We start from the raw sequence: 106,777 nt of genomic DNA on the forward strand, positions 1-106,777 counted from the left end.
CTTGCATCCTTCTTCCCCTCCTCCCTCTCTCCCTTTATCTTGTTTTGTCCTTCCCTATTAGTGCAACAGACTTTACCAAAATATTTGATTATCTTTAAGTCACACATCTCTTGCAGAATCTCCTATACTTATTTCCCTAATTGATTTCTTCCTTGAAAAGTGTTTCAATAGCCAGTTACAGTAGTTTCAAAATTCCTTTTAGCATTCTAAAAATAATATGATCTTGTCTCCAATGTAACTGCTGAGACATTTAATGTTTTAGTCTGTTTGGACTGTTAAAACAATTTGGCATAGACTGGGGTGAGGGCAGTGGCTTATAAACAACTAAAATTTAATCTTCACAGTTCTGGAGGCTGGAAGTTCAAGACAAGGGTGCCAGTATGGTTGGAGTCTGGGTTGTACACTGCCAACTTCTCGTTGTATCCTCACATGGCAGAAAGGGTGAGAGAGCTCTTTGGGATTAGCTTTAAAAGGGGATTAATCCCATTCACGAGGGCTCCACCCCTCATGACTTAATTACCTCTCAAAGACCCTACTTCCTAACATCTGGGGAGCAGGGGTTTAACATAGGAATTTTCACCTTCAGTCCATAAGAGATGTAAATTTGATCTTTTTCAGGTGAACTGTTTCTTTCTGGCGCTTTTAAAATTTCTTCCCTTCTTTAATATTGTATCTAATGTGGATTTCCCTCTTCTCTCCTACTTGGCTTTTGCTGAGTCCTTTCAATAAAGACCTCAGATTGTATCCTTTGATTTGGTGACATTTATCTCCATTATTTCTTAAAATATTTTTGCCTTCCTAATATTTCTCTCTTCTAAGACTTATTATTACCTAAATGTTGGCACTGCTACACACATCCTCCATAATGCTTTTCTTTTACACTTTCAATCTTTTTTTGATGCCTTCTCAAAAAAGTCCTTAATCTTATCTTCAAGTGCATTTTTTCATTTTAAAGCTCTATCTATACCCAATCATTCTCCACAGGAAGATAGAAGCAGTATCAAATAAGAACAAAATACAACAAAAAAGTATTAAGTGGAAACATTAGGTGTGAAGAAGGAAATAATACATGGGGGTTCTTGGTATCTTGACAAAAATGGTTTGGAGTAATAGGAATAAAGCATGATTGGAATAGTTCAAGAAGTAAAGGTGGGTGTAAAGGATGAAGTGAGTATAGATAACACCTTTAATTTTATTATTATTATTATTATTATTATTATTTGCTCTGAAGGGTACAAAAAATGAAATGGTTGGCTCTGGGTTTTTAAATGGGAGATTAAAAATGGGAAGTATGCATGTAAGTGGGAATAAGCCAATAGAGCAAAAATGAATCAGGAATGTGGGGTTAAAGGCAGTGGTAGAAGGGATGATCACAACTAGATAAATAGCTAGAGGTAGAGATGGTTCATGTTATAATAGGATAGGAAGTTATACAGATACCAGGTCTCCAAATATATTGCTAATAGACAAAGTTTCCTTACTGTTTCCATTTTCTCAATGAAAAAAGAAACAACCTGAGAGCAAGAAAGAGGGAGGACTAAAGGTCTGAGTAAAGAGAAGGCATGAAATGCTTGCTGGGGAGAGGTTAAGTGTGAATTGACCAGCAAAATGTGGACAGATTCTCACACAGTGCGGTGGACCCTTGATTTTCAGGGCCATAAATTTCAAGCATTAAGAGCATGGTTGTTGTTTTTTTTTTTTTTCTCTAGCCCCATTCAGGTGCTTTGGTGCAGATGCAGTGTTGTTGGATACAAACAAGATCTGAATTTTCAGTTTAGAGGGATAAGAGAATTTAGGGTATATGCAAAGAAAATGATGCCTATGCTAGATAAAGAGGAAAGTGAGGAACTTCTAGACAAGGGATAGGTGAGAGAATCAGTTGTCTGGAGAGTGAAAGAATTGTTAGGCTAGGCATAAGAGAGTGACCTAGAAAGGTGAGTCGCACACTAGAAGTTGGATTTTTGGAGGTAATGACAAGATCTAGAGCAGTGTTTTCAAACTATAGGTTGAGCCCCATTAGTAAGTCATGAAATCAGTTTGGTGGATCAATTTCTAAATTAGTATTTTAAATCTGGTGACACAGTAGAATCACCTAGAGAAACTAAAGTTAAAAAAAAATTGGGGGCACCTGGGTGGCTTAGTTTGAGCATCTGCTTTTGGCTCAGGTCATGATCCTGGAGTTCTGGGATCGAGTCCTCCATCAGGCTCCCTGCATGGGGCCTGCTTCTCCCTCTGCCTGTGTCTATCTCTGTGTCTCTCATGAATAAACAAAAGCTTAAAAAAATAAATGAAAAAATGCTCACACCTAATTCCCAGAGATTCTGATTTGGACTAGTGTAGGGTTCAGACATGTTTTTCATTAAAATTATCCAGGGGTAGGGCAGCCCAGGTGGCTCAGCGGTTTAGCGCCACTTTCAGCCCAGGGCCTAATCCTGGAGACCCGGGATCGAGTCCCACGTCGGGCTCCCTGCATGGAGCCTGCTTCTCCCTCTGCCTGTGTCTCTGCCTCTCTCTCTGTGTGTCTCTCATAAATAAATAAATAAAATCTTCAAAAAAAAAAAAAAGAAATAAAATTATCCAGGGGTACCTGGTGGCTAAGTGGTTGAGCATCTGCCTTTGGCTCAGATGGTGGTCCTGGGATCAAGTCCCTCATTGGGCTCCCCGCAGGGAGCCTGCTTTTCCCTCTGTCTATGTCTCTGCCTCTCTGTTTCTCATGAATAAATAAAATCTTAAAAAAGAAATTATCTAGGTAACTCTTAATGTACAAGCCTGGTCAAAAACTACTGTTCTAAGAAGATTCTGACATAAATAAGACTGATGATAGAACTAATGGTAGAAAGACAGTAAGTCAGGTGCCAAAATCTTCTAAGAACCGGGGAGTGCCTGTTTATCATTTTGTAGATGGGTTTCAAAGAGAAACTTTGACTTCATTTCTTCTATTTGAACTACCTAGAACTAAATCAAAGTTAGTGAAAAAAAAAAAAAAAAAACTACCTGGAACATAAGCACAGCGATTTCCCCATATCCTACCATGATAAAATTTGATTTGAATTAATTGTACTTAATTTTAGAATTAAGAATATTGCTAAAATTTAAGAAAAAACTATTTGTAAGAAAGAGAAAATAAATTGACTGTAAAGTTTATTGGAAAATCTATGTCAAACATAATTTAAAATTATTTAAAGCAAAAACATCTATAAAAGGTCAGAACATTCAGTATTTTAGGATAAAACTAATTTAGAAAAATTGTAGTAACATGGTTAAGAAAATAACAATTATGGCAAGCTATACTTTTTTTTTTACATTTTTAAATTATAGAAAACATTAAAAATAAAATATATCTAACAAAATATGTCTTGCTGTTGCTTGGGGGGGAAAAGGTGGGGACAGATATTTTTTATTTTATTTACATGTATTTATTAAAAGATTTTCCATATGACATTGCAAATAGTCCCATTTCTCTTGTATTTTGCTATATAATACATGAATTCACACAAAGAAGGCGGAATAAATAAAATTACAAAGATGGTAGAAAAGTAAACCGCATCACACCCAAATACATAGTGAATTATTGCAAAGGGCATAACCTGAACACATAAGGCCTATTAGTTTTGGAAAAAGAACAGTGCCCACCCCCAGGTACACACAAACACACACACGCATACTCCACTGTAGTAAACCACAAGAGGAAACAAAACATATCATAAAAAACTGGTCTTCAACTTTCCTATGTTAGTTCTTAAATTCTTCTTTTCAAATCATAATGAAATCTACTAAGAACAGGATTTTTTTCAAATGTGTATGGTTCAAACACGATTAGTTTTGTATCTGACATTCTATTTTTTACTTCTGTTCTTTTATGGATGTATGTATATATCTAAATTCCTTAAAATTACAACTTTGAAAATTAGCTGTAAAAGTTGTTTTCTATTTAACATGCCACAGTTCAGAGTTTACATACTATTCTGCAAGACTGATAAATTGTTAACACACAGGTTTAGAAGCAAAAAACTGATATTACTGAATGTATATTGGCATTTTAACAAAATGCTTTACTATATTTACTCCATATACTTTTATACTCTGAATTTTTTTTTATACTCTGAATTTTTAAATTAATACAGGGAGGAATTTTATTTACTGAAAAAGTGTCCCAAATTTATTCTGTTGCTTATAAAATTCTGAATGCAGCTTCTAGTTTGATTTTGATAGAGTTTGTATTATATGAAAAGTCCATGTGATAACCAAAATAATGTAATACTGTATATAATATGTAAATGTATATTTTCCATCACCATTCTTCAAGTTAGCAATAACAATATATGGTAATCATTATTTTATCAAGACCTCTGCTATTGTAAGGATAGACCTGAATATATTACCCTAGATGACAGACAGCAAACTGGTGAATAATTAATTTTACATTTAGAAGAAAAAAGTAAAGTGAGACAGTACAGCATCAAAGTTGATAATCCTATGTGAAGGCATTAAAGATATGGGTTATAAACACAGGCATGAAAACTAAAAACACTTTGAAAACAAGTACTGTAAGAATATTTATATACATGTATCATGGCTCATTATGAAAAAGATTATTAAAGCATAATGTGAATAATACATTATATTAATTCACAGTATAAAAACACACTTTGGAAAAAAAAAGTAAAAACACACTTTGAGGAGTAATTTAAGTCAGGAATAGTATAAATACAGATAAAACATTAGCACTATTAATACATATTTTGTTTTGTCATATATATAAAAATATACACATAGATATGGCTCTTTTAAACCAATTTTTTTACATAAATATTCATTGATTTAAATAAAAGTTGACAGAGGTAGAATTTGTGTCAATGTTCATGATTTTCAGGAACAAGTACTTCCGAATATTTCACTACTGTTCTGTCCTTTAAAAATCCATATAGGTAACTCCTTGAAAGCCATCATTCTGAAAAAAAGAAGGGAGAGGAAAGGTGAGTTAAGAGAAAAATGATAAACAAAATTGCTTAGTACATTCACAAGAAACTGAGATTGTTTTCAGTTTTAATTGAAACTGCAGTCTCCAATAAAGCCTTTGCCCATAATCAAGTTATAGTAAGTACTGTTCTATACTTAAAAAAGATATTCCCCTGAAACCACCAAAAAAACAAAGTATGAGGATTAAATAAATGATAGCTATAGAGTGAAAAGAGATAACACATTAGCTGAGAGAGACCACTCAAAACGAGGAACAATATGATGTTTAGGCTAATATACAAGTACTGTAAATTGTGGTATCTGTGTCTTAAAACAGCATATTAGGGATAATCAAGTATTTTTCCAAATATTTTGACCTTATGTGCTATCTAATTACTCTCCCAATTAAACACACATACACACAAATATGAGAAATTCCACAATGGAAACACTGAGAAAGTAATCCAAGCAAATCCTGGAATATCCATGTGATGAACTGTTAGATAATGAATTTTAAAATGGGACTTTTGAAATTTTAATGATTGTATTTTATTTTTTTAAGATTTTATTTTATTTATTCATGAGAGATACAGAGAGAGAGAGAGGCAGAGACACAGGCGGAGGGAGAAGCAGGCTCCATGCAGGGAGCCCGATACGGGATTCGATCCTGGGACTCCAGGATAATGCCCTTGGCCGAGGCAGGCGCTAAGCTGCCGAGCCACTCAGGGATCCCCAAAATTTTAATGATTTTGATGATGAGAGTAGATGCCCTCAACAATTTATTAAGGAGAAAATTCCCAAAGAACAAAACAAAAAAAAATTAGGATAAAAATTGAGTAGATATAAAATCTATGAAAATTACATATGTAGGTCTATGAATGTGTGTATATTTATTACACATTGAATACAAGAAGGAAGTATATACCAAAATGCAAATTGCTAATTTTTCTGGGTTGTAGGATTAAAAGTGATTTTCATTTGTACACCCATTTTCTTTTTCTTTTCTTTTTTTTTTTAAAAGATTTTTTAATTTATTTATGAGAGACACACACAGAGAGAGAGACAGAGAGAAAGGCAGAGAGAGAAGGAGGCTCCATGAAAGGAGCCTGACATGGGACTCGATCCCGGGTCTCCAGGATCAGGCCCTGGGCCGAAGGCAGCGCTAAACCACTGAGCCACCCGGGCTTCCCTGTACATCCATTTTCAGCCGAAAGACAGAAGCAACTCAAGTATCTATCAACTCATGAACGGATAAACAAAACGTGGTATATTCATATAATGCAACACTGTTCATTTCAAAAAAGAAGGAAATTCTGACACAAGCTCCAACTTGGATGAACCCTGAAAACATTTTAAGTCACAGAAAGGACAAATACAGTATGATTCCAATTATATGAAGTAAACAGAGTAGTCAAATTCATGGAGACAGAAATTTGTAATGGTGGTTGCCAGGAGCTATGGGGAGGGGAGGATGGAAAGTTAGTGTTTAACGGGTCAAGAGTTTCAGTAGAAGAAGATAAAACCGTTCTGGAGCTGAACGGTGGACATTATTTTTGCACATTAATGTGAATGCCAGAGAAATGCATACTTAAAAATGGTTAAGAATGATACATTTGATGTTATGTATATTTTATCACAATAAAAAAATGTAAAATAAAGTGATTTTGGTTTCCTTCTTTATATTTTTGTATTTTATGTTCTCTTCGTGAGGATATATTATTTAAACGCAAGATTACCACATGACCCAGAAACTCTTCCTCTTTAGGTACTTCCAAAAGATTTGAAAAAAGGGACTAAAACAGATACTGTACACAAATGTTCATATTCATATTATTATTATTATTCACAATAGCTGGAGGTGAAAACAACTCAAGTAATCCATCAACTGATGAGTGGATAAACAAAATATGGCACAAACACACAAAGGAATATTATTCAGTCACAAAAAAGAATAAAATTCTAGCACATGCTACAATATAGATGAACCCTGAAAACATTATCCTAAATGAAACCATTTCAACACAAAAGGGCAAATACAGTATGATTTCACTTTGATAAAAAAACAGAGTAGGGGGATCCCTGGGTGGCACAGCAGTTTAGCGCCTGCCTTTGGCCCAGGGCACGATCCTGGAGACCCGAATCCCACGTCGGGCTCCCGGTGCATGGAGCCTGCTTCTCCCTCTGCCTATGTCTCTGCCTCTCTCTCTCTGTGATTATCATAAATAAATAAAAACTAAAAAAAAAAAAGAATTTACCTACTCTTTTCTTTTTTTTTTAAGATTTTATTTGTTCATGAGAGACACACAGAGAGAGGCAGAGACATAGGCAGAGGGAGAAGCAGGCTCCCTTACAAGGAGCCTGATGTGGGACTCGATCCCCAGACTCCGGGATCACGCCCTGAGTGGAAGGCAGATGCTCAACCGCTGAGCCACCCAGGTGTCCCAGAATAGACAAATTCATAGAGACAGAAAAGTAGATTAGAGAATTCCAGGGCCATGGGTCCAGCTGTACACTATTGTAAATTTAATGCCACTGAGTGATACACTTTCTTTAAAACAAACCAAAAATTTTTCTAATTCATCATAGCTTTAGAAATAGCTGAAATCCAGTATGTTCTGTATCAGTGGTTCTTAAAGTAGAATCTGGAGACATCTGGGAGTCCTCAAGACCCTTTTTGGAGGTCTATTTACATAACACTGTGGAATTATTTGGTTTTCACTTTTACTATCTCATGGATATACAGTGGAGTTTTTCAGCGGCCACATGATGTGAAAGGCCAGGCAGTAAATATTTTAGATTTGTGGGCAACAGGATCTTTGTCACAACAAATTAATTCAGCCACTGGAGAAAAGCAGTCTTAGACAATATGTAAACATGTGGCTCTGCTCCAATAAAGTTAAATTTACAAAAACAGGCAGTGGAGTGCACCTGGGTCACAAACCTTGGCTTACCAATCCTTGATCTAAAATGCAGCTGTGAATCTAGTATGAGAAAATGTATGTGTCACAACTGTTACATGGCTTTATAACAAGAGGATGAACCTCCATGTAATCACCCTTAAATTAATACAGCAGCTTTGGAGTTGTGAGGACACAGTGATTGCAACCAGCACTGAGAAGTGGTCCTCAAAGCAAAGGAGGAAAATACACATTCTAATCAAATGAACAAACCCCAAAGCAAAAGCACAGCAAACAGGAATCATTTAAACCTACGTCCTACAAATACTAATAAACCCTGGGGGCATGAGTATGTTAAAGCATAGTACATAAGTAATGTTCATAATGAGGATTCTGGGCATTTGAGGAAATGCTTAACTATCTCCTATATACTTCTATTTAGAAAGGTAAAGAAACACCTATTTTTTTTTTTTTTTTTTAGAAACACCTATTTTTAAAAAAGACTGACTTTGCTATTTCTGTCAGGGAGCTTGCATTTTTCAGCTACCTACCTTTCAAGTCCTGGGTCTCACATACTTCTTTCCCATTCATTCCCTTCTCCAATCAATCAGCACATCCCTCTGGCCCTTCCTCTGTCAAATGTATTCTAGTTCTTTACAACTACTTTGCTGTATCTATTTAAGTTTGAATATCTGCATGTCCAGTGACCCAACAACCTCACTCCTGAGTGTATAGCCAAAGGAAATACACACGTCTAGTCACCCACAGGTACTAGAATATTCATCATAATTCTATAATAGCCCAAACTGGCAATCACCCAAAGCCCATCTACAATAGAATGAAGAAATGGACTGTGGGAGAATTCACACAATGTGATACTACACAGCAACAAGACTGAACAGCCTACAAGTACACACAACAGTACGAATGAATCTCACAAATACACTGTGGAAGAAGCCAGAAATGTATGGTTTCATGTATTAAATGTCCAAAAACAGGCAAAAGAAATGTCTATGTTTTTAATAAACAGGACAGTTACTTCTGGAGTAGTGTTTATGACTAGGAGAAAGCCCAAGAGAGACAGGTTTTGTTTCTTGATCTGGGTGTAGATTATACATGGGTATGTTTAGTTTGTGAAAACTCACGGAGCTGTATACTAGGATATGGCACTTTTCTGCATATATATTACTCTTTGTTCTCTCTCTCTCTCTCTCTTTTTTAAGATTTTGTTTATTTATTCATGAGAAACACAGAGAGGCTGAGACACAGGCAGAGGGAGACACAGGCTCCCTGCGGGAAGCCCAGTGCGGAACTTGATTCCCAGACCCCAGGATTACACCCTGAGCTGAAGGCAGATGCTTAACCACTGAGCCATCCAGGTGTCCTTATAATTTGTTTTTTAAAAAACAAATATTGTTATACGGATCCTGAAGTTAGTATATTGTTCATTACGTACCTCTTTCTGGTCTCCCTGCCTCTGATTTTTACCCTCCCCAATATGGCCCCAAATATAGTTATGACGTTAATCCACCAGGAACAGTTCTTTCATCTTAATCCCTCCTTGATACTCATTCTAGACACAGAAGGTTCCCCTTGGCTTATAGAATCAAGACTATGTACAATCTCTAATTTTGCCGCACATTCAATATATCTTGTATGTCCCACTCTACCTTCTCTGCCTTTTTCCCTCATCATTCCCCAACAATCTGCCATTCCTGTCAGACTGAGTCTACTGTGCCATGTGCATTCCTATTTGTACCTTGAACCTAGCCATTCATCAAATATTACCATGGATTTCTCATACTGTCATTTGGTATTTTATTATGGATGTCTTCTCTTTTTTAAAATGAGATATAATTTACAATACAATGAAATGCATGAACTGTTATTAATGTTTAGGTCAATGAGTTTTTACAATTGTATATACCCATGTAATCATCACCAAAATACACATTACATTACTTCACAAAGTTCCCCTGACTGCCTCTGTGGGCAATTTTCCTTCCCCCAATACTGAAAACTACTTTCTTAATTTTTGTAACTACAGATTAGTTTTGCCTGTTCTTGGTGTTACATACTTTTTTTTTTTTAAGATTTTATTTATTTATTCATGAGAGACACACAGAGAGAGGCAGAGACATAAGCAGAGGGAGAAGCAGGTTCCTTGTAGGGAGCCTAATGTGGGACTCGATCCCAGACCAGAATAACACTCTGAGCCGAAGGCAGACACTCAACTGCTGAGTCGCCCAGAGGCCCCCATACATACCTTTCTGATAATTAACAGCTTATATGTTCAGGAGAATGTACAGGAGACCTCAGAGTAGAGCTAAGGGGTGGTGTGGGAAGACCGTGTCGACGCATCTCTTGGATTGCTCGTTCTCTGTCAGTAAAGATCAAATAAGAGATTATACCAAAAAGTGAAATACAAATATAAGGCGCTGTTACTGTTTTTTTTTTTTTTTAAATTTATGATAGTCACAGAGAGAGAGAGAGAGAGCGAGAGAGAGAGGCAGAGACACAGGCGGAGGGAGAAGCAGGCTCCATGCACCGGGAGCCCGACGTGGGATTCGATCCCGGGTCTCCAGGATCGCGCCCTGGGCCAAAGGCAGGCGCTAAACCGCTGCGCCACCCAGGGATCCCTGTTACTGTTACTGGTTAATTAACTTCTCCTCAATTAATTAATGAGTTTTTCTACTAAAATTAAATCCTATGTTCTTATATATTTTTTAAGTAGTAAACAAAAGATTTCAATTAAGGTAATATGTATTATAAAAGATTGTTCAAAGCCCCCCTAAATAGAGATTTTCAAAGTTGGCTGATTCCCTCCTCTTCTCCCCCTTCCTTTCCTATCTCTTCTTTTTTTTTTTTTTTTCCAAATCATTATTTTTAATGTCCAACGTTTATAATATGAGGGCCAGGGCTTTCACCCCAACTCAAGTTTATAAATTTCTGATTGGCTTGTGAGGCCAATAGGGATACTTCTTCTTGTCTAATTTGCTTTCTAGGAAGACTTCATTCAGGTCCTCAATGATCATCTGATCAAATGGAATTATGTTCTTCATCTTCTCCAGCTCTTTTTCATATTCTTCAATCCTGGCTTTTGAGAGAGACAAAAACTCAGCACAGCTTTTCACATCTTCTTTTTCCTCAGCATCCACCTGGACAGTGTATTTATCCTCTGGTACAGGAACCTTCAGGGCATTAAATTTCTTCTCAAAGTCATCTACCAAGCCAGCTTTTGCCACATTGGCCTTGTAGTAAGCCCAGTCGATAGCAGGTGGTTTCTCAGGAAGAGTTGCCAACCTGGAGGTAAGCATCTCATTCCAGGATTTCAGGGAGTTGGCAATGGCCTTCTGGTTTCAGGGTATGATCTCCCCAAAAGCGACCCAGTCAATGGTTTTTAGAGCAAGTTTTCGCCAAGCCATCTTGAGATCCTTCACCAACCCCAGTGGCCCACAGTCCACACTCCTATCTCTTCTTGAACATAAAGCTAGCCTCTTCCTTCTTCCTGCCTAACAACTCCCAAATATCAGAAGTGAAGTAACTATTTTTCTCTGTTATGCTCTCCTGCCCTGTGTCTGAGTCAGCACCACAAAGCATGGTGACTGTGTTGCTACCTCTTTTGTGGAGTATTCAGAGACTCTGGCCTAGACTTTCTGCCTTATGATCTTCAGTATCCAGGATTTCTACCCCCTTGGGTGTTTCACAAACTTTTTTTCATTATTATCCCCCTAAAGAAACTTTTAAAGATATTCCTTCTCCCTAAATTACCTACCTCTCCCCATGAAATTTCAGTACATAGATATACTATTTATGTACTGACGCCCTTTAGAGGGCTATAAATCATTGTAATACCTATAGTCTTTTTTGCCACTCTTTTCCCCCAAGAACCACTATTATTCCCTAGGCTGGTGTAAAGATGTGTAAACTAGTTGGACGGTAAGGAAAGAGACATAGTCATGTGAGCCAAGATTTCTTTGGGGAACAGAGACAAGGGAAAAAGAAGAATTAAGGGGGGGTCTTATAACCTTAGGCAATAGAGGATTTGATTTAAGACCCTTGGATTTAAGAGAACTTAAGTCATCATTAAGAAAATGGATATCAGGGATCCCTGGGTGGCGCAGTGGTTTGGCGCCTGCCTTTGGCCCAGGGCGCGATCCTGGAGACCCGGGATCGAATCCCACATCGGGCTCCCGGTGCATGGAGCCTGCTTCCTGCTTCTCCCTCTGCCTGTGTCTCTGCCTCTCTCTCTCTGTGACTATCATAAATAAAAATAAAAATTAAAAAAAAAAAAAAAGAAAAAAAAAAAGAAAATGGATATCATTATGTACATACAGTTTAGCATATTGAGAAACTAAATCTTCTTAATTATGAGAAATTAGTAACACTGCTTTTATGACACTGATGCATTTCTTCATTTCTCAGGTTTCTTCTCTTTGAAATCATAAATATTGATTTCTCAGCAAATTTTATCTACACTCCAAATGGCACATCAAAGTTCTGATGCCAATGGATAAGAGAACTCAAAAAGTTGACTTGATAAGCAATCTGATGAACGATTTGAGAATGAAATCTCAGGAATGTTGACATTTATGGTATTAACATAGCAAGAAAGCACAATGGAAGGAAAGTAACTGAACAAGTGATTTGCAAATGAGACTTCAATTTTAGCTGTAAAAACAGTTATTTCTGTTCGTAACACTTGGGAGATTCAAGTTTTCAATATAACACAGCAAATGAACTGAAATTATAAGTGAGTGTGAAAATAACTAAGCTCTGGGAATATATTGTATATAAGAGCATGGGGTTTAAAATTAGATCTGCCTCTCCTTCATTCTACTCAACTAATTATTATATAAATAAATAGTTTAATTAATTTTAAGTAGGTGTCACATCCATTGTGGAGCACAAGGCAGGGCTTGAACTCATGACCCTGAGATGAAGACCTGAATTAAGATCAAGAGTTGGATGCTTAATCAACTGAGCCACCCAGATGCCCCATTAAATTTGTATTTATTTTTTTAATTAAAGTATAATTAACATACAATGTTAGTTTCAGTTGTACAAAATCTATCTTGATTTTAATTTTAATTTTTAATTTTACTATTTGAGTGACTTTAGTTTCCTCTAATATAAGCATTATAATAATTGATAGAAATAATCAGAAACATATATGATATCTAGCACATATTTATCAATTGCTCTTATGATCATCATCATTTTTGTGATGATCTATATTTGGAGTTTCCTATTGGACCATATTGTTTTGGGCTCTTGTAGAATCCTTACTAGCTTGTTGATTCCTTCTCTATATTCTTTGAAATAATGTCCTAATTTTGCCCTAAGCAATGCTATAGAAAACACTGAGACAATACTTGTAACTTCATTTACTATAAGGATAGTATCTTTCACAACACTTATTGCCTTTTTAGAAAGAAATATCAGAAAAATTTATTTTTGTATGAATGTTAAAAGGAAGCTGGCTATTTTTAAGCCATATTAAATCCTTTCTGAAATAGGATAGGGAATAAATAAAAATGCTGTCCTGTACTAAAATTTTTTTCTTACCGTTCGTATCTTTCAGTTGAAATCTGCCTTTTCAGAGCATCGTGATCAGTTTGTAATTGTGCCACTTTAGCTCGAAGCATGGTGTTTTCCCGGCCTTGACTAGTTCTTAAAACAAATTTTAAAAATCAAAGAAATAAGTAAAAAATGTGCTATTTTGTAGAGTCAAGTGCTATGGATTTTTGTTTTGGTTATCAATAAATAAAAATGGAGATGATACTTAAGGACAAAAAAAGAGAAGAACATGACTTTTAACACAAATTTTTTTCTTTTTTTTTTTTCAGGAGCTTCTATCACTAAGTTTTCTTTTTCATTCATTAATTCATTCATTCATTCATCTTATTTATTTAACAAATATTTTAACTGAGCTTCTGTTATGTGCTGCAAGAGTGGACATACAAATTTGAACAAGACATCAATGATAAACATCAAGATGTAAAGTATCTTTGTTGACTCCTTCTTGAGTCCTGCCTCAAACAAAAATATATTTTTTAAAGGATTTTATTTGACAGAGAGAGTGCGAGAGAGCGAACGCATGCATAAGCAGGTGGAGTGGCAGAGAGAAAGAGAGAAAGAGAGAGAGAGAGAGAAAAGCAAGCCCCCCCCCCCCCCCCAGCAAGGAGCCCAAAGCGGGGCTTGATCCCAGGACCTGGGATCATAACCTAAACTGAAGGTAGATGATTAACCAATTGAGCCACCTAGGAGCCCAGAAAGAGAAACATTTCTAACTTTTAAAACTGTTCCATTTGTACTATCCACTCTGGATTTCTTCCCCTCTTCCATCAAATATATCCAAACCTGTCCATCTAAAAGACAGTATCATCAATCTCCTAAAAGGTAATTAATCAATATACCCATGAGGGTCATATTACACAGGAAGTCTTTTTCCTAATCCACAGCAAGAGACACGGCTCTCCCCAACCTAAAATGCTCTCTCCTTTGTTGACTCTCTTTATTCCTGAATTTGAGACATTTTTCTAAAGTTCATTCATTCATTCACTTCCATGGGTACTACCTCTGTGGTGGAGATAGACAATCTGCATTTCCAAACACAATGTCCCTTTTGAACTAAACCCCTGAATTCCCCAAAGCAGCCACCACATAAGTAAGATATTTTGGTTTTGTATCATCTTACACACTCCCATCCTACTCTACCAAAAATTGAAATATTCTTTTTGACAGGCTATTTTCTTTATATAGGTTGATTTATGCCACGTACAATTTGCTTTCTGAAAGGGTTAACTTCTCTTTAAGTAGCTGAATTTCTGTATCCTTCTCGTGGGAAGTCAAATGAGAATGAAATTCTTTATCTCTATTTGTAGCCAACAATGATTCAAGGTTTTTAATTGTAAGTCTCTCACTTGACAGTTGTTTTTTCAACAGTTCTGCTTCTGATTTTACATTTTCTAATTCCGCCACAACCTACAGGGAAAACAAAGGAAAATTACTTCAGTACAATTTCAGACTTACTCTGAAAAATTATTTGCAAAGCTATACACCCATCAGTTGCTTTATGTGGGGTATCAGTTAAAGATTTTGAACCATTTCTTTAAGTGTAAGAAAATCATCTTATTTTCAAAATAATTTCTGCTATTTTTAGTAAAGGCTTATTTGCTATAAGACCCACTCTAGCCCTTAAAATAGTTTTCACTCATACTACCTTGTCAAGAGAGGGTCATTAACATAAAATCCTAAAATGTGGTCAATCTTATCATTAAGGAAGCCTTCTTAACTATTATGTGTACCCTGACTATGCAGTCAAGCCTTCATTGGAGCTTCTTAGTACCTGAAAATAAAGATACTACTATATGGATGAAAATTAAAACACCTGTGTTTGAAAACATGCACTGAGTTGTTTAGATAATGCCTCAGTTTGAGAATGCGAAGTTCTAGCTAACTAGACTTTTAAAATTAAGTAAGATTTAAATGCTTTGGGATTTTTAAAAATATTTTATTTATTTATTTATATATTTGAGAAAAGGAGAAAGAGAGAGCACAAGGGGTGGGAGCAGAGGGAGAGGGGGAGGGAAAAGAAAACTCCCTGTGGAACAGGAAGCCAATGTGGGGCTGGATCCCAGGACCTGGAGATCATGACCTAAGCCAAAACAGACACGTAACTGACTGAGCCACCCAGGTGCCCCTAAATGCCTTGGGATTTTAATCAGAAAAACTACTCTATTTAGGAAGCAATGAATTACTCAATCTTTCATTTAAATCTTACCTTCAAACAGAGTAAAAGATGTACTGGGATATGCTCCTACTCTATAATAAGAAGACTCCTATTTTCCTAAATACCCATCTACTCCAAAACAGAGAGCATCTAATTCATCACCATGTTTGCCAGGAAAATCTTGGCAAAGAATCTAGTTGTCAAAATCCTGTAGTCAAAAAAAAAGAAAAAAAAATCTGTAGTCAACAGTAACTCCTTTCTTTTTACTTGGGGCTGGATCCCGGGGATCATGACCTGAACCAAAGGCAGATGCTCAATGCCCAGGGGCCCTCAAAAGTAACTCCTTAAAAGGGAACAAATATATTGGGCAGTGTAATGATAAAGTAAAACAATGAGGGTAGGGCTAAATAAAATAATGTGCTATTTTAAGTTCTTACCCTCTCAAACTCCAGGTTTTTGGAATTCAGTTGCTGGGTCATAATATCTTTGCCTGAGTCGAGCTTGATGCAAAGTTCTCTAAGAGATGACAAATCATTCAACACTGCTGCTTTTGCATCTTCTTGATGCCTCAGCTCTTCTTCTAATCTAGACATGGCTTTTGCCATTGATGAAATCTGAGATTCATAAGCATGATGTGCATTTATGTGCTGAAAGTAGAAAAAGAAACTGGTAAAAAGTTGAAGTAACACAATAATTTTAAAGGCTTGAATCTATACAGCCACAACCTTACTTTATAAAAATATGAAAGCCAATTTTTGCATATTTTAAGATACTCTCAGGAAGCTGCCTATTTAAAGATGGCCTATTTAATGCTTAACCAAATGAATTGTATATAATTATTAATCACGGTAACTAAGTACCTCATGTATATATTTGGAAGATGCAAAGATGAAAATTATCGTTTTAGAGTGAATAAGAGAGGTCTCTGAAGTTAGGTTAAATTTTATCTTTAAATTGTTATAATACCCTTTCAAGAAAAAATAACATATATAGTTCTTTCTCAGTTATCTTTATTTTAATTTTTTAGAAATATTTATTTATTCATGAGACAGAGAGAGAGAGAGAGAGAGAGAGAGAGAGAAAGAGAGAGAGGCAGAGGCAGAAGCAGGCTCCATGCAGGGAGACTGATGTGGGACTCAATCCCGGGTCTCCAAGATCAAGTCCTGTGCTGAAGGCGGTGCTAAACTGCTGAGCCACCCGGGCTGCCCTCTTCTGGAAGTTCTAAGAGAGAATCTATTCCATGCCTTTCCCAACTTCTGGTGGCTGCTAGTAATCCTTAGTGTACTTTGCCTTGTAGACACTTCACTCCAGTCTCTGTCTCTGTCTTCATCTGGTGTTCTTTGTATCTTGTGTACAGATTTCTCTTACAAAGGTCAACAGTCACGAGGTTATGGTCAGCCCTATAGTCAAGTATGACCTCATTTTACCTAGATTATACCTGCAAAAACTCTATTTCCAAATAAGGGCACATTCACAGGTGCTTGGGGGTTAGGATTTCAACGTAACTCAAGGCCCATAATTCTATCTACTCTTTAGGTCCCCAAAATTCATGCCCTTCCTTTGTAAAATACATCCACTCCATCCCAACATTCTAGCATCAATTCTAAGTCCAAAATCACATCTAAGCATCATCTAAATTAGATGCAGGCAATACTCTAGATGTGGTCCATCCAGGGGCAAAACTATTCTCCCTCCAGAGATCTGTGACACTAGCAAAAAAGTTACTTGCTTCCAAAAACAACAGCGAAACAGGTATAGAATAGCCAAGCCTACTATGAAAGGAAAAAATAGAAGGAATGAAGAAGTTACTAGTCCAGAATAAGTTTGTAACCAAGCAAGGAAAATTCCATTTGGTTTCACGGCCTAAGAATAATTATCAGTGCCCCAATGGTCTGTCTTCTGGGCCTGTTAGAGCGGCCCCACCTTCTCACCCTTCAGCTACAGCCCCACCCTCTTGGCCCTCAGTGGCAGTGGCACTGCACTCTAAAGGAGGGAGTAGCTCCATCCCCGGGCCTGTGGTGGCAACAGCAGCCCCATTTGCTTTTGAGCTGCCCTTTGCAGCCTTGCTGGTCTCTGAGCTACCTTCAGAGCCATTCTTCCCTCTTCTCAAAGGAGAACATATATTTGTAGCCAAATAACACTCCTAGCCTGTTTTCTGCAGGTAAGATCCCAGATGTTCAACAGCCTTCCTTCATTTCACCTTGTTTCTGTCCCCGTCATTACAAGCGATCTTTCTACGGGGGTGACTGATTGGCTATATGAGTCATATCCCTAATCTATCTGTTCACGAAGAGACTGTGGAGCCACACACGTGGCCTGTCTCCAGCGCACACTGTCTCAATAGGCTAAGAAGTTTCCAAATCATCAAGACCTGGTTCCTTTTTTCCCCTCTAAATTTTAAGTCTAGTATACTTAATACACAGTATTATATTAGTTTCAGATGTACAATATAGTGATTCACAATTCTATACATTACTCAGTACTCATCATGGTAAGTGTACTCCAAATCCCCTTCACCTATTTCACACCTCCCCCACCCACCTCCCCTCTGGTGATCATTAGTTTGTTCTCTAGAGTTAAGAGTCTGTTTCTCCTTTGTTTCTTTCTTTGTTCATTTGTTTCTTAAATGATTTGAGTGAAATCATATGGTATTTGTCTTTCTCTGACTTATTTTGCTTAGCAGTACACCCCCTAGACCCATCCATGTTATTGTAAAGGCAAGAATGAAAAGATTCATTCTTTTTTATGGCTGAATATTATTTCATTGTGCATATACATATGCACACACATTTTATACATATGTATGTATATAATTTCTTTATTCATCTATTGATGGACACTAGGGCTGCTTCAATACTTTGGCTAATGTAATAATGCTGCAAGAATCAGAGGGCACATGTATCTTTTTGAATTAGTGTTTTGTATTCTTTGGGTAAATACTCAATAGTGGGATTACCAGATCATATGATAATTCTATTTTTAATTTTTCAAGGACTCTCCAAACTGTTTTCCACAGGGGCTATACTAATTTACATTCTCACCAACAGTACATGAGGGTTCCTTTTTCTCGGGGTCCTTGCCAACATTGTTTCTTGTGTTTTAGATTTTAGTCATTCTGACAGTTGTGAGGGGATATCTCACTGTGGTTTTAATTTGCATTTCCCTGATGATGAGGGATATTAAACATCTTTTTTTTTAAAATTTATTTATGATAGTCACACACACAGAGAGAGAGAGAGGCAGAGACACAGCAGCAGAGGGAGAAGCAGGCTCCATGCACCGGGAGCCCGACGTGGGACTCGACCCCGGGTCTCCAGGATCGCTCCTTGGGCCAAAGGCAGGCGCCAAACCGCTGCGCCACCCAGGGATCCCTTAAACATCTTTTCATATGTCTGCTGGCTGTCCATCTTCTTTGGAAAAATGTTCGTATCTTCTGCCCCCCCCCCTTTTGAGAGTGCATGTAAGCAAGCAGGGAGGGGCAGAGAGAATCTTAAGCAGACTCTTTGCTAAACGCAGAACCTGACGTAGGGCTTGATTTCATGACTCTGAGATCACAACGTAAGCTGAAATCAAGAGTCAGACACTTAACTGAGCCACCCAAGTGCCCCATTTCTGCCTATTTTTAAATTGGATTGTTTTTTTTTGGTTGTCAGTTGCAAATATCTTCTCTCATCCAGAAGGCTGTCTTTTATTTTTACTTTTTAAAGTGAGCTCTACACTTAAATGTGGGGCTTAAATTAATGACTCCAAGATCAAGAGTCACAGATCAAGCTCTGATCAAGTCATAGATCAAGCTCTATTAACTGAACCAGCCAAGTGCCCCTAGTAGGTTTCCTTTTAATTTTGTTGATAGTTTCCTTTGCTGTGCAGGTTTTTACTTTGATGTAGTCCTAATAGCTTATTTTTGTTTTTGTTCCCCTTGCCTCAGGAGACATACCTAGAAAAATGTTGCTATAGTTGGTTGATGTTAGAGAAATTATTGCCTGTGCTCTTTTCTAGGATTTTTATGGAATCAGGTCCCACATTTATGTCTTTAATTCATTTTTTAAAATGATTTTATTTTTATTAGAGAGAGAGAGAGAGAGAGAGAGAGAGAGAGAATGCACAAACAGGAGGAGGGGCAGAAAAAGAGGGAGAAGCAGGATTCCTGCTGAGCAGAGAGCCTGACATGGGGCTTAATTCCAGAACCCTGAGATCATGACCTGAGCCAAAGGCAGATGCTTAACTGACTGAGCCACCTAAGCACCCCTCTTTAATCCATTTCAAGTTTTTTTCTTTAAGATTTTATTTATTTATTCATGAGAGACAGAGACATAGGCAGAGGGAGAAGCAGGCTCCCTGCAGGGAGCCAGATATGGGACTCAATCCCAAACTCCGGGATCACACCCTGAGTTAAAGGCACATGCTCATCCACTGAGCCAGCCAGGGCGTCCCTTGAGTTTATTTTTATGTATGGTGTAAGAAAGTTTCATTCTTTTGCATGTAGCTGTGCAGTTTTCCTGGTTCTATCTGTTGTAGAGACAGTCTTTTCCCCACTGCATATTCTTGCTTCCTATGTGGTAGAATAATATGGGTTTATGTCTGCACTCTATTCTGTTCCATTGATCTGTGTGTCTGTTTTTTGTGTCAGTACTATACTGTTTTGATTACTACAGCTTTGCAGTATAGCTTGAAATCTGGGGTTGTGGTATCTCCAGGTTTCTTCTTCCTTTTCAAGATTCCTTTGGTGTTTTGGGGTCTTTTGCGGTACCATACAAATTTTAGGATTATTGGGGAACCTGGGTGGCAGAGTTGGTAAAGTATCCAACTCTTGGTTTTGGCTCAAATTGGGATCTTAAGGTCATGAGATTGAACCCTCTGTATTGGGCTCTGTGCTCAGAGCAGAGTCTGCTTAAGATTTTCACCCTGTCTCCCTCAAATAAGTAAATCTTAAAAAAAATTTAGGGAGGCACCTGGGTGGCTCAGTTGGTTAAGCATCTGCCTTCGGCTCAGGTCATGATCTCGGGGTCCTGGGATCAAGCCCCACGTCAGGCTTACTAATCAGCAGGGAGTCTGCTTTTATCCTCTCTCTCTGCCCCTCCCCCTGCTTGTGCTCTCACTTTCTCTCTCTCAAATAAATAAATAAAATCTTTTAAAAAGTAAAAAGATAAATATTTTTAAAAATTTAGGATTATTTGTTCTAGTTCTATGGAAAATGCTGTTGGTATTTTGGTAAGACCTGGCTCCTTTCTCATTTATTTCTTTTCTTTGTATTTTACTATAAGTAGCAAAAAGAAACCAGGCTACACCTTATACACTTTGCTTAGAAATGTTCTCAGCTAAATATCCAAGTTTATCACTTATTCTGTGTTCTTCTAGGGGCACATTGGTGGCTTAGTCTATTGAGTTTATGACTCTTGATTTTGGCTCAGGTCATGATCTCAGGGTTGTGAGATCAAGCCCCATGTTAAGCTCAGCATGGAGCTTGCTTAAGATTTTCTCTCTTGGGACGCCTGGGTGGCTCAGTGGTTAAGCATCTGCCTTCAGCTCAGGGCGTGATCCTGGAGTCCCAGAATCGGGTCCCACATCAGGCTCCCTGCATGGAGCCTGCTTCTCTCTCTGCCTGTGTCTCTCCCGAATAAAAATAAATAAATAAATATACAAACAAACAAACAAATAAATATCCAATAACATGTTCCTCAATGGCATCTGAGACCTCACTAGAAGAAACATTAAGATTCCTGGAAAAATTCTGTTCTTAACAATTTATGTATTTTGTAAATAACAGCAGTTTTGTCTCTAGCTATTTTTTCTAAGCCCTTACTAGCATCCTCTCTAATGTGCATCTTTCTACCAATGAGTTTTTCAAAGCAATCTAGGATTTTTCTATCAAGCACTTCAAATTCTTTCAGCCTTTATTCATTACCATATTTCAAAGCCACTTTCATATTTTTGTTATAGTTTTCCTTAAGGAAAAAAGTATGGCATTTCCTGAAAATGCTAAACTTAAAAATCATCATGATTCAGCAATTCTTCTTCCAGGTATATCCTAAAGAACTGAAAGCAAGGACTTGAACAGATTGTATATCCATGTTCATAGCATTATTCCTGGCAGCCAAAGGTGAAAACAAATGAAATGTCCATTGACAGATGAATGGATAAAGAAAATGTGAGGTATATACACAATGGAGTATTCTCAGCCTTAAAAAGAAATGAAATTTGGACACGTTACAACATACATGAACCTTAAGCCTAAGTGAAATAAGCCAGTCACAAAAGGAAAAATATTGTATGATTCCACTTATATGAGGCACAAAAAGTAGTCAAATTCATAGACAAAGAAAGTACGTGGTTGCTAGAGGCTGGGATGGGGTAGGGAGTGAGGAATGGGCAGTTAGTGTAAATGGGTACAGTTTCAATCAGGGGATATGAAAAAGTTCTGGAAATGGTGGTGACAGTTGCATAACAATGTGAGTATACTAACTGCCAAGAACTGTGCTCTAAAAAATGGTAAACTTGGGGGATCCCTGGGTGGTGCAGCGGTTTGGCGCCTGCCTTTGGCCCAGGGCGCGATCCTGGAGACCCGGGATCGAATCCCATGTCGGGCTCCCGGTGCATGGAGCCTGCTTCTCCCTCTGCCTGTGTCTCTGCCTCTCTCTCTCTGTGACTATCATAAATAAATAAATTAAAAAAAAAAAAAAAAGGTAAACTTGATTTTATGTATATCTTACAATTTAAAAAAAGTAACAATACTCATAAGCAAATTATCAGAATTAATGATAAAATATTACACTGACCTTGACTTTATCAATGCTTAAACCTCACTTTAAAGTATCTTTGAATGTTGTTTTACTAAATAATGTCATTGCAAGATAAATAAATATATTACCTCCTGAATTTCTTTTTCTAGTAGCTCCACCCTTTCTCGAAGATGTCTCCTCTCAGTATCAATAGAAAGAAGTTCCAGTCGAACCGAGCTACTTTCTCCCTCAGCTTGATGGGCTTTGACCTCCCAGTCTTCAGCACGGTTATGAAGCATCTGAAATCTATCTAACAAATCTTGATTTTCTTTTTCCTGGTTTTAAGTATAAGGAAATTGTCTCTAAATTAGTAACTGTCACCCACTGGAATACTCATATCATAAACATACACACACACTGGGATTTTTGTTTTAATGAGGAAGCATACGCTATCTGTGCAGACAGCATACTAAGTAAGATCTGTGGGGAAATATAAAAATACAGTAGGCAAGATCTCCTCTCTCATATCTTAATATCTATGAGAAGAGACAGGAAAAGAAATAAATAAATGAGGAGGCAGAATAAACACACAACAAAGTATTTTTTAGATTATCAGTCTTAAATTCAACCTAAATGTTTTTTTTTTACCTTAGCAGCCATTAAGCTCTCCCATCGTGACACTTCAGTTATGTAATTATGAACTCTACTCTTCATTTCTTCTTTTTCTTGAACTGCTGCTTCCAATTCCAGTGAGATTTCCTGTTAATCAGAAAATTGAAGACAGATAAATCTACAATGAATGTGGCACCTAATTAGTTCTATTTATATTCAAATAGCTCCTTTTGAATTGGGGGAATAAGAGTAGGAGAAAGGAAAACCGTTCCTAAGAGTTATTTTCACGTTTTTCTTGACCGTGACTTTTTAACCAAATATTACCACCCATTTCCCTCAAATAGTCTTGACCATTTATATTATGGTGCTAGCTATGCTCAAGGGTTGTCATTTTAAAAAATTCATATATCAGCACTATGCTTTATACTGAATACTAAAAGTAATTTTAAAAAAATTTAAAATATTTAAAACAGGAAAATCATTTATCTTCTTAGTATAATCCTTTAATAAACCAGCACAAACAAAACCGATACTTCTCAGTATCTGCCATTCTAAAATATTTTTTTAAAATATATTTTTTTAATTTTTATTTATTTATGATAGTCACAGAGAGAGAGAGAGAGAGAGAGAGAGAGAGAGAGAGAGAGAGGCAGAGACACAAGCAGAGGGAGAAGCAGGTTCTATGCACCGGGAGCCCGACGGGAGCCCCGATCCTGGATCCGGGTCTCCAGGATCGCGCCCTGGGCCAAAGGCAGGCGCCAAACCGCTGCGCCACCCAGGGATCCCTGCCATTCTAAAATATTAACTTACTTATAGGTATATCTCTAAGTTGTTGGAAGGACGTGTGAATAATTAAAATCATGGATCTTTAAAACACAGCACTTGGCCTTGAAAGTGATGTTGAGGGTAACAATGGTATCTGCCACAGACAATACAATGTTCTCAGCTTTAGGAGTCCTTACAACAAAGACCAAAATAGTAAGGAGACCACAGTTGTAACAATTAGACACCCTGTGATATACAGCAGCGTTCTAAACCATACTTTGTAATACTCTTATAAATTCAATTCCCCTCAAAGAATTATTTATGTTGTTCATATTTATATCATTCAATTTTAGAAAACATATTTAGAGCTTTAAAATTTAGCAAAGAATGAATATGGTGTAAAACAAAGTTTATGCATTGTGCTCATACCTGGTTTTCTCTTGCCATTGTATTCAGATCTTCTTGTAATCTTCTGTTTTCCTTTAAAGACATTTCTTTAGATTTTCCTACTTCATCAAGTTCTTTGTGAGCTGCATCAAGCTGGCGCCGGAGGCTGCTTATTTCTCGCTCCCGATTAGTCAACGTTTCCTTTATCTGGCTGTTAACACAAAGGATGTGGAAATAATAAAGTTTTTTGGAAAATTGTGAATCATTTAAAAGAAAACTGCTGTACTCTGAATTAAGTACACTAAGAATACAAGAAATTATACTGCATTAAGACACTGATAAATTAGGTAAAGCAGATATTTTAGATCTCTACCAATCATCATATGGAAATAGTAATAAAATAAATTTATAATTCTAAAAGTCAGGTAAAAATAGAGGACTTTCTTTTTTTTTCTTCTTAAATACAGGACTTTAAAATATTAGGAGCAAAACATAATAGATTCAATTGGCAAGTATTATTTAAGTCTCCACTACCATGTAATGTGTAAAGGCATATAAAATAATAGTGACTTTTGTCTTGAAGTACAGATTAGACATAAAATGTAAAATTGTGTAACTATTCAAGATAGGTTTTGATGTAGAACAAATTTCAGATTGGCTACTAAAGTAATCCAAGTTTTTTTTTTTTTTTTTTTAAAGATTTTCTTTATTTATGAGAGACACACAGAGAGAGAGAGGCAGAGACACAGGCAGCGGGAGAAGTAGGCTCCCTGCGAGGAGCCTGATGTGGGACTCGATCCCGGTATTCCGGGATCATGCCCTGGGCCAAAGGCAGGTACTAAACTGCTGAGCCACCCAGGGATCCCAAGTAATCCAAGTTTTAATGATTAGGGTCTGAACAGAGTAATTATGGTAGAAATAAAGAGCAAGTAGGTATGAAAAGAATAACGAGTCAGACATAACAATTGAGATTTGATGATGGAGAGGAGAAAGTTAAAGAGGATGGCATGTTCATGGAAGACACTCAGATGCTGCCACCAGCAAAAAAGGGAAAACTGAACAAAGAAATTACCTATGATCAAATTGCTACTTAAATACATAAGCTATATTCACTGAAACTTTCTAAAAAAAGCTGGATGCCATTTCATTGATTACTTACTTCATAGAAGATTCACATTCCGAGACTGTCTTCTTCATCTGAGCAATAGCTTTTTCCTACAGAAATTATGAAAATATGATTCTAAAACATTCATATAAAAATGTCTTTACTTGAATTTATATAATTTATCACATTTATATAAATTACTCTATAAAAGAAAGCTTCAAAGTAAACATTTCTATGTCTCAACGTACTTCACATATTGGCATGCTTTTACCCATTCTAAGAACCTGAATTGTTTCCTTGAATTTGCTATAATCACATTTGATAAAATTATATTCCATAAATAGAATTTTTTTTTGGGGGGGAGAAAGGCATGTGCCCATGAGTGATGGGGCAAGGGGGAGGGGCAGGAGAGGGAAAGAGAGAACCTTAAACTCCATGCCCAGTGCAGAGCCCAACACAGGGCTTAAGCGCACAACCCTGAGATTGTTGACTTCAGCCAAAATCAAGAGTAGGATCCTTAACCAACTGAGCCACCCAGGCGCCTCTATACATAGAACTTTTGCAGATACAAATTAATGGCATGAAATGAAATTTAAGCATATTAGAAGATTAGGCTGTAGGTCTTAGGAATTTACATATTTGAAAGAGAGAATGAGATAATTTCTGTTGAGATGTCGGATAAAGGTATTTAGCTGTCACATACTTTATTAACCAGGTTTTCTTGCAAGTTTGCAATCTTTTCTGTCTTCTCATCTACTGTCTCCTGAAGAAAGTCTTTCTCTTTATCAATAACATCAATGGTCTTTTTCATTACATGAGCCTCTTCACTCTGCGAAGTCATCTGAAGGTATAGTTTATCTATAAAGAGAAATGTTTGTTAGACCAAATAAAGTAGGTTTAGCAAAAGCAAAATTTAAAGACGCTTACCTATTTTTTCCTGCAGTATGCTTATTTGTGCTTGGGCTGATTCAAGTTCATCTCTTTTCTTGGAGAGCCGGTGCTGACAATCATCAAGTGACCGCTGTAGCTGCTCATTTACTAGCCTAAAGAATCAGTGGATAAAAACAAATGGCATTCTTTATCTCTAGTAGAAATAATTTTTTAAAAATGAGAGATTTTAAAAAATATTTTTATTTTTAGTTTCTTTTATTTATTTTAAAGCTCTTCCAGTATAATCAATGGCATTATATTATATATTATTTTTCTGTCCACCATTCTTCTTCAAAATGGTTCCATCTTCCTAAAAATAATATGGTATAAAAATCAAATTAATTGTATACTCTTTTCTAGAGGTTTCCTGGTAGTTTTAAAGTTCTTCTGTTTCCTAATATTAACACTCTTTTCCTTGTAAAATCTATTTTCAAATGTGGAGGTAAAGGCATGCCCTGTTTTTACAGCATGGCCTGGCACTTCCAAGGATTATCCATAAATCCTGACTGGTGAGCTTTTAATTTTGCTTTCTATTTCAACTTTTTTGGTGGGTAGTCAACTGGAGGTCTTAGTAAACAGGGAAAATGGACATTTATTGTAGTGCAATCTATGAAGAATTCAGGGAGACCAATATCCTCTATCTACAAGGGAAAATGCTCAAAAATAGAAGGCCCACCCATAGAGTCCCTGTGGACACTGGGACACCAAGTGGTTGGCAGTGTTTGAAGTTCTAAGTAGAAATGTAAAATAGGAAGGTTAATGCCTAATAAAAGTATGATTGATAAAGGAAGGCAGGATAACATCTTGACCGTATACATAAAGTAGGCTCTTGGTGAGTCCTAAAAATAAAAAAACCTTTTCATACTCTAGTGTAGACAGGAAGGGGACAGTAGAGATTCTTTTTTTTTTTTTTTAAGATTTATTCATGAGAGGCACACACACACACAGAGAGAGAGAGAGAGATTGGCACAGACACAGGCCGAGGGAGAAGCAGGCTCCATCCAGGGAGCCCGATGTGGGACTTGATCCCGGGACTCCAGCATCAAGCCCTGGGCTAAATGCGGTGCTTAACCGCTGAGCCACCCAGGGATCCTGACAATAGAGATTCTATAACAGATCCTGGATGTAACTTCTCTGACAGAAATACTGCTGTTAAGATAAAGGTCTGCTTAATGAAAGAACTGAGGTATAAAATTCATAAGGATGAATAGTTGAGTGACTATCATATTATTTGTTCATCATGGTGTTTGGAAAGGAAAATCTGAGAACTATGTTATTAGGAGAAATTAACCAATTTCTTAGCTTTGAAAGCGTTATGAACATACCAAAGGGAGTGATGACTTACCACAAGACAGTGAAGCAGTAAAATTTAAAACCAAAGTTCTAGCTCTCTACTTATGAGCCATGTGGCTGATTGGACAGGACCATCTCTTGGAGTCTCAAATTCCTTAGTTATACCACATTACATAGAGGGACACATGATTTCATTTTAGGGGACAAGCAGTGTAGGTTTGGAATTTTAATGGCATACTAGAGGAAAGAGAAACAGTAATGATATCCATATTTTATTTTTTTGAATTTGTGACCATATTTACCATTTTAACCATTTACATTTACCATGTAAATCAGTGGCATTAAATACATTCACAGTCCTGTATACCCATTACCACTACCTACCCAAAACTTTTTCATCCTCACCAACATAAACTCTGTACCTACTGAACAACAACTCCTCCTTCTCTCTTCCCATTCTCTGGTAACCTCTACTCTACTTCCTGTCTCTATGAATTTAACTCTAGGTACCACACATAAGTAAAATCATACAATATTTGTTCTTTAGTGCCTGGCTTATTGCATTTAGCACGATGTGTTCAAAGTTAATCCATGTTGTAGCAAGTGTCAGAATTTCCTTTCTCTTTATGGTCAATCCAGTGTATGTGTATATCACAATTTGTCCCTCTGTTGATGGGTATTTGGGCTGTTACTTTCTTTTGGCTATTGTGAAGTGCTGCTAGGAACATTCGTGTACATATACTGGTCTATTCTTAATTCTTTTAGGTATATATCTAAAATTGCTGGGTCATATGGTAATCCTATGTTTACAGCTTCTTGAAGACGTGCCAGATTATTTTTCACAGTGCTGGACTATTTTACACGTTCCCACCAGCAGTGAGAGTTCTGGTTTCTCTATTCCCTTGCCAACACTTGTATTTTCTTTTTCTCATTTAGAGCCATGGTAAGGGGTATAAAGTGATACTGCATTATGATTTTGACTTGCTTTTTCCTAATAAGCATCTTTTCATGTGTTTGCTGGTCATTTATATACCTTATTTGGAGAAATGCCTATTCAAGTCCTTTGTCCATTAAGACAGGTTACTTGTCTTGTTACTGTTCAGTTATAAGAGTTCTTCATACATTTTGGACACTAGATGCTTATCAGTGTTATGATTTGAAAATATTTTCTCCTGGGACACCTGGGTGGCTCAGCGGTTGAGCATCTGCCTTTGGCTCAGGGTGTGATCCTGGAGTCCTGGGATCGAGTCCCACATCGGGCTTCCTGCTTAGAGCCTGCTTCTCCCTCTGCCTGTGTCTCTGCCTCTCTCTGTCTCTCTTATGAATAAGTAAATAAAATCTTTACTTTATTAAAGATTTTATTTATCTATTCATAGAGACAGAGAGAGGCAGAGACACAGGCAGAGGGAGAAGCAGGCATCATACAGAGAGCCTGACGTGGGACTAGATCCAGGGCCTCCAGGATCACGCCCTGGGCTGCAGGCGGCGCTAAACCGCTGCGCCACCGGGGCTGCCTGTAAATAAAATCTTTAAATAAAAAAAATTTTCTCCCATTCAGCAAGTTGTCACTTTCTTGATAAAGTATTTTTTTTAATTTTTATTATTTTTTAAAGATTTTATTTATTTATGAGAGACAGAGAGAGAGAGAGAGGAGAGACATAGGCAGAGGGAGAAGCAGGCTCCATGCAGGGAGCTCGATGTGGGACTCAATCCCAGGACTCCAGGATCATGCCCTGAGGCAAGGGCAGATGCTCAACCACTGAGCCACTCAGGGATCCCCATAAAGTCTTTTGATACACAAAGTTTTCTATTTTGTTGGAAGTCTAATTTAACTACTTTTTCTTTTGTTGCTCATTCTTTTTATTATTTCATTTTATTTTATTATTTATTTATTTTATTATTTATTTATTTGTTTGTTTGTTTATTTATTTATGATAGTCACAGAGACAGAGAGAGAGAGAGAGAGAGAGAGAGAGAGAGAGGCAGAGACACAGGCAGAGGGAGAAGCAGTTTTGTTGCTCATTCTTACTGGTGTCCTAAGAATCCATCCATTGCCAAACCCAAAGTCATGAGGATTTACTCCTATGTTTTCTTCAATAGTTTTATGGTTTTAGCTCTTCTATTTAGGTCACTGATCCATTTTGAGTTAATTTTTTAATTAGAGTGAGGTACGGGTCCAGTTTCATTCTTTGGCATGTGGATATCCAGCTATTCTAGCACCATTTATTGATGAGACTATTCTTTCTATTGAATGCTCTTGGCGCCCTTGTTGAAATCAACTGGCCATAGATACATGGGTTTATTTCTGGACTTTCAGTTTTATCCAATTGGGCCATATGTCTATCTTTATGCCAGTTACCACATTGTTTTGAATGCTGTACCTTAAAAACAAAAAGATTTTATTTATTTGAGAGAGAGAGTATGTGGAGAGAGACAGCAGGAGAAGAGGGAGAGGAGAACAGACCCCCCCACTGAGCAGGGAGCCCAATGCAGGGCTCCATCTCAGGAGTCTGGGATCACGATCCGAGCTGAAGGCAAATGCTTAACAGACTGAGCCACCCAGGCACCCTGCTTTTTTTCTTTTTGGTATACAGTATTATATCAGCTTTAGGTGTACAACATAGTGATTTGACTTTTTATATGTTATAAAATGACCACCACAAAAGATCTAGTTACCACGTGTCACCAAGGTGATTACAATATTACTGGTTATATTCTCTCCGCTGTACTTTACATCCCTGTGACTTCTCTTTGTCTTTGTCACTTAGTGTAATAGCTTCTAGGTCCATCCATGTTTTCACAGATTGTCACAAAATGACAAGAGCTCATGCTTTTTTATGGTAATATGCCATTGTTTATGTATATACTATATCTTTTTTTTTTTACATTTTTTTAATACACTTATCAATGGATGCTTGAGTTGCTTCCCTATCTTGGCTCTTGTAAATCCTGCAGTAAACATAAGAGTGTATATATCTTTTTGAATTAGTGTTTTAATTTTCTTTGAAAAATCACTGGATCATATGGTACTTTTTTTTGAAGACCCACCACACTGTTTTCCACAGTTGCTGCACCAATTCACATATCCACCAACAGTGAATGAGGCTTCTTTTTTCTCCATATCCTCACCAACACTTGTTACTTATTGTCTTTTTGATTCTAGCCATTTTGATAGCTTTAGGAGACATCTCACTGTGCTTTTGATTTGTACTTCCTGATGATTAGTGATGTTGAGCATCTTTTCATGTGTTTCTTGGCCATCTAAACATCTATGGAAAAATGTCTATTCACATCCTCCACCCATTTTTTAATTGATTATTTTTTTGGTGTTCAGTTGTATGAGTTCTTTATATATTTTGGATATTAACCTCTAATGAGATACATGATTTGCAAATATTGTTCCCAATATTGGGAGAAGTGCAGAAATAAGCCCATGTCTCTATGTAGGCTGCCTTTTCATTTTGTTGATGGTTTCCTTTACTGGGCAAAGGCGTTTGTCTGATATAGTTCCAATTGTTTATTTTTGCTTTTATTGCCCTTGCCTTAGAAAGATCCAAAAAAAATATTGGACCAATAACCAAGAGTTTACTGCCTGTTTTCTTTTTAAGAGTTTTATAATTTCAGATCTTACATTTAGGGCTCTAATTCATTTTGAGTTTATTTTTTGTATATGGTATAAGAAAGTGGTCCAGTTTCCCCAACACCATTTATTGAAGAAGCAATCTTTTCTCCATTGTATATTATGGCTCCTTTGCCGCAAACTAATGGACCATATAAGAGTGCATTTATTTCCAGTCTTTCTGTTCTGTTCCATTGATTAGAATGTGTTTTTGTGTGCCAGTACCATACTGTTTTGATTACTCTGGCTTTGTAGTAGTTTGAAATCTGGGAGCATGATACCACCAGCTTCAATATTTCTCAAAATTGCTTTGGCTACTTGGAGGGTTTTTGGTTCTGTCTAAATTTTAAGATTTTTCATTCTAGTTCTGTAAAAAATGTTTGTGGTATTTTGATTAGGATGCACTGAATCTGTAGATTGACTTGGGTAGTATAAACATTTTAACAATATTCTTTAAATCCATGTACACAGTCTTTCTTTCCATTTATTTCTGTCATCTTCAATTACTTTCATCAAAGTCTTATAATATTCAGATTACAGGTCTTTTACCTCCTTGGTTAAATTTATTCCTAGGTATTTTATTCTTTTGGATGCAACTAAAAAAAGGAATTTTCTTAACATCACCTTCTGCTCATTCAGTATTAAGTGTACAGTAACCCAAAAGATTTCTATATATTAACTTTGTATCCTGCAACTTTACTGATTTCATTTATTTTTATTTTTTTTACTGAGTTCATTTATTAGTTTTAATAGTTTTTTGGTTTCTGTAAGGTTTTTTTTTTTAATTTTATTTATTCATGAGAGACACAGACGTAGGTAGAGGCAGAGACAGAGACGTAGGTAGAGGGAGAAGCAGGTTCCTCTAGGGGACCCCAACATAGGACTCGATCCTGGGACTCCAGGACCATGCCCTGAGCCAAAGGTGGATGCTCAACCTCTGAACCGCCCAGGTGCTCTTCCCCAGGTTATACAAGGTAAACAAAAAAGTCCTCATAATCCTTTCCTATAATACAGTGTCTATGAGAGAAACAGTACACGGGGTTAACCAAAGAAAAGAATATTATAACAACAACAACAACAACAAAAGTGAAAGGAGCTGTATGCTAGGGGATCCAAGGGCACTTGAAAGCTCCTCCATGTAAAACTGAGAAGGGGGGCACCCAGGCGGCTCAGTGGTTGAGCGTCTGCCTTTGGCTCAGGTTGTGATCCAGGGGTCCTGGGATTGAGTCTTGCATTAGGCTCCCTGCAGGGGATTAACAAAAACTGAGAGGGTCTCCTGTGAGAAAAGGAAATGGGGGAGTTTTGGCTACAGTGTAAAGGAAAAGCAAAATGGATTAAATGCCAGTTCCTGACAGCTCAACACAAGAGGAAAACAGGTAGACTAATAATTCTGGCTCACAGAAATACATCGTAGTATCTCTACTTTGGAGCTGAGTAAAGACATAAACCAGACGAAGATAGGCTGATCCTTTCAGCTGGCTTTCCAGAGGATGTATGTAGCACTCACAAAAAAGAAAAAAGAAAAAAAAAAAAAAAGCAGCTTTCACCTTAGTTCTAACTAAAGTCAAACTTATGAAGATTTGTAGTCAGAGCAACAAAAGGCAAAAATTGGAGATACTCTATGTGAGTTCCTAATATAGTATTCCTTAATTAATCAATGATCTCTTGATTTTAATTCGTTAAAGTTGTTTGATAATCACACATCTCCTTATGAACAGATGTTGGTCTTTCTTTTCCTAATTATTCCTTGGATTTTCAATCCTGCTGTTTATTTTATTATATATTTTGCAATTCTCATTGTTTGTATATTAGGTCTGTGTCTTTCATCATTTCCTTTTATTCTTCTGGGTTCTGAATTCTAGATGAATTACTTGAGTTTGTTTTCTATTTTACGAACTTAGTTTTCAGAAATATCCATTCCACTATTCACTAGCACTTTTAATTTATTAATCTTTTTCTTTTTTATTTTTTTAAAAAAGATGTTTGTTTATTCATGAGAGAGACAGAGAGAGAAGCAGAGACATAGGCAGAGGGAGAAACAAGCTCCCCGCAGGGAGCCCGAAGTGGAACTTGATCCCAGACCCCGGGATCATGCCCTGAGCCAAAGGCTGACCGCTCAACCACTGAGCCACCTAGGTGTCCCACTTTCTTTTTCAAAAAATTCTACCTATTTCAGGGGTGCCTGGGTGGCTAAGTTGGTTAAGCATCAGCTTTTGCTCAGATCATGATCCCAGGGTCCTGATATCAAGCCCGGAGTCCGGCTCTCTGCTCAGTGGAGAACTTGCTTCTCCCTCTCCCTCTGCACCCCTCCACAGCCCCAGCTCATGTGTCGTCTCTCACTACTTCAAATAAAGTAAATCTAGAAAAAGATTCTACCTATTTGAGAGAGAAAGATCAAGAAAGAGCATGAGCAGTGGGGAGGGAAAGAGGAAGAAGGAGAAGCAGGCTTCCTGCTCAGCAGGGTGCAGGGCAATCCCAGGAGCCCAGGATCATGGCCTGAGCTGAAGGCAGACACTTAACTGACTGAACCACCCAGGTGCCCCTATCAATCTTCTATTTTTTTCCCATCTTCTTTCTAATCATCATTACTACAATCCTTTCTAATCTCAAGTTGTTATTATCTCAGGAGTGATTTAGTTTCACATATGCAATGTCATGTTGGCATCTGAAAATCTTTTTCTGATCATTACTGCAAATGTAATTTAGAGAGGAGTATCTCCTCTGATTCTTCAGAGTGATCTTCTGATTTTAAGTCTTTTTACTTATTACAGCTACCCAGCCCAGAAAAATACTTTGTTGACTTTTTGTTTCCTTCAATGTTCTGTGTTTTATTTTTTTAAAGATTTTATTTATTTATTTATTTATTTATTTATTTATTTATTTATTTATTCATTCATTCATTCATTCATTCATTCATTCATTCAGAGACACAGAGAGAGAGAGAGGCAGAGACACAGGCAGAGGGAGAAGCAGGCTCCATGCAGGGAACCTGACGTGGGACTCGATCCCGGGTCTCCAGGATCACACCCCGGGCTGCAGGCAGCGCCAAACCACTGCGCCACCGGGGCTGCCCAGTGTTCTGTGTTTTAAATTTACTAATGGCTAAACAAAGACCCAATCTCCTAAAGCAAACACATTCTGCATTACTCTATCATTCTGATATAAATCATCCACTCCTTTTGATTTTATGAAGAAATGTTTCCTAAATCTAGCCTCTCTTAAAGTTCATTGCCACTGTTTCCAGTCCAGACACATGGTCTCCATCGTTTGCCATCAGTCTCTTATGACTCCAAATACATCTTCCTAATTTTTGCCAGAGTTTACTTCGTAAAAGGCGCACTAATAAACATTAACATCACCCCTTGGGTTAAAATTTGTTTGTTCTCCATATTTATAAAGTAAAATCCACACACTCTTGGTTATCACACAATGTCCTTCATAACCTGACTCTAACCTACAGATATAGCCTATTTTTCCATACTGACCTTCTTAACTTTCAGATGCATTGCATTTTAGATTCCGTATATGCATATTCTTATTTTATATTCTTTGAAAGAAGACAAGGACAATGGCAAGCAAAAAAATCCTGTAATTTTCAGCAACCCTACAGTAGTAGGGAGTATAAATAATAGGAGGTAGCTAAGGGGAATTTTTGAAGGAAATAACTATAAAAATCTGTGAGAGTTTTTAAAAATAGAGATACTCACAAAACCTACCCAGGTTGGCTCAGTGAATCTGTCCTTAAACTCATACTTTTCAAAATCTCCACAGGTGATCCTGCTGCAAGGTCAACTGCTCAAAGGCCCAGTCCAAAATGCCATCACTAAGAACCTTCCATAGCCACTAATTTGTTCCCAGAAGTCAAATAACAAAACTTTCAATAAACTTACCTAAGAGAGTTCATCTCTGTCTTCTGATGAGATGAGTCACCAGCCACATGGCTAAGTTTTTGAGCTTGGAGTTTTGCTTTGTTCTCTAATGACTCTACTGTTTCTTTCATTATTAACATTTTAGATTTTAAATCACATCTTTCATCTTCAAGCTATAATTTAAATTAAAAAAATTAACAGATGTTTCAGTTTTGTCTTCCTAAGTATTCCTTAATAATATTTCTGGAGGAAAACTAAGGAAATAAAATTAGATTTATTTAACCATACTTTATTTTTATTTATTTATTTGTTTTTAAAGATTTTATTTATTTATTCATGAGAGACACAGAGAGAGAGAGGCGCAGAGACAGGCAGAGGGAGAAGCAGGCTCCATGCACAGAACCTGACGTGGGACTCGATTCCTGGTCTCCAGGATCACGACCTGGACTGAAGGTGGCACTAAACCGCTGAGGCACCTGGGCTGCCCTTAACCATACTTTAAAAGTCATGTGTACAACTTTAGGTTCTAGATGTCAGAATGGGCATACACATTTACCTCTCCTTTTCAGTATCAGTGAAATGAAAAAAGAAAAAAAGATACAAAATAAAAGAGCAAGAAAGGAAGAAAAGAATATATCCATAACAACAATGAAAAAGGAAGGGAAACCATTAGCAAATAGAGCAAACATTTTGAGGAATGTCTAAAAAACAGTAAGTACACAGGGCTAGATTGAAGAAAAATCAGAATAGAAAATACTATAACCCAAACACAAATCAGGCAAGATTTAGATGAAGAAACTGTAAAATTTTCCTGAAGGACATAAAATACAAACTGATTCAATGTAAAGACACAACATGTTTCTGAATGGAAACACAATATTGGGAATATATTAAAAGTTAATGAGATAACTGTAAATTCAGTGAAATTTCAGTAAGAATCCTAACAGAACCTTTTTCAAAATAAGGAAGGTAGCTTAGATTTCATTCTGAAGTTCATTTAGGAAAAAAGTTAAGAGAATAGGAAAATTTGTGGGGGATTTATGAGATACCAGAATAAATTAAAAGCTACTATTAAACACTGTGGATTTCACACAAATGAACAAATATATGTTTATGTGCACAGATGTAAATTTAGAAAAGGCAGCATTTTAAGGTAAGCGGGAAAAGAAAATGCTCTTTAAAAACAGAGTTGGGGGCAGCCCCGGTGGCGCAGAGGTTTAGCGCCGCCTGCAGCCCGGGGTGTGATCCTGGAGACCCGGGATCGAGTCCCACATCAGGCTCCTTGCATGGAACCTGCTTCTCCCTCTGCCTGTGTCTCTGCGCCTCTCTCTCTCTGTGTCTCTCATGAATAAATAAATAAAATCTTAAAAAAAAAAAAAAACAGAGTTGGGACAGCCACTCATTGAAGAAAAAAATAGATTTTTATTTTATTTTATATACAAAAATAAATTCTATTTTTTTAATATATTTTTTTAAGATTTTATTTATTTATTCATGAGAGACACACAGAGAGAGAGAGAGAGAGAGAGGGACAGAGACACAGGCAGAGGGAGAAGCAGGCTCCATGAAGGGAGCCTGACGTGGGACTCGATCCAGGGTTTTCAGGATCACACCCTGGGCTGCAAGCAGCGCTGAACCGCTGCGCCACCGGGGCTGCCCCAAAAATATATTCTAAGTGGAATAATGATCTATATATAAAACTCAAAACCAAGAAATATTTGTGTTAAATAGAAATCTTCCAGTTAAAACTGTAGAATGACCGCACACATTTGATCTCCCCTCACTTTGGAAATGACAGTAAAGGAATAGAAAGTTACATACCCCCAAGACATAGAGAACAAGAAAATCAGTAGTGGATACTGACGTCAATAACTTGTGGAAGAGGGATCCCTGGGTGGCGCAGCGGTTTGGCGCCTGCCTTTGGCCCAGGGCGCGATCCTGGAGACCCAGGATCGAATCCCACGTCGGGCTCCCAGTGCATGGAGCCTGCTTCTCCCTCTGCCTGTGTCTCTGCCTCCCTCTCTCTCTTTCTCTCTCTCTCTCTCTCTATCATAAATAAATAAAAATTAAAAAAAATTAAAAAAAAATAACTTGTGGAAGACAAAGAGGAGATCGAATAGTGACTGAAAAGTGGAAGAAAGATACAACCTGAAGCAAAGTTTCTGAACCTAAGAACTACTGATATTTGGGGCAAGAAAATCTATACTGGGACTGTCATACCCTAGAGAGCTCCTACCTCTTTCTAGAAAGTTCTTTTAGAAACCAAAAATATAACTAAATTTTAAAATAAATCAATAGAAGAGTTAGTAGTAAAGTTGATGAAATATCAAAGAAAGAACAAAAAGAGAAAATAAGGGAGAAAGGAAAATAACTTTACTTAGATCTCCTTAGGAGGTCCAAAACCAACTAATAAGAGTTCCAGAGGGGTGTCTGGCCTGTTCAGTAGGTTCAGCATGTGACTCTTGATCTCTGGGTCATGAGTTCAAGCCCCATGCCGAGTACAGAGCTTATTTAAAAAAAAAAAAAAAAAGGTTCCAGAGGGAGAAAATAGAATAGTACAGTATATTACCCAAGAAATTGAAAACAAGAGGTAAGGAGCAAATTCTGTGTTTTCAGAAATAAAAACATGTCATGTCCAAAGGACTATGGTATAGAATAATATCAGACATCTCAAAGGAAGTTAAGAGACAATGGAAAACAATATTCAAAATTTTTACTGAAAATAATTTTCTAATCTAGATTTCCATATACCTAAGCCAAATCATAAATCAATTATGAAATGTAAATAAAGACATTTTCAGACAAGCAGTATACCAAAAAAATTTTCTCTCATGTATTCTTTTCCAGGAACCTGTTAGAAAAGGTGCTATACAAGGATGAAGGAAAAAAAAAACAAGAATAAAATGTAAGATTCAATACAGAAGAGGAGGACAGAGAAATTCTTAAGAGGAGGACAGTCCACAATTGAGCAAGATAATGGAAAGCTCAAGAAGGGAAGTCTTCAGCAGGAAACAACAAAACTAATAGCTTTGAATGTTCAAAAACAATTGATAGGTATGTGGTAGAGATGTTGGAGTTCTTGATAAAAATTAGCAACAGGTTTAATGAAAACGGAAAAATAACAAAAAGAAAAAAAAGGCAATTATTAACTCCAGGAAAAAGATCCCTAAGAGAAAAGGCAAGAGTAGTACTATCCCATTTGGCCAACCCATGGGCCACAAGAAGTCATAGTAATACAGATGGTTACTACTAAAGTAAGTATAAATAATAAAACCATGTTTGAAGTAATGGGGGAAGAAAAAGGGAAGAGTGCTAGTCATCATCTAACATCACAGATACTCACTAAATAACCTTCAATCAACGAAGTTAAGACAAGTCTCAGCAGTTATACCAGCACATTATTTAGAAACAGGGAGGTAAATATCAGGAGGAATTATGATCATCGTTAGTAGTTTTGGGGATAAAGAGGTAGGAAAGGAAACTTTTTTTTTGGCACTAAAAATATTTCAAAATAAAAAAAATATATTTCAAAATCCCTTGGGTATATCATGTACAAACAGGAAATCATGTATAAAGAACAAAAAAAATTAAATTATGTATCTACTATCTGGCTTAAAAATATATTACCTGAACCCCGAAACTACTTGTGAGCAGTCTCCAATCATATTCCCCAAACCCTGCCACAGTAACCACTATCAGAAGTCCTTATGTTTCTCATTTCTTACATTTTTATTGGTGTACCATATCTGTATGAATCTTTAAATAACATATAGTTTAGGTCTGCGTATTTTTGAACTCTACAAAAGTAGAATCATACTGTCATGCTCTTTGACACTGTATTTATAAGATTCACACACATTGATGTTTGTAGCTACTGTTCACTCATTTTCACTGCTCCATAATACTTCACTGTGTGAATTACTACCACCATTTCTCTATTTTCCTCATAACTGACATCAATATTGTTTCTTGTTTTCTACCAGAGAGTTAAATATTTTAGGCTTTGTGAGTACTATGGTTTGCTGCCATCACTCCTTGGTAAAGTGAAGTGAAGTAAAAGTAAAGTAAAATAAAAATAGCCACAAGCAATGTGTAGAAGATAAACATGGCTGTGTTCCAATAAAAACTTTATTACAAAGACAGACTAGTGGGAATGCTTGGGTGGCTCAGCGGTTTAGTGCCTGCCTTCAGCCTAGGGCGTGATCTTGGAGACCTGGGATCCAGTCCCACGTTGGGCTCCCTATACAGAGCCTGCTTCTCCCTCTGCCTGTACCTCTGCCTTTCTGTCTCTCATGGAGAAATAAAATCTTTTTAAAACAAACAAACAAACAAACAAACAAACAAAACAAAGACAGACTAGAGGTCAGATTTGGTCTGGGGGCCAGTTTGCTGACCTCCAACCAGGGTTCTCCGCAAGAAATGGATTTCCTGGCTCATAGAACATTGCTAGGCAATGCCAAATTACCCTCCAAAAAGGTAACTGTTTGCTCCCTGACATATATTTGCTAAATTATGTGTGTTATAACTTGTTAATTTTTTTGTAAGATTTTATTTTTTAAAAAGTAATCTCTACACCCAACGTGGGGCTTGAACTTACAACCTTAACACCAAGAGTTGCATGCTCTACTGACTGAGCCAGCCATGTGCCCCTACCTTTAGTGATGTAGAACACCTTTTTAGGTTTATTAACCATTTATAATTTCTTCTGCCATGAAGTGTCAATTCACATTTTCTGTTACTGTTTTTTGGTTTTTTTGGTTAAATGTATAGCAAATTCTCTTAGTGGCTTGTCTTTTCAATTAATGGCCATTTGATGAACAAGGGAGTTCTTGTCAACAAGGTCCTATTTATCTGTTTTCTTTCATCTGTGTTTAGGAGCTTACATTGGCAGCAGACACTTGCTAGCCAAGAGATGTTAGGGAAATTTCCTCTTTAAAGTTCTATAAAATGTTGAGAAAGTGCCTGACACACAGTAAATGCTTTATGAATTATTGCTATTATTATTTCCCAAGTCAAAAAGATTTTCTGCTTTTCTTCTTTTTTTTTTTTTTAAATTTTTATTTATTTATGATAGTCACAGAGAGAGAGAGAGGCAGAGACACAGGCAGAGGGAGAAGCAGGCTCCATGCACCCGAAGCCCGATGTGGGATTCGATCCCGGGTCTCCAGGATCGCGCCCTGGGCCAAAGGCAGGCGCCAAACCACTGCGCCACCCAGGGATCCCGATTTTCTGCTTTTCTTATTTTTTATTTTTTTTAATTTTTAAAAATATTTTATTTATTTTATTTTATTAATGAGAAGCACAGAGATAGAGAGAGAGAGGCAGAGACACAGGAAGAGGGAGAAGCAGGCTCCATGCAGGGAGCCCAACATGGGACTCGATCCTGGGACTCCAGGATCATGTCCTGGGCTGAAGGCGGCGCTAAGCCACTGAGCCACCCGGGCTGCCCTTTGTCTTCTTTTTTAAAGTAGACTCCACATCCAGTGTGGAGCCCAATGCAGGGCATGAACACAAGACCTGTGATCAAGACCTGAGCTGGGATCAAGATTCAGAATCTTAACCAACTGAGCCACCAACACACCCCATCTCCTATATTTTCTTTCAAAAACTATAGCTATTTCTTGAACATTCAAGGTTGCAAATAACCTTGAACTGATTTTTGGGTATGGTATATTTGATGTATAATCTTTTCTCACCGATCTGAGTCCTTGATAGATAAAGTTTTCATGTATTTGTGGGTTTACTCTTTACTGGATTTTTACCATTTTCCTTTAATCTTTGTGAACTACCATTATGTATTAATTATTAACTGTAAAGTCTTTGCATCCAGTAGGCTAAGTTCTACACCAAGATCTTCTTTAAAATTTCTTTGTGATTCTTAGCTCCGTTTCCATGTAAAATTTATTTATTTATTTTTTTAAAGATTTATTTATTTACTCATGATAGACCTAGAGAGAGAGAGAGAGAGGCAGAGACACAGGCAGAGGGAGAAGCAGGCTCCATGCTGGGAACCCAACGCGGGACTTGATCCCGGGTCTCCAGGACCGCGCCCTGGGCCAAAGGCAGGCGCCAAACCGCTGAGCCACCCAGGGATCCCCTCCATGTAAAATTTAAAATCCATTGTCAATTTACACACACATCTTGGGATTTCATCTGGAACTATATCAATTCTATAGATCAATTTGGGGATAATTTATATTTTTTTTATAAATATGATGTCTGTCGCCTTTTTTATAAACCTGATATAGCTCTTCACTTATTTAGGTCTTTAATGACTTTCAACAAGGTATTATATTTTCTATAAAGATTCAGCAAATTACTACATAAGTATCTTATCTCTATTAAAATGGTATGGATTTTTCTTTTCTTTTTTCTTCTTTGGATCTGTCATACTTCCAGGGCATTTTTCATTGTGCATTTCTTTAAAAGACTTTATTTATTCATGAGAGACACATAGAGAGAGGCAGACACAAGCAGAGGGAGAAGACTCCCTGTGTAGAACGTGACGCAGAACTTGATCCCAGGACCCAGGGATCACACCCTGAGCCGAAGGCAGAAGGCAGATGCTCAACTGCTGAGCCACCCAGGAATTCCTCACTGTGCATTTTGAATCAGAGAATTCCTGTGGTTTTAGAATAGCTATAAAATTATCAGTCATTATCTTTTCAAATACTGCCTCTCTCACACATTCTATTACATTCTCCTAGAATTTTGGCTAAATGTATGTTATACTTTCTCACTTTATTCTCTAAGGCTTTGACTTATTTTACATTTGCTATATCCTAGTCTCCTTCCAATGACCTCTAGTAGTTTATTTTTTTTAAAAGATTTTATTTATTTATTCATGAGACACACAGAGAAAGAGAAAGAGACCTAGGCAGAGAGAGAGAGAAGCAGGCTTCATGCAGGGAGCCCGATGTGGGACTCAATCCTGGGTCTCCAGGATCACACCCTGGGCAGAAAGCAGATGCTCAACTGCTGAGCCACCCAGGCGTCCCTCTAGTACTTTATTTTTTTTTAAAGATTTTATTTATTTATTCATGAGAGACACAGAGAGAGAGGCAGAGACACAGGCAGAGGGAGAAGCAGGCCCCATGCAGGGAGCCTGATGTGGGACTTGATCCTGGGACTCCAGGATCACGCCCTGGGCCAAAGGAGGCACACTAAACCGCTGAGACACCCAGGAATCCCCTCCCTCTAGTACTTTAGATACATTTTTCAGTTAATTCTCACTTTCAACCTCTGGACAAGCTGGAGTGACAGGGACCCCTCTACTTGAAATAACTAAAAATAGGACAAGATACATGAAACAATGGTTTTCAAGACACTGAGCATCAGGCAGTGATGGACACTGACCCTGAGGGACAAGAAACAAATAAGATGAGCCCTACGATTGCTTCAGCTTACTGCTTCAAGAATTTCTAGGCTGTGGCATAAGGAAAGGAACTCAGGTGAAGCCTGGTGGTTCCCCTAAGTTCAGAAGACAACTGAATGTCAGGGGAGGCTAAGGCAGTTAGGCAGATACTGGAGGAGAGCTACACAGACAGATCTCCAGAGATCTGTAAAAGGTGTCCTTTAAATGTTCAGTTGAACAGAACACTGAGGAAGTTAACGCCAGAGAAAGAACTAAGACAAAGTCAAAGTAATTCTTGTTCCCTTCAGTCATTTGAAAACCTTTTAATTCATGGGGCAATAGGTAGGGTACTCAAAACGGTTTTGTCCTAGTAACAAAACAAAATTAGTCCAGGATTAAATGCTACTTTGATCCCACCTAATGAAGCTTAAAAGCAAAACTGAAAGACTCAAGCTATTTCCATCTGATCTAATTGTATGCTACAACAAACCTCAAGAGTATTTATAGGAATACAAGTTATCCAAAAAAAAAAAAAAAAAGGAATACAAGTTATCCAGCAACCAAGAAGGTAAAATTCATAATGTCTGACATCTAAAATAACCAAACATACAAAGAATCAGGAAAATGTAACCCATGATGAGCAGAAAAAAAATCAACTGACCCAAAGTTGATAGAAACAGATGATAGAATTCGTAGACATGGTAAATAAAAACATTTAAGATATAGTAAAGGAAACTAGCCAAAACAAAACACCAAGAAAACAAAGGACTGTGAGAACACATAAACATTTGTTAAAAAATTATATTTTAGAGAGCAATAAGGAATGAAAATGAATTTCATTTTTTCCTCTATGCCTGATCTTTAACAAACAACAATAATCGTAACTAACACCTACTGAGTGCTCTACTACAGGTCAGCGACTCTTCCAAGTTCTTGACGTGTATTAACTAGTTTAATCTTCATAAAAACTTAAGAAGTAAGTACTAGCACCATTCCGTTTTACAAGTAAACTGAGGGATGGAAAGTTTGAGTAGCTTGTCTACAGGTAATGGGTGACAAAAAAGTATATGAACCCAAGTAATCAGCCTTCAGAGTATATACTCCTAATCACCGTTACACAGCATCTCTAGCATATTGTTTTTTTTTTTAATTTTTAAATTAGCATACTATTTTGTAACTTTAAAAATATATAACATGCTGAAACTGTAATTGAAATAGTTAGCCATACAATATAATTTATCCCAAATCCAGTTTGTTAATTACCTGATGATTAACACATGTCAAATGTTCAATAGTTTTCTCTAATTTTGATTTTTCAAAAATACTCATTTCCTGGAGATTCTGAAAAAGAATTTTACAGAAGATGTTCATTCACACCAGATAACAAAATTAGCAAAGTAATGCAAGTCTACAGTACAATTCTATTTGTCTTTTTATGACATAGAAAGGTTTTAGAAAGAAAATCATTAGACATTTTATAATAATGATGCTTTTGGTTGAAAAAAAAAAAAGGACAAGAATTTTTTATCCTTATATACTATCTCCATGTGTGCTTGTAATAGAAGACACAGAATGGCATGGATTTGTTTTTAAAGATTTACATAGACCACTCCAGTAGTACAACTATAAAAGGAAAAAAAACAGCAAGTTAAGTATGATCAGGAGTATGCCCTTATGAGACATGTCAGAGGAACAAAGGGCAAAGAAGAAAAGATGAGATCACAAAGATATAGGAAAGAATTCTACAGGGCCGTACAAGAGATCAAAATTTCAAGAATAGGCTAGTCAACAGTGTAAAACACAACTACTATTTCTTGGTCAGGTTACCTTATCCAATTCTTGCTGATGTTAAAGTATAGGATAAATTATATAAGCTGGTGTTCCCTGAGAATTTTTCTAGTGCAGATTCATACTTCTATCAATGTTATTAATTAAAAACAAATAAAGACACCTGATGTTTGGATCATATATCTGGTTGGAAGGGTCACTATGGTGCATGCATTTTTTATTAAATCATTCAATCAGTATTAAGGACATACTGCATACCAAGCACCAAGCACGATGTTAAGAATACACAGTAAGTAAAATGGATAAAGCCTCTGACATTATAGTTACTAAAGCCTAGTAGATAAGACAACCTTAAATAAGATATTATAGTTAAACCATGAATATTCCGCTAGGAAAATGAGCTATATGGCACCATACTGAAAGGGAATCTAGAGTCTAGGGTTCATTTCCTGCACGAGGAAATGTTTAACCTGGCTCTAAAGGATGAATAGGAGTTAGCCAGTTGAAAGTACTGTAAGGAGTGAAACACTTTTCAATAGCCTTTGTAGAAAATTGGGGACTTGGAGTTGAGAAAATGAGGTATGGGAACCGGGAGAGATGAGTTTGGGGAAAAGAAGCTAGACCTCCAAGTAAGCAAAAGCCAATCACTGAAGTCTTTGAAAACAGTTCACAGATTTTAAATAAAAAGCGATCTGATCACATTTATATCTCTGAAAGGTGATTCTGCCTTCAGTGTAAAATACACATTTGGGAGGCTGCTGACATACTAATGCAGCTGGGAGAGAATAATGGCCAGAATGGGATGGAGCAGGGGAGTGGAAAGAAGTACATAGATTCAAGAGAAACTAACTGGAGCTCAGGATCCAGACTCCATGTGACTATATAGTTAAGTCATCTTGGGCAAATCATTTAAACTCGCTGTAACTCAGAGACCACATCTGTAAGCATTAGCTATCTGAAAAGTCAACTGTGAACATTTACTGAGACAGCTCACGTGAAAAGTCTTAGAACAGAGTTTCCCACGTGAAAAGAACTTAACAAATGTTAATTATTATTTAAGAGGCAGCACACGTAGGACTTGGTAATTGAGAGAAAACTGCTTTACAGGAGAGAGGAGTGAGTGATGATACTTGGTTTGCCAACTGGGTGGGTAGTCAAATAACAGGAAACTACTAGATGCTTAAGGATTGAGATGACTAGTTTTTAAGTAAATCTAGAAAGATTCTGGTAATATAAATATCACTTATTCTGAGCTTTCAGTACTACTGCATTTTAAAATCCTGTTTCTACGTTCCTTGGTCCTTTCAACGAATATGGAAAAGAATAAATCAGTACCTTATGCTAAAAGCTGTCATACTGCATAGAAGTTTTCCATTTGGTAATTTTAACACTTATTTTTATAAGAAAGCACATTCTGCAAGGCAGTATTCCAAAAGATCTCAATTAAAAGTATTTTGTTGGGATAAAATTTTAACTGAAAATGTATGACATAAAGACTACCTTATAATGCTTAAATGTTCTTATTGCTAACCTGAGCTGCTAATTTCCAAGCATTAATTCAATAGTATTTACTGGAAGTAAACTAAGAATCCATAAAAGTAACAGTAACAGCTAATGTTGCGTTCTTATCATGTTACAAGAACTGTTTAATGTTTTTTGTACATTCACACATTTTTTGATTTTATAAAAGAAAATGTAAAATATTGCCCCTAAATAGGACACCAAAAACACAAGCAACAAAAAATATATATAAACTGGACTTTATCAAAATTAAAAACTCTTCTCATTAAGAAAATGAAAAGGCAAACCACAGAATGGGAGAAAGTATTTGTAAATCATGTAACTGATAAGGAGCTCCTACCAAGACATAGAATACTTGGACAGTTCAATAACAAAGAGACAATAATCCAATGGATTCTGTTGACATTTGAATAGGCATTTCTCCAAAGATATACAAATGGACAAATAAGCACATGAAAAGATGCTCAATGTCATTAGCCACCAAGGAAATGCAAATCAAGACCACAATGGATAGTACCTCACATTTACCAGCATGATGGTAATAAAGAAGGCATAATAACAAGTGTTGGTGAGGATGCAGAGAAATTAGAACTTTTATTATTATTTTTTAAAGATTTTATTTATTCATGAGAGCCAGGGGGAGAGAGAGAGAGAGAGAGTGAGAGAGAGAGAGAGAGAGAGAGAGAGAGAGAGACCCAGAACATAGGCGGAGGGAAAAGCAGGCTCCCTGCAAGCAGCCTGATCCGGGATCCCAGGATCACACCCTGAGCCAAAGGCAGACGCTCAACTGCTGAGCCACCCAGGCATCCCAAATTAGAACTTTTAAATACTGCTGGTGAAATATAAATGGTACAGCTGCTTTGGAAAATAGACTGGCAGTTGCTCAAATGGTTATGGCTATCATATGAACCTAGGTATATACTCAAAATAATGAAAACCTACAACAACAAATGGTTGTACACGAATGCTCAAAGCATCATTATTATAATAGTCAAGTAGAAACCACATCAATGAAAATTAAAATGTCTATCCATACAATGGAGTATTATTCCACAATAAAAAGGAATAAAGTATTGATACATACTACATAGATGAACTTGAAAACATGCAAAGTGAGAGAAGCCAGAGATAAAAAAAACCACATAGAAAAGGATTCAATTTATATGAAATGTTCAGAGTAACCAAATCTACAGAGATGGAAAGTAGCTCAGTGATCACCGAGGCCTGGGGAGGCCAGGGCACAATGGAGAACAGCTGCTAACAGGTTCCAGGGTTTCTTTTCAACGTAATGAAAATGCTCTAAAATTGTGGTGATAGGCTGGCTGAACAAGTCTCTGAATATACTAAAAACCACTGAACTGTATACTTTAAATGGGTGAACTGAACAGTATGTGAATAACTCAGTCAAGTTGCTTTAGATTAAAAAAAAAAAGGTTAAGGTCCTTCCACATGAGGAAAGAACTTCCTATTGAGATCAGAGGTTCTCTAAAGAACCAGATAATAAACATTTTAGGCTTCGTGGGCCAGTTTCTGCTGCAAACGCTCAGTTCTGCCACTGTGGCACAACAGATGCCACACAGAATACTATGGTACACAAATGAGCTTGGTATTCCAATCACGTTGACCGACGATGATATTTGAATTTCATAGTTCTCATGTCATGAAATACTCTTCTTTTTATAGGTTTTCAATGACTTAAAAATGTAAAAAACATTTTTAGCAGATAGGTCATAAAAAAACATAATGGTCTGGATTTGGTTCATGTGTCATTGTTTGCCAACCACTTTATCTAGCCATACATTCTAAACAATCACTTCAGAGGAAAACTATCTATAAATTACCTTTCAAAAATAAGTTGATCTTATAACTTACCTTTAACTTTTCTTTTAAAGCTTCTTTTTCTGACATAATCCTTCTTAGGTCAGATAATGCAAGTTCTTTTTCCTTTTCCATAAGACTAATGATATTATGGGAGACTGTGGTTTGGGCGGACTCTTGTCTTAGTGCATGTAACTGTTCCTGAGCCTTTAAAGAATTAAAAGATATAAATAAAAACACTTTGGATATACTCCAAAGGAAAAAAAAAAAAAAAAAAAACCCCGGCAAACTAACATGCTACCTTTGCTCTCTTCCCAAATCCCAACAAAATGAGGAAAAGGATTAAAATGACGACGACGAAAACCCCATATGACAAGGAGATTGAGGGGAAATGCCAGCTACCACATTTCAGTAACTAGACAGCAGATGGACAATAAGTAATTAAGTAAGCAGACCCAAGAAAGCTGAAATCCAAGCCAACAGTGGGGAGAGCCCAGAAATTAATCAATTTGCAACTGCAGATTCCAAAAAAAAAAAGCTCCAAAAGTAAAAATAGCTTTTCAACTTTACCTGTTATCTTTCATGTCCCTCTCCCTCTTTCAAAGTAGAACTTCATGGGAAATTGGCATAGAACAAACTTAAACACTATGGTCTGCACAGACTCACCTTGCTCTCTGATAACTGAGGCTTTGTAACTGGGCCAACCTGTATCAATTCTCTCTTCCTCAGAGTTTTTTTAAATTATGGGCTAAGTCCTTAATATCCTATATACCCAAATCGTGGGTGCTACCCACTGTTTGATACATTCCTAACATGTCTGAATCCCAAGGATAAACTTAGCTCAGAGTCAGGCTAAGACCTGTTCCAGGTAGCTTTAGGAGATTTTTTCTAACAGACTTGACACATAGATAGACTAGAAAAGAGGAAAAATAAATGTGGAAGAGTAATAGAAATCTCTGCTTTGGGAACAGGACAATAATAGAAACTACTACCGTATTTAGATAATTCTAATTATAAAGGAATATCACAAGGTCCATATATTACAGTAATTTAAAAGATTTATACTGGTTCCCTTATAGTTAACTTGTTCTATATAATCTGTCAGCTTAACCAATTTCTTACTTCATTATATAAGACACTTAGTTTATCTCTTTCTGCTGTCAATAGCTTAACATTGGACTGTATATCTTCCATATGTTTTTCAAATCTTTCCAGCATGCGCTGAAGTTCATCTCTTTCTCTTGTAATCAGATGAATTTCTGAGTTATAATCACCCTGAAACATAATTTAAAAACAAGTTATTACTTGTTATAATTATCACCCATATGGTCATCACAGGATGTTGGTAATGACAGTGACTGAATGTTAACAGACAAAAAGAACACAATTTTTTATCCATAATGAGAGAAGATGAGAGTGCAGGCAGTATCGGGGCAAATTTCCTGGCCTTCAAATGCCCAGGAAGGGACCCCGCTACCAATGATACTACTTGATCAGATCCTGTCATACACTTCAACTGTCATTCTCCTGGATTTGTTTCTAATGGTAGTAACTAAAGTGTACTTCCCAGAGGAGAAGCATCAGCAGCATCTAGGAATTTGTTAGACATGAAAGTTTGTGGGCCCACTCCAGACATACTAAATCGGAAACTGTGGGCATAGGGCTAGTAACTACAGTTTATCAAACCCTCCCAGTGATTCGCATGCATGCTAATTGTTGGGAACCCCTAGTTTACAGCTCTCTCCAGGGGAAGGACTAGGATGGCATGTGCATGTCTGCTCACTCTATGCAAGTAACTATTATGGTCTAGCATATTCCTCAGTGCTTTCTAACCAAATCTAAGATCAATTTCCCAGCCACACCAACAACCTCCACAACCATCCCAGCTCCAACCTATGTGAAGTCTATTTTTGCAATGAGATAAATATTTCTACCAGGCAATATACATTAAGGATGTTCACCAAATAAGCAAATACTTTCAACATTTCTAAAACAGGATGATGCCTATTATTTCATTCAAAAGATCCACTATCTTCATGACTATTGTGGAAAATAAAGGTGATAAATGTAGACTTGGCATCTAAGGTATATATACATAAATATATATATGTTTTTATTTTTTTTGTTTTTTGTTTTTTTTTAAAGGCAGAGTGAGAGTGTGAGGACGGGAGGAGCAGAGGGAGTGGGAGAATCTTAAGTAGGCTCCATGCCCAGCCAAGCTTGACTACGGTGCTTGATCTCATGACCCTGAGGAGATGTAAGATATCTTAATATTAAAGTACTAAATGCAGATGCCCCAGGTAGAAATAATCTGATAATCTGGTACACTGGAAAGCATTTTATATACGTTACTCACTATTCTCCTGTGCACATAACTATATCCAATGTAGACGTGGTATGTGTGAGGTACTCCTAAACTGCCAATTGGAAGTTAAGTTATTCACTTGTTAAACAGGGCTAAACAGGGCAAAATCAGGGTATAATGGACAAGATTAATTACCTGGATACATTAAAGGATAAAATATTTTACAGGACAAAAGCATATTAAGGTTTGAGGACTTAATTATGGCTTAGGTAACTAAAAGAAAATCTGTAACCTAACTATACATAAAAATATCTTATAAAAAGGAGGTGGTTTGCATAGATTTTAGAAAAGGAGACTCCGTGAATAAAGATTTGACAGTCCTGCAGATGTGGTCATTGAGTACTGGAATGAGGTAGAGCTGAGCCTTGTCCTGTCCCATTGCATTGGCATCACAGATGGGGCCATGGTTGATAAAATTCAGCAGCCAGGAAAAAAGTCCAGAAGTAGTGAGGGGCTCACCCTGCACATCTTCCTGAGCTCTAAGCTTGGCAGAAGTGTCACTGCTTATCCAGCTTCTCCCCTAGAGCTACGCTGAGGATCTGGATGAGTGGGAGTGAGGAGTCTGGTTGTAAATAAAGTTAGGACATTAAAAAAAAAAAGATTTGACAGTCTATTTTCATTACTGTTTAGGTCTCAGCTTAAATGTCACTTTCTCTAAGGAGTCTTCTGACTCTTCAACACTTACTATAAATGAGCTTATAAAGTTAACATGATTGTGTGTTTACTATACGTCTTTACTACTAAAATGTAAGCTCAGTGAGTGTCACAGTAGGTATCTGGTCTGACTACATCTTGAGCGCTTAGCATGGTACCTAAAACACATGAATTCTCCAAAATCACTTACTGGTCTTCCTAAGCAGGGACTCTTGGGTCTTTTCTAAATATATCATGATTGACATAAATATGCAGATACTTATACTTGTGTTCATATGTAATTGTTAATAATTCTTTTACCACGCCATTGTCCCTGATACCTACACACAAGCTCATGCACATATATGTACAATACTAAAGGTTATAAGCATACAGACTATGTCTTCTTTATCTCAAGTCCAATGCCTCATTCAGAGCACGACTCAACATGTACCTGTTGAACTGAACCAAACTTTCTACCTAGACCTGATGTGCTTTGAACCAGCAAATAAACAATAAAGAATACGATATTTATAAGGAACTAGCTGTTATGCTGGGACCTTATTATCTCTAATCTTTGAAAACAGGGATTTCGTGAAGTAACTTGTCCAAGATCATAAAGGCAATTTGTAGAGTGGGAACTTCTATCAGGTCTCCAACTCCAAAGCCCTATTATACTATACTTGAAACTCACAATGGAAACCATAGTGAGTACAAGTACAAGGAGAAAGGAGGCAGTGCTCACCCCACAGACAGCAGAGAACCAACAGGTGTATTTTTGACAAAGATCACTGACACTAAAAATGTCAGTATTTTTTTCTGAGTTATTGCAATCCTAAGAAACTGTGTCTAACCGTTTGCAATAAAGCAGGAGCTGAAAACCCATAGAGTGTACCAAATCCAGCTTTATAGGGGTCTTTGTTGTGTGCTATATGGTTTCTAAACATGTTTAAAATACCCAAGTTTAGGCGAGGACGCATTCTCTAGTGCCCCGAACTCACAACAGTCTACATTCCACCACCGTCACTCATGTACACACCTACTATTCCCTACCATTCCTGGAACTTATTATTGGAATTCTAAAATGCTCTGAGCATCCTATCTTTCTAAACTTTAGAAAATGAATTATTTATCTGTATCAGGTATCATTAGAACATTGTAAGAAAATACCTAAGTTGAAGGGGATAAAAATCTCTTCTAATTTTACCAGTACCTTAAAAAATCTCGTTTTTTAACTGTGAATCCATATGGAGAAGTCAAATATTTAGGTTAAAAGTTTTGAGATATTTGCCTACTCAGTTTTTATTTAATAAATACTTGATCAAGCAACCTTTTATGGAAGATGCTCCTATGCAATGAAGGTGATCAATTCACTAACATTTTCTGAGTCCTAAGTATATATGCTTAAAAAACAACTCAGTAACACATAAATTAACTTATACAGTATTTTCCCAACAATTCATTCTGCTTATAACAGTTAACATAGCATTGTGTTTTTACTAACACCTATAAATCAAATTCACCCATTAGCCAATGAGGTTAAAAAAAGTCTAATCAGAAAACTCCAAACCATTTTACAATGGACATGGGATCTTCAAGAAATGATGCAACTGATAAATTCAGTCAAGTCTGAAATTTTTAAACCTAGTATCTTCATGTATATATCACAGCGACTTGATATTTTTAAACATTTTAAATGTTCTGAGTTTTAATTTTACTCCCAACTTCCCCTAATTTTATCCAGTGTGTGGATAATGTTATGGATAAAAGTCATAAGCCTCATAAGCCAGGATTCCTATAGCTCTAAAGCTTTAAAAAAAAGAAAAACCTTAATGAAGAATTCAAATGATATTCAGAAAACACTGAAAATAATTAGGACCGAAAACAGAGATACATGATTTTAATCTCTCATGAAACATGGTTAACTTTACCTAATACACATCTTTAGACTACCAACTTGTCAATGTGGTTGTAGTAGACAAATGGGATAGTCTGCCCTGCACTCACTTCCATACTCTATCTTCTCCTGTTGCATGGTTAACATGGTGTGCACAATGTGACCCGCCCTTCTGACTAGTCCAAGCCTGGAAATGGCATGTCTGCCATGTGGACAAAGCCACTCTGCTTTGAAAGAGAAATGCAGCTGATTCCCAAAATAATGGACTGAAAGAAAGGAAACATCCAGTAGCATGAATTACTGGTTCTAGTTTCTGGAAGCCCAGATGTCCCTGTACTTACCCTACACACCTAAGCTATTCAATCTTTCCTTAATTTCCAAAAATCAGTATGTTACACTTTGTTAAGTAGTTTTCCTAATAAATGCAGTGTTTCTATGTGTTTTTACTAACATAGTATAGGTCATGTAAGAAAACAAATACCAAAATTAAGAAAAACTTTTTTTTTAAGAGAAAGAAAGTGAGAGAGTGCACGCGACAGCATGAGCGAGTGACAGGGAGGGGCAGAGAGAGAGAGAAAGAAAGAATCTTAAGCAGGCTCCATGCTTAACATGTTAAGCATGATTGACTCAAGGTTCAATTTCACAACTCTGAGATCATGACCTGAGCTAGAATCAAGAGTCTGTGGAAACTTAACCGAAAGAACCACTCAGGTGCACGCAACTCCCCACGCTTTTAAGTAGGCTCCATGTCCAGCATAGAGCCCAATGTAGGGCTTGAAATCATGACCCTGGGATCAAGACCTGAGCTGAGATCAAGAGTCAGATGTTTAACCGACTGAGCCACCCAGGCGCCCCAAGAAAAACTTTTAAAAAACAAGTATGAATAAAGTTATATTTAATACAATAACACCGAGAAAGTTTGTTCATAAAGATACACTCCTGATTATCAATCATCCTTAAAGAGAGATATTACCTTTTCTAGTGTTTTAAATATTGGAATTTTTTCACGTGTAGAATAATTTGTAGAGCAAGATCTTCGCTGTATTATATGTTGGAGTCTTTCTAGCTCTTTCTTGTAAAAATCTCGTTCTTCCTCTATACCTTTCAGAAATGTATCTAAACGAGAGGGTGACTTGTCTCGACGTTTTATTCCATGTTCTAGCCTCATCCTTTCAACTTCCAGAGTAAGTTCTCTTTCTGTAAGTAAATTAAATGTTAAAAGTGTTGCATATAAATTGTATGATTAGCCAAAACATTATTTTAGTAAGTTTTAGAATACAAACTACTAAAAATCATTAACTTTTGTATATTACCTATCACTGGCTGATATCAAAGAAGCAAATATTGAGAAAAATGAGGAAAAAGAGCACAAACAACATTAAAAGTTTAAATAAAATCTAGTAAGTCAAAGTCGTCCTACTTTTGTCTTATTACAGGGATGGGTACCATTTAGTACTATAGAGTGATGTAATAAACTACCATTTGGTACTTTCTGGTGACCTGAAAATGCATTAAAGGAAATTTTATCTATAAGCAATTAATCATAATATGCATGATTTTTAACAGGAAGCTTGAATTTAATACAATATTACACAAAGAGATCAAAACAATTCATCTTTCTCCAAATAAGCAAAACTACTAACTTTTACCACAACAGTTACCTTTTCATGATTCAAAAGTAGCCTAATACTGGTAATTTCACATAGTTCAATCTAATTTAACTCTGAAGCATATGATTTTCAAGACATATTCTGATTCACTTTCCTCTCTTCTTTTATTCATTCGACAGGTATTTATGGAGCATCTATTCTATGCCCAGCACTAGCTATCGGATACAAGTATGAAAAACATAGCCAAGATCAAACAATTATTCTAAGTGTGCAGTAAGATGAAATCTACAAAAGAATAGCATGTAATGCAATCCAGAGGATGAAATGGCAAATTCATCCCAAGGAGTGACTAGAGAGTTAAGAAGTAGGAGAGGGGGAAGGAATGGGCAATTGGGTTAAATGCTAAGAAGTCAAATAAATTAATGAAGAAAAGTGTCCACTGCATTTAGCATAACGGGAATGAAGGAAGCCTTTCCAAGAGCACCTCAGGTAGTGGGTGGGAACAGAAGACAACTGGAGTCCTTGAGGAGCTAACAGTACTACTGGGCAGATACAGCAAGTGTGGATCACCTTTCAAGATGTTAAAGATGCGAAAAGGAGAAAAGGGTGTCTGGAGGGGAGTAGGTCACAGTTTTTGTTATAGATCGGGAAAAGGGTAAGTATGTTTTCTTGTTAATTTCAGTTAGTTCGCATACACTGTAATATTAATTTCATGTGTACAGTAATTTACCACTTACATACATCGTCCAGTGCTCATCAAGACAAGTGCACTCCTTAATCCCTAACCCCTATTTCCCCCATCAACCTACCCACCTCACCTCTGGCAACCACCAGTTTGTTCTCTAAAGTTAAGAGTCTGTTTCCTTTTTCTTTTTCTTATTCTATTTTTAAGTAATCTCTACACCCACTGTAGGGCTCAAACTCACAACTCTGATATCAAGAGTCACATGTTACATTCTTTTGATGGAGCCAGCCAGGTGCCCCAAGAGTCTGTTTCTTGGTTTGCCTCTCTTTTTTCCCCTTTGCTCATTTGTTTTCTTAAATTCTACATTAGTGAAATCACATGGTATTTGTCTTTCTCTATTTCACTTAGCATAATACTCTCAAATTCCATCCATGTTGTTGCAAATGGCACGGTTTCATGCTTTTTTGTGGTGATATTCCATTATATGTATATATACCACCTCTTCCTTATCCACTCTTCAGTTGATGGACACTTGGGCTGTTTCCATAATTTGGCCATTGTAGATAATGGTGCAGTAAACATCAGGGTGCATATATCCCTTTGAATTAGTATTTTTGTGTTCTCTGGGTAAATACCTAAGTAGTGTGATTGCTGGATTATAGGGTAGTTCTATTTTTAACTTTTTGAGGAAGCTCCACATGGTTTTCCACAGTGGCTGCTTCAGTTTACATTCTCATCAACAGTATAGGAGGGTTCCCCTTTCTCCAAATCCTCACCAACACCTGTTGTTTTTTGTGTTACTGATTTTAGCAATTCTGACACATGTGAGGTGATATCTCACTATAGTTTGGATTTGTATTTTCCTGATGGTAAGTGATGATGAGCAGCTTTTCTTTCTTTCTTTCTTTTTTCAGCTACAGATTTTTATTATGAGCAGCTTTTCTTTTTGTTTTGTTTTTAAATTTTATTTATTTATTCATAGACACAGAGAGAGAGAGGCAGAGACACAGGCAGAGGGAGAAGCAGGCTCCATGCAGGGAACCCGATGCGGGACTGGATCCCGGGTCTCCAGGATCACACCCCAGGCTGCAGGCGGCGCCAAACCGCTGCGCCACCAGGGCTGCCCTATGAGCAGCTTTTCATGTGTCTGTTGGCCATCTCTATGTCTTCTTTGGAAACATATCTATTCATGTCTTCTATTCATTTTTTAACTGCATTGTTTGTTTTTTGGTGTTGAGTTTTATAAGTTCTTTATAAATTTTGGATACTGATCCTTTATCAGATGTATCATTTACAAATATCTTCTCCCATTCTATAGGTTGCCTTTTAGTTTTGTTGACCATTTCCTTGGCTGTGCAGAAGCCTTTTATTTTGATGTCCCAAAAGCTCATTTTTGCTTTTGTTTCCCTTGCCTTAGGAGACATATCAGAGTATGTTTAAATGCCTGGGGAACCCTGAGTGGCTCAGTGGTTTAGCGCTGCCTTTGGCCTGGGGTGTGATCCTGGAGACCTGGGATCGAGTCCCGCATCGGGCTCCCAGCATGGAGCCTGCTTCTCTTTCTGTGTCTCTGCCTCTCTCTCTCTCTCTCTCTGTTTCTCTCATGAATAAATAAATAAAATCTTAAAAATAAATAAATAAATGCCAATGGACAGGGATGCCTGGGTGGCTCAGTGGTTGAGCATCTGCCTTCAGCTCAGGGCATGATCCTGGGGTCTTGGGATTGAGTCCTGCATTGGGTTCCCCACAGGGAGCCAGCTTTCCCTCTGCCTATGTCTCTGCCTCTCTCTTTGTCTCTCATGAATAAATAAAATCTTTTAAAAAAATGCCAATGGACAAAAACAGTACAGGCTAAAGTTATGGAAAAAAGATAATATGCAAGGTTTTAAAATTAGAGAGGGTAGGATCCAGAGAACAGACGGAAGCAGTGGCCTTTCCTAAGAGGGACACACTTCCACAGTAACAGGAGGGAAGATAAAAATGGACAAAGATCTTGGGACAGGAAACTGACAGAAGGTCTCCCTGATGGCTTCCATGCTCTTAGGGAACCTGAAGATCGCCCACTCAGAATGGGAAGTGGAATGAGATTCCTAAGTTTACTGAGAATGGAAAACATGTGAAATGTTCCCTGCAGAGAGTAGGAGATCAAGTGGTAAGAAACATAGAGTAAGATTTCCATACATTATCAAGAGTGCTGCTCAAGTTCAGGACTATCTAATTTATAGTGCTACTGGGCAGCCCCGGTGGCTCAGCGGCTTAGCACCGCCTTTGGTCCAGGGCGTGATCCTGGAGACCTGGGATCCAGTCCCATGTCAGGCTTCCTGCATGGAGCCTGCTTCTCCCTCTCTCTCTCTCTCTCTGTGTGTCTCTCATGAATAAATGAATAAAATCTTAAAAAAAAAATTTTATAGTGCTACTGATGTGTTGGGTGCACACACAGCCAGTACTTAGCTGCTCATGTGTAAACGTGTAAAAGGTAAATATTTTGGTTGACTTGTGGTAGGATTTTTGGCAGGCTGATACTTTTGCAGCACAGAGAAGTAGGGAATTTCAGACATGAAGGACCATGCAGAAATGACAGGTTACAGCTAAGTATGAAAGGAAGTAAACTGCAAACTTACATACGTAGGTCAAAGCAGTTTAACGTATTAATCCATTTAATCCTCAGAACAATCTTTGGGTAGTTGCCATCGGTAACCCTTGGGACAGCATAGAGAGGTTAAGTAATGCACTCAAGAAATACAGCCAGTAAGTGGAGAAGAGGTCAAAGAGATTATCCACATGGATGCTGAAGAGCCTAAGATATAGCCTCTTTATAATATAATACACTGGCTTTTCTTTTACTTCTGAAGACACATGGGAATTTGACAGCACCAGGCTTCTGCTCTTACCATTCCTTCTGCCTGGAAAAAACTGCCCCAAATCTTTATTTGGCTGGTGTCTTGTCTCTGAGACTTCAGGTCAGTCAATTCTAGCACATCTTCCCCCATTTTAATACCTCTTATCATCTAAAATTGGCTTGTTCATTTATGTGTTGCTAATTTGTCTAACTAGAACAAAGGCTCCACAAGAGCAGGGGCCTTGTGTATTTTGTTTACCATCATATTCTCCAGTACCCAAAACAGAGCCTGGCATACAACAGGCTCATAAACGTTTGTCGAATGGATGGATGAGTGGATAAATTCTTACATGTTTCTTAAACTAACTCATTCAGGGTTGGTGCCTGGCAGAAAGTTGCCCTATGAAGAGAGAAAAAGAGAGAGAAAAGGAGAAAGAGAATGAGAATGTGTTCTTTCAGGTGATGCAAGTGCTTCAATTTCTGTACTTCAATTTTTCACAATTTTAGTTTTCCTCTGAGTCTTAAATAATTCCATTATCTGCCTCAAAAAAGGATATACTTCTATTGGAAAATATTCAAGCAGGGTTCCCTGTACCAACTAGTCAAAATATGAAAGAATCCTGTAAGGTCATTGAGGGAGAGAGGTTTTCCATTCCAAACCTAGTATGGTTTCTGGTATATAACAAGCACTCCACAAATATTTATTGAACAAATGAATGAAAGATTACTAAGAAAAATAATAAGTCAGGTGGAAATCACATTCACTTTTTAAGTTATCAACATTTTGTATTTTACCTGTAACTGCAAAACTTTCCATTTTTTTGTTAAGTCTTTGCTTTTCTTGTTCAAGCTGATGAACGACAGTTTCCAGGTCTGATTTTATAAGTAGTTCATCACTCAGTCTCTCCTTTTCTTTATGGCATAAGTTTAATTCCTACAAATTTTGATACTATAATTAGGTTTTCCAGCAACTCTATAAAATATTATAAAGCTTAAAATATATATTTTGGTAAGTACATTTAATTAAGAATAATTCATATATACACAAACACTTTTAGTTAGTCAAATATATAATTCCAACTAAAGTTAATTATCAACTGTGGCTAAAAGGACCGTAAAATCCAAACATCAACAGTGCTCCTTTCTGAATAGAATTATTAGATTTTATTTTCTCTTAATTTGTTTAGCATATTATCCTACTTTTTAAAACAAATATGTACTTGTGCAATAAAAAGTTTTAAAGCTTTCTTACTTTTAAAGGAAGGCAGAATGAAGACATAGTGCTTAAGACTACCGTAGGTATCAGTAACTATGCTGGTTATTCTTGCAGGCTCAACTGCACAATGGGGATAAGAGCATTATTGGACACCAAGGATTCACTGGTGAGTATGAAACTAAGGATATGAAGCATTCTGCACAGTGTCTAGCACACGGCAAGTGCTCAATAAATGTAAGCTATTAATATCATTTATCTTAAAAATACATAATATAGCATAAATGGGAAAAAATAAGAAAGGTCAGAAAATATCTTACTGTCAGCCAATTCTACTGAAACTTGGCAAGACAAGCATTATGAATCACACTCAACTGTTTAGAGTGTACATACAATGGCAGTGAACAAAAATCCCTGCCCTCACAGAGTTTACGTTGTTAGGAAAAATAACATCAAAACATCTACTTCCTGTTTATTGACCTCATGGAAGAATTTCACAAGACTGATGCGATTCAAGAGTAGACCCCATCCAAAAGAAAAAAAGAGAGGACAATATTTTGCAGGTTTAATTGATTCAGTTATTCAATATTGAATTGAATAGCTGCAGGTGAATAAAAGGGAAACCACTGTGATTCACAGTGAGCATATAAAAATCAGCAAGTACTCAAGCACCTACAATGTACCAGCATATCACAATGGATGCATTTTTTTAAAAGATTTTATTTATTTATTCATTTGAGACACAGAGAGAGAGAGGCCGAGACACAGGCAGAGGGAGAAGCAGGCTCCATGCTGGGAGCCTGATATGGGACTCGATCCTGGGTCTCCAGGATCATGCTCTGGGCTGAAGGCGGCGTTAAACCGCTGAGCCACCTGGACTGCCCTGGATGCATTTTTTAATTTTCCTTATGCCACCACAATGTTGCTGATACACTGTTTAAGACTATATATATAATAAGAAAACTTGAAAATTAGTATTAGTATTAGTTTCTAATATAAGAAACCCATCCAGGGATGCCTGGATGGCTCAGCAGTTGAGTAACTGCCTTCGGCTCATGGTGTGATCCCGGGGTCCTGGGATCGAGTCCCACATCAGGCTCCCTGCATGGATCCTGCCTTTCTCTCTGCCTGTGTCTCTGCCTTCTCTCTCTCTGTGTCTCTCATGAGTAAACAAATTTTTTTTTTAATAAAAGAAAGAAACCCATCCAATTTAATAAGCTATTAAAAAAAATCCCCAATCATCAAAATTAGAGAGGAAGACAAACCATGAAAGACTCCTAACTCTGGGAAACAAAGGGTTGCAGAAGGGGAGGTAGGTGGGGGGATGGGGTAACTGGGTGATAGGCATTAAGGAGTGAACATGATGTGATGAGTACTGGGTATTATCCTATATATTGGCAAACTGAATTTAAGTAAAAAATTTAAAAAATCCCTAATCACTTTTTAGGTGACCACCCAGGAGTTTCTACCTAGAAGCAAGACATGCTGTCAGTTCTAGACTATAAAACCATATGCTAGATCTAGGCTTATGCTGGGAAGACTACCATTTTTCTCATTTGAAGACTATCAGAGCAAATATTATCTAGGAAAATGGTTTGCACTACCAAAGCTTATTAAAAGAGGAGTGTTTCTTTTCTTTAAGATTTTATTTTTAAGTAATCTCTATACCCAACATGGGGCTTGAACTCACAACCCTGAGATCAAGAGTTGTGCACTCCAGGGGCACCTGGGTGGCTCAGTTGGTTAAGTGATCAACTCTTGATTTTAGCTTAGGTTAAAATTTCAGGGTTGTGAGATCGAGCTTTCTGACAAACTCCTGTGTTCAGCATGGAGACTGTTTGATATCCTCACCCTCTGCTCCTCCCCCCACTCGTGCACATGTTCTCTCTCTAAAATAAATAAAATTAAATCCTAAAAAAAAAGTTGCATGCTCCAATTGAGCTAGGTACCCTAGACTGAGTGCTTTTAATAAAAGTCAACAACTTCAACAATTATCAATTTCTAGTTTTAATATTAGTAAACTGACAAGTCATGAAGTAATTAAAAAAATATAAAATTCCTAACAGGTTTTCCAAATTCAAATTGCCATCTACTCTATATGAAATTAAAGAATTATAAAAACATAAGTGAAATTAAATACATTCGTACAATGGAATATTACTCAGCCATAAAAAGAAAGTACTTGGATGCATGCTACAACAAGCATGAGATTTGAAAACACTGTGCTAAAAGAAAGAAGCCAGAAACAAAAGGCCACATATTGTACAATTCCATTTGTACAAACTGTCCAAATATGCAAGTCTATAGAAACAGAATGACTAGCAGTTGTCAGGGGCTGAGCAGAGGAAAATGGAGAGTGACTTCTAATGGGTATGATGTTTCTTTCTGGGGTGATGAAAATGTTCTGTTACTAGATGATCATAATGGCTGCAGCACTTCATAACTATACCAATACCAATGAATTAAATGCTTAAGAGTGAATATTATAATGTGTAAATTACATCTCAACAAAAAATGTATGTAAAATATAGCATACAAATCTTCTTATCAAAATTTCTGGCAATTTAACACGACATCTACTTACCAGTTGAAGTTTTGCCATTGTTTCTTCAAGATCCCGCATTTCAGAAAGCTTTCTTTTAATCTCTTTCTAGGAATAAAAAACTTATTAAGTACAGACCTAAAAGTCAAGAATACTTATCACACTGAGTCACACTGCAAATAAGACCAAGTCATTTTTTTAGTCTTCCTTCTCACCAGTGAGATGGGAGGCTTTAGCTGTTTTAAGCCTCAATTTCAGTAAAGAGAAGACAAAGTCCATGCTTCTCTTTAAAGTCTTGGCATCCTAAATGCTTACAGGGAGCTATTTGTAACATCTGAAACAAGAGGGCCCTCTCATATACACCTGTAGGACCTATATATTTGTAGGACCTTCCTTGAACCTTGATTTGTGGGTTCTTTTCATAGCACGGTCATTTCCTACTTTTTCTATCTTATTTGATTTCCCTCCACCTGCTACTACCAATGTGGAACCTCTATATATCAAATGAGAGCATTGAATGGCAACATTAAAATATTTTGATCCAACAGGAACCTATTGTGAGCCAAACTGTCATTCTTGAGCACTGCCAATGGGACTTGAGAAGCTATGTTTAGTATGTTGTATGCATGAACATAGAAGATGCAAAATGAAGTGGAAAAAGAGAGGAATAAGATATAGGAGTGTTGCAATGAAACTAGAGCCACAAAAACAAAATTAAAACTACAATAATTATGAAGTTCATTTTCTTTTTAAGCTTATTTTTAAAAACTTACTATTTTTTAAAAGATTTATTTGACAGAGAGAAGAGTGAGCACAAGCAGTGACAGTGGCAAGCAGAGGGAGAGGGGGAACTGCTTAGCAGGGACCCTGATGCTGGGATCCAGGCCAGGACTTTGGGATCATGACCTGAGGCAAAGGTAGATGTTCAAGTGACTGAGCCATTCAGGTGCTCCTTAAGTTTTTTTTTTTTTTTTTCCTGGTAGTCTCTATACTCAACATGGGGCTCAAAATAATGACCCTGAGCACTTCCAACTGAGCTAGGCAGGTATCCCTATATTCTTCATTTTTAAGGCTCCACTGACTATTCTCAGTTTCTTGAGATTTAGTAATTTTATAACTTTTTTTCATTTCTATAAAAAATGTCATTGGGATTTGGATAAGGATTGTACTGAATCTGCAGACCACTTTGAGTACTATGGACATTTAAACAAGTTCTAAATAAATATAGTTTCAATTTATATATTTTTTATTGCAGAGATGTTTGATAGAGTGATCATGAAAAGATCTTCAAGTATAAATATGTTAAAATAGGAAAAACTCTGGAGATTTCAAGAAGAAAAGGGTCATTTACATTCTACTAGCTTTGTTTAAAAGAACAATGTGACAGTTTTAAGAGTATTTACAATAAAATGGAAATTATATCTTTCATATCTATTATTTAATTATTTTTTAAAGATTTTATTTTTTTATTTTATTTTATTTTATTTTTTTAAAGATTTTATTTTTTAAGTAATCTCTACACTCAACAGGGGCTTGTACTCATAACCCCAAGATCAAAAGTTGCCTGCTCCTCCCAACACACCAGCCACATGCTCCCTTTCATATCTGTTTAAACTTAAAGATGAAAAATGTTAGCTACCAACTTAAAGATTTTAAGGACATATACTATTGCAGAAAATATTTTTAAAGGGCTCGTGAGCACAGGATGACACAGAGGACATATTTTCAAAGCCTACTCACAATACAGAGATAAAAAGGACAGAGACGAAAATCTTGAAGAAAAATAGGACAAAATCTGGAGAGTTATCCTAAGAAAAGGTGTGCTTCAGAAACACACCCATATTTAGAGAGCATAAACAATATTTCAGAAAAACTTGAATTATGAAACAAACCAAAAGACCAAATCAGATATCAAGGAAGCTTAAACTCACGATGTTCCAGTAGAATTAACAAATACTCCCACAACCCAGACATACCTTTGCTTCCCCAAGTTCTTTATCGGCAGTCTCAAGCACTTCTTCTTTATGTCTTTCTAACTGCTGTGCTAACTGGTCTATTTCAGTTAATTCTTGGCAGAGTTTTTCATTTTTGTTACTTAAATTAACAACTTCAGTAGTCACTGTTTCCTTGGTTTCCATAAGCTCCTGTATATGCTTCTCTAGGTCTTTATTAGCTCGCTGAAGAAAGTCAACCTAAATTGAATTTGTAATTCACAGGTATATGAATTGGAAAATCATCCTAAATACTGAACTTACAAAAATATTTCAAAATACTGTATTTCTTAAAGCACTAAAAATTTAAACAGAGCTATTTTACATTTATAATCTTACAGTTTTGATTCACAAAACTGACAATGTGAAGTATAATAAAAATATATAGCCACTGGCTTCCAATTTTTAAACATGGATGGAAAGGAAAAGTAAAACATGTATGTGAACTTTTTTCCAACAGAGAGTTCTAAAATTACAAGAATATCACTACAATGATAATATCACTCTAGACTGTGCTGTCCAATATAGCAGTAACTAGTATCCACATGTGCATACTGTGGCTTGTCCAAACTGAGATGTCCTATAAATGTAAAATATACACAAGATTTCAAAGACTTGGTGCAAAAAAGAAAGAATGTAAAATATCTCAACATCATTAATTACACATTGAAATTATATTTTGGATACACTGAAGTAAACACATTATTAAAATTAATTTCATTTGCTTCTTTTTACTTTCTTAATCTAGTTACTAGAAAAGTTTATGGTTTTATGTTTTACATTGAAATCTGGGATTCATTTTTTCCCCTTTTTCTTTTTTAAGTGGGTTCCACAGATGCTTGAATTTATGACCCTGAGATCAAGACCCGAGCTGAGATCAAGAGTCAGTCGAATGCTTAACTGAATGAGCCACCTATGTGCTCCCAGAAAATTTTAAATTACATATGTGGCTCATATCGTATTTGTGTTGGAGAGCACTGCTCTAGAGCTACTGCTGATATTCATGACTTACTCAATTCTGGTAACAGCCCAAGCAGCAATGACATGTCTGAAATTCTACAGGTAATGTAACATGTTTTATAGAAGTCTCCTGTTCTTTTACTCCCAAGTCAAATGCAAGGCAAGAGAATCTATTATATGATTACCTTTTTAAAATAATATTTTAGGGATCCCTGGGTGGCGCAGCGGTTTGGCGCCTGCCTTTGGCCCAGGGCGCGATCCTGGAGACCCGGGATCGAGTCCCACGTCAGGCTCCTGGTGCATGGAGCCTGCTTCTCCCTCTGCCTGTGTCTCTGCCTCTCTCTCTCTCTCTCTCTCTCTCTCTGACTATCATAAATAAATAAATAATTTAAAATAAATAAAATAAATAAAATAATATTTTATTTATTTATTCATGAGAGACACAGAGAGGCACAGGCAAATGCAGGGAGCCTGACATTGGACTAGATTCCAGGTCTCCAGGATCACACCCTGGGTTGAAGGTGGCCTAAACGGCTGAGCCCTTTGGGCTGCCCGTATGTTTAGTTTTTCTATTTCTTTTTACAAATCTTTTTAAAAAATAAAAAAATATAAAATAAGAAAAAAATAAAAATCTTTTTTACATTATAAAACAAATAAATTTTTGAAAATAAAGAAAATGAAAAAGAATACCTCATGACCCAAAGATAAACTGTTAGTTTACTTTGCTGTATTCTCTTCTAGTGTTTTCTCTCTCCAAGTTCATATGCACATTTCCAAAAGCAAAACTGAAGATCACATTGTGTCTACAGTTTATTCTCCTCTTTTAAATATTTAACATTACGGTGTATATATTTTTCTGCCTCATTAAGTATTCTTTAAAAACATGATTTTTCAATAGTTGCATCCTATTTCTGGATACTTTGGCTCTATCAAATTTTTCCCACTGTAAATAATACACTAGTGAACAACTCTGTCACTTTTACAAATACATGATACTTAAGGATTTTATATACCCAGCGAAATAATTATAAAGTCATTACCTGAATATTTAAGTGAGCAATAAGCTTCTCATTGCTTTTATTTCTAGTCTCCAAAGAGAGAATATCAGGGGAGCGGCCCCTGTCCAATGCAACTGATAGTCGTTCTATCTCTCGTTCTCTTAGCTCAATCTGAAGACATAAAATCATGTTATCATCTTTAAAAATATGCTTTGAACTGAAATAATTAACACTGGACACTTATTTGGATATACTTCTATTTCTTATGTTTTATAAGTATACAAGAGATTAACATTCATGCATGTACCAACCTCTATATGAAATTATGAAATGCATATACACAGAGCAAAAATAAACACAGAAAATATCAAAATAAGAATGTCAACAAGGCTTTTGTAAGTATTTCTATTGAAAATATTATTCCCAATTAATTTTAGATTTCCCCCCTCTCCTCCAAGATTAGGCAATGTTTATATAAAAATAAACTATTAGGTATCAGAACTGAGGTCTAATCTACTTCAGTGCCTGGTGGAATAAATGTAGAGTAAATGAATGAAAGTAGGACACAAAGAATTGCTACTGAAACTCAATATAGAAAAGGACAGGCAGTTGGGGTGAATTTAATAATTATTTAAAAACAACACACATAAAATCACAGAGATCACTATCAACCATGCATTCACACTTATTCACCTGCATGAAAGGTATATGAAAGGAAAAAGGTATATGGCACCAAAGTAGTTAAGGGAATAAACTGATTTACTCTCCATGATATATTCATATGCCTATAGAAATTAGTGAAGGCTTGATCAAAAATTAAAAAGGTTATATATGATGCTACAAAGAGAAGAAAGGAGAACTGTTCCAGGCAGTGACACAGAAGCATAATGCCACATGGTATGATTGAAGGAGCAGAAATGGCTCAGTAAGACTGGACTGTAACACACAAGGGAACTTATTTATGGTGAGATCTGAGGAATCAGGCTGGAGTTAATTATTATAAGCTCTGAATACTTTGCCAAGGAGAAAGATTGCTCTGGACTAAAAGATGAATAAGAATAAAACCAGGGGAAGGGAGATCTACTGGAGAAATTTATGAGAGATGAATAAGGCATAAAATAAAACAGCAAGATAGACTAGAGCCGAAAAAGTAAGTTTACAAAGTACTTGAAAATGACAGAACTTGGTGAGTAGTAAGTGAGTGGTATGTGAAGGGAAGAGAATGAGATCTACAAAGATCACAGAATGTTGGCTTGGACAGATGGTGATGCTACCAAAGTAGAGAATACAGGAGGGAAAACAGATTTGAGGGAGAAGATAACAAGTTCAGTACTAGGCATATGGTACGAAGAGCTTTCATTCAAGTGGAAATGCCCAGTGTGAAATTGGATATATGGGTCTGGAGCTCTGCAGAAATTTGAGCCAGAAACACTGGGAAGTCATCAACATACAGGGAATATTTTAAACCAAGAAAGAGATGAGACCTTCTGAGAAAATATACTGTGAAAGGAGAAGGGTCAAAGACAGGATCCTGAAAAACAGTAATATTTCGGGAAACAGGCACAGGAAAAAAAAAAAGCAAAAAAGAAATGATAAGACTTTTTTTAAAAAAGGGAAAACAGAAAATGAAGTCATGAAAGTATTTCAAAGAGAAATTATCAGAGATGTTGAATACTACAGAGGGATTGAGAAAATAAAGACTAAAAGTATCCTTTTGGATCTAGCAATTAATGTCACTGGTGTCATTAACTAGACCAATTTATGTAATGGGAGGCAGAAGCCAGAATGCAATAGGACAGCAGGAGATAAAGACGTGAGACAGAAGAGTAAGAATAAGATACTCTTGAGAAGTCTGCCTGAGAGAGGAGAAGACATCGGCAAGAGAGAAAGGTGGTTAAAGGAGATCTTTCTAGGGGATATTAGTAATGACCATAATAGCACGTCCTTCTAGGATTGTTAGGGAGATTAAAAGCATTACTAGTTGTAAAGTGGCCATATTGTTAAAGAAAGAATAATCGATTAAAGCCAAAAAAAAGAGGAAATGGAGCCAAGAGCAGAGATAGAGCAAGCCTTAAACAGGAAGAATGCCACACTACCCATTAAGTCTAGAGAGTTCAGTGTGAACACTGCTAATTTTAAGGTAGAAATAAAGCTGAGACAAGGTGGTATCTTGAGAAGGAGGTTGTTTATTATAGGCTTGGGAAAGAGCTGGAGGAGAACAGCAGTGTTTGGAATAAAGACTGAGAAAAACAGAACAAACTTGAGCAAAAAAAAAAAAATAGGTATCAGAGTACATTCAACTAAGACTGATAACCTGATAACCACAATAAATTGATAGTTTCAATCACAACGGTCAGGCTATTTTCTCCAAATACCTCATCTACCTCACAGAGATAGTAAAGATTGGTCAGCTTATGTTTATAAAGTACTTGGAAAAAAATATGGTGAAAGTGTGATTATAAATTGAAAAATATAAACAATATTCAACTTCTGCATGTTTGATATTTTCCATCTCTCTCCATATAGTTAAGTTTTTTGGTTGACATGATCACAATTCCTTTTTACTCCAAATTTAACGGAATAATCTTCAAAGTACTTTACAAACTTAACAGTTATACTAACACATAAGTTACATCTATATTTGTATGTGCAAATCACTTCACTCCAAAAAAATACAGTCATGTGCAGAAAATGAAAAACATGTTACCCAATTTAAGCTTCAGTAAGCATATTAAGAAAGAAAGCCTGTAATTATATAAATACAATTTAGCCAAAACAACAATAGAGGGTATGATTATGATCTAACCTACATACATTAATTCCCCTGCTTCTTCAGAAAACCATTTTACTAGGTCTTGTATAGAAAACACACAACAAATATGGTACCACAGAAGTGTGACTATCAAAAAAGACGTTCCAAATGACAAAATCTATCGTAAGAGTAAAAAAATTATTTAAGATACCCCTACAAAGCATACTTCAGTAAAATATCTCCCAAGATGGAAACAAGTAATATGGTTACAATACTAGAGGAGATAGCTGATTCACCTAAAGAAACCCCCAAAAACTATTATAACCAAGGGACTGCACTGTTTACTCTGAAGCTATCTAAATCACTCCAGCTATTATCTCTATTAACAAATTGGTGGAAAAGATAAAAGCTGAATAAAAATTCAGTATCAGTTATCCCAAATATAACCCAACTTTATTTACAACCACAGCATATCCATCTCAACAATGTAACCATGCATCCTTACTATGGAAGTAAATAAAAATCCTACCTGCTCGTTATAATCCCTCAGTCCACTTTCCATCATTGTTAACTTTTCTTGTAACTGGTGGACTTCCTGTTGAAGTTCTTGAATTCTGAAATACATTTATAATTAATGCCAATATACTTTTATTAAGAAATACAAAAAAAAAAAAAAAAAAGCAAAACCCCAAGAAATGAAACTAGGTATATTCTCCCATAAATTTTCTACTTTCTATTTCTCAATAAGTTATGAAATATTGTGCCAAAGGGTTCCAAACCACAACATAAATAGAGTACACCATCTTGGAGATTTAATTTTACAAGAATAGATTAAAAAAACTGAGTGGGAAATAATTTTTTTTTAAGATTTATTTATTTATCTATGATAGACATAGAGAGAGAAAGAGAGACAGAGGCACAGGAGGAGGGAGAAGCAGGCTCCATGCCGGGAGCCCGATGCGGGACTCGATCCCAGGACTCCAGGACCGCACCCTGGGCCAAAAGCAGGCGCTAAACCGCTGAGCCAACCAGGGATCCCCTAGTGGGAAATAATTTGAAACTCAGATAACATTAGGCCTACTATTACATTTTGATCCTTAAAACTCTTTGAGGTACTGCTGCCAAATCTCAGGTTCAGGTAACTAGAGCATCTAGCCCAAAATGCACATCATTAAGTGAAATAAGGGACTAAAGTATATTTTCTGACCCTAAATGACCCTGTACTTTCTAACGAACTACTCTGCAATTGTGGAGAGAAGAAAACTATTGAGAAATACTACAATTTACCAATTAACTACAGCAAAAACCTACTCCTTTCTGGAACTCATTAATTCTAACAAAATCAAGATTTGTTCAAATTATCTGAATTCTACAACTGCCCACGTGTATCTGTACTACATCACACTTTGCCAAACATTAACATACATAGGATATAACCACTTTCATAGTGGAAAAATAAAGCCAGAAGCGAGGTCTGCTTTTAAGAGAGATTTTCCATGAAGTAGAGTAAGTGAGGCTGGACACACCTTGTCCTTGCTATTAATGGCACCAATATTTTTACTACCCTAGGTTTAGGAGAAAAGTTGTATGCAACTGCACTCATATGTATGCACACAGATTACCCAGAATGCAAACAAAATGTATGTGTGAAAGAAAGCAAACAAGATCATCAAGTGACCAATGCCACCTACGATGGTTTGATAGAAATGAAAGATGTTAAGGAGAAAGATAAACACAGAAAATGACATATATGGAGACCAAAAGCCTCCTTATATAATATACTAACACACTGCTGAGAAGTCCTAGATTACAACAATAACAGAAAAAAAAAACCCACAAAATATTTCACAATTAAGGTCAGGTAACTGTATAAACATAGTTATGTAATACTGTGTGACAATAACTAAGAGATCCTAATCAGTACCTCAACTAATGTTCCTTTAGATTGTTATGAAATTAATAAAGCAGCAAAACTCTTCATGTTCTCTGCATGATCTACAAAATGAAAGATTTTCTGCACTAACCAATTTTACTACCATAGTACATATTTTACCATGTTTCTCCAGCTATGACCACAGAAGTTGTCATGAGTGTTCTCTTGCTTCTTTGAACCTCTTATAATTTTCTTAATGGCATTCTGTGTATTTCTTATCTTTACTATTTGAATAAAAGCTTCTCAAGAGCAGCAATACCATCTTACTCATCTTTCTATCCCCAGAACACTTACATAGTGCCTTTCCCAGAGACCTTAACGAAGTTTTAATTAAAACAGAATTTATATCTGATTCCAGTTTAAGGAAAAACAAACACACAGGGCTAGAGAATCATGAAGCAAGAACTTCAAAGCCAGTTACAAATCTATTCATGTTCACTGGCATTAGACATAATATGAAGTAAGAGAGCCTGCAAAAGACAAATTAGGTGATAAAATTATATATTAAAGCAACTCTACTAAACAGGTCCTAGATGGCCCTAAATTATTTTAAAGCAAATATGGACAGAAACATCAGATTTATGATCTACCTGAGATCAAAATTTCAAGACAAGTAAAAACATTCTATATTCAGGATATATTCAGAAAGGATTTCCTGAGTGTTCATGCAAAGTTCTGTGCTAGGCCCTGGAGATAAAACAGCTAAGAAGATGGAAGCCCTAGTATCAAGAAACAGTAATCAGTAATTAACCGAAACCAACAATAAATGATTTAATCCACCTGTTATCAGCCACTTGCAGGAGGTCTGCAATGTAAGGGTCATCTGGCTGAGGAACTGGATATGAACTGACTTCAGAGGGAGGGACTGGTTCGTCAATCTGCATACGCTGGCGCCTGAAAGCAATACTTCTTTTCTTGCCACCTAAAACACAAATGTGTTTTATTTTATTTTATTTTTTTTAAAGATTTTATTTATTTATTCATAGGCACAGAGAGAGAGGGGCAGAGACACAGACAAAGGGAGAAGCAGGCTCTATGCAGGGAGCCCGATGTAGGACTCGATCCCGAGTCTCCAGGATCACACCCCAGGCTGCAGGCGGCGCCAAACCGCTGCGCCTTTTAAAAGAAACAAAACACTGTCTTAGAATTAAACAGTCCAGTATGTTAGACTTTTTGTTATAAAGGGTGTCTCTAGCTCATGTTAGTTAGTTACCTAGATATAAAATATCTCCTCCCTTATATATACTCACTCCCTGATCTTTAAACAATGCATTCCTGAAAATCTCAATAAGACATGGTTATAAAAAAAGTTTTATTTTCTGCATGCGTGGTACTTAATCTGTTCCTCCACTATATGGGAACAAGACTTTGGTGAGATTAAAAGTTGAGCGTATCTTGTGGTATTTGCTGTCATAAATCCAAGAGACCATCATCAGCAGAAAACTGGCAAATGAGAACCTTAAAGCAGTGATAGCTAAAATAAACAGGTTTATTAAGCAATCCCCAAAGAAGAGATAATAGAAACTTCATGCAGCAAAATTAGTAAATAATGAATGAATGTCATCTGTAATATAAAAGATGCTATAACCTGAATTAGTGGGCTATGTCTACTTAATTATCCTTAAAACTAGTGGGAGTAATTTCTTTTTATGGAAAGATATATCCAAATTACACGGATAATTTACCTTCCCCAGTACCTGGCCAAGATTAGACACACACTTGAAAAATGAATTTATCTGCATAAAGAACAAACATAATCCACAGCCATGTCTTCGTTAGAAGCCTGACACATTTTGTGTATACATATCTTTTGTTTTGAGGATGAAGAAACTGGATCAGAAGTATTTAAATGATTTGCCTATAGTCACACACCTAAACAAGGTAAACCATTTTCTCCTCCTCTTATTTCCTAGTTTTCCTCCTTGGTTGTTCTTTCTCAGTTTCTTTTAGACCTTCTCCTTCCACCAGTCCTTTAAATACCAACCTCCTCTCAGGGTCTGCTCTTTCTTCCCAGTCTACACAATCTCACTAGGTAATTCCTATGGTATCTGTAACTTCAATTCCCACAATACTCCAATGACTCCCAAATTTGAATCTCCCTAAAAACAGATCCACATATCCCACCGTGTACTAGAAATCTCAAATCAGATGTTCCTTGGGTATAAGACACATGCCAAAATGAACTCCTGCTCTGCTTTCTACCTTCTCTACCTTAAAAATAGTACCATCATCCACCAGCTCATTCACTTGAAACAGAAATCTGGGAATTCCTCTTCTTCCCAAGTCTTCCAGAGTCACTGAATTCTATAGATTAGACCTGCTGAATCTCTCTGGAATCTGCCCCATTCCTTTCTCAGGAAACTTGATTATCTTCATTCTTCTATTTAATCTTCTAGTTACTTGAGACCTTCTCCCAAGTTTCTCACTCTTTTCTGCCTTTAGCCCACAGTCCCCCTCTCCATTTCATTTCCTGCCATTTCGATTCTCCTCTGATTCCACTCAGCTACAGGCACACTCTAATCACTCTAAGATGATTATGTCTGGTCTTCACCACCACTTAGAACTGTGCCAGCATCTAGATCTCCAACTCCTTCTGATCCCAGTCGTCATTCTGACCAAATCATTTCTGGTCCTCGCCATGCTCTTAATCTCTCAGTCTCCACCTCATCTCATAATCCAGCACCTTCCTACACCCCACTCACTCCCATAATCTTCATCCCTTGATTCAGACATCTCAATGATCTTGTCACTGGTACTTGAGATGCTTCCACCAAATTTATGCCTGGACCGCCCTCAACTCTGGATATGCCCCTTCACTTCTTTTCTTTTGCTATAGAACTACTAAGCATAAAGCTAAAAATAAACTAAGAAATACAGAAAGCATGTCATTTCCAAATTCTTTGATGAGTATGGGTTACCTTTATAACTAAAATAATGATAATATTGAGATGGCATCCCTCAAAAGAATTCCTTTTTTTAGCTTGTGGATCTTCACATTGATAATTCTGCCATTTTCATTTCATTTCCTGAAAGTCAGGACTGGCTTATGAGAAGTTGTTAAACAACATGTTAAGCATGAACCATCAACCCTCACCCTAAACCTTCCCTGTTCAGAATATCACATGAAGACTTCATTGGGCTTTACAGTGGCTTTCTGATTTTGGTAGTCCATTGAAGAATGGATTTTTGAAAGCTGTTGTATACTGCTAACGACTGTCTGCCATGTCCTCCCTGAAATACCACGATTGTTTATGACAAGTATCTTTAATAAAGCTGAATACAGTTTGGTTTGGAAAAAAAATACTAAAACAAGATAATAACAATTTTATTTTTATTTTATTTTTTTAAAAAGATTTTTGTTTACTTATTTGAGATGCAGAGACGAGAGAGAGAGAGAGAGAGAGAGAGAGACAGGCAGAGGGAGAAGCATGCTCCATACAGGGAGCCTGATGTGGGACTCAATCCTGGGACTCCGGGATTATGCCCTGGGCTGAAGGCGGCACTAAACCGCTAAGCCACCGGGGATGCCCCAACAATTTTAAAAAGAAGTTAAAATAATGATTAAGGAAATAAAACTCTGAGCATTGAAGTCAGACTACTTGTATCTAAAAAACTACTATTATATAACATTCCTAAGCACACGTATAAAATATAACCTGGATCTTTAGAGATAAATTTAAAAGTTTATGTGACAATCCAAAATCATCTAGTCTTATTTTAGTCAACAGTTTTAATATCTTTTTTTTTTTTTTAAAGATTTTATTTATTTATTCATAGGCACAGAGAGAGGGGCAGAGACACAGGCAGAGGGAGAAGCAGGCTCTATGCAGGGAGCCCGATGTGGGACTCAATCCCGGGTCTCCAGGGTCACACCCCAGGCTGCAGGCAGTGCCAAACTGTTACGCCACCGGGGCTGCCCAACAGTTTTAAAATCTTTAAAAGATTAGGTGTGTATAATTTGTTTTGAGAAGGAGCAGACTCACCCGGAGTTTGTACTACAGCATGCAAATTCTTTTCCTGAAGTTGTTGAATTCTTTCATTCTTAGCTTTGCTCTCTTTCTCCAAAAGTTTGAGTTTATGAACATATTGGTTATTTAGAAATTTCAGATCAGCTGTTTCACGTGCACACTTCTTCACCGTAGTTTTCAACTCTTAAAATGAAAAAGATTCAGACTATTTTACAGATCAAGAAATCTATGAAGTCCTTCCATTTCACAAAGATTCAAAAAGTCACATTAATTTGAAAGGCTCCATCTGATTCTTATCCAAGATATGTTTGAAAGGCTATTACCTTTTCTAGCACTGTTAACAAAACTACAAGTAAGTCACTAAACAAAAAAGGGAATTAGTTTTCCTCTGCTATACGGCTTAATATAAATTATGGTTTTTGATCTAATGTAGTAAACTGGGTATGAAACTGAAGGATTATGAATTCATGCCGGGTATTAGGCAGGGCTTTCTACTGAATTTAAGAAGAAGTTATAGTAAGATAGCCATTCAATTATCCTCTGTAGTCATCACCTTTGAAGGTGTAATCAGGACCTTTGAAATCATTCTATTCACTCTTCTAGTTCGAAGACGAAGTATTAAAGAATCGGAATGATACGAGGCTTTCACCTCATTTTAGTCTTCTTAGGGAGAAACGAAAGTCGTTTCAAGGACATTTCTTTAATTTCAGCATTTAATATTTCCTACAGCAATATTTTTTATTGATTAAAATAATTTACTGAGTATAGTTGACACGTTACATTAGTTCTGGGTGTACAACATTGTGATTCAACTTCTCTGTAAGTTATGCTATGCACACCACAAGTGTAACTACTCGCTATCATTGTGCAGTGCTATTACAATATCGTTGACTATGCTGTGCTTCTTTCTATAGCAATTTTAATTCTAAAAATTTTATTTATTTATTTTTAAATATTTTTATTTATTCATGAAAAACACAGAGAGAGAGAGGCAGAGACACAGGCAGAGGGAGAAGCAGGCTCCCTGCAGAGAGCCCGATGCAGGACTTGATCCCAAGACTCCAGGATCACGTCCTGAGCCGAAGGCAGGTGCCAAACCGCTGAGCCACCTAGGGATCCCTAATTCTAAAAATTTAATTCATGTATAGTGAGGATGATTATAGCTATGAAACGCGAATTTATTTTACTTGTTGGGAACTCTTCAGTGCACTCTACATTACTTCCAGTCTGTTATCAGGAAGCCTCTCACATTTCTACATGAGTCTTCCCTACATAAAAAACAAAAAGGGCAAAACCACAGCATTTTAAAAATCACAAAACTATACTTTTTTATTTTTAAAGATTTTATTTACTCATGAGAGACACAGAAAGAGAGAGGTAGAGACATAGGCAGAGGGAGAAGCGGGCTCCTCGCAGGGAGCCTGATGAGGGACTGGATCCCAGAACCCTGGGGATCATGCCCTGAGCTGAAGGCAGAGGCTCAACTGTTGGGTCACCCAGGCGTCCCACAAATCTGTACCTTTAATGTGTTGGCTTGACTGTTCTCTCAGTTTCATTAATTCCAGGTATAATTCATTATTTTCCTTGATCAATCTTGCATTTTCAAGTTTATAAGGTTCCAAAACAAAATCAAAATTGGCACTTTCTTTTTCAGCTTTCACAGTAGATAATTTTGATTTCCGAAGACTTTCTGTTGTATGAACTAGGTCACTGAAATTAAAGAATAGAAAACATAAATACAAGGAAACAGTCCATTAACTTTTAATAGCTAAGAATATATTTCAAAAGAAGACTTAAATGTTAACATTAAGTGAGATCAAATCTAAAAACAAAAATACAAGAAATCTTTCAAGGTACCAGATGCTCAAAAATTTCTCAAAATAAGATTAAAAGTTATAAAACATACATGTTAACTATGTGTATGTTTCAATCTCTCCTCTCATTCATCCCCCATGTCCAATTAGTCACCTGATCCTGTGGAATCTGTGAAACTTATCTGCACATTCAGCAAAGATTTATTGAGTACCTGTTATCTGCTAAGTACTAGTCTATAAGAACTGGTTCCTTTCCTCTCAGAACACATACCAGTAGAATATTCATTCCACCAGTATTTACTGAGCAGGTAATACTGCTTTTTGCTTTTGACCATTTGTCAAAAGTTATATTATGTGATAAACTCAATAACTATTTCAGTGCCAAATATGTTTTCAGCCTGTACTAGGTATAGCAAAGATGAAGTCAACCTCTAGTCTTATGGAGTTTGCATTCTAAAGGAAAAACGAAAACAAGTTTCCAACAATGATAAGTGGTGAAGGTAACATGTGGCAGATGTGACAATCCTGCAGGCCATACAGATAAACAAGCATAGGGCAGGAGGGAGAGGACAGAGGGACTTACCAGGCAGACAGAATAGCACATGGAGAGCCCAGTAGGGAGAGCCCGGTAGGGAGTGTTTATGTTTAGGGAGCTCCAAGTGGTTAAATTCATGGCAGATGAAGCTGTAGGAGTATAAGTTCACTGCGGGAAAAGTCTGCCAGTTTCTTAGAAGGTTAGGCATACTTCACCCACCCTACAACCCTGAATTGTAGAGCTAGAACTAGATCATGAAGGGTTCTGGAGGCCATAATAAAGACCACCAAATATCTTTCTTCCATTCTCTTCTTACCATCATCATAGCTTGTAGTCCTAATGCAAAACTTTGTCAGCATTTCCCTTTTCCAGTCTCAAGGAAAGAACAGAAAATGGAAAAGAACAAAATCACATAGAATCTTCTAGTTAAAGTAACATGTAACTGCTAAAGTATGACTAACCACATATTAGAGAACCTTTATCGAATCACAGTAATTTAAAACTAATGAGGCAGACACAGAACTCCCAATGATATCAGAAAATCACATTAAAAAATTGTAATTCTATTCAGAGAGAACTCTCAGAAACATCTGCTTTGAATAGTATAGTGTGAAAGGTGACCCCTAGAGGTCTGCAATGCAGAGGCCCTGAACTGATGTTTTTTATGGGAGTAGGATCTAAGAATAGATGAGCTTCAGATGACTGAAGGACTTAAAAAAAAAAACAAAACAAAACAAAAAAAAACCTACCCATTTCTTTACTGTTACATGAAGTTTAATAGAAACTAGATAAATGGGATAAAGGCCCACACAGGTTTAGAACTGTATTTTCATCTTTACCTGAAAAGTTTTTCTACCAATGGTAAACACTCCACTGTCAGAGTCTGGCGGTATCCCAACTGATCCAATCTTTTTCTAATATTAATATACTTTCTTTCTGCAGCTGTAGTCATCTTGTCTTCCAAAACTAGTTTTATTCACTACCTAAAATTAAAGTCCTAAAAAGAAGAGAGTAAAACATCATTCTATTATTATGGCTATCATTACTATTTCATGATAAGAAAAGAGTCTTTCAATATGAAGCAACTATTTTTGGTTTTTCTTCGGGTAGGCAGCCCTCTAGAATATTTAGACTGATTTAAATGCAGTGCTTATGATAGTCATGTTGCTGTAGTAAAAGAAGTATCTCCTGATAAACCTATATTGAAAAGTTAAAAAAAAAAAAAAAAGGAGAAAACAAAGAATATTTTCCTAAGCCTGAGATAGGCAGAGAATCTTTAGAGAAGTCTCTTTTGGAAGCACTTAAATATAAAAGAAAAACCTGATAGATTTTTGGACTTCATCAAATTAAAAACGTCTGTTCATCAACATATTCCACTAAGAAACAAAAAGACATTGAAGGGGTAGGAGAAAATATTCATAATATCTGACAAAGGATTTGTATATGGAATACATAAAGAACACTTATAGTTCAATAATAATAATAATAATCACAATCTGGTAAGAAAATGGGCTAAAGTCTTGAACAGGCACCCTGCAAAGATAACTGAATGGAAATAATCATATAAAAAGGTGCTTATCACCATTAGTTATATGGAAATATGAATTAAAACCACAAGGAGATATAATTTCATCCATACCAAAATGACTAAAATTAAAAAGTGCACGACCAAATGTTATCAAGGATTTAGAGCAACTAGAATCTTCACATTGCTGACAAGAGCGTAAAATCATGGTGGAAAAGGTCTGGCAGTTTCTTATAAAGTTAAACTTCTACCCCAGAACTCTATAATTCTATTTCTTCAAAGAAATGAAAATAAACATCCACAAAGAGACTCTATAAGAATGTTCATAACAGCTTTATTCATAATAGCCCCAGATTGGAAACATACTGTCCATCAACAGTAGACAGATAAATAAACTACGAGATACTTATACAATATAATACTATTCAGGAATAAAAGAGAAGGAAATACTGATATATGTCAACCACATGAATTAACTTGGAAAACACTACTTGAGCAATAGAGGCCAGACATACATACTGTATGATTCTATTCACATCAAATTCAGGAATGGTTGGGACTCCTGGGTGGCTCAGCGGTTGAGCGTCTGCCTTTGACTCAGGGCGTGATCCCAGAGTCCCGGGATTGAGTCTCACATCGGGCCCCTGCATGGAGCCTGCTTCTCCTTCTGCCTGTGTCTCTGCATCTCTCTCTGTGTCTTTCATGAATAAATAAATAAAAATCTTAAAAAAAAAAATTCAGGAACTGGCAAAATGAAACTATGTAGACAGAAACCAGAATAGCTGTGGCCTGGGTCAATGGGAGTGGACACTGACTGGAAGGGTTATGAGGGAACTTTCTGGGGTGATGAAAATATTATGTTAATTGGGGTACTGGTTACACAAATGTATTTACCAAAGGTCTTCATATAGTACACTTGAAATCTGTGCATTTTGTCATGTAAATTTTAATGAAAAAAAAAAAAGACACAAACACATATGAATCTCTACACACAGTTCATCCTTCTTTTTCAATATTTTCAATATCTATGAGTGTGTTCTCTATTAATGTACCCTAAGATAGAGTTATTAAAAAATTGCTTGTTTAGGGATCCCTGTGTGGCTCAGCAGTTTAGCGTCTGCCTTCAGCCCAGGTCCTGGGATCGAGTCCCTCATTGGGCTCCCTGCATGGGGCCTGCTTCTCCCTCTGCCTGTGTGTGTCTCTGCCTCTCTCATGAATAAATAAATAAAAATCTTCAAAAAAAAATTGCTTGTTTAGAACCTTTACCAGGTAAGTATAGTTCTAGTATTCATATTTCTAAGACAAACAGAATATTGCTTTAACATCTCTATTGTTTTTCACAACTTATAAAACACGAATGCATGTGAATACATGCAAAACTGATCCTCACAAGGGAGACATGGTGTACTAGACATCCTTTCACATCAAATGTGAGGAAAGGCTGTCTCTGGAGAGCAACTTTGCCCAACCACTGGGCCACAAAGAAGGTAAGCATTGGGGTCTCCTGAGTCCTGATCCAGCACCTTGGTTTCTGTACCAAGCTGCAATGGCCTCTTGGCCTTTTGGCTAAGATCAAGCATAGTTATCTGTACCAAGCTGCAGCAACGTGCCACATCACTTCTAATCTACTCCTTTCAACAGATCTTTCTCTCTCCACGCTCTTGGCTAACCTTTCCTTTTAGGGGCGTCCCCATGGACTTTCTAGGTTCCTTTCACAAGAGTGACCGGACTGATGATGCAAGGCGATAGTTTTTATTCATTCATTCATTCATTCATTTATTTATGATAGAGAGAGAGAGAGAGGCAGAGACACAGGCGGAGGGAGAAGCAGGCTCCATGCACCGGGAGCCCGACGTGGGATTCTATCCCGGGTCTCCAGGATCGCGCCCTGGGCCAAAGGCAGGCGCTAAACCGCTGCGCCACCCAGGGATCCCGTGCAAGGCGTTTTAAATACACTCCTGGAGACATGGCCCGTACACCTGTCAAGAACTAGCAGGGCCTCCCCACTCAGACATTTCTCCCCTTTGTCTGGTACCAGCTTTTGTTTACCGAGAATTAGGACTTCCTCCTTTGGCTGAGACGGTCAATGAAGACGAATAAAAAAAAAAAAAAACACCCAAACACAGGACGGATGGAAAAGATTAAAATCCATTCCTCTCCCCCGGAAGAACGAAAAGCATCCTCATCAGTGAGCGGTACCTACGTCACCCAAACACTGTGGCTACACTGAAAAGTTTCCAGCACAGCATAAAAGGGTAGGTTTGGGGCAGCCCGGGGCGGGGCTCAGAGGTTGAGCGCCTGCCTGCAGCCCAGGGCGTGACCCTGGAGACCCTGGATCGAGTCCCGCGTCCGGCTCCCTGCATGGAGCCTGCTTCTACCTCTGCCTGTGTCTCTGCCTCTCTTTCTCTCTCTGTGTCTCTCATGAATAAGTAAATAAAATAGTAATTTTTTAAAAAGGGTAAGTTTGGAGGTCCCCCCCGCGTACGTGTTTAGAACTCCTCACTCGCTTAATACTGAAGGAAAGGGTGACTGAAAGCCAGTACATCTTTTTTAAACATTTTATATATTCGTGAGACACACACACACACAGAGGCAGAGACACAGGCAGAGGGAGAAGCAGGCTCCACGCAGGGAGCCCGACGCGGGACTCATCCCCGTCCCCAGGTCACGCCCTGGGCCGAAGGCGGCGCTAGGCCGCGGGGCCACCCGGGCGGCCCGAAGCCCCTACGTCTCATTCTTACAAGTGTATCCTGTAAGCACAGGGGTCGGAAGAAAACAAAACACCAACCTTACTTAGGCTGCCTCGTGTTTTTCCACGCTGAACTTAAAAGAGTCGAGCCTGGGAGGGCGGGGGGCTCACGGAGGCGCAGGACAAAGGTCCCCAAGCGGCTCCCGCCCTGCGCTTTGCGGCGCCGCGGTTTCACTCACAGGCCTGGACCCGCGGCGGCAGGCACCTGAACTCTTCCGTCAGCCCGTCAGCCGCGGCCGGCGGCAGGCACACGCCGCACCGACGCCCGCGGGGGGCGGCGCGGGAGGGAGCGGGCGGCTCGGGGGCGTCGCCGCCAAGGCCGGGCCCCACTTCCTCCCGCGGCCGCGCGGCAGCCCTCCCGGCAGCACCCGGGCCCGGCCCGCGGGGACCTGCCGGAGCCCTCCCGCCGCCACAGCCGCACTCACCCGCAGCTCCCGCCGCCGCTCCTTCCGCCCGCGGCCGCATCGCCCCTCGGGGCTCGCCCCCGCCCCGCGGCTGGTTCCTTCCGCCCCGCACTTCAGCGGCGGCGCTGGGACAGTTTGAAAATGGCGCGGAGTCGGCGCCGCGGTTGCCCCGGTAACGGGAGCGGCGGGCGCTGCGCGGCGGCGATGGCGGCGCTGGGCCCGAGTGCCCGGAAACGCAACGGCCGGCGGGCGCGCGGCCACGGCGCCCCCTGGCGGCCGGCGCGCCCCGCCCCACCGAGGAGCCCGAGGACGTCCGCAACGCTCCTCCCGTGGGCCGGAGTCGTGGGCCGGCGGCGCAGCGCAGGCTTGAGACGCTGCCCAGGCCTTGGTCCCCGCGACGGATGAGCGTCCCCCGCCAGGTGCACGCCGCCTGACCACGCCGGGTGGGCTGACCACGCCGGGTGCACGCCGCCTGACCACGCCGGGTGGGCTGACCACGCCAGGTGGGCTGACCACGCCGGGTGCACGCCGCCTGACCACGCCAGGTGGGCTGACCACGCCAGGTGGGCTGACCACGCCGGGTGCACGCCGCCTGACCACGCCAGGTGGGCTGACCACGCCAGGTGCACGCCGCCTGACCACGAAAAGTCCAACCCGAAAGTCACGTTTCTTTGCAACTTTCCCCGACAACCGCCCAATAAAACTATTGCTGCCACACCCATCTCCCTGTAAAGCTGTGTAGACACTTAGACTTATTTATTTTAAAGACTTTATGTATTTATTCATGAGAGACACAGAGGGAGAAGCAGGCTCCATGCAAGGAGCCCAACGTGGGACTCAATCCTGGGTCTCCAGGGTCATACCCTGGGCCAAAGGCGGGCGCTAAACCGCTGAGCCACCCACCCGGGCTGCCCGACACTTAGATTTGTTATACTCATTCCATCTTGAGCATCATATTAAATTTTGATTGCATGAGTTATAGTTTTATTCCATCAAAACATAATTGGAGCTCCTGGCTGGGTGGTTCAGTGGTTGAGTGCCTTTGGCTCAGGTCGTGATCCCCAGGTCCTGGGATCCCCGCAGGGAGCCTGCTTCTCCCTCTGCCTATGTCTCTGCCTCTCTCTGTATGTCTTATGGATAAATAAATAAATAAATAAATAATCCTTTAAAAAAAAAAAAGCAGCATCAACATAGTTGTATGTCTCTCCCTGCCTCCCCCAACTGTGAATTTTTTGAATCAGAGATTATTATATTCAGTTATGTTTCTCTAGCACCTACCACAATTAACATTTTGTGAAGGGAATTAAATTGAAATAAACTGGTTGTAGAGAGCTTGCTCCCCTAAATAAACCACATAGGTCAAATCCTACAATTCCATGTTTCCCCTGAAGATTTCTGGATAATTGGAGAGGAGCTTGATTCCTTTCCGTTCACTATTCTCCCAAATAGGCCCTATAGTCAGAAAAGGCACCTCATTTTTATATGTCATGTAACTTCTCTGTGGGTTGTGAATAACTTTGTGCCCATTCATATACTCTAACGTTTCCATTGCGTATACCTTGTCTGTTTTCCTACGTGTCCTAATGAGTTGTTTTATGGAATTTCTAAGAACAGTGACTTAGGCACCGTAGATGGCTTTCATAGTCTTGTTGTATATATACAACATATACATATATTGTATATGTTCAATATACAATAAACCCATTTTTTTTGCTGAAAAACAAACATCTCTTTTGGAAATAGGCATAAATAAGCTAATAATATAGCTATTTTGCTGTGCAACAGCCATTCCAGTCCAGAAGACTCCTTCCTTGGCATCCCTTTGCCCCCCAAACACAGTACTTTGAAATATAAAAATCAAAATCAAAGAAATTAAAAAAGGTGAGTGAAACACTGATGTTACAGGCCTGTTTTGCTCCAGGGGACATGAAAGACCAGAGTCAGGCTCACTGCTGGACTCCAGGGCCTCGGGTCAAGGTCACTGCACACACATACGTATCTCTTAGAGGGCTCCCATTTAGCCCACCACACTCCCTTAATTCCTAACATTTAGTGTGGGTGCTCAGGAGAACAGAACGATCATGCGTATGTGATGGAGTCACTGTAAAAGCCCTGAAGGACAGGATCCAGATTTCCAGATTGGTGAACACATCATGCATCAAAGTGTTGGGAAGGTGGCATGTCTGGAAGGCTTTGGAAGTTCCATGCCCCTTCCCCCTTCCTTGCCCTGTGCGTCTCTTCTACTTGGCTGCTCCTGAGTTATATCCTTTATAATAAGCTGGTAATAGTAAGTAAAGTGTCTTTCTGAGTTCTGTAAGCCATTCTAAAAAATCATCTAACCCGAGAGAGGTCATGGTCCATCAGAAGTACAGGAGGCCCGGGACTTGTGAATTGCATCTGAAGTAGGAACAGTCTCATAGAGTCTTTTTTCTTTTTTTTTAAGATTAGTTTATTTATTTCAGAGAGAGTGCATGTGCACAAGTGCGCAGGTGGGGGAGGGGCAGAGGAAGAGCATCTTCAAGTCCCCATCCCCCACTTGATCCCAGGACCCATGAGATCTTTACCTGACTAGAAACCAAGAGTCAGTCGCCCAACCAACTGAACCACATAGACACCCATTCTTGTACAGTCTTAACTTGTGGAATCTGCAGTAACTCTGTGTGGTTAGAGTCAGAACTCAGTTGAATTCTGGAACACTTGAAACAGTGGTTTTGGAAAAGATACTGTATTTGGTGTCAGGAGGCAAAAAACCTTTTATCTGATGTCAAAAGTGTTGTGAATAAAAATAACTCACAGGAAACAACTAGGTATGTACAGATAATGTTTAGGAGAAACTTAACAGAGATAAATTGAGGTGTCTTCAGGTTTCTTCTCTGTATTTTCAAAACATATTCAGTGTATCTGGATATCATTAACTCTTCCGTGACTACAGATTATCCCATTTATCTGTGACTATTGATTATCCCATTTCCCCTGTTACACTATGAGCTCCTTATACTACACAGATCTTTGTCCTCAAAACCAAGCAGAGTGACTGGCCCTTAATAAAAGATCAGGAAGTGTGAATTGAATTGAACAGAACTGAATGAAGTGGATCTTCTGACACCGAGTCCAATATAACACAGTTGCCTCCCTTCAGTGACTGGCCCAGAGATAGGACTAAAATGTCAGCATGAATTCACGTCCTTTTATTTAAGCAGCAGGGACTCAGTTTCCCTATTACCACAGGTGTGTGGTTTGGCTGGCAACCTGATTTTTACTGGCAGATAAGGATAATGGTTACAGTAGTTCCCGTCTGTCTGGAGCCTTGCAGTGGAGCCTCTGAAGTGACTTGGCTACAAAAAATACTCAAGCTTTGTAAGTAATCAGATGTTATGAGAAGCTATTCTTTAGCAGCAGAGACACTAGAAAATTATTTCCAAGAAAGCGTCCTTTTAAAAGCACAATGCCAAATCATTTTAATGACATAGCAGTTTCTTTTGTGCATCCTCAAAGACATCAGAACTTTTCATTGCATAATGCTAGTGCAAGGGATTATGCCCTTTAATCAGCATTTGGAGTCAGTAAGAATAGAGATAAGATAGGGGCTCTGTATGAATGAAAAGACTGAAAAAAAGAAAAAGAAAAGACTGATAAATACTAATATATATTTTCAAAAACTTTTTTTTTGCACATGAAAATTTCTATGGTCAGAAGACAAAGGATAGCTGGGAAAAATACAACTATTATCATAGACCTAATATATAAAAAACTCCTGTAACTCAGCAGTAAAATGACTAGCAAATATTAGAACATAGTAAGAAAATAATTTTAAAATGAGCAAAGCTATGAACATGTAATTCATCTCATGGCTCTTTACCAGCATGAACAGGGACTCAAACTCACTGAAGATAAGAGGCATGTAAAAGAAAACTAATGGAGGTGTGAAGGATGAGGAGGTAGTCAAGTAAAAGGTAGAAAAAGACAATAAGCAAAGATTTGAATAAATTAATATTAGTCATTATGTATTGAGTACATTTTAGGTTATATTCTAAGTGCTGTGCATGCTTTATAGCATTTAATCACCATAATAACCTATGAAATAGGAGGTTTTGATATCTCCATTATACTGATGAGATTAATTTGCCAAGAGTCACAAAGTAAGTGATAAGAGTGTTGGCTTCAAGTCTGGAAGTTAAAATAATTCTATCAAGGGAAGAAACTCCATAGGACGATGGTCAAAAAAGAGGATATTCAGATGATGATCAATTAAACTTTTGGAGGAATAGAGTTGCCAGGGTCCCAAAAGATTAATTAGACCAGCCTCCCACATAAACCCAGATTTCTGTGCAATCTCTCTAACAGATGGCCACCCCAGCTACCCTGTAGCTACTTCCAACAACAAGAGAACTCACTGCTTTTCAAAGCAGCTCATTGCATTGCTAAAAGCTTTGTTGGAAAAATTCTTTTTTTTTTTTTTTTAATTTTATTTTTATTTTATGATAGTCACAGAGAGAGAGAGGCAGAGACACAGGCAGAGGGAGAAGCAGGCTCCATGCACCGGGAGCCCGATATGGGATTCGATCCCGAGTCTCCAGGATCGCACCCTGGGCCAAAGGCAGGCGCCAAACCGCTGCGCCACCCAGGGATCCCGGAAAAATTCTTTATATGAAGCCAAAATCTGCTTTTCCTTGAGCATGAGCAATTTTTTCTGAGCAATTAAAAGAAAGTGAATCTTCTCCCTCATATATATAATGACCCTTCAGAATGCCCCAGATCCTTCAAACTTTGCTCACCTGACATGGTCTCCAAACCTATAACTTAATTAATGTATGGAGTAGAAACACTCTAGTTTCTCTGTTTTCTTATCAAATTTATACCCAGAAATTATTGTATCAGATTAGGGCCGAGGACTGGGATATATTTGTTTCTGTTGATATATCTAGCACAGCACATTCAATGTGTATCAACACAATCTAGTATCACATTAGCCTTTTTATAACTGAGTCACATATTCACCAGTAAAGAACCATACACAAGCTTCTTTCTATGATTGATTCAATATTTAATACCTATATTTACTTATATTATCTTGAAGGCAAATATGAGTCTTTGGAGCAGAGATCAAAATTATTATTACTTACATCAATAACTATGGGTTCCCTTACCCCTCTCCCCCCAGAGAGATAAGATGAAAGCCAGATGTTACCCAATATGTCTGGGTTCTACACTGCGGGAGAGTAAGCCTTTTTTTTTTTTAAGATTTTATTTATTTATTCATGAGAGAGGCAGAGACACAGGCAGAGGGAGAAGCAGACCCCATGCAGGGAGCCCAATGTGAGACTCGATCCTGGGACTCCAGGATCACACCCTGGCAGAAGGCAGGTGCTAAACCGCTGAGCCACCCAGGGATCCCCCAGGATTTGAGAGTTTATATATGACAGGGACAGCTCTCACCCTTCCCCTCCGAGAAAGGGAGAGAAATGTTTGCTGCCTGTGGTATACTCATTCTCCTTGGAAAGGAAAGGAAAAGGTCCTAGGTTCTTACCATTGGGAATGTAAATATGTTTGACCTTTTTTTTTTTTTTAAAGATTTTATTTATTTATTCATAGAGATGCAGAGAGAGAGAGAGGCAGAAACACAGAGAAACACAGGCAGAGGGAGAAGCAGGCTCCATGCAGGGAGCCCCATGCGGGACTCGATCCCGGGACTCCAGGATCACGCCCTGGGCTGCAGGCGGCGCTAAACCACTGAGCCACCAGGGCTGCCCTATGTTTGACCTTTGAACCACATGGAGAGTTGCGGTGTGGATCCCCTGCACAGTTGAAAATCCACATATAACTTTTGACTGCCTTAGTACTAGTAGCCTACTGTTGACCAGAAGCCTTACTGATAACATAAAATCTATTAACACATATTTTGCATGTTCTGTGTATTATATATTGTATTCTTACAACAAAATTAGCTAGAGAAAATATTAAGAAAATTGTAAGAGAAAATACATTTACAGTGCATTTACAGTACAGTATTGAATAAATATCTGCATGTAAGTCAACCTGCGTAGTTCAAATCCATATTGTCCAAGGATGAACTGTGAATGTCTCCAGGAGAGAAGACAAGCCTCTCCTGGTCTATACCTCCTAGACGTCCCCCTGATTTCAGGTTGTGCCCCACTTTGAAAGGTAAATACATATGTCTAGGAGGTAAATCTCTCCATTCTCTCACTATATTTTAACTTCATAGCCATAGGCATATTTTAACTTCTAAGGCTTGCTCTTTAATCCAGGTTCTTGGTGAAACTTGCTCAGGAGTCCTAACTCTGCAGAAACATGAAAGTACCTACTTGCTGACTTGGCTGCATTTGCATCTTTTCCCTAGGCTTACACTGGCTCTCTCATCCTCTCTCAGAACTTACACAAGTTCTAGAGATTCAGCCTGTGTCTTGGTCGACATGTATTTGGCCAGAATGCCTGACTAATAATTGGTTAAGTAACCAAAGCATTTCGTGGTCTCACTTGACAAGACACCTGACAGTAGCAGGTTCTAGTTTGGTGTGCAGTTCAGCAATGCCATCAAGGATCTGATCACTTCTCATCCAACCACCTTCTCTCTTCTCAGTGGATGGCTTTTATCCTCAGGTCTTTTGCCTCATTGTTTTGTGGAATGGCTTCCACAACTAAGAAAGAGGTCTGCAAGCAAAACACCCAAATACAAGAAGTGAGGGGAGAAGACTAGGATTGCATGATGTGGAAAAAAAAAAGGGGGGGATTTTTGCCTCAAAGGCCTCTTTCTCATCAGGGAGAAAAATGTTGCCCAGAGTCCCCTAGTAGAGTTCCCCTGGTTGGCCAGAACCGGGTTCCATGTCCATCTCAGGAGTAAAGAAGGCCTGAATCAGTTATGATTCATTCCCAAACCAAATTAGTGTTTTATTAGTGGTGTAACGGATTGTTAAAAGTGATCCAGGAATTTTTGGAGAGCTTATGTCTTCATCTCAAATCAAGAGAGATTTCATCCTGCCAGTGAAAACTTTTCTGACCACAACGGAGATGTGATCCTGGCATTAGTAGTTGCTTCTAGAAGCTTTGCCTACAGTGTCTTCCTTTAGCCTTTCCAAACAATTTTTGTCAGCCTCCTATAACTTGGTTGTAAGGCCCCTTCTGTTTAAATAACCTAAAGGGATATCTGTGGTCTGTAACTAAACCCTAACAGGAAAGGGGCCTGTCTAGAAATGTCTACAGGAAGGAAAGCTGCAGATAGTCCCAGTAGCAGGGCAGAGAAGGAGTTTTGTTAAAGTTTTGTTTACATCTGGGAACTAGATATTTTATTTTTTTTAATTTTTTTTAAAATTTATTTATTTATGATAGTCAGAGAGAGAGAGAGAGAGAGAGAGGCAGAGACACAGGCAGAGGGAGAAGCAGGCTCCATGCACCGGGAGCCCAACGTGGGATTCGATCCTGGGTCTCCAGGATCGCGCCCTGAGCCAAAGGCAGGCGCCAAACCGCTGCGCCACCCAGGGATCCCGGAACTAGATATTTTAATTACCAACCATGGAGTTATTCTACTTCAGAGACACCAAGAAAGTCATGGGTTATACTGGAGTTATTTCTAGGGGCGAGAGGAAGAGCTGCATGTGAGGAAATAAAATTTATGCTTTGAGCCATTCTGAGCCAACCATATGTACCATCTAAACTTCGAACATATACTTTGGCTTCTTTTTTCTTTCTCAGGGTTAGGGAAAACCATCTGAAGAGGAAGATTCTGATACACAGACCCTGCCTCACCTCGCTCTTCCTAACTCCTTGAAATTGGATGATACAAACAGAAGTTTCAGACATATTGTCTACAGAGACTTAAAGGCCTCTGAAAGATGGTGCAGATGCATAAAAATGTTCAAGAAGAGTTGGAGAAATCGATGGATGCCAAATACATAGTGGGATATTATAAGAAGCTGGTGGTATTTCAAGAAATACCCTTAATTTTCCAGTTGATGAAATGTGAAGTCAAAATCAGTCATGCTCCCTATGCTAGCACTCAGTGCATGAGGTTTCACTAGAAAGACCAAATCAGGGGCTGGAAGCTCTATGGGTCTGATCCAATACAGCAATTAGTTTTGCTGTGTAGAGCTCCCATTGCACCCTATGCTTCTTTTCATAGCATTTAATATTCTGTATTGTAATTGATTTTTAAATTTATTTAGCAGGATTGTGAACTTAACTCACACCTCATCTCCAAAATACAGAGAAGTTGTAGTCCCTTTGTTAATGAATCCAGCCTTCTTCCTCCATCCTCACCTGCTGGTGAGGAATAAAAACAATGAGCATTTATATCCTTCCTGATTTAAATTTAATCTGATCCAATAATTTAAACACTCCCTTTAAAAGGTGACATTAGTCTGTTTTAGAGAATAAGTTTAGTTTGTTAGATTTCTCACCCTTTAAGTTCCAAGATGCTAACTGCATGTATGCATGTGGGGAGATGTGGAGTCACCTGACCTTGTGGCCGAGGGGAAGACTGTGGTCCTTGGGAACCTCTTCTACCATTGTCCACTTGGTTGCTCTTTGCATTGTATAGGTGACTCTAAAGTTAAATCTCATGACTTTACTCTGCCTGGCCGTACTGGCCCTACATGGGCTGACATGAGGCAGCCTGCAATGAGGTCTTGTCTCAGAGTCTCAGATAGGGAAAGAGGGAGAAGGATCTCTCAGGTGTCTGACTGCTGTGTTTCTGTCTTACTCTCTTCATCCCAGAATTCTGGGGCTGAAGAGGAATGGCTTCATCCCCACTTCCTTGGTAACACACTCTCCTTCTACCACAGGGTAGTTAGAGCTCCTCAACTGGGTGTCTTCTCTACTCAAAGAAAGAAATGTAATCTGAACCAAGTCATTCAGACCTGGTTTCTAATGGATGTGGAATGAAGCTTAATAAAAGATTTTAGGCAATCCCTCCCGATTCAATAACCTATCTTTTGAGGCAGTTGTTTGGCTGCACAATCTTATTTGAAGGTCAAAAGCTGAATATTAATTTGATCTTTCTCTTCGTATTATGTAAGTTGTTTAAAACAGTGCCTGGCACCCAGTAAGCAATCAGTGTTCTCATTCTATAACAAATCTCTTAAAATCCTTCTGAGATTGGTTGGTGTCCTGTGTAAACCAGGAAAAATATGTGCTAGGAAAAGCAAAAGAGAAAAATCATGCTGATAATTTCTATGATATTTACCTTATTAACTAACATATACATTTTACCATATTTAAAATTATCAAACAGTATATGCTTATAGAGGAATTAAAACAATATAGTTGTGAAAAGTCCCCAACAAACTTCTAATATTTTCCCTGACCTGGCCCTTGTTTTACTCTTTTCTCTAAAGATCATGACTGAAAGCTGTCATGGGCATACACTATGGGCATTTTGAGCTTGTCTCTATAACACCAGACATCACCAGTAAATGCTTGATGAATGAAAAAATAATTGAATAATGAATTATCAATAATATAGATTACATAAAATATCTTTAAGAAAAAATTTACTGTTACATAAATTTGTAAAGATGCTTAGTCATTTTTTGAGCTTTCTTGATGGGATTACATCTAATTAAAATAGAAAATAGCTTAATTTATTTACAGTGTTCTTTTAAATGCATCCTCTTATGCTTATTTTACTGAATAATGAAGATTGGATGATGACAAGACATTTTATCAAGGCTTTTGTCCTTTTATGTGAATGTTTGATATGATAGCAATAATGTCCAAAGCTTTCATGCTTATTTTATTTTTGATGTGTCCTAGACTATAGCCAATACAGCCTCTGCTATCTAATGTGTTAAGGTAAAATGGAATGTGCTGGTGATTAATCTATTGGAGTCATTGGTGTTTTAAAAGGGAGTGATATGATTCTTAAATTAAAAAAGAAATAATTTTGGCAGTCTGATTAAAATAGGGAAGAGACATAGCAATCTGATGAATAGATTATTTGTGCATGAATAAGAAACAAGACACAGTTTATGCTTTATTTCCAGAAATGATAATAGGTTTCTTCCCCAGGTCATTTTGGAGGATTCCAAACCAATTTCTTGGAAGACCAGTTGAGGATAGAAGCCCTGCTTCCCTGCTGTGTCCCACATGGGTAGATGGCAGACATCTCTGTCCTTGCATGGTCATGGAAGCACATGTGAAGATAGATGGACCTGGGATGGAATTGTTTCATCATTTCTTAGCAGCATGGCCTTAGGAAAACTGTTTGACCTCACTAAGTGAGCTTGTTATAAGAACTAAACTAACACATTTCTACCGTAGTGTTTCACACAGTGTGCTCAAAGTTAACTACAAACTACTGGCCATCTAGAAAATAGGGCTCTCTTTCTAACCAAGATGTGTTTGGGTTGCCACTGCAAGGAGCAAACCTCCATTTTCTGCATCCACATCTATAGTCATCTGATCCCGTACCTGTTTCCTCCCCATCTCAGAGTAGGGAGGCTATGTGGTAGCAGCGGTGGAAGCCATGGATTGCTGTTGTAGTGATGTGATCTTGAAGCTGAAAGTCATTGGTGGCCCTCTGACTTCTGGCCCCTGAACCTTCCATTGTTTATAAGCACATAATTTCATGAACTAAATTCCTTTCTTTTTGAAATACCTGGAATGTATTTTTATTTCTTGCACTGAACTCTGATGGGTACACAAACTCAAGATCATTTTAATAAAGTCCCAGCTTTGAACCAGCTGGGTTCCTGTCTGGGACATTATTCTTCCTTTCTTCATAATCAAGCTTCTGCAAAGAGTAGTCCTTCTATATTGTAAACCTGTCCTTTATCTCCTATTTGTACTCAATTCTACCACAATCAGGCTTCCTCTCTGCTACTAAAGTACTGAAATGCTTTGACCAAGGTCAGCAATGACCTACCAAATGCCACATTGAGTAGATTTTTTTCAGTCCTTGTCTTATTAACCATCATTAGACACTACCCTATTGGACACAGTTGATCATAACTTTCTTTCTGAAAATTGTTCCTCTCTTGATTCTTATGACACACATCTCTTGACCTTCCCTCACCACTTTGGTCAGCTTCTATTGTGAGCTCCTTTTCTTTCCTAATCCCATTAAATGTTGGTGTTTCCTAGGGTTCTGGCCTCAGGACTCTTCCCTTTTTGCTCACTACACTGGGGTTCTGTGAATTCAGCTATTATTCCCATGGTAATGACTCAAATCTCTACCTCTCCTCTGTGTATAATCCCTGCATGTTCTGGGCACTGTAGACAACCCCCTCTCCCTCTGCCTCCAGACACACTGAATTCTGAAAACACCTTGCCTGAGGCTTTCATTCTCCCATGACTTTATTATATGGCTTCCCCTCATCATTGTTATATTTATCTTCCATTTAATTTTCCTGAAATATAAACACATTTGCTTGTTAGACAATGGTTTCTTAGATACAACACCAAAAACACAAGTAACAAAAGAAAAAAAAAGATGAATTGTATTAAAAGAAAATATTTTGTGTTATGAACAACATCACCAGTGAAGTTAAAAGACAACCTGAAGAATGGGAGAAAAATTTTGCATATAATATATCTGATATGGGACTTACATTCAAGATGTGTAAAGAGCCGTGATGACTTAAAAAGATAAACTAAACTAAAAATAGGCAAAAGTTTGGGATAGATATTTCTCTGAAGAAGATATACAAATGTCCAGTAAGTACCTCAAAAGATGCTCAACATCATTATCTATCAGGAATGGATAAACATCCATGTGGACTTATAATGAAATACAACCTCATATTCACCAGGATGGGTATAATCTAAAACACAGATAATAAATGTTGACAGGGGCATGAAAAAATTGGAACTTCATACATTGCTGGTGGGAATGTAAAACAGTTTAGTTGCTTTGGAAAACAGTTTGATAGTTCCTCAAAAGGTTAAACATAGAGTATGAACCAAAATTACACTACTGGGTATAAAAACACTAATTCAAAGGGATACATGCACTGCTATGTTTATAGCAGTATTATCTATGGAAGCAGCCCAAGTATCTACTGATAGAAGAATGGATAAAGAAAATGTGTTATATAAATACAATGGGATATTATTCAGCCATAAAAAAGAAAAAATCTTGCCATTTGCAATGACATGGATGGAGCTACAGAGTATAATGCTAAGCGAAATAACTCAGAGAAAGACACATACCATATGATTTCACTTATATGTGGAATTTAAGAAACAATTCAAACAAGCAAAGGGAAAATAATAAAAGAGAAGCAAATCAAGAAACAGATTCTTAGTTGTAGATAACAAACTGATGGTTACCAGAGGGGAGACAGGCAAAGACCCTCCTCTCAGTGGGGAATGTGGGTGGGAGATAGAAAATAAATGAATAAAAAAAAAGAATAAAAAAAATAAAAAAAAGAATAAAAAAAATAAATGAATAAACAAGTAAATGAATAGTTTAACTTCAGGTTAAGACAGGTAACTAAGAAAATGAGATGGGACAATGTGACAGGGAATAATGGGCAGAGGAGTGCTGGCCGGGAAGGCCTGTCTGAGGAGTAGGCATATGATCTGAAACCTGAATGTCAAGGAAGCAGGCTTATAAAGATCTGGGGTTGGAGTGTTTTAGGGGAAAAAAAAAAAGTTTAGTTTAAGCAGCTCATGGAACAGTAAAAAAAAAAGTACAGGAAATGAGAGAGAGAGAGAAAGGAGACGAGTTCAGAGGGGTAGCTGGGAATCCAGACTACACAAGGGCCTTATAGACCATTCAAGGAGTTTGAATTTTACTGAGAGCACAGGAGCCGTTGAAAAGTGTAGCAGATTGAATTTTCCAAAGACAGCTGCGCCGGTATAAATCTCATTCACACATTCCTCTTATAAAGTGACTGCAACTCTCCCATTGCGAGGTGGGGTTTATGTCACCTCAACTTGAGTCTAGCATGGGGTTTACCACTTTTCTGACCAATAGAGTATGATAGGAGTGAAACCAGGTAGGTTGTAAAAAATAGTTTTACTCTGTCTCTTTGTCTCTCTCTCTTTCTCTGGACATTTTCCCTTGGAACCAAGCTACCATACTGTGATGAAATGCAAACTCGTTTTCACAGAGAGATCACCTGGAAGGGTTCTTGTGGAGAGGTACTGAGGTTCCCAGCCAACAGCTAGCACCAGCCACCCAGTCAAATGAGAGGGCGAGTCCTCAAATGATTCCAGCCCCAACCTCTGAGTGCAGCAGCTAAGCTTCCAGACATCATGGAGCAGAGACAAGTCATCTCTGCTGTGCTCTGTCTGAATTCCTCACAGAATTCACGAGCATAAAAAAGTGTTTTTTCCCCAACAGTTAGGTTGTTTCTTACATATCTATTGCAACTGGGATAAAAGGTACAAGTGAGGAAATCTGTGTGATTTGTTCATGTTTTAAAATGTAATTTAGGTTTCTGTGAGTAGAATGAATTATACAGAGTAGAAGCAAAAAAACTTATGAAGAAAGACTCCCTAAATGTGTCCCAGCTAGAATCAGTTACTTCATCTCCACCTACTTCTAGCATGTCACCTATGCATGTATTTTATTCATTGGCCTACATCTCCCTCAAGGACCTGAAAGTTTAGTAGTTTTTCTCTTTAGGAAAGCTAAAGTAATTTTTGTTGGAAAATCCTGAAATATTTCCTAATGGAAAGAAATATTAAAATAGTTGCCTTCTTAGTCTTGTTTGGAGTATAGAAGGAACATAGGCTTTACAAAGCAGGGAAAACATCAAATTAATAAAATATCAACTTCTTAATCTTCTAGATTGTTTGAATTAAGATATTTTACTCCCTGTGCCTCTCTATGGCTGATGGTGACAATAATGCTTATCTCACAGGTTACTAAAGGCTGATGAAACAACATTAGCAAGTTATTAGAGACTTTTAATAGTGGATAATGGCTTCCCAGTCAAAGACTTTGTGAAACTCCCTCTAGCCTGAAATAATATGTGCATGTGTGGAGTGAAGTAGGGTGGGTAGTGGGAAAAAGGAACAGATCCTTTTTATGTGTTGTCATTTTCTTGGACCAATTATGTTGCTCCATTTCATCCATTCACTCGGGAGAGCTGAGTTTGATTTCTCAACCATTGCCAAGAAATACATGATTGATTCATTTCTTCTTAAAATCGAGTGCTTATTAGCATTGTGCTAAACATTTTACAAATGTTATTTGATTTAATCCTTACAATGAACTTGTGAGAGGAGTACTACTATTTCCATTTTACAAATAAAGCATACTGAGGCAAGAAGAGGCTAACTCACTCGAACACGATCATATAACCAAACAGAGCCAGGATTTGAGCCCAATTCTCTCAGGCTTCAGGACGTGAGCCCTTAGCTCAATGCTATACTATCATTGATCTTCATGGATGTTGTCCAATGGGTAGGTGGCAGTAACTCAATGACATCTGTCCCATTTCCTTTACAAAATCTTCCTTGCCTGGACTTTATCAGACTACAGATGTATCTAGCTCCTCTGAATTATTACAACACTTACTGTCTGTATCATTCACTTGGCTTCTGTCACTTATTGTCTTATACAGTGTTTTTTATTTTGTGTATATATGTGTTTTATCTGCTTCAGCTGGGGATCTTTGATTGCAAGCTATAGAAACTAACAGGAGTGCTCCCTACCATGTCCTGCCCAGACGGGAAGAATATTGGCTGATTCGCAGAATCAAAGGAAAACAGAACCACCTTAACCTTGGGAGAAAGAAAAACCAGAACTCTGGAGATTTTTAGAAATGTTTATATATGGCCTCTATGATATGACAATTGGAACATTTAACTCCAAGGGCCTTCCTTCTACCCAGGTGTCATTCTCAAGATTCAGATTCCTGGCAGAGACAGAATCTGGTTGAACCAACAAGTACAGTCATCTGTGTAATCCTTCTAGAGCACAGCGACTGTGATGGATAGTGACCAGGATCCAGATGATTCTACCATAATATGGAATGAGCAATAGTTGAATTTGTTTCTAAAGTATCTTGATAAATTGTGTACCCCCTGATGAAGAGTAATAGGATTTTTCAAGCAGAGGGATCTGGAGAAGAAGCAGAGAAATGACCATTCTTATTAGGATGGAGAGGCACATCACTTCAGTCTTCATTAGTAACTGAGTATTGATTATACTCTCATTAACTGCCCCCCCCTCCTTCTATTTACAGACCTGTTCGCTGTGATGAATTTTATGGTTTGGTCAATCTTACATCAGACTATATCTACCTCCTGAATAAACAAATATGGAAATGAATTATTATGAACACAAGTTGGAAGTAGTACATTCATAGCTATAGTTAATTCAAAGTAAATTTGGTTTATAAAATTCCAAGTTATAACAAGTAAATTTTAATACACACCACTTAAAGATTTTTTCAAATTAAATTTCATGACCTACAAACTTTCTTATGAAATCACATAATGTTTTGGATTAAATGTTGTATTATTCCACTTAGAAATCCTTTTAGAAAGTTCTCTTTCTCTAAGTGCTATAATATCGACTGGTCAGTGTTGAGCTCAAAGTAGTTGCAGAGAATCAATATTGGCTTAGTTACAACTTGGCAAAGCCTGGGAGGTAACCGAATAAGAGCTATTGGACTAGAAAAACCATCCAAAGATAAAAGCCTTTAAAAAAATTATGGCAAATGCAAGACATGTTAAATTCTAACAAAATAATGTAAAATTTCTTCCACAAGAACTCTCAAGCCTTTTTGCACATATCGTTATTAAAATCATCTGCAAAAGACAAAAGGATCATGATTGTGCTCAAGACCCCCAAATGTTAAATCACTTGCCTAGAGTCCCAGTAATTAGTGTGAAAGTTTGGGCAAGAATTTTTTCATCTTATGTTTGAGCTCTGATGCAATGAATGTTGAATAGAAAACTCTAATGATTAATAGTAACATACAGATGACCATTAAAGAAATTAAACCCAATCCCCCCAAATTGCAGATAATTGCACCTATACTTTCTACTCTTCTCTATATGTTATTTTTACATTTTTGCTATTCATGCACACATATCATTCTGTGATCTACATTTTTCTTTGATTCCTCAGTATAATCTTCCTATCTTTCTCCTCATTTTGGACACAAGAAACCAACCTAATACCTCTCACTTCAGAATGCTCATGTGGACATTTGCATATTAATCCAGTAAGACTTAGTTCATCCTCCCTTCCCAGACAAAGGCATATCTTCTGTTCTCTACTTAGTCCTAAAGTACTAAGTGGGCACATGACTTGAAAATTAATGTGCCAGTTCATCTAGTGCAAAAAGAATAACTTGATACTCCTCTTGGTTAGTAAAATCAAGGTTACAAAAACATTCATGAAATGAAATACTGGTCTTTTTTAAAATTTATTTTATTTTATTTATTTATGATAGGCACACAGTGAGAGAGAGAGAGAGAGAGAGAGAGAGAGAGAGAGGCAGAGACATAGGCAGAGGGAGAAGCAGGCTCCATGCACCGGGAGCCTGACGTGGGACTCGATCCCGGGTCTCCAGGATCGCGCCCTGGACCAAAGGCAGGCACTAAATCGCTGCGCCACCCAGGGATCCCTTAAATATTTTATTTATTTATTCATGAGAGACAGACTCCATACGAGGATCCTGATGTGGGACTCGATCCCGGGACTCCAGGATCACGCCCTGAGCCAAAGGCAGATGCTCAACCACTGAGCCACCTAGGTGTCCCTTGAAATACTGGTCTTCTAATTGGCAATAGAGTGTCTGCTACCACATTTCACCTTCTCATTTTAATTGCAAATGAATAGAGCCAGACTACTGACGTTTGAATATGTTTTTCTTTGCATATAGTGCATATAGTGCTTCCAGAAAACAAACAAATCACTATTGTTATAAATCGCATACTCAGAGAGGTATGTGAAAATTCTAAAGTATAAATTGTGAATAGCAGGATGTTGAATTAGGATTACTGTACCTGGGAAAGTTCTGAGGTAGTATTTAATGATCAAATGCATTACTGAATATCATTTGGAATGGGTATGCTTTTCTTTTTTTAATTTAATGGAAAAAGAGGAAACTTCTGGAACAGAGCATGAATGTAACAGCAATGGCTATCATTGATTGAGTCTAGTGCCAGGCACTGTGCTAAGTGCTTTCCACATATTATTTTATTTAATTCTCATGATGAAATGATAGAGTAGGCACCATTATTTTTATAGAAGAGGGAACAAACCTTAGAGAGATATGAAACTAGTAACAGGTAAATAGGGCTGGGACTTAAACCTTATGGGGCTGTCTGATTGCAAAGCTCATGCCCTTAACTGTTATGCATCTTATTTTGACAAATGAATGCATTTTATGAATGAAAGAATGAACAACAGTTATATTATAAGGAGGAATAGAAAGGTAATTAAATGCAAGCCACAGAATAACTGTGGCTTAACCAAGGAAGACATTGAATCATTTCACGTAACAAGAAAGTTGGGGAGATTTGGAGTTAAGCAGACTCTTGCTTTTTTTTCCTTAGGATTGTATTTTATTTTTTAAAAAAGATTTTATTTATTCATTCATGAGAGACACACAGAGAGCCAGAGACACAGGCAGAGGGAGAAGCAGGCTCCATGCAGAGAGCCTGATGTGGGACTCGATCCCGGGTCTCCGGGATCATGCCCTGGCCTGAAGGCAAGTGCTAAACCACTGAGCCACCAGGCTGCCCTAGGATTTTATTTATTTACTTATTTGCAAGAGAAAGAGACAGAGACAGAGAGACAGAGACAGAGACAGAGAAAGAGAGTGAGGAGCGGTAGGGGCAGAGAGAGAGCAACAAGTAGACTGCATGCCAAGCACAGAGCCCTATGCGGAGCTCGATCCCATGACCCTGAGATCATGACTTGAGCCCAAACCAACAGAGGCTCAACTGACTAAGCCACTGAGGCACCCCCAGATTCTTGCTTTTTGTGCTCTGTCATCTGAGTGTGTCAGCCATGCCTCTTCATGAGTGTAGCTCTTATGATCTCATATCATGACATACTAAGAAGATGTAAAAGGAAAAATCCTGTCTATCTTATACATTGCTTATCAAGGTAAAAATCTTTTAAAGGACTTCTTAGCAGATTTTCTTTTCTACTTCAGGGACCAGAACTGGGCATAACCTCTAAACCAAACATAGGCAAAGGAGAACAGGATTGTCATGGTTACCTTGGACCAGTGCAATGCTGGCTGCCCATTATAATCATCCAGGAGATTCGTAAAAAACCTAGGCCTCACCTTTGGAAATTCTTACTTATTTGTCTGGCATGGGGTATCAGTTTTAAACATTTCCCCAGTAATTTTAATAAAAAGCAAGTTGGGATCCAATGGTTTATGCGAATCTTGATTTTTTGCCTTTGTTTGGTATGTTCCTACCCTGTAAAAAGTAGAGCTCTGTTAGCAAGGACACGTAGGAAGACCCCACAGCCCACAGTGGCTATCTGAGGAATTTACAGAAGTAGGTCTAGAAAACTCTCCTCCTGAAGAGAGCTTATGTGAATTCTATAGAAGGTATCGTTCATTTAGGTTGTTAAAAAATAAACCACAGGCCCCCAGATGGTGTCACAAACCAGCAAACCAAGACAGTATCTAAATTCAGTTTTAACACCCTTTCTCCCCTTGTACCAGGGATATAAACTTTAACCAGCCAGGAATTTTCTGGTCAGCACTAAAAAGGAATCTGTCACGTGGACCCTCTTTGGCCCCCAAAGGGAGATGAGGTAATCTACCTACTAAAACTCTTTTGTCCTCAAATGAAGGTAACTTCACATGAAATAATCCTTTTCCCCCCCATTTGTGACCTCCTTGTCTTGCCTTTAAAAACCTTTCCCTTTCTGTAGCCCTTTGGAGCTACCCCCACTACTTCTTAGGATGCTGTAGGATTCATGAATGATTTAATAAAGCTAATTAGATCTCTAAATTTACTTGATTTGATTTTGTTTTTTAACAGGTCTTCCATGAATTAAATTCAACTTATCAAGAATTTGTTAAATTTATACTACTATATTTGCAAGACCCTATGTATTTAAAGCACAATTTTTCTATGTCTTGTGAGTCAATTTCCTTATAATAATTCCTTCACTCAGTATCTCAAATGGGTATTAATCTTCAACATCTAGTTAGTGAGCACTTAGGGCAAGGCGGTGTATTCGGCATTGAGCTCACTCACTGAACAAAGCAGGCAGTCTCTGCCCTAGTGGGACTGACATTTGAGAGTATGGTTATGCTCTTTATATTGAAGAGAATAGTAAAGAAATATGAGTGACAGTTTCCTCCCTTCATGAATTAACAATTCAGGCTTTACCTATTCACTTTTTACTTTTTAAGCTCTGTGTTTAAGTACTTACATGTGGTAGATGGATACTTGTAAACAAAACGGTCTTGATCCTCGTCATAAAGCTTGTGGTCTAAGCAGGGGAAACAAGATAGAAGAAGTAAAAAGACAGATTTTAAATTACAGTAAGTGCCATGAAGAAAAGAATAGGCTCTTCTCAGAGAATTACAGGGCAGTGTAATTTAAATTAAAGAAGATCAGGAAAGAAAAAAAAAAAGAAGATCAGGAGAGAAAGAAAAGATCAGGAGAGAAAGAAAAGAAGATCAGGAAAGACTTTAAATAGAGGCAAGTATAAAATTCCAATTAGGGCACATCCCTTCACTTTTTAAATTTCTTCTCCCCTACTCTTTCCTCTAGCCAACTGGGCAACTATTTAACTTCTAGAAAGACCCACCATCTTGCATAGACAAGTTAAATTAATTGAGATGCTGATCTTAGAGAAGTTACTTTCTTAAGGTTGTTGGACAAGCAATTTGCTCATAGATGTATGGTTGCTTTGTCTTGCTTGCTGTATTTGCCATTGCCTTGAAGTAACTGCTTTCCCCATCTTCTCATATTTCCTTTTTAAAAAGATTTTTGTTTATTTATTCATGAGAGACACAAGAGAGAGGCAGACACATAGGCAGAGAGAGAAGCAGGCTCCATGCAGGGAGCCTGATGTGGGACTTGATCCTGGGACTCCAGGACCATGCCTTGGGCTGAACAACCACTGAGTCATCCAAGCATCCTTTTTTCATATTTTCTTCTCCTTCTTTCCATCTACCTCACTGCCATTTGACTGCTCCCCTGTCCTCTTAAAAGCATGAATTAATCCTAAATTGCACTCAGTACTATACTCGCTTAGGCATTTAGGTATTATAGCACAGTGTCACCAAATTTAGCAACCTGAGAACTCTTAAAACCATGGCCTTAGGGCAGCCCAGGTGGCTTAGCTGTTTGGCGCCACCTTTGGTCCAGGGCGGGATTCTGGAGACCCAGGATGGAGTCCTACGTTGGGCTACCTGCATGGAGCCTGCTTCTCCCTCTGCCTGTGTCTCTGCCTCTCTCTCTCTCTCTCTCTCTCTGTATCTCTAATAAATAAATAAAATCCTAAAAAAAAAATAAAGACCTCCTTCTTTAATAAAAACAAAAAACAAAAAACATGGCCTTAATGTTAGCTATCTCCCAAGGAAGAAAAGCACAAATAATCTTGTTTTGTTCAGGGGGTATCCACGGTATAACTCTACATTGTAAAGCTTAGTAGTTCAAACTGTGGCCTATAGAACAGCAGCATTGATGTTACTTGGGATCCTGTTAGAATTGCAGAATCTTATTTTGAGGGGAGTGGGTATTAGATATAAGTAAATTCTACTCCTGAATTGAAAACAAAACCAATATTACACTACATGGTAACTAGAATTTAAATAAAAATTTGAAAGAAAAAAAGCAGAATCTTGGACCACACAAAACCTGTTGAGTCATATGTATATTAAAGTTTGAAAAGTGAAGATGCAGAGAATCCCAAAGCAGATGAACTCCAGGATTCATAATCTTACTTCCTGGACACCACTATATTATATATTCAACCCGGTATTGATATTTTTACTTTCTCAGTTCTTTTTAACCTATAGTCATTTAAATGATCATTTTCAGTATTTTATTTAGGAGTTCAGTGTTCCTTTCTCTCTCTCTCTTCTAACAAAGAGTAGTATAGATCTTTAAGGTCCAGAAAACTATGGCTGGTGGGAGTCATCCATGGCTTTTGCCTGCCAGTTGGAGATATTAGACAGTGTTTGGCCCTTAGATGTGATGTATTTTTGTATCTGTATCATTCCTGTTCATAGTAGAGAAAAAGAAAGTCCAGAACTTTGAGAGGGAGTTGGGTGTCATATGGAGTATCAATTCTGTTAATACTTGCCTTGGACCTTGATCAAGTCACTGGGTTTCCTTTGGCTCCAAATCGTTACCTATAAATGTTTAGGTTTTATTGTATATCAATAAAGATGGACAACATACAAATCTGATTTAAAGTTTTTAAGTTAAAAAAATAAAGTTTTTAAGTTAAATGTTTGAACTGACAAAAGATTTAGAAGGTATATATGTAAGGGATAAAGAATCATGATACAATAAAATCCATGTACCACTGCCCAGTTTAAGAACATTATGATATGCCTTTAGAATCCTAAGCGTACCTGCCAGATACCAATCCTTCCCTTGCTGTCCCTCAGTCATCTCTCCAGAATTTTGCCATTTCCCCCCTGCTTTTCTTTAATTTTGCCATATTTCTGACTCTTAACAACATAGTGTTTAATTTTGAAGGCTTTTGAATTTTATATTAATAAAATTATATTGTATGCATTCTTCCATGACCCACTTTTTTCATCTGACATTATTTTCCTGGTGCTTATGTACACAGTTGTGTGGAGCTAAGATTCACTCATTTGCACTGCCACATTGGCATTTCATTGAATGAATATACTTTAATTCTACTGTTGATGGACATTTGGGTTGTTTGTAGTTTTTCTGCTACTACGAACAGTGTTGTTAAGGTGTTTGTTAAGACTGTACTAATGCCCAAGTAAATGAGTTTCTTGATCGCAGTGATTCTCAATACTCACTGAGTACCAGAATCACTGGGATGCTTTTAAATGATACAGGTGCCTAGGTTTCACACTGAATTGAAATATATCTGGAGCTGGGGCCCAGACATCAGTATTTTACAAGCATACCATAGTAGTTAGGGGTGAGATCTATTGCTGTGGAGCACCGGCTTGGGAATGAAGTGCTGAGTCATAAGTTACACGCATCTTTAACTTTACTAGATAGTGTCAAATTGTTGAAGTGATTGTACTTTCCCATGGAAATAAAACCAAACTGAAACAATTGTGACTTTGACTGGGATTGGACTGAATTTTTTACCCCCAAGTATTTTAGGACTTACCTACCTTTCCATTATTTTTAGCTTAATTCCATTCTGTTCTGAGGGCAGACACTAGATCATTTCTATTTTTTTTTTTAATTTATCAAGGCATACTTTAGGGTGAATGTGGTTTATCTTGGTGAATGTTCCATATGACCTTGAGAAAAATGTGCATTTTGCTCTTGCTGAAGTGGTCTAAAGATGTCCATTATATCCAATTGATTGATTATGTTAAGTTCAGTTATGACTTTGTTTTTCTGCCTGTTGGATCTGTCCATTTCGAATAGGGGTGTGTTTAAGTCTCCAACTATAATAGTGGAGTCATCTATTTCTCCTTGCAGTTCTCTCACTTTTTGCCTCATGGATTTTAATGCTTTGTTGTTATATGTATACATATTAAGGATTTTTATGTCTTGTTGGAGAATTGACTTGTCATTATAAAATGCCCTTTATCCCTGATAACTTTCCTTACTCTGCAGTTTGCTGTCTGAAATTAATATATTTACTTCTGCTTTGATTAATGTTAGCATGATGTATCTCTCATCTATTTACTTTTCAAAGATTTTATTTTTTTAAAAGGTTTTTAAATTTATTCTTTAGAGAGAGAGAGAGAGAGAGAGAGCATGAATGGGAGGAGAGTCAGAGGGAGAGGGAGAAGCAGGCTCCCCACCAAGCAGGGAGCTGACTCAGGGCTTGACCCCAGGACCCTGGGACCATGACCCAAACCTAAGGTAGACACCTAACTGACTGAACCAACCAGGAACCTCTAATGATTTTAAGTAGTCTCTACACCCAACATGGGGCTTGAACTCACAACCCCAAGACCAAGAGTCACATGCTCCACCAACTGAGCCAGCCAGGTGCTTCTTTTGCCCACTTACTTTTAATCTATATATGTCTTTATATTTAAAGTGGATTTCTTGTAGACCACACATATAGGCACACCTTGGGGACATTGCAGGTTTTGTTTCAGATCACTGTAATAAAACAAATATCACAATAAAGTGAGTCAAATGAATTTTTGGCTTCCCAGTGTATATAAAAGTGGTGTTTATACTCTATTGTAGTTATAAGTGTGCAATAACATTATGTCTAGAAAAATAATGTATATAACTTCAAGAATACTTTATTGCTAAAAGATGCTAACCATTATCTGAGCTTTCAGTGAGTGGGCCTGAGATAATCACTGATCACAGTTCACCATAACAAACACAATAATGAAAAAGATTGAAATATTCCAAGAGTTATTGTGACACAGAGACATGCCTTCATTCGTTTCACTTATACATTAAGCATATATATACACACACACACACACACACACATAAATAATTGAATACATTGTTGCTATTATTTTGAACAAACTGTTACATCAGTTAAGAACAAGAAAAAATAAGCTTTATTTTACCTTCATGCATTCCTCCTCTGGTGTTCTTCCTTTCTTTTTTTTTTTTTTAAAGATTTATTTATTTATTCATTCAGAGAGAGCGAGAGAGAGGCAGAGACACAGGTAGAGGGAGAAGCAGGCTCCGTGCAGGAAGCCCGACGTGAGACTTGATCCCGGGTCTCCAGGATCACACCCCGGGCCGCAGGCGGCGCTAAACTGCTGCGCCACCAGGGCTACCCAGTTCTTCCTTTCTTTATGTAGATTTTTGAATTTCTCACCTATACCGTGTTCCTTCTAAAAAAGTTTTTTTTTTTAAGATTTATTATTTGAGAAAGGGTGAGTACATGAGTTGGAGGGCGAGGAGAGGGACAGAATCTCAAGCAGACTCCGCACAGAGTGCAAAGTCTGATGTGGGCCTCAATCTGACAACCCTGAGATCACATGACCAGAGCTGAAATCAAGAGCTGGATGCTTACCCAACTAAGCCACCCAGGTACCTCAAGTTCTTTTAATATTTGCTGCAAGACAAGTCTACTGGCAACAAATTCCAATTTTTGCTCATCAGAGAGAGTCTATCTTGCCTTCACTTTTGAAGGATAATTTCACAGGGTATAGAATTCTAGGTTGGCGGGTTTTTTTTTTCCTCTCAATACTTTAAATATTTCACTCCACTCTCTTCTTGCTTGTCTGGTTTCTGAGAAATTGAATGTCATTTTTATCCTTATTCTTCTAGAAGTGAAGTCTTTTTTCTTTTTACTCTGGCTTATTTCAGGGTTTAAAAAAATCTTTCATTTTCTGAGGTTCGAAAATGATTATGTGTAGGTATGGCTTTTGGGGCATTCATCCACTTGTTTTCTGGAACAGCTTCGTGGATTTGTGGTTTGGTGTCAGACTAACTCAGGGAATTTCTCAACTGTTATTTTTAAAAAATATTTCTTCTGTTCCTTTCTTTATTCTCTTTACGGTATTCCCATTACATGCATTTTATACCCTTTGTACTTGTCCCAGCCCTTAGATATTTTTTTTTCCCCTTCTAGTCTTTGTTCTCTTTTGTTTTTGGTTTTGGAGGTTTCTATTAAGATATCCTCAAACTCAGAGATTCTTTCCTCAGCTGTGTCCTCAGAAGCCCATTAAGGGCATTCTCTGCCTGTTACAGGGTTTCGATCACTATGATTTCCTCTGGGTTTTTAAAAAGAATTTCCATCTTTGCTTATGTTGCCCATCTGTTCTTGCCTGCACTCTACTTTATCCATGAGAGCACTTATCATATTAATTATAGTTATTTTAAATTGCTGCTCTGATAATTCCATAAATTCTGTCATATCTGAGTTTTGTTCTGATGTTTGCTATGTCTCTTTAAATTGTTTTTTTTTTGGGGGGGGGTACCTGAGTGAATCAGTGGTTGAGCGTCTAACTTTGGCTCAGGGTGTGATCCCAGAGTCCTGGGATCGAGTCCCTCATCAGGCTCCCTGCAGGGAGACTGCTTCTCCCTCTGCCTGTATCTCTGCTTTTCTCTGTATCTTTTTGTGAATAAATAAAATCTTTGAATTTTTTTTGCCTTTAATATGTCTTATGATTTTTTTCCTTGCTAGCCAGATGTGCTAGGTAAAAGGAACTGCTGTAAATAAGCTTTTAGTAATGTGGTGGTGGGATTATTTCTCACTTACCTACACTCAGCCTCAAGCAATTTGTCAATTATAGTTTAGTTTTCCCTATCTGGACACTGGTTTCTGTGTATGTTTCAGCTTGTGGGTTTCTGCTCTAGTAAGTTGTGATTCTCTGTATTCTCCAGTTGCATCTCTCCAATTGTGGCAGTGGTTTGCCCTGTGGCCTCACTTCTTTTATAGATCTAAGAAAAGTTGATTTTTTCAGTTTGTTCAGCTTTTTTATTTGTTAGAATGAAGAGGGGACTTCCAAGTTTCTTATGCAGCGGGACTGGAAATTAGAAATCTGTACTGAATCTCTAAATTTGAGAATTACTGCCGTGTCTACTGTGTTAGCATAAAATAGTCCTCCACTTATTTAGACTTTAATATCTTTCAATAGTTTGTAACTTTCTTCCTAAAGGTCTTATACATCTTGTATTATTATTTTTTTAAAGATTTTATTCACACGAGAGACACAGAGAGAAGGCAGACACAGGCAGAGGGAGAAGCAGGCTCCATGCAGGGAGCCCGATGTGGGACTCGATCCCAGGACCCGGGGATCACGCCCTGAGCCGAAGGCAGGCGCTCAACCACTGAGCCACCCAGGCATCCCTACATCTTGTATTATTAGCTCAGGCTACCATAATAAAATACCATAGATTGAGTGAGTTAACTAACAGAAATTTATTTTCTCAGTTTTGGAGGCAGAAAAGTCCAAGATCAGGGCGTCAGCATGGTTGAATTCTAGTG

At 37.8% G+C, this 106,777-nt stretch overlaps 1 protein-coding gene across 3 annotated transcripts; it reads right to left on the reverse strand.

Moving 5' to 3' along the window:
• Positions 1-3,209: 3,209 nt before the first annotated feature.
• On the reverse strand, positions 3,210-80,903 carry CEP135 (centrosomal protein 135). 3 transcript variants are annotated; one of them, XM_055341825.1, is made up of 26 exons: positions 80,803-80,903; positions 76,943-77,100; positions 75,274-75,464; positions 73,770-73,937; positions 70,567-70,708; positions 68,383-68,467; positions 65,144-65,272; positions 63,129-63,344; positions 61,195-61,260; positions 58,193-58,331; positions 53,240-53,463; positions 48,494-48,646; positions 47,426-47,578; positions 43,508-43,585; positions 34,912-35,063; positions 26,107-26,222; positions 25,883-26,037; positions 25,234-25,289; positions 24,117-24,285; positions 22,959-23,069; positions 22,460-22,645; positions 16,029-16,238; positions 14,641-14,843; positions 13,425-13,529; positions 10,123-10,236; positions 3,210-4,951 (listed from the first exon to the last, which is right to left on the reverse strand). In XM_055341825.1, the coding sequence occupies exons 2-25, from the start codon at positions 77,053-77,055 to the stop codon at positions 10,134-10,136; spliced, it is 3,423 nt and encodes a 1,140-aa protein (XP_055197800.1). In that variant the 5' UTR covers positions 77,056-77,100; positions 80,803-80,903; the 3' UTR covers positions 3,210-4,951; positions 10,123-10,133. The 3 variants fall into 3 exon arrangements, with proteins under 3 accessions (XP_055197800.1, XP_055197811.1, XP_055197820.1); XM_055341836.1 differs by lacking the exon at positions 80,803-80,903 and adding an exon at positions 80,417-80,528; XM_055341845.1 differs by lacking the exon at positions 22,460-22,645.
• Positions 80,904-106,777: the final 25,874 nt, after the last annotated feature.

The sequence above is a fragment of the Nyctereutes procyonoides genome, unplaced genomic scaffold (genome assembly GCF_905146905.1).
Source record: "Nyctereutes procyonoides isolate TBG_1078 unplaced genomic scaffold, NYPRO_anot_genome, whole genome shotgun sequence".
Taxonomy (NCBI): Eukaryota; Metazoa; Chordata; class Mammalia; order Carnivora; family Canidae; genus Nyctereutes; species Nyctereutes procyonoides.

Excerpts from the sequence above, each read along its gene's own strand:
- CEP135 (XM_055341825.1), bottom strand. The coding sequence starts at position 77,055 with ATGACTACAGCTGCAGAAAGAAAGTATATTAATATTAGAAAAAGATTG. Across the intron at positions 53,464-58,192 it reads GGAAAGTTTTGCAGTTACAG|AAAGAGAACTTACTCTGGAA; the intron begins GTAAAATACAAA and ends ATTTACTTACAG. Across the intron at positions 22,646-22,958 it reads AGAGCTTAATGGCTGCTAAG|GAAAAAGAAAATCAAGATTT; the intron begins GTAAAAAAAAAA and ends ACTTAAAACCAG.